Below are 125,780 nucleotides of genomic sequence, written 5' to 3'. Positions count from 1 at the left end.
GAAACACTTTGACAAATTAAACTGAATGTACCCTGGGTTATATACTCTATAAAAGTTGCTGAAACACACCAAAAAGCTATACTGTATTTCTAAGTCCTTCACAAAGCAGAGAGAGGCAACCCTAGGTGTGGAGTACTTTGAACATTCACGTAGGCTGGTTATATGAACTGATCTATATTTAGTTACATAAACTATCTTTGGCTTACGTGCATTTCTGAATCTCAACTTTTAAAAACATGAAATACTGCTTTGGTTTTCCAGAAAAATTGGGTAAAAAAAAAGTTCATTTATTTTTCTACCCCTTTTAGCCTTAAAAATCCTCCTGAGAGGATGTGTTATATGCAAGTCAATTGCTTTGGGGTAGAACGTGTGTGGTTAGACACAGCTAAAGATACAGGGATTTAAGGAGGAGATTTAAATGAGTGAATTGATAACCCAATATGAACTGATATATCCAAACTAAGGAAATGCTAGAAGGCATGTATTAACCTAATAGAAACCTTGAAATGTATAGTTGTTACCAAAATATTCTTACCTGTTGCAACCTGATGTCAAGGTCAAAGGTGATGGGATCCTTCAGGTAATAGATAATAGATAAGACATTCTTGGTGTGGAATCAGCAACACAGGGAATTAACTTTACTGTCGACAACCCAGAATACCTTCGGATCTGTTCAAGTTTTATTAAACAGGATTTGCAGCATTAGCTTGACTGTGATTATCAGAAGAGATTATGCTGTAAGAACCAATATTGTAGTGAAAGAAAGACAAATGATGGGATTCTAAATGGGAAAATAAAGAACTGGGATAACTTCTTGATAGTGGGTTAACATAAAATACGGGAGAGTAGAATTTTGGAAGTGGACTGGTATCTCAGCTTCTCTGCCCACCTCAAGACTGGCAACCTGGGGATCCTTTGTGTCTGGAGATGTCCCCGAGCCCTGATGACAGACTTCATCTGGGAGTATCGAGGCTATGAGATGACTAAAGGTCTAGGTGGTTGTCTCTAATTCTATGGCACCCAAGATGGATGGATCTCTAGGACATTAATGTTTAATACAGCATAGCTTGTATTTCTAGTACCATAAAAGTCTCTTGGAATTTAAATAAAGCTGGTAGTTTTATATGGACAAAAAGGGCTTTAATTAATGCTTGCAAAGGCCGATCAATTATAGTTGTATTTTTCTTGCTACAGCAGGTTAGCTTAATGCCATACTTGATCATGATAGAAACTTCATTCCCATCCCATACTAAATCTGGTCCTGCAAATCAACTTCACTGGGAAATCGGAGAGGAAATTCCAGTGCTGTGCTGGTCTATGGAAGGTGGGTGTACTCCTCAAGAGGCTCGGAGGGAAGGGGATATCAGCTTGGGACGGGGGCAGCCCCTGAGAGGATGGAGATGTGCCGAGTGGTTAGGAAAAGGAGAGATCCGAGACAATAGCAGCATCTTTCTAGAGCTCGGTTACAGTGAGCATCACTGTTACACATCAGATATGCTCTGGTTTCAAAAAGCCTAGAGAAATCCCACAAAGAAGCAACATGGCTTCTCCAGACCATGCGTGTTTCTCTGTGGCTGATATTTGAATGTTTGTCAAAGCTTCTCAGACTGGCAACTTCTCTGGGTCAGGTGGTGGTGTTGCCTGAAAGCAAAACTTACCTTGATTAGACATTCCAGCTACGCTTGGAAGCAAATCTCCGTCCCGAGGTTGACTGTCGGTCTGCTTTCCTCATTCAGGCGCACACTGGTTGGGAATATAGTGCCCAAGCAGAGGGGAAAGAGAAATATGGTTGATACAGGTTTACTGTGAAGAGGAAAACTTTTTACCAGCTTTCCTTCACGAGTATGTTGGTGAACAGCAGACTTTCTCTTTTCTAGGAGCTGGGGGCCATTTGGTCATCCAGACTTTGCAGGGAGAAACTTAACTCACTTTTTCAGTTTGGATTCTTTTTGATCAGAGTACGTGAGTTTGCTTTCTGGTTGCAAAAAGGTTTTTTCCTCTGGGCACACCCCCACCCCGTCTCCTCTCTCTCTCTGACAAATAAATAAATAAAATTAAAAAAAAAAAAAGGCCTGGACCAGCTTTAACACCTGAAAAGGTGAGGAGAGAGGGTCAAACCCTCTGAACGATGTGTTCAAATATCTTTGGTTTTCTAGCACCAAGACTTTAAAATACAGGGAGATAATCCATCCCTTTGGTTACCGGTGACTCTCCCTCACGTCAAATCTCTTGATGCTTTTGCTTTCTTTTGCTTTTTCCAGTGCTTAAGTTTCATATGATGGGTTGAGGTTGACACCAATGAGCGCGCGTGCAAGCACGTTTTTCTCAAGCAGTTGACTCTGCTTGGTTTCTGACTTGCAGATCTCAGTTCTGGATACTTCCTAAGAGGAAAAGGTGGTCCTCTAGGAGAAGCACCTTCTTGCCATTTTAAATGCCAGGCAACCAACATAGAAAGGGGTTAAGAAAGTATTTCCTGGGGTCCCTGGGTGGATCAGTGGGTTAAAGCCTCTGCCTTCGGCTCAGGTCATGATCCCAGGGTCTTGGGATCGAGCCCTGCATCTGGCTCTCTGCTCAGCGGGGAGCCTGCTTCCTCCTCTCTCTCTCTGCCTGCCTCTCTGCCTACTTGTGATCTCTGTCAAATAAATAAATAAAATAAAATAAAAAGTATTTCCTGGTTACCTTATAAATAACTCATCTAAGGTAATTTTCAAAGCTTTTTGTGTCTGGATATTAATTCTCGAGGTCTGTCTGACCTGCTGCTTGTTTGCCCCAGAGTTGAGTACAGGAAAGCTCTGAACGCATGATAATGCACACAGGTGCATCTCAGCCTCACGGACCCAGAATCTTCCCTGGTATCTGCTTGCCTTTCACACTTGAGCTCTTCGGAACGCTATACAATTGACCCTTGAACCATGGGTCCACTTAAACGTGGATTTTTTTTTTTCAATCTAGTGCATACTGTAAATGTATTTTCTCTTTATGATTTTCTGAACATTTTTCTCTAGCTTACTTTATTGTAATATTGTATTAGATAATACATGTAACATAAAAACCATGTTAATCGACTTATCAGTAAGGCTTTGGTTACTTGTTTCAGTTCCCCATCTTTTGATTGTTCCTGATTTTTGAGGAAATTGGGATGCTCACTGTAGTTGCTCATTTGGAGGGGCCACTTTTACTCAAAGTAGGGCAATTAGCGAGGGCTTTATCCAAGCTGGTTTCTTGGCAACTTTTTGCTAAAATTCCCCTACCACCATTATTTTTTTTGTTTTTCCAGTGTATTGGGGTTGCTAGGAAGCATTTCATTTTTGTTAATGTCTGAGGCATTGGATGCTGCTCATGTGATTTTCGTCACAAATGCTGCTGACTTAGTAGCAGCGATCCAAACTTAGGAATAATTTTGTTTAAAAGTGTTCTGACAACTTCTGAGGCCGCCTCCTTCTCTGAAGGGTATGGAAAAGCTTCAACCCAACCTGTAGAAGGGGTCTACAAATACTAGAAAATATTGAAGATTACCCGTTGTTCTTTAGTAAAGTCTACCTGCCATTCTTCTCCATGTCTGGTACCTTGAAGTTGTATATCCTTTTAGAACTGGTGAAGACTCAGTCTTAGGACTGTGTTTAGGACAAATGTTACATTTTTAGACAATCTTTTTTGAATACTTCTATGAAGATTGGGACCCACAGTAGATTTCTGGATCCACTGAAGAGTAGCAACTCACTCATGATGGGTGCTTTGGTAAATATGACTTTTTTTTTTTTTTTTTCCGGTAAGATGTTCTGGGATAAGGATTATCCCCTGTTCATTATATTCCCAGCTGGCTTTTAAAATTTATTATTATTGCTTTAAAGATTTCATTTATTTATCTGAGGGGGAGAGAGAAGAAGAGCACGAGCGAGAACAAGCAGCACAGAGAGGGAAAGGCAGGCTCCCTGCTGAGCTGGGAACCTGATTCCAGGACCCTGGGATTACGACCTGAGCCGAAGGCAGATCCTTAACCAGCTGAATCACCCAGCCACCCTTCTGCTGGCTTTAATGCTGGCATTGTATTCAAATCCCCATTCTTCAGCTCTTCTTCAGAACTGAGTTGATAGGCGCGTGTGTGGCTCAGTTGGTTAAGCATCTGCCTTCTGCTCAGGTCATGATCCCAGGCTCCCTATTTAGCAGGGAGTCTGCTTCTCTCTCTTCCTCTGCCCCTTTCCCCTGCTTATACGCTCATGCTCTCTCCCCCTCTCTCACTCTCAAATAAATAAAATCTTAAAAAAAAAAAAAAAAAAAACAGAGAAGATACTTAGTTAAGTCTAGATCCGGTACTAAAGCCATTATACAGGGTCTTTGTACAGGCTGCCAGCTTCATCTGCCAATTGCCCAAAGGAACAATCAAACTGTCCAGTTTCTTTTTTTAAAAAAATTTTTTATTTATTTCTTATTTTTTTATAAACATATAATGTATTTTTATCCCCAGGGCTACAGGTCTGTGAATCGCCAGGTTTACACACTTCACAGCACTCACCATAGCACATACCCTCCCCAGTGTGTAAAACCCCACCCCACTCTCCCAACCCCCCACCCCACAGCAACCCTCAGTTTGTTTTGTGAGATTAAGAGTCACTTATGGTTTGTCTCCCTCCCAATCCCATCTTGTTTCATTTATTCTTCTCCTATCCCCCTAACCCCCCATGTTGCATCTCCACGTCCTCATATCAGGGAGATCGTATGATAGTTGTCTTTCTCCCAAATGGTCCAATTTCTAATGTCTTTGGCAATGGATAATAGCTGAGGGCTCACCACGCATCCAGCTCTTGGTTTTCCCGCATCTGTAAAACTACCCCATCTATGACCATCTCAAGGTCTGCATTTCCCAATGGTTAACCTGGCCTAGTTAATCATGTAAGCACAGCAATAACGACTGACCATACAAGTTTTTGTAGTTGTTTTTTAAAAAATCTGTTTCCTGGAATCCAACTTCATCTGTAATACCTAGAGGTTTGGATGAATTCCTCCCTTCTAGGGGTCCCCAGAATAGCCTGACATTCCTGTACCAGCGAGGAAGTGATCTTCTTTACTCGCTTGGAAGGCAGCTGGTACCCATGGAAGCAAGGTACCAGGCAGATTTTTCCAAGGGGTTTCATTGGCTTTATAAAGTTGAGGTTAGTTCCTTAAAGGGGTCTGGTCACATCCAAGTCTATGCAGATCTCCCTCAAACAGGACATTCTGGTCAAAGCCTTGGTAATAAAACCAGTGTTTCCAATTGTATCCTGACATAAGGAGAACAGATTCTTATTAAACTTATGCCAATAAATACGCTGCCAAGAAAACAGAAGAATATTCACTAGGAATTTCTGAATTCTGGAGAGATCAGGCAGGGAGAAAAAGATAAATGTTTCATACTTGTTTACAAAGGATTATTCTACCAGATTTCAGTAAGTCAGGTCACTTAAGAGGAAAAGTTTCCTTAAATCTGGAAGAGCAAATGTTAGAGAACCAGCAACATTTCGAACAGGAGTCATATAAACATCTGCCTCAATTCATGCAGTCCCGTGTTACTAATTCTTGTTCTATTTGATGCAGTTTCCCCCCTGGTTGTGGAAATACCTATTCTCTGTAGTTTTAGGATCTTAAAGCTATCAGAGATCTGTATTTGTCATTACAGTGCATCTGACAAGGAAATTCTGTGGCACACACTTCAATAATTAGAATTGCAGGTGAGGACATTATCCCAGGACACAGCAGAACCTTAGGAATTATATAATTTCTGGAACAGTTAGGCATCAACCATATAATATAACTCAAGGAAATTTATCACCATTTATTTGACAATGCTTCCCATGTAATTTGATATACCAAATCAACAAGTGATTTCCTTTACAAGTTGAATTCTGGAAAGTTTGTCAGAGATACCTGAAGGCTTTAATAAGATTCTAAAGGCAAGTACAGGGGTTCCATAGATGTTTCAGCTTTCATCAAAGACCTAATAAAGACAAAACAGGCACTTCGTTTTTGTTGACAGATTCTATTAAAGATAAGAGAACCCACTTTGTTTATAATTTAGACCAATCTAAGAAAACTGTCATTTTTTTTTCATTTTATTTATTTTTTCAGTGTAACAGTATTCATTCTTTTTGCACAACACCCAGTGCTCCATGCAAAACGTGCCCTCCCCATTACCCACCACCTGTTCCCCCAACCTCCCACCCCTGACCCTTCAAAACCCTCAGGTTGCCCCAACCTCCCACCCCTGACCCTTCAAAACCCTCAGGTTGTTTTTCAGAGTCCATAGTCTCTTATGGTTCGCCTCCCCTCCCCAATGTCCATAGCCCGCTCCCCCTCTCCCAATCCCACCTCCCCCCAGCAACCCCCAGTTTGTTTTGTGAGATTAAGAGTCATTTATGGTTTGTCTCCCTCCCAATCCCATCTTGTTTCATTTACTCTTCTCCTATCCCCCTACCCCCCCCATGTTGCTTCTCCATGTCCTCATATCAGGGAGATCATATGGAACTAGAGCGTATCATGCTTAGTGAAATAAGTCAATCGGAGAAAGAAAACTGTCATTTTAACAGAGAAAAACCAAATTCCATCTCATAAAGTGTACTTCTGATATTAAGACCCATTCAATCTAAGGTGAATTTTGAAAAATTACACGGTTGCTCCTTTTTTTCCTCCCGTCCTCTCCCATGTGGATGTTGAGACAAGGACGTCCAGGGCACTTTGAGGGTCTGAGTTCTTGTGGGTGCTGGGATGTGCGGACCAGAATCCCCAACAGGAATGAAAGGCTCTCAGCTGTAGGAAGACGACCTCAGTACTCACTTCTGTGAGGCCAGTGGAACGCTCTGATCCAAGAGAATGGCTTTGCCAAGGGCCTGCCCTCCCATCAGGTGGTCACATGCAAAGACTGTTCCACAGGAGGGTAGAGAAGTCCAGCCTTTTGTCCCAATTCAGGGTGGTTCTGAAGGGTAATCCAATGCTTGGAACTCTCCGAGAGTCAACTAAGGCTTCTGTTGACCACCACTGGCTCACCTGATCTTGTTCTCAGACTCTCCCTTCTCCTCTGCAGGTGGGGCTCACTCCCTAGTTAACTTGTTTACACGCTAATCTCCATCATCTCCCTATGACCATGCACAAAATTCCTTTTCCAAAGATGCCCATTGTACAAAAGCCTTCTACAACTTTCCTTTTATATTCAGAGTTTGTTCCAACTTTTCTATTTAAATAACCAATCTTGCTTTCCTTGCATACAGAGTTGTTTCCCTTATTTCCAGTAATCCTAAAACTTAGCATGAAATGGACTTCCAGGAAACACAGGCACTTCTATAATTAATGCTGACCCTCTAAAGACCTGTTCATTTTAATTAAACAGCTGTAATTATCCTTGATTAAAGTATTTTCCTAGATCACATAAACTTAAATGTTTGGGTTAGTTTTCATTTTTCTGAGTTTTAGAATGCCCAATTCTCACAAGAGCTGGCCTTTAAACCAATTAAAATGAGCTCTTCTACAAATTAATTTTAGCAGTATCATCCGGAGGTAGAGCAATTATCCTCCATTTACATCGCATGTGGACACACGAACAAATTCGCAAGCAAGAAGCAAACAAAATGTTAAAGCCTTTGTTTTAGTGGTATCTGTGGAGAACACATTAAAGGCCTAATTTTCATATATTCCCTTTCACAAATCTAATTACAAGACAGTATTAGGATTTACGGATCCGTTAGTCATTTTTCTCCAGAGTCTAAGGAATACTGTGGCCAAGAAGTGTAGCAGCAAGAACAAAGACCACCTTAATTTCTTTTCAGAGGTTGTAACTCAATGTTCCCCAGTCTAGGGGTCGGCAGGATATGGCCCAAATGGCTACATTCGGGAATCAAATGGTCATTTCCCATTTTCCAGTTAGAACAGGTCTGGTTTTATCATAGGATATGGAAAGCATCAGGGACAAGGGAAACAAATGAAGCCCAGAGGACCTTTGCGAGCCTGGGCTCCTCCCCCAAAGTCCCGGGCTCCCTAACGAACAAGCAGCTTCCTGGCCACCCCTTTCTGCATCAAGCAAAAAAAAGGAAGCTCAGAGAGCCAAACCAGTGAAGAAGGTATCAGGGGCTGCTGCACACGAAGTGTGGACAGTGTGGACAAACCTCACCAACAGGTTTGTCCACACTGAAACCCTGAACCGGTTCCTTGCTGCCAGAGCTGAAGGCTGAAGGTCAGGGGCATCCAGGCGGGGTGGGGCCCCGGGACGGCCCTAGGACGAAGAGCCTACGCTCGCCCTGGCCACTGGACTCCCATTACCAGCTGGGGGCCACACAACCCAGGCAAAAACTCCCAGCCGGCTCTTCAGCTTTGTAACCAAACCCACGTCTCCAGCCCGAGGCGCCACGGAACCAGCCACTGAGCGGTCCAGGCTGCCGCAAGGATGCAGCAAAGCAAGGGCATATTGGAGAGGCAGCCAAAGGAGGAGACTGGAGGACAAGCCTCCAATCCACCTCCCGGAAGGATGGAGGAGAGTCAGGGACATTTTTTTGTTGTTGTTGTTTGTTTTTTTTTTAAAATTTCTTTTCAGCATAACAGTATTCATTATTTTTGCACCACACATAGTGCTCCATGCAATACGTGCCCTCCCTATTACCCACCACCTGGTTCCCCCAACCTCCCACCCCCGCCCCTTCAAAACCCTCAGGTTGTTTTTCAGAGTCCATAGTCTCCCCTTCCAATTTCCCTCAACTCCCTTCTCCTCTCCATCTCCCCATGTCCTCCATGTTATTTGTTATGCTCCACAACCATATGATATGGTGAAACCATATGATACTTGACTCTCTCTGCTTGACTTATTTCACTCAGCATAATTTCTTCCAGTCCCGCCCATGTTGCTGCAAAAGTTGGGTATTCATCCTTTCTGATGCAGGCATAATACTCCATCGTGTATATGGACCACATCTTCCTTATCCATTCGTCCGTTGAAGGGCATCTTGGTTCTTTCCACAGTTTGGCGACCGTGGCCATTGCTGCTATAAACATTGGGGTACAGATGGCTCTTCTTTTCACTACATCTGTATCTTTGGGGCAAATACCCAGTAGTGCAATTGCAGGGTCATAGGGGAGCTCTATTTTTAATTTCTTGAGGAATCTCCACACTGCTCTCCAAAGTGGCTGCACCAACTTGCATTCCCACCAACAGTGTAAGAGGGTTCCCCTTTCTCCACATCCTCTCCAACACACGTTGTTTCCTGTCCTGATAATTTTGGCCATTCTAACTGGTGTAAGGTGGTATCTCAGTGTGGTTTTACTTTGAATCTCCCTGATGGCTAGTGATGATGAGCATTTTTTCATGTGTCTGATAGCCATTTGTATGTCTTCATTGGAGAAGTGTCTGTTCATATCTTCTGCCCATTTTTTGATATGATTATCTGCTTTGTGTGTGTTGAGTTTGAGTTCTTTATAGATCCTGGATATCAACCTTTTGTCTGTACTGTCATTTGAAATATCTTCTCCCATTCCATGGGTTGCCTTTTTGTTTTGTTGACTATTTCCTTTGCTGTGCAGAAGCTTTTGATTTTGATGAAGACTCCACCCCCAAACTACTAGAACTCATACAACAATTCAGTAACGTGGCAGGATACAAAGTCAATGTACAGAAATCAGTGGCTTTCTTATACACTAACAATGAAAATACAGAAAGGGAAATTAGAGAATCGATTCCATTTACTATAGCACCAAGAACCGTAAGATACCTGGGAATGAACCCAACCAAAGAGGTAAATGATCTATACTTGAGGAACTACAGAACACTCATGAAAGAAGCGGAAGAAGACACAAAAAGATGAAAGACCATTCCATGCTCTTGGAGCGAAAGAATAAACATTGTTAAAATGTCTATACTGCCTAGAGCAATCTATACTTTTAATGCCATTCCGATCAAAATTCCACCAGTATTTTTCAAAGAGCTGGAGCAAATAATCCTAAAATTTGTATGGAATCAGAAGAGACCCTGAATTGCTAAGGAAATGTTGAAAAACAAAAAACTGGCGGCATCACGTTACCCGATTTCAAGCTTTACTACAAAGCTGTGATCACCAAGACAGCATGGTACTGGCATAAAAACAGACACAGACCAGTGGAACAGAGTGGAGAGCCCAGATATGGACCCTCAACTCTATGGTCAAATAATCTTCGACAAAACAGGAAAAAATATACAATGGAAAAAAGACAGTCTCTTCAATAAATAGTGCTGGGAAAACTGGACAGCTATATGTAGAAGAATGAAAATCGACCATTCTCTTACACCGTATGCAAAGATAAACTTGAAATGGATAAAAGATCTCAACGTGAGACAGGAATCCATCAGAATCCTAGAGGAGAACATAGGCAGTAACCTCTTCAATATCAGCTAAAGCAACTTCTTTCAAGATACATCTCCAGGGGAGCCTGGGTGGCTCAGTGGGTTAAGCCACTGCCTTCGGCTCAGGTTATGATCTCGGGGTCCTGGGATCGAGTCCCGCATCGGGCTCTCTGCTCAGCAGGGAGCCTGCTTCCCTCTCGCTCTCTCTGCCTGCCCCTCTATCTACTTGTGATCTCTCTCTGTCAAATAAATAAATAAATCTTAAAAAAAAAAAAAGATATGTCTCCAAAGGCAAAGGAAACAAAAGCGAAAATGAACTTTTGGGACTTCATCAAGAGTCAGGGACCTTTAAAGGCAAAAAGGAAAGAGGTGTGAGTAAGAAGCTGCAGCTGTGCTTAGTAGGCTCATTAACCCTTCGGCTGCCGGCATCAAGCTCACCATCTTACAGCACTTGGGCCCGTACATTTCAGGTGAATCAGTGCAAGCCTCGGCCACTGTCCTGGGCCACCAGGATTCTTCGTGCAACGTGTTCCCTACCAGCAATGTGGATGCGCTCACCTGCTGTCACTGGCGCCTGAGCACAGAGGCTCTATTTATCCCGCGTGCTATGCAAAGGTAGAACTGGGAGTGCGAGGATGTGGGTTCAAGTCTTAACTCTGCCCTGTTGCCTGAGGAACTCCCAGTGCTTTTGTGTTTGTTGTGGGGTGTTTGTAAATATTTCACATGGGACTAGGGATTAAATGAGAAAATGAAAAAAAGGCATTTTGTCAATTTCAAATAAGGCAACTAGTGGTAGTGGATGACGATGATGTCCAAGCTCATTTGGGATTTTAGTTCTGGAGAAGCCTCACTCATGAACCAGTTTAGCTGGGGATCGCCCACTCTCAGGATTTCTCCAAGCCTTGCTTGAGGTCGCCTGTCCTCAGTCCCAGAGCCTGGAGCACCACTGTGCCCCTTCCAGCAGAGAGCCTCACAATCATACCTGGCCATCACCATGCTCAGCCAACGGTTCCAGGGTGTCATAGGAACTACTCATTTCCCAGAGGCAGGACTCCAGGTGGGGGTTCTGATAAGAGTGGAGGCCCACACAACCTGAGCAAAAACTCCCAGCAGGCTCTGGGATCGGTCTCTGGGAGTTACACTACTGGTCAGGGGTGCTCTGTCCGTGCCTGGCAGGTGTTGTGGTGAAGCCATGCTTGGTATAGAGCTCACTGCTGTCTAGAGGATTGGAGAACTTGTGGTTGCCCACACAGGTGCCATTGAGCAAGAGCTTGAAGTTGGCCCAAAGCCATGAGGAGATGACAGGCAACATTCCCGGAACACGGAGAGGTGGCCTGCCTAGGGAAGGGCTTAGGGACCAGGGCACCTGGGGGCCACCTGGATCTCTAGCTCTTCCAGTTGCCTGTGGCATGGCCCCGAGATTCCCCCTTCTCCTCCCAGTGAATGCAATTATTAACCTTTAGTTTTATGGTGATGCTTACCATCTGTGTTTGGCCTCATCACAGTTATTTTGATCAGATGGGGGTCATCAGGCCCCATCAGGCTCTGTATATTGATTCTTGGCTGAGGTGTTTCAGCTCCACTTGTGCCAAGCAGACGAGGCTGACCAAGGCCTGGGGAAATGGAAGCTAATGAAGACCTACGGGATGGGCTAGGCCAGGGTTCATAAGAATAAGGAAAGAAATGGTAGTTACAATTTGTCAAGTGCCTCCTAAGTAGCAATGTACATACATCATCACATTTATTCCCAACAATCCTATAAAGGAGATATTCTCATTTTGCAGATGAGAAAATGGAGCCAGTGACATGATTTTGTCTTTGTAAATCATTGACTTCTCTGTTACAAGGGAGAAAAGCTTGGAATAAATTGACTAGTAACAATAATCTCTAAATGTATTTTTTAAAAGTTATTTATTTTTAAGAAATCACTACACCCACCATGGGGCTTGAACCCATGACCCCAATATCAAGAGTCACATGCTCTTCTAACTGAGCCAGCCAGGTGCCCCTCTTTTAATGTATTTTTGTCAAATAATTCCTCATCCAAACAGGTCTGATTTCTTGTTTCTACTAGATGCAAACCTGTGAAACACTTTCCTCATGGAGGCACTCAGCTGACTGTCCGATGGGTTTCTTTAGTCCCTGAAGGATCTGATTGTGGACATAAAAAATCATAAATACTCATGCTCACAAATATGTGCTTAGTGAAATTGTTTCCTATTTGTTGATTTTTTATGTGAAATGCAAAACAGATCATCTTCAGAATGCCTCAAGAAAATAAAAAGGAGGAAGAGAGGATTACTTATTGCTTCCAATGGCCAGCTGGCTGGGGATTGCTGAGGGGTGGGAAGGGAGTGTGGACCCAGTGAAAAAATGATTTATTAGTGCTAAAAATTATTACACGGGGTTTGAACTGATATGAGGTCCAGGTGGTTTGTAGAGGCTTCCCCCTCATGAGGAGTCCCATCCACCCAGCCCTGACCTGGACACTGTACCCACACCATCGCACCAGTGGGGAGTTTTGTTTTAGAGAAAGCTGTTGTCCACCTCACACACTGAGACTGGGCATGCATTCTGTGGCCTGGAGATGTCTATCCCATTGCTTTCCATTCATTTCATGAGTATAAAAGCTGTGAATTTCAAGAGTCTCTTCAGTTAATGTATTCCTAATAGCCTTGTATCTATTTGAGTTAAGCAATTCAGTTGTAGATACCTCTACAACTGAAATCAGTACCTTTGTCTGTACATATTGTGTGTAACAGATATAATGAATTTTATTAAGTAGATGTAGGAAATGTGTTGATCCTGATATTGTAAGGGCAATACCGATAACCTTTAAAAATTATTGTCTAGGAGATCCTTATTGGTCTTACATTACTTAGGGGACATTATTGCATTTGCTTTTTATTTATGTGCAGCACAGTATTGAGGTGCTGGATGAGTTGGGAGGAGCTCTAGCTCTAGAACCAGACTGAGCTGCAATCTTGACTCTCCAGATGACTTCGGACACACCGTCTAACCTCTCAGAACCTCAGTCTCATTACCTGTAAAAGCGTTCTTTCAACTTTCACCTGAAGATAATAATAATACATACCAAAGAGGAATGCTGTCAGATGAAATGAAAGAATGTGTGTAAAGCACTTAACACAGTTCCTGGCCGATGGTCAACTCTAAATAAAGAGAGAGCCTGTCATACAGTTCTGCTAATGTGGATGTATGCATTGGACTTGAACTTACAAAACTTATAACACCTTGGAAAGTTAAAAATTTTTTTAAATTATTGAACTATAGGTGACATGCAATATTCTATTAGTTTCAGGTGCACAACGTTGTGATTCAATAATTCTATACATTTTGGTTTTGCTCACCATGCAAGTACTTAGTGTCTGTCACCGTATAACATTATTATAATATTATTGACTATATTCCCTATGCTGTAATTTTCATCTCTGTGACTTATTTATGTTGTAACTGGTAGTTTGTACCTCTTAATCCCCTTCACTTATTTCACCCATCCCCCTATTACTTCCCCTCTGGAAACCACCACTCTGTTCTCTGTAGTTATAAGTCTATTTCTGTACTTATTTGTTTTGTTTTTTTAGATTCCACATATAAGTGAAATCATATGGCATTTGTCTTTCTCTGTCTGATTTATTTCACTGAGCGTAATGCCCTGTAGGAGCATCCATTTTGTTGCAAATGGCAGGATTTTCTTCCTTTTAATGGCTGAATTATTTTCCACTGTATGTGGAATCTTTTTTTTTAAAGAATTTATTTATTTTTATTTATTTTTAAAGATTTTCATTATTTGAGAGTGAGGGAAAGAGAGTGAGAGAGTGAGCATGAGTAGGGGTTGGGGAAAGGAGCAGAGGGAGTCTGACATGGGGCTCAATCCCAGGACCTCAAGATCATGACCTGAACCAAAAGCAGATGCTTAACCCACTGAGAAATCCAGGCACCCCTGGACTCTTCTTTATCCATTTGTTCGTGGGTGGACATTTTGGTTGCTTCCATTTCTTGGCTGTTGTAGATAATGCTGCAGTGAATATAGGGGTGCATATATCTTTGAATTAGTGTTTTCATTTCTTTTGCATAAATACCCACTAGTGGAATTACTGGATTGTATGGTATTTCTCTTCTTAATTTTTTGAGGAACCTCCATACTGTTTTCCACAGTGGCTGCACCAATTTATCCATTTATCTTCCATTTGTCTCATGACAGTACAGGAAACAAAATGCAGAATGGGTATAAAAAAAGTCCCTACCCCCAAATCTGGTTTATTGTGCTCTTAGATAGTTTACATATATTGGAAATCATATTATTTCCGTGGTAAAGAATGAACATGATGGGGACCAACTTCCACAGGTTTCAAGCAGTTCTAATTTTCTCTTTTCATTCTGCAGCCCTTGTGCCAAGGAATTTCCCATTGGGCTACTACCACGCCCCATCCTTTTTGTTTATGATGACAACTGGACTCAGAAGTGCGAGCCCCTGATGGTAGTGACAGCTCGAGCTACACACTATAGTCTTGAGCTGGCTTGGACATAGATGGGGTCAAGTGTGATTGATTTCATGTCAGTGAAGAAAGTGTTGCGGTCTGATTCCTGTGGTCCCTGTCACTGGTGCTGGGAGCGGCCAGCGAGCCACACACGGTCAGGGTGTCGTTAATGCTCTTGGCCGAGCAGATGGCTCTTGTCTTCTCATAATTGAAAGATTTGGGATTACAGGCTTAAAATGAGACAAAACAAAATGGCAGGAAAAAAGATGCCTTCTTTTAGGTTACGTCTGGATGGATCAAATGTTTCTACTGACAGTAGCTCTGACTGCAAAAAGGCCACATACCTGTCACCCTGGGGAGCTGAGCAAGAAGCTAAAATGACAAAACGTTTTTAAAATTTGAGGCTTGTCTCAGTAAGGAAAAATTTTTCCCATATTATATGTTTACAGTAAAGGGTCTCAAATACATACCAACAATGCTTGAGGGACATTAATCAAATTTCTCATTACAGTATGGTTTGGCACGTCCTGGCACCCAGGCAGGTACCCACTGGGAAGCACCCACACTCCAATTTGAGGAGAATTGGATTCTATTTACAGACTGAAACCCCAGCAACAAGGTTTTAAAGTAATTCGAGGCTTAAAGGATTTCTGAGTATAAAGAAGTAAGAATAAGCTAAAATGAGAGGTTCACGGATTTTTGTCTACATCACAAGCTGTGGCATTTGTTAGCTTGGAAGGCAAGTGACCATTTTGAGGGTTGATGTGCGCTGGGTTGCACAGAGCACTGAAAAGTGAGTCCCACGTTCATACACACAAGCGGAAAGCCAGCAGATGTCTGTCTTTGTTTTTTTGTGGCAGAAGTGTGAGAAGAGACATCACTTGGGGCACAGCTGAAAGAAAAGGTGACACGCATGATGCTCTTGGTTTCTTTCAGTGTACACGATAGCTCTGGCCATCTGAAATAGAGATATACAAATGTCATTTCTCAAACAGCAAAATGGACCATATGTGGTCCCAGTATATTTGCCATATTTTCCATTAGATTATCTCAGTATTCCACTCTGGGATGTTTAAGGACAATCCTGAGGGGACTCTGCCAAAGAAACTGTAGTTTTGATTTTATTGCATTAATTTGTCCTTTTGTCCTTCAGATTTGGATGTAGAACACCCATCTGGGAATGGTGCACTGAGGTTCCTCAGACTCGGAGGCCTGGAAGTCCTGTGGTTCCCCTGTGAGCTGATTATCATCTCGGTCTGTCTCCACCAGACCCGCTGTCCCTGCTTCTCTGATGCCCCAGGACATGAGTCCCATAGACCATGGCAACCGAGTTCCCTTTTCCTCTGGCTTCCTGCTGGGTCTGCCTGATGGGAAGTGCCCTCAGGAGAGCAGGGTATAGGAGCAGAGAGCTTTCCTGGTTTGCTCTGCACACATGGCTCCTTCGGTGGTTCCTCTCTCCATAGGTTTCCAGCTACTGTCCTTTCCAGGCTCTGGAATACCGCTCTGTGCTTGCCCCTCAGGCCTCATGGTGGGGATGACTCTACACTGTCATTGATCTCTTGGTGCTTCTGCAACCCTTTTGATTCACACATTTGCAATATTCCCCTCATTGAACATGCTCCAGTTAAATACTTTTGACTGTGCTGTGATTTTCCTGCTGGGACCTTGACCCAGTAAAAATTCCTTTAGGAAGAAGAGCACTTTAGTCGTAGACTTGGGATTGTTAATTTGTTTGCTCTTGTATTTGTAATCTTGAAACACAATCCTACGTGTCAGGTGTGGTGTCAAGTGCTGGACATAATAAGAGTAACATGACATCGACTCCACCTTTCTTTCACTGACGATGCTTTTAGAAATGCCAAATGCAAAACCTGCGTTCAGTCATTAATGCAGGTGCTTAGTGCTACTTACAGTAAGAAAAGAGACATAATGTATGACACCCCAATCGCATTTCCTTATAGAACTCTCTCTCATCCACACTGCTCATCTTTTATAGAAGCAAACTGTCTTTTCTTCATGCTTTCTAACATTTACCAAACAAATAGTTCATATTAAGAATAGTAAGTAAATTGCTGAATTTCTAGAAAGACGGTTGAGTAATTCTGGTTAAAGTTTTTGGTCAGTAGAGAGTCACCGCATGAATCACCTATTTTTAAGGAATTACAATAAAATAGTCTTTTTTTTTAACAATAAAATATTCTTAACACAAAATTATGATAGACTTTTTGGGGGGTTGTAATTTTGAAATCAAATTCCTAGTTTAACATTATAAATGCAGGGGAAGGGTGGAAGAGGCAAGGTTTTGTGATGATTTCTGACTGCCTATCATTTTTCTAAATTGATATTCCATTGTAGAGTCAAAGAACAAGGCTTTGCACCAAGTCCGGCATGTTTGTGTTTGCGCTCATCTGGATCCAGCTGATATCTCTTAGTGTCAAGATATGCCACGAAACTAAGAATGGAAGGGTCTGAGACCCTGGTCCTTCAAATGCCAACATGAACCTCAGGTCCAGAGAGATTCCTGAATGAGTAAAGAGAAAGGAAGACAGCTGCATATATGCCCCCTGCTCTGAAAATGTTCTTTCAAGGGTATGAAGATCACATCACTACTTGCCCTTCATCTGAGCATTATGAATTCAACTTATAGAGGGATACAGGTATAGAAGTTGGAAATCAGTATCACCGGGACAAAGTCTAGATGTTGGCAGGGCTCACTCCTCCCAGAGGCTGTAGAGGAAGATCCACTTCTGGCCTCTCCCAGCTCGGGTGGCTGCTGGCCTCGCTTGGCTTGTAGCCGCACCACCCAATCTTTTCTATGTGTGATTTCCCTCAACTCTCTTATAAGGACACTTGTGATTACAGTTAGGCCCACTCAGGAGAGACTTCCCATCTCAAGATCCTTAATTTAATTTCATGTGCCAAGATCCTTTTTCCCAGGGAAGGCGAAATTCATGTGTTCCAGGGAGACCTGCATTCTTTGGAGGCCATTTTCAGCCGACTACACCTATCAAGTTCTGTTTGTTTCGTTTCCTTGTCTCTACTTCATCATATTTAGAGAGACATTTGATGAAACCCCATTTCTCAACCCCACTTACATTTTCCTTTTGTTTTCACTTCTATTGTGTATAGTTTTGGTGATACCTCTTTGTATCCAGCTCTTTTTTCTAAACTCAGGGGTAATGTGGACCCCATTTGACTCCGTCATAAGCTGTGATGATATAAAAGAGTGAGGTCATTATAACCTGCTTAATTTCCTAAATTAAGCAAAAAAGAGCAAAAACTTGCTCTTGAACACATATATTTACCAATATAAGTATAGAGAAAGTTTGGGGAAAAAATGGCTGATAATATGCTGACTTTAACACAAAGTTATTCTCTTTCCTAGGCATGTCCTTTTACTTTTTTCCATATTTTTAAAGATTGCAATAGCAACATTATCACTGGTAATCTAGAATTCATACCATTCTATCAAGTAGATATCCCACAATTCAATTAACAATTTCCTTTAGTATGGGATATTTAGGTTGCTTAGACTTATTCACTATTATAATACAATAAGTTTATGAGTAAAACATTGTAGTGCCTTGGGGCAAAAAATATTAGAGTGCTTGCCAAGTAGAAAATACACTGTGGAGTCATCAGTGTCAGGCTGTCCTTCATGGTCCATTGTCACCTGGGCTGAGCCCTGGTGGGTACAGCAGTGCATGGAGGACTCATGCCTGGTGTCTTGTTCACTTCAGTAAATGACTGCTCTTGGCTGCCTGTGTTTTTCATTCACCCTGTGGGTGAATGAAATGGGCTTCTTAAACTGGGCCCTGGATCCTGGAATAAAATATACAACACCTTTCCACATACAGTTTATTCAGTAGTAGCGACATCATGGTGTATCTGGTATAGTTCCATGATGCTTTCTAAATCCCTAAGAAAATGGAAGTATTTTTTTAAAAGATTTATTTACTTACTTGAGAGAGAGAGAGAGAGAGCAAGCAAGCATTTATTTACTTACTTGAGAGAGAGAGAGAGAGAGCAAGCAAGCATGGGTGGGGGGAACAGATGCAGAGGGACTCTTAAGCAGACTGAGCTGAGCATGGAGCCTGAGGTGGGGCTTGATCCCATGACACCGAGATCACAACCAGAGCAGAAACTGAGTCAATTGCTCAAGTGACTGTGCCACCCAGGGTCCCTGAAAACTGAAGTATTAATGAGAAAAACAATGTATATACTTTTTATTCCATAAAAATGTTAGCACAGGGAAGAATATGTGAGGAATGAATATGAGCCCAGTTTTCCGTAGTGTTGAAGTCCATTCTTGGTAGGAAATTGGGCATTTTTCACACCTTTAGACCACTAGGTCACTTTCATTCAGAATGTACATTCATTTAGTACAATTAAAGTCATACTTAGAATATACTGGGTTTTATCCTAGAAGCCTAAAAAATGTAGTTTTCCTTCCCTGGCATGTTCTCCTGGGAGGAAACTAGGAACGGAACAGACTGCACAGAAAGCACTATTGGTAATGTCACCCAGGAAGAAAGATGTATGTGTAAATACCACATCCTTCTGAATGGAGTTCCTTAACAAAAGGCAGAACAAGAGAGTGAGAGGAAAGGGGTTGTCCGAAAAACATCTATAGACTGGGATTAATTTCAGTTTCAAAACTTATCCACTGGGGCGCCTGGGTGGCTCAGTGGTTTAAGTCTCAGCCTTCTGCTCAGGTCATGATCTCAAGGTCCTGGGATCGAGCCCTGCATCGGGCTCTCTGCTCAGAAGGGAGCCTGTTTCTCCCTCTCTCTCTGCCTGCCTCTCTGCCTACTTGTGATCTCTGTCTGTCAAATAAATAAATAAAATATTAAAAAAACACAACTTATCCACTGTGGCTTTCTCTATAAAGCTGACAATATGGATTTTTTCCTAGGCACAGAGGTACTCAGTGGGAAATTCAGATGGTTGCTTCATTTGGGGACTGCTGGATGTGTCTGAGAGTTATCCTAGCCTGTATGTCGTTTTCTCATTTTTTTTTTTTTTTTTGACATTTGTGAAGGTTCCATATCTTTCTGACATGTTGGAGAAGTCCAACAAATATATGGTGAATTGAATTGAGTCTAAAGATTTTTTTTTAAGATTTTATTTTTAAATAATCTCTGTACCCAACATGGGGCTTGAACTCACAACCCCTCAGATCAAGAGTCACATACTCCATTGACTGAGCCAGCCAGGCATCCCAAGTTTAAAAGAATTTTGATCCTGATAGCTGGGCAAACTATAAGATGAGGGAGGGTGATTTCCTGTTGGCAGATAAGTACTCGGACAGGAATTAGAACTGGAAATAGAGGCCAGATTTCTCATTTTATAGAAGGGCAAGTGAGGTCAAGAGTTGCGAGGTAGCTTAGAAAAATCTCTCTGGTAGGGGAAACTGATATTTTCCAGCAAGGAAGCAAAACCCAGCCTGATGATAGATAAGGACTTCTTTACCTATATAGGCAGACCACATGGAAGCTAAGAGCCTCCTTGTTCTCTCTTCAGCATCCGTGGGGAAGGCTTCTTGAAATAGTTTTTTTTTTTTTTTGAAGTGGTTTTTATCATGTGCCATGTTGGCTTGTGAATAGGTTAAGTCATGTCTGAAACACAAATTTAAAAAGGATTTGCATAATGATAATGACTAGATTGAAGATATGGTTTTCAAAATAATTTGGAAACTCTGATTTAGTGGTATTAGCTGAGGCATGCTGATGATATTTACATTGCCAACTTCAACTTGGTTAAGAACAAATTGGGAAGTTTGGAGCTTATACAACTCTTCAACTTTTCATTCTTCTTCATGATACTTGGATTTAAAAAATCATTTTATTTTTACCCTCTTTATTTATTTATAAAGATTTTATTTATCTATTTGACAGAGAGAGAGACAGCGAGAGAGGGAATACAAACAGAGGAAGTGGGAGAGGGAGAAGTAAACTCCCCGCTGAACAGGGAGCCCAATGCAGGGCTCGATCCCTGAACCGAATGCAGATGCTTAACTGACTGAGCCACCCAGGCACCCCCTTTTATCCTCTTTTATAAAGGAATTTGCAAAGGAAGGGACAGCTGATGAAAGGATTCCCTACTACCTAAGTGGCTCTGAGTAAGAACTGTAGTGGAAAATCGAGTAATTGGCAACATGGAGCTTTGGGCTTCTCTGCAAATTTCAGTTAGGGAACTCTTATCACAATAACCTGAAACACTGAAAGAATGTGACAGTATGTATATCGTTGAAAGGTGCTTTCTGTCCAGCTCCAATTGGCAAAGAGAAGCCGACCCTTTTATTCTTAACTTTTGATTTAATTGGTGACAATGGCTTTCACTAGCTTTAGAAACAAAGTAAGAGAAAATAGGAAAAGGAAAACAAAAGGAGCCTCATTTTTTCTGGACTCAATCTTTCTCTGTATACATCTCTCTCTATATATATCCATACAATCACATAAACTATATTCGCACACATCACCAGAATATATACAACACCAATGACAGTACAATATCATTGCTATCCCAGAGTTGCTAAGCCCTAAATATGTACAGTTTCATTCTGTTGTTAGGAGATGCTTTTGGGTGTTTAAGTCCTTAAAGTCTTTCATTCAAATGAACTACAAGCACTCTGCTTACAGTCAGATGGTGTCATTGATGAAAACGGTGGTTTTATGTGGTTCTCCAAGCACGGCACCCTCTGGCATCTGGAGAACTAATTCAAACCTTTCTGGACCTTCTAAGATGGGCTGTCCCAGGTCATCAAGGATCATCACTTGGAATATCTGCATATGCGCTCCCGGAGCAAAGGCCAGGTTTCGGCTAATGCCAACATAATCTATTCCAGCTAGTGGGAAAGGGAAAGTCAAGAGTGAGACTGTAGGATTCATTGTCATAAGAGAAAGATAGCATACTCCTATGTACACTGCACCCTCAGAATCATATTTTGTTGGCTCGATCCCCAGAAAGGGGGAGTCTCCATATTCAACCAAATGCCGTGATAGTCACTCATCCATGACCATGGGCCGTCCTCTTCAGGGCTCTCCATGTTGAGACCGGGTACATCACCTTCCAAGCACTTCCCCAAAAATCTCACTGAGAGACTGAAGGCTCCCTGAAGGCAACTTCAATTTGTAATAAAGAAGTTTACTTTTAAATTTTTAATTTTTAAGGTCACTATCATGAATTTTATTTTCATTAGATTTCACTCATTCACCTTTGCCAGATACTTGGTTGATCTTACCACATTCTGCTTGGTTTTACTAAGACATGGAGTTTCTGCGACTTCCCGAATTATTAATTATTTTGTAAGTTGGGTCACATGGTCCTATAGCTTCTTTGCTAGTAATTTAAAAAGTCATCAAGTGTAATGAATAATTAGCAATAAATTATAAGCAGTGGAATAAAATAGAAACCCTTAAGTGATATAAATAAATATGTTAATCAAGAAACAGAATATATTGTCTCAAGATATCTCTCCATAAAACTTATTAATTGCAAATAAAATACTTATTTATTGTAAAAAATTAACTTCAGGGGCGCCTGGGTGGCTCAGTGGATTAAGCCGCTGCCTTCGGCTCAGGTCATGATCTCAGGGTCCTGGGATGGAGCCCCGCATCGGGCTCTCTGCTCCACAGGGAGCCTGCTTCCTCCTCTCTCTCTGCCTGCCTCTCTGCCTACTTGTGATCTCTCTCTCTCTGCCAAATAAATAAATAAAATCTTTTAAAAAAAATTAACTTCATAGTGGAGAAATCTGGCAGATACCACCTTAACCACGTGATCAAAGTTAACACCCCATTGATGGGCTAAATGGAAACCGTGGGCCATTTGATAGAATCCAAGGAGAACACATGTCAAGTCTGCAAACTTTCCTGCCAAAGATGCAGAGCCTGAATCTAATTACAAGGAAACATGAGACAAGCCCAGAGGGACATTTTACATGCTACCAAACCTGATAGTCTTCAAAAATACCAAGGTCATGAGAATCAAGGAAAGACAAGGAACTGTTTCAGGCTGAAGGAAACTCAACAGACATGACAACTGAACGGAATGGGAGTCTCCACTGGACTCTTTCGCTGTAGAGAATGGGCAACACCTGGCAGATCTCGAATGAGGTCTGAGGATTGGAGTGTGGTAATGTGTCAGGGTAATTTCCTGACTTCATGCTTGCATTGGAGTCACAGAGTAGAATGTCTTTGGAGGCACAGCTTTCTAAGTTTTCAGAGATGGTTCCAAATTTATTGGCAACTTGCTCTCAATGGTTCAGGAAAAAAAAAGTGTTTTTTCACTGTACTTATCTCTTTTCTGTAAGTTTGAGATTGTTACAAAGATATGTTTTCTTTTTTAGATTTTATTTATTCGTTTGAGAGAGAGAGAGAGAGAGCAGTGAGGGGGAGCAGAGGGACAAGCAGACTCCAAGCCCAGCACAAAGCCTGATGCGGGATCATGACCGGAGCCAAAGTCAGATGCTTAACCAACTGAGCCACCCAGGCACCCACAAAAATACTTCTAAAGAAAGTCATTAAATAATTATGTTAAGAAAAATAAAACAAGATTACACTGAAAATTGCCAAGGCAGAAGAGTAAGGGAGAGAGAACTTGGGATCTTCTGCGCTATGGTTTGGATCTTGAGTCCATTGCTTATTTGCACAAACTATTTAACTTCCTTGAGTCTCAGTTTCTTTAACTGCAAAATGGGGATAATTACTGCTACTTTACAGAGTTGCTGAGAAGATTAGAGATAATACAGCAAGGATTCTATCATGGAGTCTGGCAAATAGTAGGCATCCGGTACAAAGAAATTATCATTATTATTTATGTAACAAGTTTTAATGATATAGTTACCTATGTATGCATAATTATTATTGTGAATTAACCAAGCTGAGCAGATGCGTTACTTCGATTGTCTGTCCCTACCTGAGAGCTCCCAGAAGGATCATGACTTGTGTGCAAGGGTAGTTTTCTAAATGAGTTCGAATTTATTTTCCCAAGCACAAGCCAAATAGCCCAATGAGCCAATTAATCTATTTATTCTCATTTCCACAAACGTAGAGTAAAAAATGATCTTCTCTGAAAATTAAGGAAAAGAAAAAAAGGGAAAAAAGCGAAAAAAAAAATCTTGTAAGCATCATTACTAGCTTCATGTAGCATATGCTATCATATATTCACTGGAGTTATAACCTGCAAATTCTTCTAAGAGAAAGTGCTGTGCTCTAAACCCAACTGGCTCTCTTTATTGTCCTTAACTTTCTGGGTACATGCAGCAATTGGGTTTACATTTTCAGAGGTAAATGCCTACTTTACTCTCTTTATGCCTCATTACTTAGCATAGGCTTTTATATTGCTGGGTTTTATTTGCAGGATTTGTACTTTTCTCTTAAAATATCCTCATTGTCTTGGATATAGATGATGCTAGTCCTGAACTAACTGACTGTTCATAACCCGGAAGACTAAAAGGTCGCAGGTGGCAAATGAGAAAATGTGGGTGTCAATGTAGGTGGAAATTTCCCCTTCTTTTCCTGTTGCATTCTTCTGCCTTTGGGGTTCTTTTATTTTTATTTTTTTTGGTAGAGAAGCTGACTGGCTCCCCAGAGGAAGTATTATTCAGAACTGTCTAGCTCCTCTTATGGCTAGGCCTTGATTGCCTGTATCAAGAGAGGCTAAGGTGAGTGGGACATGAGGACATGCTGCTTGAAGCCAAGGAAAACACCTGAGTCTGGAGTGCAAACCTTCAATCCTTCTCGCATCTAACAGGGGCCTGGATGTTCACAGAGATGGGCCTTGCTCAGCCATCAAAGGGGTAGCCTGGTCTCAAATCCTGTTTATGAGCAACCTACGACATCTACAAATATTCTGAACTTTGGAAAGTTATTTTGGGTCCATGACAAGCCAGTGGGTACTGAATAAATCATAGAGGTTGCTTTTTGAATAGTCTATTTTATAAATAGCAATAAATATAAAAAGTCATTACCTATGCGGACGGTTTATATGCTCAGGTAAGAGAAACTTAAAACCAGAGTCTATCAACACAGACCAGGCACACTACACTTGACAGACTTGTTGACAGCCTTTGCCCCACCTATACGTCGATCTTGATAGTGATATAATTTTTAAATGGCCCTCTCACCTTCTGCTGCTGCTGCCTCTGTCTTCCTGGAGCGCACAGTGACAGACGACGCTTGGGAAAGGTCCGGGCCTGTCCTCCAGACACAGATCTCCACGGAGCCAGCACTTTCCTCGACATGATACTCAGCATTCCCAAAGTGCAGGGTAGGCTCTGGGGAGGCATCAAAAGACAAACTAAGAATACCTCAGCCCTCCAGGCCAACTATCTTGTTGGCTCCTGTGACCCTAGGTATTTGTAACAATCATCAGACTTGACAGACCCCACAGTCTCAAGGTGAAAACAACAAAACACACACATACACACAAACAGTGTCACAAATCGGACTCCAGGAGGTGCAGTGAGATAGCATTGGTTAGAATTCTGTTCATTTTTCTGTGTCAAGAGATTTCTGTCATATAAAGAAACTTCCCTATTGGGGAAAACTGGCCAGCTAGCTGTAACTCAGGCAAGTCAGCTATTATTTGGGAAAAGATGGTGGGGGAATTTAGAAGGATTTTTCTCAGGAGAAATTGCTCTTTATGTTGAGGGACAGTCTGACCAGGGTTCTGAATTCTGAGACTGCTGCTATTTCTTTTCTGATGATATTTGTTAATCACGGGGAATGGACAGACATCTGGGAGGAGGCAGGGTTCCATCCGCTGAGATGCCAGAAGGCTCCCCTGGAAGCAGAGAAGGGACTCACTAGAAAGAGAAGTTTGAAGGAAGCCAGAGTGGGCATCGGACTTTTGGGGGGGAGGGGGGCTGAAGGGGGGAAAGTTTGACAATTATTTGGGATTTTTACAGGGATATCTGTTTATATCTAGTTCTCTGTGTTTCAGAAAGTAGCCTATGAACCTAGATGACGATTTAAACCTTGCACAAGATCTAGCTGTTATACTAGATGGCTGCCATGCAAAGATTTGAAACAAGTGTCTGTTTAGACTGTGAAATATGGAGACAAAAAGATGAAAAAACTAGGAAGAAGTTTCACCACAGAGGAAACGACCCTTGATGGTGAATGGAAAGTTAACATCATTGAGATGACAACTTTGCAAGTATAATGCAATAGAAAACATATCTGAGTTAAATTAAAAATTTTGGAAGGTACAAATCAAGGTAATAAGTCTTTTTTGCTCAGGATGTATGTTAGTAGGTCTCTTAATGATGAGGAAAGTTTACTGAAAGTGTTACCAGGATGGACAAGACCTCTCCTTATCTGACTGGAGTCCATTTTTTCTGGAATCACTGGGCACCACAACTGGTCCTGTGCCCTGTTGCACCAAACAGCTCACCATGTACCCAACACACCATGTGTTGACGAGTCTCCACTGTTGCGGTGATGTTCTCTGAGCTGGAACTCTCTTCTCAAAGTGCCAATTTTATACATTTCCACTCATTCTTTAAGACTGTTAGTAAGAGATACCTGCTTTGGGAAGCTGTATATAACTCCCTCAAGAAATCAGGCCTTCTTTACCCCATGCTTCCTAACATTTTGAATAGCTCTATATCTGCGTGAGGGGCCACACGTGCTACTGGTCACCATCTCTGCACTCAGAGAAGGGGGGTGGCGTCCTCTCTTTTCTTCTCGCCAAGACCTTTTACAGCATCTCCCCATTGCTGCTGACGAATGTTTCTGATATCTCCGAGCGTGGGACGGGAAAGAGGGAGGAGAGGCAAGAGGAGCAGGGAAATATTTTCTTGTGGGTATTCTCATGGGGATCACATTCGCTAGTCTTAGATGATGGAGAAAACGGATTCTGTTTCTCATGGCCACTTATGTGTGTTCTATGGAGACCCCTCACTCCCATAGTTGGATAGTTCTCATCGGCTGCTTCTTTGATGAGGGTGATGCCTCCCTATTCTTGCTGGTCACTTAAACCTCCCTCAACCCATTAACATTGGCAATGCTTCTGCTGAGGACTGTTCACCCCCTCTAGATGGCGCTTTTAGGCAACACCCAAGACAAATTTATTCCGGTTCTTTCTTGTGTGCAAGGCTCACATTTGGTCCATGGCAACACCCCTGCCACCGCTGCCTTGATCAACTCTAGGAATACTGCCTAATCCTGATGCGGCTCCTCTTTTTTGTTCATCCATCAGAGCAGCCAACCAGCTTGCCTCCTATGTTGTGATGTTCCAGATAAAGCCTAACCTCCATTCACTGTGTCCTCCATATTGCACATGACGCACATTACTTCTCAAATGGTCTCCTTAGAACTCCTTCTCTCGATTTATGAATTCCGGGAAAAGTCAAAATACTAAAGCGAACAAGCTCACATATTGTTCTGTGTTTTTCTTAGAACGACACAAACTTCTCAAGGTCAGTGACCATAGTCCAAGTGTCATTACACCCTTAGGGATACAGAGGCCGGTATATAAGTACTCAAGAATTTGTCAAATGGATAATTTTAACTCACTTCTGATATATTTTGAACTTATTACAAAGGTTTTCTTTTTTAAAAAGTTTGGGACAAAGTGATCTGATTTTTAGCACTGAACTTATTCTCTATGGTATCAGGGAAGGGCAAGAAGTAAGAAAGGGAAAACATATTTGGGTCACTTATGCTGCTGTGCAGAGAAAAAAATGGATCAAGTCTCTATGAATATAGTCGGATACCAGATGTAAGAGGAGGATGGTGTCACTTACAGAAAAAGTCATGAAACTCTTCTGAGATGCTCTGTGTCTTGAGCATGAGGGGATTTGTTGAAATAGAGGAAACAGTTCCTGTACGTTGCCCAGCAGTATCTCCAGTTCTCTTTGGCCTCACTCTGAAGAACCGAGACAGGGGTAGTAATCCCTAAGAGTGGGCACTTATGAGTATATGATGTTTTGACCACATCATACTTACATTAAATTGATTCCACAGCCATAAATGTGTTTTTAATCTCCTTTCAAAGAGAATGCTCTTCAAATGGAAATAAGGAAAAAGAATATGACAAGTTGGGAAGTGAAGCTCTCAAAAGAGATATGAGCATCATTTAATATTAACTCAACGTCCAGATTCGGAGAAATTTCATGACAAGATACAAAAGGGACTTGCAGATGAAGTGACAGGAACATTATTGGTAAACTTTGAGAAACCACTCAGGACAGGATAGATGTCCAAAGATGGAAGCTAGGAAAATGATTTTTTCAGTTACCTCAGCAGAGAAAATAAAATAAAATCTAGAAGCAAACTGGTAAGCTTACTCTCTAGAAGAATTCTGGAATAGTTTATTTAAAATGATTTCTGAATTCTTAGAAAAGAAAGAGGTGATGCCTGTGAATCAATACTAATTCTTTAATATCAGGCTTCATGTGGTCAAATTCAACTTTTTTTGTTGTTCGGTTAAGTATCTCCTGAGCATCCTCTCTATGCTCTAAGCACTGTGGTAGCTGCTAGGGATGTAGAGAAAAATGCAGTTTTTGTTGTTGAGGTGTTTTCGGTATGAGCGGGCGGCCACATCAATTTCAATCAGTTAACTCCTGAGTGCTTTGACAAAAGAAGGAACCAACCTCAAGGCTCAGAGGAGTACGGAGAGAAATGAAGCTGTGCTAGATCTGAAAGATGAATGAGAATGGACCAATGGGAAAGGTGGGAGGAATGTTCCAAAGTGGCTAATATGGAAAAGTCATATAAGACTGAAGAAGCCCAGTGTCTGGGGAGAAAAACAAGCATTTGTTTCTAAGTGATGTATGAGATGAGAGTAAAGAGATGTTGGGAATTGGTCACAGAGGAAGGTAGAAGCCAGATATGGCAGGAACATGGATCCATTTGAAGTGTATGGGTCTTTACTTTTTTCTTTACTTTTTAGACTCTATGGCATATGGGGACCAATTTTAAGCAGTGGAAATATGGTCAGTTTTGTTGTTGTTATTGTTGTTGTTTCTGTACATCTGTCTAACTTCAGTGTGAACCACAGATTTAAGGAAGAGTTAAGGTTACCAATTAGGAAGCTATTGCAATTATCCAGTTCAAACCATGAGCATGGTTTGAACTATGCACTAGTATTAAGATTAAAGTGGGAGATGAATGTGTTAAGTGTCCTGAGCAGCACCTAGTGGATAGAAGCCCCTAGGGGGCTTCTAGGATGCTCTGGGGATATGGGAGTGGGACTGTCAATAACTTAGTTGGTAATATAGGAGGGGAAATAGTCTCTAATAGGGTAAAAGAGAGTAGATGATGATATGTGATGGGATATCCAAGTAGATAGGTCTAGGAAGGCTTTAATGTGTGAATTTGGGGTTCCATTCAGGTCAGGGCTGGAGATAGGATTTGAGATGTTAAGCACATAAGTTGGAGTCAATCCTGTAATAGGTGATATAATCCTCCACATGGATAAATAAAGGGAATTTTAGTGTGGCATAAAACTTTAAGGTGACTGGTAGAAGGGAAAGAGCTCAAAAGAGAGACAAAAAAAGAAAAGAAAGAAAAAGAAAGGAAGAAAAGTAGGAAGGAAAGAAGGAGGGGGGGAGGGGAGAGGGGAGGAAGGGAAGGACAAAACTGATAGCAAAAGAGGAATAGAACCAGGAAAATTAAGAGCAGAGAGTAGTGAGAAGAATGAGGGGTCACCATGTCAAATGCAGCAAGCGTGTCCAGAAAGACACGTGCAAGCCAATAGTGGCAATCAGTGCAAAATAACCAAAATACATCTCATGAAAGTTAAAGCTTCAAAAGGTGAACTATGGCACCCAAGTTTAAGAATAAGACCTGAAATAAATTTTTCCTACTTGTAAAGCCTATGGCAATTGTATTGTCATACCAATAGCGATGCTCTGCCTTCTGAATGGTTCCTGGTTTTACAGCACCACAATATGTCTTTCAAGTTTTAAAACCATTTATGTGTTGAAGTTTATCTTAGTCCATGCAATGGTATTAACCATATTAAAAAAAGAAGTTGGATGTGCTGATTTCACCACAATGACACTTGGATTATGTACCACTTTTCTTTACAATGTTTTCTTAAATCTGTCATTATTCTGTTAGCTACCCTTTTAATGATAAAGATACTAATCTAGCTGGCAATCTTTATAGGCAAATTTTATGCATGTTATGCAAATCTTATTGCCTCAGGACAAAAGTAACAGACTTCTATGAAATTGGACATTAATTCTTTTTGTAGCAGATTGTAAGTTTTCAAAGCACACGCTAAAAATGGAAAAAAAAAAAACCATCCTTGGTAGAAAAGCAGAAACCTGCTCTAAGTGTTTATATATAAAACAGAGATAATTTGCTAATTAACAAGTGTCCTCAGTTCCCTCCTGACCCATGTACAGCCCCTGGAAGCTAAAGTCCGAAGCCTAGTGAATGCATATGAAGCCTGCCATGCATTCAGCTAACTTATTGGCCGTGTTCCCTGGTGTCTGCCCTCATGCAGCTGATGTTTTTTAAAAGGGTTCCTGTGGCAGGTAGGGCCAAGATCTTGGGTGGTTAGGTTGCTTCTGCTTTTGTACGATTTCTTTTCTTTTCCTTTTTTTTTTTTTTTAAGATTTATTTGTTTATTTATTTGATACAGAGAGAGAAAGAGAGAGAGAGAGAGAGATCACAAGTAGGCAGAACAGCAGGCAGAGAGAGAGGGGGAAGCAGGCTCCCTGCTAAGCAGAGAGACTGATGTGGGGCTCGATCCCAGGACCCTGAGATCGTGACCTGAGCGGAAAGCAGAGGCTTAATCCACTGAGCCACCCAGGTTCGCATGTCTTTTCTTAGCATCACTCCACAGTAGTTGCCCTTACAGATGTATTCCTTTTTTGACAAGGGATATTTGACATTCGACAAGGGATATCTGATCTCTGTTTAAGGAAGCAAAACATTTCTCAGAATCTAGCTAAACAGAATGAAAATATTTGATCCCTGAAAAGGTACAGCACAGGGAATATAGTCATTAGTATTGTAATAGCTGTGTTTGGTGACCGATGGCTGCTATGCTGGCGATGAACGTAACAACACAGAGTTGTCAGATCACTGTGTTGTGAAACTAACGTAACATACCATACTTCCATTAAAAAAATTATCCAGGAACACCTGGGTGGCTCAGTGGGTTAGGCCTCTGCCTTCAGCTCAGGTTTTGATCTCGGGGTCCTCGGATCGAGCCCCGCATCGGGCTCTCTGCTCAGCAGGGAGTGTGCTTCCCCCCTCCCTCTGCCTGCCTCTCTGCCTACTTGGGATCACTCTCTGTCAAATAAATAAATAAAATCTTTAAAAAAAATTATCTAAACTCCAAACCAACCAAACCAAAAAAACAAAAAAACACCCATTTCATCCCAATTCTAACTAGAAAGAAAGAATATTTTCCTTCGACTTACTTGAGCACATCCTTAGATTGCCGGACACTGTGTCACCATTTGGCCTAAAGGAAAACATGCTTTTGACACAAGATGATGGACGTGACACATCAAAAAAAGGGAAAGCACTATTGGTATTTAATAAGTGCCCAGACTATGGCCAATTACATACAAAATCGTCATCCTAGAAAACGAGCATATACTTTCCTCCATATTTCCCCAAATGGTCAATTTTGTACGACACTTATTTTTATTCTTGATTGAAATGACAACCTTATTACTACCTGAGATACACTACACATTAGAGTTTGATAAAAGTTTAATGCTTAAAACCGAATTAGGGGAATTACTGTTTCACATCAGTATTTCAAAAGATTATAATCATGTGGTAGGTATGCTAATAACACTGTGGATGTTTTCTCAAGGAGAAGATGAAGTGGTAATATTCGAAGGAACCATTAGCATCACGAATGGCAAAACCTCTGAATATCTTTACTCTAGTGACCAAAGCGCAAATAGTACTCACAGTAGTCATTCAAGGGCAGCTGCTAAATGAATGCCTGCTGGGGACCCGAAGTGGGAGGAAGCCACTCTTTAGAATTTTCAGAACGCCTTCTCAGAAATATCATTAATTCTGACCATGAAGATTAGGATGTCCTAGGGCAATGACTCAGTAGAGTCAATCTTGGGCTACAGGGAACATGACCAGGCTGCCTTGGGAGAGTGGGGCAAGATTAGTATGGTCACATCTGTAGCAAAACTGTTTTAGCTGAAGTTCACTCTGTGTGGAACCCAGAAAAGAGAAAGCAGCTGGAGGAAGAAGGAATGGGCTGCCTCCTTTCAGCCATGTTAAAAGGAAGAGTATTCTGACCATGGACCTTGAGGGTCCAAAATCTCTAGCAGTATTTGCCCAGGGGTAGAGGTGGTTCTGTAGCTTGACGGCGTTGCTAAGATCCCATGCTTTTCAAACGATTTCCTGCTTAAAAGGTTGCTACCCCTGTAGAGTTTCCTTTAAAAAGAGGATATGTTAACGATGGGTGTTGGAGTTTTTTAAGCTTAGCTAAGTGTTCAATCTTCAATAAATATTATAGTATCTGAAAGCAGGTTTCCTGGATTCAACACTTATTAACAGTGACTTGCTCAGAAAAATGTGTAGTGATTACGATTGATTATACTGACCTAAAAATCTTCCACCATTATTTCTGCACATGATTTCCCCTCCATTCCAAAGCTTCCATGTGTTTGAGAACAGTCTAATCACAGTTCAAGTCAGATGTGACAGAAGGCAGGAGAAAGACCTTAATGGCTTTGTGGTTCTATACTAAGTGCACAATAGGCCACTGTAAATGTTTCTTGAATGAATTAATTACTTAAGTATCTACTAAAATCATTTCAAATAATACAACAAGTTAACAACTGTATCATATATTGGACGTTGTGTTGATTTTCTTCCCTTTTTGTTCTATTTTTCTCCTTTTTTAAAATATTGGTATTGGAGAATTTACAATTTCTCTGTTCTAACCATGGGAAAATTTAAAACTACTATGGTTTTTAAAGTAAAAAGTAAGTGGAGATATGTCAGTACTCAAAGAGAAAATATTTCTTCAAGAAACAGATACTAACACTTCTATTTATTTTTGCACATTCCTCTTAGAGGCTGTTAGGTCTAACAAGATTCCTGGAGGCCAGCAAAGAGGAAGCCATGCCCAGCTTTTGGGGGAGTCAGAGGCCAGTTCTGGCAGGGCTCCAAAACAAAGCACAGGAAGTCAGATCAGCCCAGACAGACACAAGATGGCTGACAAGGCAGGCTGGAAATCCTTGACCAAATAAGGAAGACAAATAAGGCACAAAACCCTGCTTCCCAGAAACTCCACCCTAAGTAACGAATATTCCACCCCCCTTGTTAACAATTTTCAATAAAAGGTAGAAACCCAAACCGTGGGGTGTGTATCTCTTTCTGCCTCTGTCTCTCTGTCCCTCTCCTTTGCCTACTCTCACATCTTGAGTGCAATTTTGCTTTAATAAACATTCCTCCTTGTGTTGCTCTTCCCTTGTGTTGTGTCTGTCCTTGAATTCTCTCTTGTGATAGGACCACATGCCTTTGGCAACATCTTTGGGACAGGGTAGGTCTAGGCCTCAGGGTCCGGGGTCTCCCCAATTCACCTAGCAATGTTCCTGTGCACAGTTACTCCTACAGGTTACTCCCCTTTGGTTCATCTTACTTTGTTGTTCACATAATGACTCTGTTGTTCATATAATGCCGTGACATTAATAAAATTCATCTCAGGCATTTCTGGCTTTCACTACTGGAAATTGATTAGTCAATCTATTGCATCAATGACCACCATGACTTAAAGATGTAAATTTATTACTTGAAATATAAATGACACAGTCAAAGAGAGAGAAAAATGTAGCTAAAGTGGGTTACCAGGTTATGCAGAGAATTAATGAAGCAAGCCCTGATATCTGTGGTTCCATCACCACATTTTTCTCTCACTGATCCTCCTGCCTCTCTAGTATAAGGACCTTTGTGATTATATTGGGCCTACTTGGATAATCCAGGCTAATCTATCCATCTCAAGATCCTCAATTTAATCCCATCTACAGTCTTTCCCAAGAAAGGTAACATACTAATGAATTTTAGGATTAGGACATGGATTCATTTGGGGGCCATTATTCTACCTACCACACTGACCGATGAACTTGCATGTCCAACCCCTTGACAGCCATTCATTTCTTACTGTACATACAAACACTGACATTTGGGTCAGAAGCTCTGTCCAAGTTCCAAGAGTAAACTCAGTTTTGAGCTCACCAACAAAATTGTAGTCCATGCTGAGACCTGTGAATTTTCTTGTTTGTCTCATCATTTATGAACATTTCTGGTGTTTGTAGTTTTAGGGCACACTCTGGTTTTTTGATAAAGTCTTAGAAAGTGTTAGGTGAAGAGGTTGAAGGAAACATACTTCTTGTTGGGAAAAAAGAGAATCATTGAAAGTCAATCTTATTCTTTAATTTTGCTTTAGTTTTTCAGGAAGATTTTAAATAAACATGTCTTCCTAAATATGTGGGTGAGACTATAATGTATTTCCTTATCAAAGTGTAACTCATTATATGCTTGGAAAATGTTAAAACATAGAAAACTATACAGCTTTACTTTTGGGGGTCTCCTAACACCCAAGTAGGAAAAAATATCATGAGTCAAATAATAGGAATTTATCTATTTGGGGGAAGCCTTGGAGAAATAGAAGACAAAATGGAGAGCCTGAATCACAAGACCATTCAAGTTCAGTGATTAGTTCTGTTCTTTATCCGAATTTTTAGGAGTAAAATTTTAACACAAGTTTTTAAGTCCATGAGAAAATTTTGTTTAAAAAATATTCAAATCTTCTACAGGACACTTCATTTTATTGATAGGAGTATTAATTAACTAAAACCTTCATCTTAAAATGACTTCAAGAACCATCAAATTCTAGAGATGGAAGGGTCCCTAGAGATGACACATTTAAACCTCCTTCTTCTATGACTTGGGAAACTGAGCCCCAGAGAGCGCGAGGGTCCAAGAGCTCCAAGGTCACCTGGATTGGTAGTGGTGCCCAGGTTCAGGATCCAAGTCTCTAAGCTCCCAGTGCAAGCTTTCGTCACTTTGGCATTCCACTTCCTGATTCTATTTCGTTTTTCTCCTGCCTTTTTTTTTTTTTTTCTTTTTCCTTGTGTACTTGGAACAATAACTAGGTCCAGCAAAGAAAACTCAGATTGTACTGACATCACCCTTCCGGCAATAGACAGAGGTATCATAGTGAAGGGAAAAGGAATTTGAGGCTTTATTTTTATAGATTTCCATCTTTTCATGTTCACACATGTTCACACATCATGTTCATGTTCACTAGAGAAAACTGAGAATTGGTTGGAAAAGGAAAGAGCTACTAAGAAAAAAGTATGTAGAATAATCTAAAAAGTCCTTTTCTCTCTCTTCTTGTTTTGCCCTGAACTTCTCAGTCTCTAGAACTCAGGCCTGCAAATTTCTCCTAGTTCTCAGTAAGAGTTACGTGCTCTAGCCCTAATAATAATCATAACCCTGATATTAAGAAGAATCCAATCTTTCATTTGAGCTTCAAAAACCACATAACACTATATCATCATTCTTTCCTTTCAGACTGACCTTCGTATTTATCAAATAGACTCGAGGTATTGGATTTTTCAAGTCTCAACTAGTTAAATTTACTCAGGTTTTCCTTTTCTTCCATTGGGACGACAAGAGATAATTTACATCTAAGACTATGAATAACATTTCTCTTTCCAGAACAATTAGATAATCAATATTGGTATTCTTAATAGACACTTCCTAATAACTTTTTGGTTTAGCAGAGAAGATAATACAGATTCTAAATTTCCATACAGTGAAAATTCATACATTTGAAGAAAAACAATCATTCTCTTAATTCTAGTGGAGAAATTTTTGAAAAGAAAAGTACAAAATGAAGGAATCCTAGACCTCAGGGTCTATACTTATCCTTAGCCCTTGATACTTGTGAAAATATGTTTTGGAATGGACCTTAGTTCATGATGATTTTTTATCCTTTTAATGGAGCCAAATTAGTCTATTGCACAACTCTGAGATTTTGTCCATAGGACACAACATCAACAAAAAACCCACTTAAAAGATCAAATAAATAAAAAAAATCACCTTTAATCACACTCATATCTTCCTTCATGCTCTGGTGGCTAGAAAAGCATCACGCCACCTAGAACATGGAGCACATCTACCCTACCAGCTAGGGTGTTTGCACTCTCCAGCCCCGACTCTGTTTGTCCCCTGGCTCAGCTCTTGGTTTTACAGAAGCTCTGTGCGTAGCCATAAAGCGTCACCCTAAGTTTGGGTCTGAGGTAACAGCCAGTTTAATCTTGCCTAGATCTGAACATGGCACCTCATGGCCACTCCAATCCTGATGGAGGCACTTTTGAGAGATGAAGCAGTCTGAAATAGTAATAAACTAGTCTGATCCTGCCTCTGGCTTGACGTACATTATCTCTTTTGAAAGTGCCTCTGGTAGAAAGGGCAGTGGAGATCTAGGAAAATCATACTGGGTTTGTTACTTCTTACCACATCTGGGGCATGGGGTTGGTGTTGAGGTGTGAGGAGCACCACCCCCTTCTCTGGCTGAATTTCAGCTGGGTTCCCTAGGATTTGGAGCCAAATTCCCTGGCACATAGGGGTAGGAAGAGAAGTCTGGAAGCCTACACATGGGTGCTCCATGGGACACTTGTACCATCTGATTACTCACGTACCTCCTGCTGTGAGCACCCCCCCTCCCCCTTGTGCTACCAAAATGAGGGTCTCTGTGGGCAGTCCTGTTTGGGGAACCAGATACTAAACTTTGGTCCTCTTCTTGGCTTCTTTTCAAGTCTTAGGTCACTTCTTAGGCTATTTTTTTTTCTAGTAAAGTTATACACAGATATTTTATCTCCCTGAACTGCTATTTTGTTTTTGGTGTTGGTGATATCTACATATTTGACAAGCCATTCACAGCTTTTGGAGAAAGAGGAACAACAAATATTCCCTTAATAGATAATTTAAGTGAGATTTGTCTCTCAACTGTTGAAGGACAGTGTAAGAAGAAGACAGTTATTGCCAAGAGTTGAAAGCAGGAAATGGACTTACCATCACCACCATCGGCTAGGATAACCACCTTGGTTGTGGGGAACTGGGCTCCCAGTCGCCCTCCCATCGGCAGGCTCAGTGAAACGCTAAAGATTTCTTCCTGTTCATAGAGGGAGTCATCGATGATCAAGACCCGGCAGCTCTTCTCAACCTCATCCTTGTCAAAGTGGATGATGCTGGTGTGACCTTCTGGACGAGAGATGTAGTCAGAGAAAGATAACGCTGTGGAAGGAATGGAGCCTGTGGCAGAACCTATAGGAACATGAGATGGAACAGAGAAGGTGAGAAGAAATGGAATTAAGTGGGAAACCTCTTCCCCACTGGTACTTCAAACTGTTTTGAGGTGATAGCATTGAGCACAATGTTGTATGACTTATAAATCACAACTATCTCTGACAGTCACGGATATTAATATTGTAATTAGAAGGCTTTCAGAACTGACCCTGGTATTTTGACATGATCCACAGTTAGTGGTCTCTAAACAGGGTATGTATTGAATAAGGTCTGTTTGGATTAGGGACTAAATAAACTGAAGGATCGTAAAATCCTAGGCCTGGTTTATCTCAATTTGTTTATGTTACAGATTGCAACACTGAAGTGTGGAGAGATGAGGACCAGAGAACCATGAGGTGGTCATGGTGCAGACCCTTCCCACAGTGGCAGAGCTGCAAAATGGAAACTATATGCTCATTAAATAAAAACAAATTTCCATTTTCTTCTTCCCACCCCACTCCCAGTTTCTGGCAATCACCATGAATTTGTCAGCTCTAGGTATTTCATCTTAGTGGAATTATTGTTTTTTAAATTAAGTTTTTTTTGGTGACTGGCTTTTTCATTGAGCACAGTGTCTTCAAGCTTCATCCATGTAGTAGCATGTGATGGGATTTTCTTCCTTTTTTTTTTTTTAAGGCTGATTAGTAGTTCATTGTGTGTATATGTTTTGTCTATCCATCCATTTGTCCACGAATACCTGGGTTGCTTCACCTTGGCTATTGTGAATGAATGTTGCTACAAATAAGGGTGTGCAAATATCTCTTCAACTTTGCTTTTAACTTCTTTGGATATATACCCAGAAATGGGATTGCTGGACCATGTAGCAGTTCTATTTTTAATTTTTTGAGCAATTTCTGTACTGTCTTCCATAGTAACTGTATCATCATATAATCCCCACCTTGAACCCAAGAGTTCAAGTCAGTGCATTCTTTTTTTTTTTTTTTTTGCCGTATTAAAAAAATAGCAACACACAGATTGAGATCTGAAAGAGTAGAAAGTAGTCACAGTAACCTAAATGATTTAGGCAGACCAAATTGAGGTAGTACAAAAACTATTGTAAAATAACTCAATTTATTAAATAAGCAATTTTTGAAAAGCCTAAATATTTCCCACCACACTTCTTTTATTGAGAAGCAGTGGGGATACAGCAGTGAACCTCTGGACCGACACTCTAGTCTTGCAAGGGTCTCTCTTTCTTGTAGCCGTGGTATATGCGTACATGAGGGCTAACACCAACGTCCACTGTCTTCTCGCTAATGGGAGTCAATATAAATACAAGTTGATATCTACATGCATGTCTACGTACAACTTGTTAAAAAATGAAAATGCTTTCCAAATTGACTTTCTAGGTTTTGCTGTGAGGGGCACTAACTCGCAAAATGTTTCAGGATGACTTTTCAATAGAACAAATTTTAGAATTATCAGGTAGTAACAAATGGACTGATTGGTTATTCTAGGAACCTAAAAAAAGGTTAGAGTCAGAGGGACTCATGAGAAGAAAACTTGTTTACAAAGGCAGAGGGCAGGAACTGCTAGACATGGATAGCTATGGCGAGGGATGGGGGGGGGGGGATGAGCAGGTTCTGGGGAAGCTAGTCAAGTCCCAGTGCCAGCCTGTGTTTTGAAATTTGTTCCCTTTATGACGTTCCCACCTGCTTCAGTCCTGTGAAATCCATGCATTGAAAAGCTCTCTGAGCCAAGTCAGGAAGGAGAGGCTAGTCCTTAGGATGTCAGAGGAAGGCCATCAACAAGGACTAGAGAGAAGCATTTCCCAGTTAAATGGAGAGGTAAGTGGCTCCAAGACAGGATGCTCACAGGACACGATGACATCCTGTTGGGGAGACTTTTTATGCTTCAAAATATACACACAAAATGGGAAAAAGGACATAAAGTCTTACAATAATTTGATTAGATAACAAACAACTTTTGGGATGCTTTTCTAAGAGTGCAAAGTTTAGAAGGGATGATCCATGAGAATACACTTTTTTCTTTCCCCTAGTCATCTGGTGCACAGAATGTTGATATGACAGCCGATGTGAGAAAACCACTTTACCAGAAACTGCACATTTAGCTCCTCAGGATAAATACCAAAAGCAGATACACACTGAACTTGCATAGTGAGTATCTAATGTTATCTTTACTAAATAGCAACTATCTTTATTAAATCTTTTTTGCAATATATTTTGTCTGGTGAATGGTCAAATAATGATTTATCATAGTTCATAAAACAAAAGTGAGTGGGATTTTCCCCTTTTCTGTTCAATTTTTTCAGCTGATTGATCCACTTGGTGGATAGCATATTCGTTTAATATGAAAGCATATTCGTTTAAATAGGTAGCTTTCTGGCTTCAGTGAAAGACTGAAATATAATTCTTATTGAAAAATCACTTGGCTGTGGAACTCTACTAAAACAAAAAGTAAAACAATACATTTTAGCATTTTTTTAGCAAGTTTAAAAAAAAAAGATTTATTTATTCTTAGAAAGGGAGAGAGTGTGTGTGTGTATGTGGGTGCAGGGGCAGAGGGAGAGAGAGAGAGAACCTCAAGCCGACTCCTGGCTGAGCATGGAGCCCGAGCCTGGGGTTTGGTTCCAGGGCCCTGGGATCATGAGCTGAGCCGAAATCAAGGGTCTGCTGCTTAAAATGACCGAGCCACCCAGACCCCCCCAGCAAATTTTTTTAAAACACCAGTGTTGATAGAAAAGAGTCTAATTTACCTCTCATTTAATAAAAAAAAATTCAGTTTATGAAATGACCCAGTCTTCCTAGGATTCTGGAACTTTTACTTTGGAAAACCAATGATCAGTTATATGTAGTAGTCAAGAATAGAAACTACAAATTATTTCAATTTAAATCAAAAGCACTGTTTTATTGGTAGCAAGTTAGGAATTCCCAGGAATTCAGAGAGAAAATTCTGTTCTGAAAACATTAACTATAACCTGAGGTATAAGAACAGGTCCTTGGCAAGGGTCTGCACATATCTCTTATGTAATAGTGAAGCATGTCCAAGGAGTAGGAATGGTGTTCCTGGTTCTTTTCAAAAAGATGCTTTAGCCACTGGGCCTCAAGTCTTACAGGGCCACTAGTCAGTGGTTGTTCTATAGCATTTTTTCAGGGAACATTAGAGAAGGCTCTCATATAATAGGTCTCTTATTGCTTGTGAAGGTAGATTATGAGGCAGGATGGACTGTCTTGTGAGTATTGTTTAGTGCTCCAAAATTAAGGTTAGATCTGAGGATTCATTTCATACTAACCTAAGAACTACCCTCTCCCCTCCTCCCACCAGCAAGAAGGGTTGCTTGTAATGTCTAACAACTGGCTCTCCAAATAAACAGAATATCAAAAGCCCTGATTTGTAGCCTTTGCCGATTTTTGCCATGTAAATATCAGTGTGAAGTCAGAATCTAGATTTGGGATGACGACATATACAACTGACTCTTACCCTCAGTTTCTAGCGGGATCCAGCATGCTGCTGCATCCTTGATGATGATGGCATAGATTTTCCCCGATCCAAGCCCATTTCAGACTCTGTTACTGGGAGTCTGAGAATCTATGAAGTTATTTAAAAAAAATTTTTTTTTCTCTTTACAGAGAGCATATATGGCTCAGTTTCTGTGGCCACATAGTACATTTGCTTTATAAAGATCATAGATCATACTTAAAGTCAGAGAAAGCCCTCTCAAGAAACTATACTAAAGGGCAATGGAATCATCACTATATTATGGTATTTGATAACTTTTTGGGGTGGCAAGGGCATTTTATCAATGAGAAAATTGAGGCAGAGAACACCCTGGAGACTTATCTGTGAGTCAAAGATCCATCTCCTGATGGGGCATTTTTACTTCACATTATCTTTAGTTATTATATTACTTAATTATACAGCCTTTTAAACATACAGATTCCCTTTAGTGTAGATTTTTATAAGGCAGCACGACAGGAAATCACCTTCTTTAAAAACGCAGCATTTAACTCCCGGTGGACAGGTCATTGTCAGAAGCCCCAGGCACAGTCCATGTCATGGCTGGGAGAGTCTGTGACTGGGACAGGTGGGAGGAGAAAGTGGAGAGAAAGGAAGTGTGGGCAATGCTGAGTTGGAGCGGCATGGGAGCGCTGTCTAGAAGAGTCTTCGGGACACTGTTCCCAGTACTGTGGCTGATTAGATACTCTGGGAAGCTCTCCCAGCACAAAACGTGCAGAAGAAATGTTATTCTGGCTTTTCTGTGCTCATAGAAATAAAGAAAATCACCAAGGACCAGAATAAAACAAAAACAATATCCGAAAACCCCTAAACCCCAAATGTCATAAAGCTAGAGAAGGGAATTCCACATAGAAGCAGTGGGGTCGTGAGAGCAAGTACAGCATCATCCCTGCAGGGGGCGCTGCGCCCTGGCCCTAGGCTCCATCCGCTAACAGAATCGGAAACTTAACTGCAGTTAAGTCTGGGGATGGAGAGGAGCAGGAGTGTTTCTGGGTCAGCACTGCTCTTAAATCCTGGAAGAAGCAACACAAATCCTCCTTGGAGGAAAGCCTCCTCACGTAAACCCCTCAAATCTTTCACAGACTCCGTCAAATAAATGTGAGATCTTAAATGCATAGAAAAGACAGATCTGCAAAGATGACTTTAAATCATGGGCAGCCTTTTTAACAACAACAGTGGAAGCCGGAAGACACTGACAATTCAAAATGCTGGGAGAAAATAACTGTCAATCTAGAACTGCAAGACTGAGGTTGAAATAAAAACTGAAGGAGTTTGCCCTCAGCAAGCCTCCAGTCAAAAACCTTTTAGTTGATCCAAGGGGTAGCTTCTATAATCTATGAACACTCTTATAATCAAATAAATAGACACAGAGTATTTTTTTTTCCCAAGGGAAAAAAAAAAAGGAGAAAGTCTTCTGTTTGGATGTGCTTGGAACCTGCTCCGAATCATGTGCTTTCTACCTCCTCCTTAACATGACCCAGAGAAACAGCCCAATCAGAGAAGTGGGCTGGACCCATGGCCTGTGGTTCACCCCACGGTCCTTTGCAAATGGATAAAGTTGGTCATTTAAAAACCTCAAACTATTTGACTTGCGGCTGACCAAAACCACGGGATGATTCGGCACCATTCCTGGATGGTTGGTTTTAGGTTCTGTGGTTTGCTCTTCATTGGCTGTTTTTTTCCCAATACGAGCAGTTTCCTAACAAGGAAGTGACTATTGAGAAGAAAAAGATAAATGGCATCTATCTTAAGAATAAAGCAGGGCCAAGAACTGATTTGCACACATTGTTCCCAAGGGATCCTTGAGGTTAAAACATTTCACTAGAGAGTTATAGTTCTCCATCACGGAGGGAGTTAATCCCTCCAGCTCTTCTTCTCCCAAACAATTAAAAAAAAAAATACAATGCTCTTATATCATTGTCCCAGAATACTGATGATGGACCTTACAGACAGGTAGCAAGGACAGGCAATTCCATAGCAGACTGAAACTTTAATGGTAGGACCTTGACATTCCCATCAAAGCCCAACATAAAATGAGTCACTCCCTTTATCTAGCGGTAGGTGTCATATGCATTTGGTATTTGTAAATTACGACTAAGTTAAAAAGCATGAATTTGCTTTCCATTCAACTGTTCATACAGTTTATGCTTATTTTACTCATGAAAATAAGAATTGGTAAAGGTTAATTTTTAATAAAAATTCCATAAAAGTTTAAATAACCAAATTAAGGGGTGCCTGTGTGGTACAGTCGGTTAAGTGTCAGACTCCTGGTTTCGGCTCAGATCATGATCTTGGGGTTGTGAGATCGAGCCCCAGATTGGACTCTGCACTCAGTGAGGAGTCTGCTTAAGACTCTCTCTCCCTCTCCTTCTGCCTCTTCCCCCATGCTCTAACCAAATTAAACTTTTATTCTCTGAGATTTTTGAGTATCTGTGGGGATTAGGTGAGGATAAATACCACTATGGCACTCAAATGTGCATACGAAATTTACAGGTTCTCGGTCTCCTGTGATTCCAGAGAGATGTGCCAGAATTGGTGTGACCATAAACACCGAGGCTTTGTACTCCAGGGAAGGACCCTGGCCCTGTTATACTTCTTAAACTTATTTTTTTTTATTTTTTACTGAAAGCATGAGAACTATCTTTTGTGTGGGTCAAGACTCAGGTACTGAGCAGTCTGAATTGTGTGTACCAGCTAAGTAGGGAGTTTTCTGGGAATATCCGTCTTGAACCTAGAGAGCTTATCGGAAGTTGGGTTCCATTGAGGAGTTCTATGGGAAGCTAGATCTGGGTGTAGCTTCTCCCATGTGGAACGGACGCATCCCTTTATTCTAAACGACTCGTTGCCAAACCTTCTGAACTTCCTAGTTTGTTCTGCTGATCTTTCTTCAGTGCAGCTCTTTCCAGAAGCAGAGGGATGGGCAGACCTTGTGGTCCTTTCCAGTTTAGCAATTGCAACTGATCTTCCAAGTTGGGCTATTTACCCCCTCATTTCTCCCATTCATATCTGGGAAACTCTAGAACCCTTGTCTTCCAGACAGTATGAGTGTGGGCAGAGAATATGCCACTGGTATCAGAAGACGCCCAGCTCTAAGTCTAGAGCAGAGAATGAGCTCAGGTCTCTGCCTAGCTGCAGCCCCTCCCCTGCATGCCCAGGTCCTCATTCATTCTAAGACTTGAAATAGAACCCAGACTGGAGTTGGAAGAGAGCGTAAAGCACGCCCTCCCAGGGATCACCTGGCAAAGAAGACCTCAAGGACTGCCTCACCTTGTAACCTCTTCTCCTCCCTTTTCACTTCCTGTGCAGGGTAACATCAGGTTAAAATGTAAGTTACATGTAGCTGGCAGTGTCTGAAGCCAGAGGAGAGTGAAGAGGGGAGTCTTAGTTAAAAGAACAGGCTTTAATGAACAGGGCCGTTTATCTCTGGATATAAAGCCAAAAACAAACGTGAACATCTTGAAGAGGTCTTGTCCTTGTAGTTGGCTTTGAAAAATCTCGAAATGAATTACCTGCTTACTGCCAAATTCCTTGTCCTCAGGGCAGAGGAGAATTTATTCTCATTCCTTTCCTCAACCTTGGCACTATTAATAGATTGGATAGATGATTCTCAAGTGTGGGGGCTGTGCCCTGAATTGTTGGATGTTTAGCAAGTGTGAGCATAGATTTGGAGATTGCACAAATGAACGGAGCATGGTCAGGCCATATATAAAAACAGAAATCTGACCCACCCTCTACAGCCACCTGTCTGTGATGTGAAACCACCACCTCTTGTGACATTTGGCTGCAAATGGTCAGGACTTAGTAACAGCCAGCTTCTCTAATTTTTGCCCTGGCTTCCAATTTAGGACCAACCAGAGAAAGCCAAACATATTCTCTAATCAAACATGTAGGCCTCCAGCTTCCTTAAGCCAAGAGCCTCCAATCAAGGGATGCCTTCCCTTTTTCCCATTACGAAGCTGTGTACTCCTCTGCCTCCCTTTGAGTCTCTGCCAAATGCAAGCGATGATGGCTGACCCCATAGCTATAGTGAGCTCTGAATAAATTAGCCTGGGACATAAGTAATATATATATTTGGTTTCTGTCCCTTTTTCCTGGCACACAAGCTCCTTAAACCCTAGAATCTTTGAAGTGATATGTCTTTTTGCATGCTAATGAGATGAGTGGTGGTGGGGGCTTCTAGATAGCATTGGGGGTGGGACATTGGTTGCTGGGGAAACCAACCAGTGATTAGAGGGCTAGGATTTTCAGCCCCACCCCTAAGGCCCAGGGAAGGGAGGAGAGCTGGGGATGATTCAATCACCAATGGCCAACAATTTAATCAACCATGCCCATGTAATGAAGTCTCCAGAAAAAAAGCCTAACCAAAGGGGTTCAGAAAACTTGCAGGTTGCTGAGCACCTCTAGGTCCTGGGAAGGGGACGTGCCCAGAGAGGACAAGGGGGAGCTCTGTGCCCCATCCACATAACCTTGCCTATCCATTTCTTCTATCTGGGGGTTCCTGAGTTGTATCCTTTACAACAAATCTGTAATCTAGTAAGTAAACGGTTTCCTGAGTTTTGTAGGCTGTTCTAGAAAATTATCAAACCCAAACAAGGGTAGTGGGAACCTCCAGTAGGTCAGAAACACAGTGACAACTAAACCTGGGGTAGGTGGTCTGGTGGGATGGAGCCCTTACCCTGTAGGGTCTGTGTTATCTCCAGGTAGATGGCATCCAAAATGAATTTTAGGACACCCAGCTGGTGTGTGCAGAAACTGGAGAATTGCTTGGTATGGGAAAAACCTGCACACTTCTGATGTCAGAGGTGAAATATTGGTGTGAGTATAGAAAAATGTAGTTTACTTTTATAGTTTATTCTTCTTCTCATTTGTGTGGTCTTCTTATAGGTCCATCATTTTTGTCTATTACTTAGTTCTAATGAGTGAAAAAAACACAACCTTGACAGACTGGACAGAGGACAGCTAAATTTTGACTGTATAGAAATGGAGAGGTCAGAAATAATGGGACATTGTTTTGAGGGGTAAGGTCACCTGGGCCCATGATTAGGGGACATTTTTCATTGTTGGGGGTGGAGAGGGAGGAGAAGAAGAGACTGAGTAGCACATACAGACTATTTTACCTTGTTTCTTAGGTGCAATGTGGGCTATTAAAAATAAGAATCCCTTATTTATATTTTCCACCAGCATATATAAACTATTTTCACATAAAATGTCTCATTTGACCCTCAAACAACTTTATGAGGTAGTTACAACATATGTTTTTGTCCCAGTTTCTAGTGAAATTTTACCCTTGGTTTAAGAGACCAGCTACGGCCGAATTAGGGCACCTGCATATGGTTGCGAGGTTTTCAGGCAGCAGGGCAGGGACCGGGCTGATCCAGGCTTCCATCCTCCACACGCTTGGCTTACCACCCAGCTACTCCCCACAGCCCCACAGTCCTGCCGAAGAATCTTATTCCTGGATGTCAGCACCCTGCAAAGCCTCCTACCTTCATGTGTAGAGCAAATGACCGTTAGTTCTTGGCTAGCATCCCCAGACCGTCTTACTGGAATCAAAAGCTCTCCAACATGCTCCTCTACTTTGTATTCTGCCTCTGGAATATAAACCGTTGATTCTAGAAAAGATGGTAGAAGATACTTCAGCAAGACTTCAAGTGGACTGGTGATACTGGTGATATTTTAAACTGAGTAGAAATGTACATAGACTCTTTCACTTATTTGTGGAGCATAACAAATAACATAGAGGACATGGGGAGATGGAGAGGAGAAGGGAGTTGAGGGAAATTGGAAGGGGAGATGAACCATGAGAGACTATGGACTCTGAAAAACAACCTGAGGGTTTTGAAGGGGCGGGGGGTGGGAGGTTGGGGGAGCCAGTGGTGGGTAATAGGGAGGGCACGTACTGCATGGAGCACTGGGTGTGGTGCAAAAACAATGAACACTGTTATGCTGAAAAGAAAAAAAGAAAAAAAAGAAATGTACATAGTCTTTGACCCCTACATTTTTCAAACATGATTAACTATATGAGATGTAGTTGGGATAGAAATTGTTTCATAGTTAAGTGGAGCTAGAGAGGCAGTGGAATTGAGTTTGGGAGGCTTTTGAAGGGTTTAAAAGGAAAGCTAGCACTAAAATGGAAGGGAAAATCTTGCAACAAGTGTGTCTTTTTTTTTGAAATAAAATTTTAGGTCTTCTAGAGATCACACATTTCTACCCTTGCTTTACTTTTACTGCGTATATATAATTTTTCGACACTTTTAACTGTCAGGTAATCTAATTAATTAATGCAGAAAAAATTGTTTTTCCTGCTTTATTGAACAAACATTTTATTCAACACTTATTGTACTGATATTGTGTGGAAGACACTGACCAATTAATATTTTGAGAAAAATAAGTTACTGGTTTTCTCTTAATTTTCTTTTTTTTTAAATTTTTAATTATTTTTTTTTAAGATTTTATTTATTCATTTGACAGGCAGAGATCACAAGTAGGCAGAGAGGTAGGCAGAGAGAGAGGAAGGGAAGCAGGCTCCCCACTGAGCAGAGAGCCCGATGCGGGGCTCCATCCCAGGACCCTGAGACCATGACCTGAGCCGAAGGCAGAGGCTTTAACCCACTGAGCCACCCAGGCGCCCTTCTCTTAATTTTCTTATTAAGCTTTTTATTTTAGTTCTTGTACAGTTAACATATTCCTACCTTTAATCTTTAAAATAACATTCCCATTGGGATCTACGAGCTCTGTGTGTGCATCTGTATGTACACACACGTGTGTATATTTCTGCATATATACACATCATCAGAATGTTCACTGAAATATGAATATGAATATTGGTTATCTCTTGTTGATGGAATTATGTGTGGTATATTCCTTTGGGTTTTTCAACATTTGCCAAGGCTATTCATTAAGCATGCTTTGTGCAATTAAATATAAATAAATAAATCAAACCACATTTAACTTCTTCAGTTCTTTCCTTCATAACATATATACACATAGATTCTTCCTCTTGGGAGCAAGAAGGAAAAGTATTGTAATAGACATCGTTTCTTCTTTTGGAGCTATTACTAAGTTATAATACAGAATTCTATGTTGAATTGTCTAGTTATCATGGGTTAATTTTTTTCTTCTTTATTTTACTGCCTAAATTAGTTTCAACAGATACTGGTATTTACCTCTGGTATTGATTTACAGAGGAAAAGACCAGTGATACTTTTCTTTCTGCCATTTTAGCCTTCCATAGTAGTCTACTGTCTTGACATCTTTTGAAGCTAAAAGTGAGTTAAAGTTATTAGTATCATGTTAAAAAACTGGAAAAATACATTAATGGACGGAGATGTTCAGACATGTTCTCTATTTTCCCATTTTGAAAAGCCTGCTCTCTTTCATCTATGAATCCAAATCCCATTCATTCTTTAAGACTCAGCTCAAGGGGCGCCTGGGTGGCTCAGTGGTTTGGGCCGCTGCCTTCGGCTCGGGTCGTGGTCTCGGGGTCCTGGGATCGGGTCCCGCGTCCGGCTCTCTGCTCTGGGGGGAGCCTGCTTCCCTCTCACTCTCTCCGCCTGCCTCTCTGCCTACTTGTGATCTCTCTCTGTCAAATAAATAAATAAAGTCTTTAAAAAAAAAAAAAAAAGACTCAGCTCAAATCCTCCCTCCTCCAGGAAGCTTAACTGCTCAGGACTATGGTGATCCCTGTGGATCCTAACATTGGGCTTTCCTAATTGATTCATGTGTCTAAGTGTTGTTATCAACAAAACTGATAACATACCTTGTTCATTGGATAATGGGGCAACATTTTCTACTTTTGTCTACCAAAACCCAAAGTGTATAGAAACAGTATTTCCCAAATTGTATTTAGAGAAAGCTATAAGAGACTCTAAGAGACTATAAGAAACTATAGGATGCTCCTTGGGGACAATAAATTTAAAAAAAGTCTATGGCCGGTTCCTAGTGCAGCCATGGGTCATGGTCCCAAGGAACATCTGAAGCGTGTAGCAGCTCCAAAGCATTGGATGCTGGATAAACTGACTGGTGTGTTTGCTCCTCGCCCATCTACTGGTCCCCATAAGCTGAGAGAGTGTCTTCCTCTCATCATTTTCCTAAGGAACAGACTTAAGTATGCCCTAACAGGAGATGAAGTAAAGAAGATCTGTATGCAGCGTTTTATTAAGATTGATGGCAAGGTCCGAACTGATATAACATACCCTGCTGGTTTTATGGATGTCATCAGCATTGACAAGACTGGAGAGAATTTCCGTCTGATCTATGATACCAAGAGTCGCTTTGCTGTTCATCGGATTACACTCAAGGAGGCCAAGTACAAGTTGTGCAAAGTGAGAAAGATCTTTGTGGGGACAAAAGGAATTCCCCATCTGGTGACTCACGATGCTCGCACCATCCGCTATCCTGATCCCCTCATCGAGGTCAATGACACCATTCAGATTGATTTGGAGACCGGAAAGATTACTGATTTCATCAAGTTTGACACTGGTAATCTGGGTATTGTGACCCGGGGTGCTAACCTGGGAAGAATTGGTGTGATCACCAACAGAGAGAGACACCCTGGTTCGTTTGATGTGGTTCATGTGAAAGATGCCAATGGCAACAGCTTTGCCACCCGACTCTCCAACATTTTTGTTATTGGCAAAGGCAACAAACCATGGATTTCTCTTCCCCATGGAAAGGGTATCCGCCTCACCATTGCTGGAGAGAGAGACAAGAGACTGGCGGCCAAAAAGAGCAGTGGGTAGAATGGTCTCTAGGTGACGTGATTGGAAGTCTTTATACCTAATTAAAGGTCATACAGCATGATTAAAAAAAAAAAAGTCTATGGTCTAGTTTGGGAAAACTGATTAAACAAAGTTAAACAGGTTTCTTTGTAGGAGAATTTCTTAGAAAGTTTAATATGCTAGTATAAATTATGATGTTTAGGAAGGAAGATGTTTGAAACAGTTTCTAGATTTATTTGGTTCATGGAAATCTTTCTGATCCTGTTGTAGAAATTCTATTATACTCTTGTTCTCTGTAATGCAGTTTGGAACATAAGAAGAGAGAGGACTCTCCATGTATTCTTGTGAATTTAACTAAGCCTTAAGCTCTGGTAGTAAGTCATGTAATTCTAGGGGATGCCTGAATTCTTTCAACTATTACAACAATCAATGTGTCTAATTAAAATTCAAAGTTGAATACTAAAACCTTCCTTAAGGTAGTATTCTTCTCCTTTCAGGAAAAGGGACAGCCAATGCCACAATTATTAGTTAAAACTTTTTTCCCTTTTTAATTTATCTTGGGAGGTATTTGCTGTACCAATGAAAGAATAAATGAATCAAATGTGTCTGTGAATTCAAGAATATGATGCCCAACTCTAACAGAACTTTGTGGGACGCGTGGTAAAGCCAACAAGTTGACTGGTGCCCAGCAGCCACATCTAGGACAAGGGATATCTAAAGTCCCTCCCTGATCTGTGAGGTGCTCCCTGAAAATGGTGGGAAGATAGTGGCCTGGAAGGAGTCTTAAGGATGTGGGGGCAAAAGGCACCATACTGTGTGTGTAGAGAGCAAACTATGAAGGCTTGTGCATATTTTAAAGTAATGCTTATGAAGTCACGTCTATTTCAATCTCCTAGATTCCCTTGCAAAAATTCTAAGCGCAAAAGAAAAATTACTGCCTTAAAGCGATCACTTAACTTTAAAAACTAAATGGTATGAACATGTTCCATGGCTTATGGAGCCTCAGGGAGGTATGAATGCCTGAAATGGATGCAGGAACATGTACTGGTTAATAAATCATATCAGCAGGAACCACATACCATCCCCAGGGTCGACAATTTCAACAGTTGCCATTTCTGGAAACTCCAGTGCAGCCATGACAGGGTCCAACAGAACGATCTGGAAGGTCTCTGAAGCCTCGTATTCATTGTCAGATATAATTCTCACTCTCCATGTGGCAGTAGTCTGTCCAGGATTGAAGTGGACCTGTTTCTGAGACTTTCCTTTAAAATCTTTACCTTTTTTTGCAGTTTCATCTTTGGTTTCAATGCCTTAAAAAAAGTGGGAAATTATGAATGTAAAGCCAAGTGACAGACGAAAGATTCTTTCAAAATGGATTCTTTTGCTGATGAAAAATGGATAAAGTGGAAGGTACTTCTTTTAATGTTCCCGAAACACATTTCTAAACTATACTTATTGGCTAAGAGTGTATATAAGCAAAAGAGGAGGGAAGTGAGAGGGAAGCAGGGAAGGAGGAGACAAGAGGGAACAGAGAACAGTCATTAACTTATTTATTTTATAAATATTTACTGAGGGCATCTGATATGCCAAATTCTACCAGGTGCTCAGGATTCAGAGATGAGTACGAAACCATTCCAGCTTCCAAAGAAGCCCCTAGAATGGGCACTGTATGGAGGTGGAGATCTTCAGCTGTTTTGTCCACTGATGCACTCCTGGTGATCACAGCAGTGCTTGGCATGGAATCAGTATTCCATAAACATTTTTGGGGGTGATTATTTTGTATCTAGTAATTTCAATAGTTTTAATTAACAAAATTAATTTTTTTTCTCATGTGGATCTTTACTTGTGGTGGCTTGAATCCTCCTGTGTTTAGTAATTTATAATTGTAAGAGGATTGATAGCAATTTGCAGACACGTAGCGTGCTGTTGGTAAAAATGGAGGGGGGGGGACAGTTTTGAGGTCTGTTAGGAAAAAGGAATTAATGACTCACTAAAGAAATGGAAGGACAGTAACACAGTGTTGAAAGTACCCAAAGTGAGACACAAGGTGAAAGGGACTACCCCCTGCAGACTGAAGAGAGGCTCCCCTCACCACAAAAAGCTCCATAGTATTCTAGATTGTTTGGCTGTGATTTCTGAATGAATGTCTAATGAAGCAAGAATACCTGTACCTCATCTCTTTGGGTCTCATTATAAGAGGAAGACTCTGCCGCTGTCTGAATGGGTGAAATCAACTATTGCCACCCACCCTGGCCCGGTACCAGCTACTGTGAAAAGCTTTATATAAAACGAGCTGCAGAGTTCCTTTTGTCCTTCCCTCCACTCACTCTCAGAACCTGATGTCTTGAAAAGATACCCAAACCTATAAAGTGTGAAAATAATTTTCAAGATAAGAGAGCGCACATTGACTTCTTAAAACTGTTGGAAGAAGGCTTGCATCAGTACTGGTTTGGCAGCTGAGAATGAATGTCAGACATTGAGGAAGCGCCTCCTGTGGCCCTGTGTCGGACTTGGAGAAGATGAGGAGGAGAGTGGTGTCCTTAGCCACAGCTTCAGTGTAGGTCCTGGACCGCTGTGTAAACAGGGTAGGTCCATGACCGTTAGTACTTGGTGAACATCGGCTCAGTGTGAGGTGCTGAGGAGGCAAAGCTGAATTGGGCAGAGCCACTACTACCCCTAAGAGGTTTACCAGGAGAAAGAAACAAATGATTTCAACTCTATTTGGTGAGTGCCATGGTACAATAATGATAGTTAACATGTACTGAGTATTTAATGTAGGCCAGCGACTATGCTAGATTGATTTACACTCATCATATTTCATCCACAAGTAACCCAGCACAGGCTGGGGTGACGGGACTAGGAGGGCTTCTTGCAGCACTGAGTAAGGTTCTCTAGTGTGGTGTTGATGTGGTTTATTAAGGAGTGTGTTGTAGGACAGAAGAGTGGATTATATGTCGCTCACTTAACAACACAGATTGGGTGACTACTGTATACCCTGTGCTGTGTTCAGAGTTCGGCATTGTAGATTGTAGCATCTGCCATAGTGGAGCTGGAAATCTACTGAGGAGGACAGACAGAAGACAGATGGACAGGTGATGCCTGCCAGGGATGCTCAGCGCTGTGAACAATAAAGCAGGGCCTGGGGATAGCACCTGTGGAGGGGCTGGTTCAGGTAGGGAGGCTGGGGACACCTCTCTCAGGAGTTGACTCTACCACTATCCAAATGGTCCAGGGAAGAGAGATGAGTTTTTTCTTGAGTAGGATATGAAAATAGTTCTTGACATAGTAACCCAAATCTTGTGCCTCTGGGAAATCCCTGAGGTAAAAAATTATAAAGATAGAACCCTACCAGAGAAAGGAAGCATACTTCAGCTCAAGTTACTCTGGCAAATGCCACTGTGGGTTAACAAAGTGACCTGCAGTGTAGAATGAGGCTAGGGACCACCCAGAAATCAGAGTGCTCTTTCGCTGACCTCTTTTAGGGGAACAGTCCTATCCCAGAGCCTCAGGCCTGAGGAGGTGCCTGGGGAAAAGCTTGCCTTTTCTTGGTCGCCTGTTCGCAGCCACCTCCTTCTGGTTTCTCTCCAACAGCTTCGATATGTTGGCAGGTCTCTGATTAGATTCCAAATGCCTGGGAAGCTCAGAATGCTCATTTGTAAAATGAAGATAACGCACTCCTATCTGTCTTCTCAGTAGGTTATGAAAATAAAGACAAAATGATCTGTGGGAGTGGTGGCAGCTAAAGATGTCATAAAAATCTAATGCACTATTAGAACCATTATTACTAATTATTAATGATGATGATGACAGGTATTACAGAGGCGTTTATATCTGTTTACCCCAAGGAGACATAGGTCTTTGTAGAACATAGAAAAACTTGATCCTGCAAATGTTTTAGAAGGATTTAGAACCTAATAGCAGGGTAAAAACAGATACGTATAATTGAAGGAAGTGGCTACAACAAAACATAATAAGATATCACGTATTCACAAATAATTTTTCAAAGGAAATAGCTAGAACGAAGCATAATCATATATTGTAGGCATAAAAGCAATTTTAATAGAAACTGAGTGACTTGGGGATTGTGGTATATGGCTATGAAATGTTGTATTTTTCCTGGTATCATTTGGGTTGAAACAGAAAGACTGTGACCTTCCAGAAGGAGGCAAACAGGAAGAGCAGGAGGATGAAAAGTTGGAGTGTGTATTTAATCCTGTAACTAACGTGGAGTAAAAACTATGGCACAGATTCACACAATTTTTTTTAGAGATTCCCCCACACCTGTCGTCAAGTCTCTTCCAAGGAATTCTCTCATCATTGTTTTTAAGCTTAGATTCCATTACCTATTGCCCACAACCAATCTAAGTTTACTTACTGATAAAGGATGTTTCTTCAAGATACCCTCTGCGTGTGAGGGTCACTTCTAAAAACGTGGAGTCTTCATCCACAATGTAGTACTCTTTCTCCAAAGAAATCCAAGCCCAGTTCAGATGGAAAGGTTGATGTGTTAGTTTATTTCCTTCTGCAATTGATAGGGGTAGAGAAGACATTGGATGAAAATTGGATTAGATGGGAAAATCATCTAATGCAGGGTTTTCATTTTGCTCCTAAAGCCAAGGGTTTTAAAATATATGCTTTTTTTTTTAAATAGAGGGAGAAGTGCTTTGCTTTTCTAGAGAGTGTCATGAGCACTATCTACAGCCCTATTCTCCCTGCTTAATATGGGATTATTAATCTGGGTCTATTCCTAAAAGTCCTTATGCACTAGAGTTCCAAAGAGTCAAACCTTGGTAGTTAAAAATTCCACTCATATTCAGTACTTCTATCCTTTGCTCACTGGTTGCTCTGTTTGCCTCCTCTCTCCCTGCCTCCTTCCCTCATTTCCTTCCTCCGCCCTGTGATTTAGTCCTTTGTATTGTTCGCATATCCATTTGCTCTGCTGACAAGGTACAAGTTCCTTAAAGACAGTGCTCCCATTATATTTCCTTATTTTACCACTGTGAGGATCTGCTATGGTGTCTGGAACTCAGATTCTTAATGTTTAAAAACTGTCCAAGTGGAGAACAAGAGACAGGATATAAGACTCTATCTGATTCGCTCCTGTCCACACTAGGTCACAGACCTTTCTGATGACAGTCAGTCTAGCCCTGTATTGGGGCTGTGCAGTGTGTGTGGATAGGAAGAAAGAAGAAGTCTACCTCAACTGGGGATCAGGCATGACAAATAACCACTTGTAAAAGGATGTTGAAAGGGGATTCTCTGCGACTCAGTTTCAACTGCTGCACCAGTGTGATAGATACCAGATGACGAAGTGAGCGTGGGCAGACTACCGTACGCAAAATTTACAACAGAAAGCTTTACCAACCAGGGCTACAACGACTGAACCCCTAAATCAGATCAAGCATATTACAAAAGGACAACATAGAGAAAAGAAAGGAGGATTTGTGAAGACAGTACTTTGGAAAAAGCTGGTGGGAATCTCTATCACTGCCCAAGGTAGATGTGGGCATGGAGTAAGGCTACAGTCTTCACACCCAGCCTAGAGGGTGTGGGCTTCCTCAACCTTGTGGAGAGCTGATAAGCCCTTCTGTAACTGTAGGCCCATGTGACTAATGCATTCTCAAAAAAGCTTATGTGGCCTTGGCAGGGCAGGGAGAGTGGCAGGACCTGGCTTTGGGAAGTAGTTAAGTATCCACAAGACTGGGACAAAGAAAGCATGCCTGTGGGCTGGGGGTGGGTCATCTTCCAACAGACACTGTTGAGGAGGCAGTGGGATCTCTGTGGAGGGAAGCTGGAAGCTGACCACCAGATTTCTATCGTCAGCTGCAGAAACATAAAAGATTAGGAACTGCAGATTCCAGAGTCAGGAATCTTTAAGGAACTCATGAAAACACTGTTGGGCCGCCTGGGCTCATCAGGTCACGATGCCAGCATCCTGGGATCCAGCCCCGCATCTGGCTCCCTGCTCAGTGGGAGGCCTGCTTCTCCCTCTCCCACTGTCTCTCTCTGTCAAATAAATACATAAAATCTTTAAAAAAAAAAAGTCACTGTTAATTAGTTGCCATCCAGGGGCCCTAACATGAAATGACAACAATACTTCCTTTACCAGACTGTGCTCTGTCCTCCATCTCCTCTCTCTCTGGGGCCAACCCAAGGATCCAAAGATTGGTAGGAAGGCAGGGGAAGCACCGGCACGGAGAGAGCGGAAGGGGCGTCTGCCCTCCCCCACTGGCACAGGTTCTGGCTAATAGCGGCAGAGAAGGCTTAACACAGAACAAGTTCTGAATTTTAATTATTGCTTGGGGCTGTGAATTCTAATGACCAGATTGACACTGCTTTTGATATAATATGACGGTAAGATGTTTTTATCTGTGAGTGATTAGAAAAATTGTGGGACCTGCCCCAGTTTCCACTGTAGGAGGAGGGAAAGTACCCCGTGCCTGCCAACAACATAACTGCAAAGTAAAAGGACAGACAGCTCCAATTATAATTTGGTTATATCACAAATCATGCTCGTTTGGTGTCCCAGGACCTCACTGAGGTATAATTGCAGGGTAAATGCACCTGCTGGATTTCATGTGTTTACTCTCCATCTGTATTCTCTCTTTAGAGGTAACACTGTTGATATTATTGTGGATCTGACAAATACAGAAAAAATATAAGATGAATATACCAGAAATCCTTTCATGTTATTAAAAAATATGATATTGGTCTTATTTCTAGTTTAAAATCACTTTAATTCTTCCACTATACAGTTTTTTGGATTTTGAAATCATGAGTCAAAAATAACAGTTTATGTTTACTTGTTCTTTTTCAAAGTTCTCTGATGTGATCTCCATTTTATTCTGACAATGCCACTACAGAGTAGGGTAAGTAACTAGTCTCATTGTATATCTAGGCAAACAGTTTCAGGACGATGAAGTGACTTGACCAGGTTCATGCAGGGTGGTGGCAAGGTCCTGTCTTTTCTGGACTGCAGACTTCTGTTTTTGTGTTCTATTTTTTTTTATTGTGTTATGTTAGTCACCATAAAATACATCATTAGTTTTGGATGCAGTGTTCTAAAATTCACTGTCTATACACCACACCCAGTGCTCCATGCAATCCGTGCCCTCCTTAATACCCAGCACGAGGCTTACCCAACCCCCCACCCCCCTGCCCTCCAAAACCCTCAGTCTGTTTCTTAGAGTCCTCCATCTCTTATGGTTCATCTCCCCTTCCAATTTCCCCCAATTTACTTTTCCTTTCCTTCTCCTAATGTCCTCCATGTTATTCCTTATGCTCCACAAGTAAGTGAAACCATATGATAATTGACTTTCTCTGCTTGACTTATTTCATTTAGCATAATCTTCTACAGTCCCATCCATGTTGATGCAAAAGTAGGGTATTCATACTCTGTGTTCGGTTTTTGACTCCAAGCTGCCGCTCCTATGATCAATGCTCCCAGATCAATGCAGCCCAAATACCTCAAAAGGGAACTAGGCAAAATCTATTGCAAACAAGACCCTTTGATTCAACACATGCATGATAAAAAAGAATCAGCAATTGGAGACAAAACCATTTTCTGATCCCAAATATATATGACACAGATTTCTCAAAAAAGTGGGCATAAGTAATGAAAATCTTTAGATCCTAGAAGCTCCCTTAAGTCTCTGCCTCCTGGAGCCATATGGTTTCTTAAGATTTGTCTTGAGATGTTTGCTTCGTTCTGTGTTCTCTGAAGACCTACTGGCTTTCTCCACTTGTCCATGCATATGGCCCCACTCATCTTGAGTTTGCTTATCTTTCTATCACATGATCTGCAGAGATAAAGACGCATCTCGGCATCTCAGTGGCTGAGTCTGGGTCTGGTTTATGGTGGTGTTGGCTGTAGTTTGCTGCCATGTGAGATTGAGGAGGAAGGCAGTTCTCAGAGAAGAGGACTCAGAGAACTAGAGATACCTAAATGGTGCTTATCTTTAATATTAAGATGCCAAAACGAGGTGAAAATAGAAGAGGGGCCCTTTAAAATTCTTGTCTCCTATAATTTTTCTGTACTCATATTCCGAAAATAAAATATGTGGATAATACAAAGAAGCAGCGAGGAGACATGGAAATAGCAGGGACTTTAATCTAATTAGTGATATAGACTTGTGGTTTAGATTCCTTGACTGTTAAATGAGCACAGTAACAATAACAAGGACAAGAATAGTACCTTCATCACTGAATGGTAAGGATTACTCTGAAGAGTGAAGGTGGAAATGAGTAGCACAATGTTTGGCACACAGTAGGCTCTCAAGAAACGGGTCACATGAAGGTTATTGTGACATGCACATACACATTTTGATGGAGAGGCAGGAAAAAATAAATACAAATTAGTATTTTTTTAATGCATTAATCAATTAGGTACAGAGGACCATTTACATATTCATTTATATATCCTATAAATAATGACTCTACATTCCTGCCAATCAGTAGACATAGTGTTAGCATTAGGCTAAATGTTGTGGAATTTGTGCATCAGGACCCACAACATGGATACCCCCCCAGTGGCCCAATCCACATCACAAAGGTAAACCTAAGTCAGCCTGTGCTTACCCCAAGCACCTGTCAAAGAAACCCAACATTCACCAATCACAAGCCTTCATCTCACCTCTACCTAGCCTGTCTTACTCTAGAAATTAGAGCCTGCTGAAGTCTTGCAATGATGTCTCCAAACTTTTTGCCAATCACACTCTGTTTCTGAGTTGCCTCTTACGCTCTGTGAGACTTGCTGTTGCCCCAGGTCCCTCGGGAACAGTGGTCCGCTGCTTGGGAGGCTCTGTCTCCCCCAGTCCATGTATTGCTTCCCCTTGAATAAACAATATCAGACTGGTTGCCCGATTGTATTATTTTTGTCATTTGACACAAGATATAATTTCTTCAGAGAGGATGTGGACAGATTTCATGAGGCAGTAAGGGCTTAAGCACTAGGCGGTGACAGTGGCGAGGAAAAGGTGGGTTTTAGGGAGAAGTAAGGGAGAATCGACAAATTTGGGAGAGGAGAAGCAGCACGTGGGAGGCAGGCTGTCAGAGACGACTCAGAGCTCAAATCGGGGGCCTGGAGGAACTGCGTAGTGCGAGCAGATAGAGAGAAGTCAGGAGGGAAAGACAGCTTGAGAGTTTAATTTCAGATTTGGCTCTGCAGGTGTGGTAAGAAGTCCAAGGGAAAAGTCCACCAGCTACTTGGATATATGGATGTATGGGGGAAAAGGTCTGGGGGAGGGACAAAGCCAAGAAATATATATTTGGGTGTACTGTGATACATGGAGTTTCTGAAAGGGCGTTTTAAAGTCCAATATTTGAAGCATAACAATAGAGAGCTAAGTACATTTTATACTATCTTTGTTTTTTTCAGGCACTGCCACTCAAAGGAGCCACGCAATGGTGGAAGTGGATCAGAACCTGTTAAATGAGCACCTGACAGCAGGCATCCTGGGGCCCTGAGGAAGCTGATTCAGGCCTTGCCCTTTTCTGCCTTCAGACCAGACTGTCCCTGGACTTTGAAACTCCAAGCCAGGGCGACGTGGAGGGAAGGACTCCATCTCTACCAGCCATCTTGCCTCTGGAGGTGTGGCTCTGATTTAGTCTCCCTGGGTTGGTTGACTCTGCACCATCTGTTGCTGGGGAAGGGTTGGAGGTAGAGGGGAGGAGGGAATGCAATATGAGACAGAGGAGGGAGTTGGAATGGCCAGGGGACTCCTGCTAAGATAGAGGCCCCACTTGTGAGGGTCAGTTTCAGGGCCCTTGGCTTTTGAAGTCAGGGAGTTCTGAGGGGGAAGCAGGGGAGGGGGACATGACTGAGGGGACATGACTGAGGGCCCTCCCAGTGGGGAGCAGAGACATGGTTTCCTAGGCTTTAGCTCTACCCTCACAGGCTTCCACTGAGCGCACTCCTCACAGGTGCAGCTCCTTCCCTGCACCGAGAAGCAGGAAGCCAGCCAGGTGATGCATTAATGATTACATTCCAGGTAATGAGATGTGGTTTAATGTATAATGAATAAGAGTGCAGAGTCTGGATTGCCTGAAAGTCCAATTTATACAAGACTTTGCATAGACAGAGTTCTGTACTTCAATGAGGAAATAACCTTAAACAAAGAGGACCAAGAACTAAACTCTGGGGACAGTTGCACTTGGGAGCCAGTGCTGGAAAATAAGTAATAGAATGGAAAATAAGAAGGCTGCAAGTTAGTTTTATCGTGGTGTGGAAGTCTGATCTAAGACTATCATCTAGAGGGGAAAAAAAAAGAACAGTTTCAAGTAGAACTATAATCTTCTTATCCAAGGATGATACCTTGTTAATTGCTTTATCAAACTGTCATAGCTAGATATCTAGTTATACCCTAGGGTGGCATTTTTCAAACTCAGTACTACTGACATTTAGGTTGGGGAAGTCTTTGTTGTGAGAGGTCGTCTTGGGGATTGTAGGAAGTTCAGCAGCATCCTTGACCTCTACTTACTAGATCCCAACAGCAGTCCCTCACCCACCACTGCCCTTCAAATGCAACTATAACAAAAATTAAAAAAAAAAAAATTGTCTCCAGATATTGCCAAATGTCCCCGAAGAAGAAAAATGACCTCTCATTCAGAACCACTGGTGTAAAGGATTTGATGGCATCTCTGATAAAAGTCTTCCTGTGCCTCATGCTCCTATTTTAGGAGAATGACAAAAGAAACCTTTTTGGATTTCAATTCGGCATTCATCATCTAACATTTCTTATTGGCTTCAGAGTTTAGCCTGATCTCAGTCAATCTGAGGAAAATTAGAAGGCCACAATATCAAGAACGTTAAAACTATTTTTCCTGTGGGAAAATCAGAGTTTAAAGTTGGGGACAAGAGCTCTATTCATGGGATCTGGTTTCCCATCACACTTATTCCTGGGCAGCTTTTAAAGAGGAAGCACACACGAGGTCATCAGATTTAGGAGGGAAGACTGGAGGCTGCCATCCCACATGTGATCTCGAAGCCCTAGGCATGTGCCTGCAGCCCTGTTCCCTCATCTGTAAGACTGAGGTAAAGAGAGGTACATAGGAGGTACTGGATGGGAGAGGCCTTGTAGGTAGGGAAGTGTGGGTGTGTCATTTTGATGGTTTGAGCTAATATTATTAAGTTTCTTTTTTTCCTTCATGAGTCAGGAGAAGGAATTGTTGAGAAAAGAACTATGTAAAACATAATTAATGTTTAATGTTCTAAATGAAACCTATAAGCTCATAATGGGGGATGGAAGATGGGGGTAAAGAGGGACCAACATGTACCAAGTGTCTTATATGTGCTGAGTGCTGGGCTAGGAAGTGTGCAATAGGCCAGTAAAAAAGACAAAGAAAAACAAGAGATAAATGAGATGAAGCAGACAGGAGTTGGTGAACAAGAACTGATGGGACCAGTCTGGACAATGGAAAGATATGAGTGCACAGTGAGGAGAAGGGAAATACAAAGGTGACTTTTGGGATGGGAATAGCTTAGAAATCAACTATGGAAATAATAATGGAGAAAAACACCCAACTGCACCACTTTGGAGAACAGTGTAGAGATTCCTCAAGAAATTAAAAATAGAGCTTCCCTATGACCCTGCAATTGCACTACTGGGTATTTACCCCAATGATGCAGATGTAGTGAAAAGAAGGGCCACCTGTACCCCAATGTTTATAGCAGCAATGGCCACGGTCACCAAACTATGGAAAGAACCAAGATATCCTTTAACGGACAAATGGATAAGGAAGATGTGGTCCATATACACTTTGGAGTATTATGCCTCCATCAGAAAGGATGATTACCCAACTTTTGTAGCAGCATGGACGGGACTGGAAGAGATTATGCTGAGTGAAATAAGTCAAGCAGAGAGAGTCAATTATCATATGGTTTCACTTATTTGTGGAGTATAACAAGTAACACGGAGGACTTGGGAAGATGGAGAGGAGAAGGCAGTTGGGGGAATTGGAAGGGGAGGTGAACCATGAGAAGCTATGGACTCTGAAAAACAACCTGAGGGTTTTGAAAGGGCGGGAGGTGGGAGGTGGGGGTAGGAACCAGGTGGTGGGTAATAGGGAGGGCACATATTGCATGGAGCACTGGGTGTGGTGCAAAAACAATGAATACTGTTACGCTGAAAAGAAATTAAAAAAAAAAAAACTCCCAACTGCAGAATTTCTAAGTTCTTGAATTCAAGAGTATAATAATGCATTTACATTTTCACAATTATCCGCTATTGGGTTTAAAAAAAAAAAAAAAAGGAAAACTACACTAAGTATTTTACCTAAATACTATATTCAGGAAGAGTTAATTTTGATGTAACTTATTTACCAATTCTAGTTTTCTGATATAATCTCTTCTTTTAAAAATGCAATAATTTAAAAAAATTATAAAAACCCTTAAAGTAAAAAAGAGATTATATATTGCTATGGCACAATTTTGAAAATACAGCTTCAAATTTTAGGATTGTTTGCTCCAGCTCTTTGAAAAATGCTGGTGGAATTTTGATTGGAATGACATCGAAAGTATAGATTGCTCTCGGCAGTATAGACATTTTAACAATGTTAATTTTTCTGATCCATGAGCATGGAATGGTCTTCCATCTTTTTGTGTCTTCTTCAATTTCTTTCATGAGTGTTCCGTAGTTCTTTGAGTACAGATTCTTTACCTCTTTGGTTAGGTTTATTACCAGGTATCTTATGGTTCTTTGTACTATAGTAAATGGAATCAATTCTCTAATTTCCCTTTCTGTATTTTCATTGTTAGTGTATAAGAAAGCAACTGATTCCTGTACATTGATTTTATATCCTGCCGCATTACTAAACTGCTATATGAATTCTAGTAGTTTGGGGTGGAGTCTTTGGGTTTTCCATATAAAGTATTACGTCACATATAAAATATCACATCATCTGTGAATAGAGACAGTTTGAATTCTTCATTGCCAATTTGAATACATTTTATTTATCTGTGTTGTTTGATTGCTGTTGCTAGGACTTCTAACACTATGCTGAACAAGAGTGGTGATCCTTGTCATGTTCCTGATCTCAAAGGGAAGACTGTCAGTTTTTCCCCACTGAGATGATATTCACTGTGGGTATTTCATAGCACCAGAGCAAACAATCCTAAAATTTGTATGGAATCAGAAGAGACCCCGATTTGCTAAGGAAATGTTGAAAAAAGAAAAACAAACCTGGAGACATCATGTTGCCTGATTTCAAGTTTTACTACAAAGTTGTGATCACCAAGACAGCGTGGTACTGGCATAAAAACGGACACATAGACCGGTGGAACAGAGTAGAGAGCCCAGATATGGACCCTTAACTTCATGGTCAACTAATCTTTGACAAAGCAGGGAAAATATACATTGGAAAAAAGACAGTCTCTTCAATAAATGGTGCAGGGAAAACTGGACAGCTATGTGTAGAAGAATGAAACTCAACCATTCTCTTACACCATACACAAAGATAAACTCAAAATAGATAAAAGACCTCAACATGAGGCAGGAATCTATCAAAATCCTAGAGGAGAACATGGGCAGTAACCTCTTCGACATCAGCCACAGCAACTTCTTTTAAGATATGTCTCCAAAGGCAAAGGAAACAAAGGTGAAAATGAACTTTTGGGACTTCATCAAGATCAAAAGCTTCTGCACAGCAAAGGAAACAGCCAACAAAACAAAGAGGCAACTCACGGAATGGGAGAAGATATTCGCAAATGACAATACAGACAAAGAGCTGATATCCAGGATTTACAAAGAACTACTAAAACTCAACACACACAAAACAGATAATTACATCAAAAAATGGGCAGAAGACATGAACAGACACTTCTCCAACGAAGACATACAAATGGCTATCAGACACATGAAAAAATGTTCATCATCACTAGTCATCAGGGAGATTCAAATCAAAACCACATTGAGATACCACCTTACACCAGTCAGAATGGCCAAAATTAACAAGACAGTGAACAACATGTGTTGGAGAAGATGTGGAGAAAGGGGAACCCTCTTACACTGTTGGTGGGAATGTAAGTTGGTGCAGCCACTTTGGAAAATAATTAAGGAATCTTAAGATTCCTTAAGAATTTTGAGCTCCCCTACGACCCTGCAATTGCACTACTGGGTATTTACCCCAATGATACAGATGTCGTGAAGAGAAGGTCATCTCTACCCCAATGTTCATAGTAGCAATGGCCACAGTCGCCAAACTATGGAAAGAACCAGGATGCCCTTCAACAAATGAATGGATAAGGAAGATGTGGTCCATATACATGATGGAGTATTATGGACTGGAAGAGATTATGCTGAGTGAAATAAGTCAAGCAGAAAGAGTCAATTATCATATGGTTTCGCTTATTTGTGGAGCATAAGGAATAACATGGAGGACATGGGGAGCTGGAGAGGAGAAGGAAGTTGGGGGAAATTGGAGGGGGAGATGAATCATGAGAGACTGTGGACTCTGAAAAATAATCTGAGGGTTTTGGAGGGGCGGGGGTTTGGGAGGTTGGGTGAGCCTGGTGGTGGGTATTATGGAGGGCACGTACTGCATGGAGCACTGGGTGTGGTGCATAAACAATGAATTCTGGAACACTGAAAAGAAATTTAAAAAATAAGTAAAAATCTTAAAGAACCCACAACAATAAAAAAGTGCTAGTGTGAAATAAAAAAAAATACAGCTAATAAATGCTCAATCTCATGCTTGCTATGGCAACAGGTACACTAACATTGGAACGATACAGTGAAGATTGGCATGGCCCTTGCTCTAGAATGACACACAAATTTGTAAAGTATTCCATATTAAACAAATAAAATAAAAAATAAATAAACGCTGACTCTCAAATGAGTAAAATAAAATACTGAATGATAAGCTGGCTGCTATTGTCAAACATTAACGGATCATGGCCTTGAACTTCAATAAATAAAAAATTGAATTGACTAGGATATTTGATCTTAAATGTTTAATAATTACCCAAAGAAAATCTAATATTATACTTATGTTTTTTAATATTCCCTGACATTTTCAAATAGCTTCGTTATCATAAGCATTTATCTTCTACAGCTACCAACTTTAAAATACATCTGAATTCCTTAAGCACCTACTCATCATAATACCTGTAACTATTGGTTGTCACATAGTGTCAGTTAGTATCATTTGTCTTTGGAAAATGCTTCACAGTGCCTTATTGTGATGAAATGTGTTATTCTGAATTCGAGGCTTGAGGTGTACAGATAAGCTGCATGTCTACAGGATATAAATATAATAAATATAACACATTTTCCCCCCAGTAGAGCTATAATTTCAGGGAAAAGGAAGGACCTTGAGATAGAAGAATTAGCAAAATTAGGTAAGAAAAAAAGTCAAACTGCATGTCAGACTGATCTCCGTTTTCTTCCCCTAGCCGTCTCCAGTGTTCCTGGAGCTGTGGGTAGCAAATTGAAAAATGTGCTTTGTTGGATGAGAGACACTACATCCCCTTCCTGCTCAAGGATGTTATTCCACTCCCATTTCTTTTGCATAATTCACTTCTTTTTAATAATTCCACGGGCCTGCCTGATCCTCCCTTCAGTGCTTTATGGTGCAACCACTCACAACTCAAAGCTGGGAAGGAGAGGTGTCTCCAACACGCAGGTCATGTCCATTCTCTTCTTGAGAAACAATAGCAGGTTGTTTTGTGCAATCACAGAGCAGGGTTTTCAGAAAAGCAGGGGGGAACTAAAGAAGAGCACCCAGATGAGACATCTGCAGTCGTTTCTCTCCTTGTGTTCCTCTAAGCTACAGCAATGTTACCTCCCAGACCATGTTTCTACATCTACTTCTGCAATCTTTGGAAACGTCAGGGTAGGGGGATGGGTGAGGCAGCAGGTGTGGGGTGGGAGGGGGAGGGGTGGCAGGTGCAATGCAGTTTTAAAGAGGTGTTTGGTATATTTTTTTTGGAGATGTCCCCAAACTGTCTTGATGATAAATTTGGCTTCCATTTTGAAGAATACAAACTGAACATGTTACTGCTATGTATAACAGTACAAGTTTTCTGTGCCCTTTTCCACCTTCCTAAAATAGAGTACTTCAATATTAGCACAGTGGAAACAGTGGGAAAAAATATAGACCAGAAGCTTTTAAAAGATTCTTTTACATGCCTTAATAAGGGCACCGCATTCTGCTCTTGACACAAAACAAAACTATCCAAAGTACTCTCAGAGCAAGATTTTAGAGAATTAAAAAAAAAAAAGGATAACACTATATTAGCAGAAGTTTCCAACTATTAGGAAAGTAAAAAGATACTGATTGTATGATCATATGCAATGGCCATTTCTCTCTGGGATTTGGGGCTCCACATGGCTTAACTGGAAGGCAGAAAATTGTGCTTTCTTCATTCTCAAGACTGTATGGGATTGATTCAAGGAGGATGTTGAAGCATAGTCTTCCTTCCCGAGAATGTAATGCAATGTAACATATACAGCAAATTCCTCTTTGGGGATCAGCATAATCTTTCTCATTTTTGGAAACAATCTAGATAGAACCAGAGAAAGCAACTGGGTCCTAGTTAGAACCTTCTTACTCTTCTCTTCCATGAAGCATGCAATTGGGATCTCTCTGAGTTCCTTCCAGGTTTAACATTCTAGAATGTTTTCTGCCCCCACCCACCTGGCAGGTGGCACTGTCACACCAATAAAGAAAACATATACACTTATTATGTCCCAGTTTGGAAAAGAATATTACTCAGCATAAGTTGGCATATAAACTTGATAAATTAAGTGAGAACTTTAAGCTCTCAGGAGGCCTACATATACATGACGAGAATGAGTTCTCAGGAAGGCACATGAACTGTCTGGGGACAGAGGAGCACTGCAACAGCCCGATGTGTGACCTTAACCCCATCTGCATATTATCATCGTATCCTTTCATATCTGTGATGTCATGTGAAAATCCAATGCATACACCACCCTCAGGAGTGGGAGTGTGCGTACATGATGTTTGACAAACAATGTCCCTGAGGTTCTGTAGTTGTGTCTCACTCAAGGTCACAGAACTAGGTGATACATTTAAAAGTGTGCAAAGCCCTCCAGGATCTGGATCCTTGCTACCTCCCCATCATCTCCTACATCTCTTTCCACCTTTGGAGTCTATGAGAGCTTATTCTAAGTCACGGGCACATTGTGAAGCTAACAGTGTGTCTTCACAGCTCTGAAAACTCTCAGTCATCCCTCAAGGCTCAGTAAGAGTCTTGCTCTTTGGAAAAATTTCCTGGGTGATGGCTCACCTATGTCACTCAAGCACATTACCTCCTTGCTAGTGCTGCTCTCAGTACTGCCGTGAATCGTCTCTGTGTCTGGTTGTCTTTCTGCAAAAGTAGCTGCTCTTCATCATGGAGTCCCTAGTGCTTGGCACAGAGCCTAGAAATTACAGGGGCTCAATAAATACCTGTTGAATGACTGAATGCCTTCTGGAGAAAAGCTGACTTAGATATGGATTTAAAGAAGAACAGAATGAGCACTGCTAATAATTTAACCTATGTACAATTTGTAAATATATTACCTTGCTTCATAAGAATGTCGATAATGGTTTTAAAAAAATCTAGTGATATCACAGTATAGACCTGTAGTTTTATTCTAGTTAGAAAGAGAACCAGAACCTGCACTCCAGGTTCTTATACTCTTGGTTTAGAGCATCTTCTATGCAATACGGTGTGTACAGGCTGTGAACTGATCTTTAAGCTTGAGGGTCTAGTTCTAGAGAGACCTTTGAAAAAAATAAGAAAATTACTATTTTACATTTCTATAGTATGTATTATTTAACTTGCCCCCCACAGTCCAGTGTTCTGCTCATGTTCTAGAAACTGATCACGTCACACTGGGCATATAAATTTGTGCTTTATTGGCATTAGGAATGAGACAGTATAATACAAATTATACATGTATATATAACGAAAAGCAATTATTTCCTGAAAAGCCACAGTGCGCTCTATCTTAGGGACACCTAACCAAAGAAAGCTCCTACAGTTTTTTTTTCTTAAGATTTTATTTATTTACTTGAGAGAGAGAGCAAAAGTGAGAGAGAGATTGAGAGAATGTGTGGGGAGAGGGGCAGAGAAAGAAGCAGACTCTTCCCTCAGCAGAGAGCCCAATGATGGGCTCAATCCCAGGACCCTGAGATGATGACCTGAGCTGAAGGCAGTCGCTTAACCTGTTGAGCCACTGAGGCACCCTAAGCCCCTATAGTTTCTTATAGGTGTTCAACACAGGGTACATCTCCCTGGGGGTCTACTCTAATGTCAGTGACTAGCAGCTCTGAAATAGTGAGTGTGAAAGTTAGAATCACTTATTCTCCTATAACAAAAGAGATAAATGTCACATCCCCATCCCAGCTTATGTCCACAGTTAGCTCAAAGGAGATATAAGAATGTTCCAAGAGCAATATGACTTGTAAGTGTTGGGAAGGAAGGAGCCACATGAAAAAAGTGTCAAAAGGAAGTTTTGTGGAGGCATAAAAATAAAGTTCTTCTCATCATAGCCCAGATTGTAGAACCAAGTATTCACACACTCTTGTGAGTGGGTTTGGCCAAACTTTGGAACCATGTAAGTAAGCTCTAAATGAATGGGGAATGACCTCTGGTAGAGTTCTTAAGGTCTGACAAGACAATAATTAGGAGAGTTTGGAAGTTAAAGTAAACCACAGCCTAGCTCTGTGTCATCTCTGTTGTTCGTCATTATATTATAATGATATAGGCATTATAAAAATGGGCAAGCCAGAGAGCCAACAGATGTCATTAGCCTAGGTCTTGGCAAGCACTTATCAGGTAAAGAATATAAACTGAGTTTAGCCACCACCCCCTACCCCCTCCGCCCCGGGGAGGCATTCCATTTGTCAGCAATTTCTTTCTGCCAGACCACAAATCAACAATTGTTAGATAAATGAAACACTTCCACTCAACTTACAAACTCTTGGGCAAACTATTTATTTTCTAGAAATAAAAATGCCTTTTTTACAGCACAAGGTATAAATGGTCCCAGTGGGTTCCACTAAAGCAATCAAATGCCAGATCCATAAATCTTATAGAACCTTATGGAAGATGGACGTGGCTCTGTTAGGCATCACATTGAATGATGCTATAGATCCACAGAATAAAAAATGGTAGAATAGGACAAGCTAATAGCTCTGTGACAGACTGAACCCATTGCTGTGGTAATGGCAAGGGAAATTCAGCATAACAATTCAAGCTGAAGATATATTTTATGAAGACAATATTTGTTTTGAAAGCTTTGGGTTATATATTTTTTGATTTATGCTGCTGTGGAATTTGACATCGGATATACCATTATGTATAATGATCAGGAGACATTCAAATGTGGAAAGAAATCTGACTGTGGTCTAAACTATAGGCTTTCTGTTTCTCTGTGTCTTCCCTTCACACTTATTCCTTCCTGCTATGTGTGTGTGTGTGTGCTTGCTTTGTTAAAGCCCCTCTCTGCTTCTTTTATCTTATCCTTCCCACGCATCTGACTCTCCTGTATCTCTACTTCATCTTTGTGTTCGCATGAGATCTTTCCAGCTTCTAGAAGACTAGTTAGTATTTGTATACATTGTATTTAAAAGAATTGGAACATAAGGAATGGTGATTCCATAAGCAGCATTACAAACAGATTTCTCAATTTATTCTTTGCCTGTACCATACCAAATGGAATCCAATCTGGTAGCTTCCTTGAGGTTTATGATAAAATCTCAAGGTAATGCTTCACTCCCATATCTTTCAATGAACATGCTGAAATAGAAACTGGGTATAAAACTAATATAAATAAATAAATAGGTAGGTAGGTAGGTAGATAGGTACAATCTCTGAGGTCATTTCCGGTCTTTGGGTCTGTGATTCAAAGTGGGTATAATAATACTGTAATAGTTTCTATAATTTTGTTTTTTTTAAATAATAAAATGAAAGCTCAACCTATAAGGCATATTAATTCTTTCAAAAAGTGTTCCTTGGAGTTTGTAAGGAAAGAGAACATTTTCCTCCTAAGAGCATATGAATTTTATGGTGCCAGCAATAGAACAAAAATACGATTGCCCCTTACACCAGGTCCTTTACACAGCATGGAATTTCCACAGTTATATTCGAGTAAATGGCCTTTTGGTTTCCCTAGGCAAGCCCAGGCAGAAGTCATGAATCAAGGACTAAAATGTGCTGTTTCTATCAAGACTACCGTTTCCAAAATGATTATTTCCATAATTTTCCAGATTCTAGTTTTCTTTCTGTGTATTTATTAATACAGGTGACACAACACAGTGGGAATAAGTATCACTAGGGAAAAGAGGAGAAACACATCTTAAGCCACATGAGGGGATTTGCAGTCAGCCTCCAAACGAGAGTCCCCCAGCACCCTGGGCAGCACAGTGGGAAAATCCGGGAAAGGAGTTTTGCCAGGACAAGCCAAGACAGTGAATGCTTATGAGTTCTTCTGTGCTCCCCAAGTAGTAGTAGTCCAGCCTGGGACAAAGAGACACCATAATGCCCTGACTGGCTCTTCATCAAGTGGGGGGACTTGTATTTGCTTCAGGATGGTTAAAACCTTTTAGCAGAACTGCTGCTGTGATGGTTACTTTTCTGTGTCACCTTGACTGGTTGACAGAGCCCAGCGTTTTTGTTGAACGCTAGTCTAGACGCTGTGAAGGTATTTTTAGCTGAGATCATTTGCAGTCAGTTGAATTTAAGCAAAGCATGACCTGCATGGCCCTCATCTGCTCAGCTGAAGGCTTAAGAGCCATGACAGGCTTCCCCAAAGTGATTCTACCTCAAGACTACAACATGGAAACCTGCCTCAGTTTCCCACCTCCTGGCCTGCCCCAAAGATTTCAGACATAAATCTGCAACTTTTACCTGAACTACAGATTCGTTAGCTCCGCAACTGTATGAACCAATACCTCACTCTCTGTCTCTGTCTCTGTCTCTGTCTCTCTCACTCACACACACACCCCTCCTATCTTCTGTGCTTCTGTGCCATGACTAATATAGTCACCATAATCCCTGCCCCCTCCCCTCTTGTTTTCCTTCAATACATCAAGCTTTTCTGAAACTGTTCTAGATGCAAGCATCTCCCAACATGTCCTTTTAATCATATTTAGATGTTTGGACCCTGTTTTCATTTGTTGTAATCCACTCAGATGTATTTAGCACACAGCTACTGCAATGTGAATTCTCCGGGAAGAATTTATCCCTTTCCCCAGTGACAGAGATAAATCATTTTAATCCACCTAATTTGCCCAAAGAGCTTTTATGAAGCTTTAAACTCAGATCCTTCAAAAAAGACAATATTAATAGATGGAAAAGAAAAATCTATGTTTCTAAAACTGACTGAACCTTTACCACTGCTTGAAAATGCTAGGAAAGTTTAGTGATACAACATGAAGGCTTTAGAGTGTTTTTATATAAAATAGACCAAATATACATTCAAAACTGTCCAGAGCAAAACTTGAGATGAAGAGATGTGTTAGCAAGGATTACTTAAAGTGTTAGGATATATCCTGTTGTATTTTCTGGAGCTAAGGATTAGATTTTTTTTTTTTTAACTTAAATTCTGTGGCTTGCAAATCTTAGTTTTACGAAATAGTCAGTTTCACATTTTAATAAGGATAGCAAAATGAGGGTGTCATTTACAGAAAAAAAAATCAGAGCAAGATTCTGTGACTGATAAATTTCCTTGTGAAAGTTTCCTGCATTTGATTGCAGTTACAGATTCTGCCTCCCTGGTGAGAAACATTGTAACTAAGTTTTCTTTAGTTATACTCATGTCCCAGATCCCAGATTCTTCCTCTGCTCACTGTGTTCATCAGGCAAACTCTGATCAGCACTGAGGCTTTCAGAAAACCTCTGCATTCCTCCTGATAGCATACATGGGTGTATACAGACTTTTGTTTATTTTTTTCCTTTGTGAAAGTTCAATTTATTAATGCCAGCCCAGGGGAAGAGAAATGTCAATCTGGGAGTGTTAATAAGAGCCTTCCTAAGATTTAAATTTCTCATTATCTTGAGGCATCAATAGATACCCACCGACCATACTTTTCTTTAATTCTTTGCCCATACTTTCCCAGCTCCCCCTTCCTGCCCAGTTTAATTGAGAAAAGTTTAAGGTATACAGCATGACAATCTGATTTACATGTATTGTGAAATGATTTCCACAATAGGTTCAGCTAGCATCTATTTTCTCATACAGGTACAATAAAAAGAAAAGAAAGAAAAAAGGAAAAAAATTCTCCTTGTGATGAGAACCCTTAGGATCTATTCTCATGACAATTTCCTGTGTACTGTCTGCAGTGTTAACTGTGGTCATCATGTACATGACATCCTAGTACTTATTTATCTTGTAACTTGAAGCTAGTACTTTTTGACCAGCTTTCTCCAATTCCCCCTTCCCCAGCAACCCTCCTCTGGTAACCACAAGTCTGATTCCTTTTCCTATGAGGTTTTTTTTCCCCCCCTTTTTTCTTTTTTCGATTTCACATTTAAATGAGATGATACAGTATTTGTCTTTGTCTGGCTTATTTCACTTAGCATAATGCTGTCAAGGTCCATCCATGTTCTTAAAAATGGTAGGAATTCCTTGTTTCATGGCTAAATGATATTCCATTGTGTACATATACCACAACTTCTTTATTCATTTATCCATTGATGGACACTTCAGTTGCTTCCATGTCTTGGCTATTGTAAATAACGGTGCTGTGAATGTGGGGATGAAGAGATCTTTTTGGTAGTGTTTTTGTTTCCTTCAGAAGTGGAACTGGTGGAGCATATGGTATTTTTAATTTTTTTTGAGAATCTTCGATACTGTTTTCCTTAGTGACTGTTCCAGTTCACAATCCCACCAGTAGGACCCAGGGTTCCCCTCTGCCTCATCTATGCCAGCATCTGTTATCTCTTGTGTTTTGATGATGGCCATTCTAACAGGCATGAGGTGATATCATTGTGGTTTTTTTTTTTTAATTTATTTATTTGACAGAGAGAAATCACAAGCAGGCAGAGAGGCAGGCAGAGAGAGAGGAGGAAGCAGGCTCCCTGCCGAGCAGAGAACCCGATGCGGGGCTCGACCCCAGGACCCTGGGATCATGACCTGAGCCGAAGGCAGAGGCTTTAACCCACTGAGCCACCCAGGCACCCCTATCATTGTGGTTTTAATTTGTATTTCCCTAAAGACTAGTGATGTTGGGCATCTTTTCATGTGCTTGTTGGCCTTTCATATATCTTCTTTGGAGAAATGTCAGTTCAGGTCCTTTGCCCATTTTTAAATTGGGTTTCTCTTCTCCTCTCCCCTCTTTTTCCCTCTCCCCTCCCTCTCCCCACCTCTTTCTCCTTCCTTCCTCCCTTCCTCCCTCTCTCCCCCTTATTCTTTCCTCCCTTCCTCCCCCCTTCCTTCCTTCCTTCCTCCCCCTTCCAACAGTCCTTCTTCCTCCCTTTTCTTTCTTTCTTTCCCTCTCTTTCTTTCTTTCTTTCTTCCCTTCCTTCCTTCCTTCCATTCTTTTCTTTCTTTCTTTCTAGTTGTATGAGTTATGTAACTCCTTATCAAATCCATGGTTTGCACTTTTTTTCTCCATTTCACAGGTTATCTCTTCACTTTGTTAATGGTTTCTTTTGCTATGCAGAAGCATTTTAGTTTGATGTAGTTTCGTGTCGATTTTTTATTTTGTTGCTTGTAACTTAGATGTCATTTCTGAAGAATCATTACCCGTACTCTTGTTAAGAACTTTGTCCCTGTTTTCCTCTAGGAGTTTCATGGTTTTAGGTGTTACATTTAAATCTGTAATCCATTTTGAGTTAATTTTTGTGAGTGGTTTAAGATATGGGTCCAGTTTTATCCTTTTACATGTGAATATCCAATTGTCTTAGCATGATTTATTGAAGAGACTATCTTTTTTCTATTGAATATTCTTGGCTTCCGTGTCAAATATTAATTGACCATAGTATATACTTGGTTTTATTTTCGGGCTCTTGATTTTGTTTCATTGGTCCATTTGTTTGTTTTTATGCCAGTACTGTAGCTGTTTTAATGACTATAGCTTTATAGGATAGCTTGAAATCAGGAAGTGTGATGCCTCCTCTTTGTTCTCTCAGGATATCTTTGGCTCTTTGAGGTCTTTGTGTGGTTCCATATAAACTTTAAGAGTGTCTTTTCCTCTTCAGTAAAATATGCCATTAGAATTTTGATGGGAATTGCATTGAATCTATAGATAGCTTTTATATAGAAACACTGCTGATTTTTGTATGTTAATTTTGTATTCTGCTACTTTACTGAATTTATTGATTAGCTCTAATGGATTTTTGGTTGAATCTTTAGGATATTCTATATTTTAAAATCATATCATCTGAAAATCAAGACAATTTTACTTCTTCCTTTCCAATTCTGATCTTTCTTTCTTTCGCTCTTTCTCTCTTTCCCTCTCTCTTTCTTTCTTTGCCTGATTGCTCTGGCTAGGATTTCCATTACTTTGTTGAATAGGAATGGTGAGAGTGGACATCCTTGTCTTGTTCCTGATTTTAGAAGAAAAGCTTTCAACTTTTCACCATGGAGCAGGATGTTATCTGTGGCTTGTCATATATGCCTTTATTATGTTGAGATGTGTTCCTGCTATGCCTAATTTGTTATGACTCTTTATCACAAATGGATGCTGGATTTTGTCAAATGTTTTTTCTGCATCTTTTGAGTTGATCATATGATTCTTTTCTTCTATCCTATTATTGTGACATATCACATTGATTGATTCATGTATGTTGAACTATCCTTGCATCCTCAGGATAAAGCCTCCTAGATCATGGTGTGTAATCTTTTTAATGTGCTGCTGAATTTGGGTTGCTAGTATTTTATTGCATCTATATGTGGAGACTGGCCCATGGTTTTGTTTTCTAGGGGTCCATTTCTCTGACACACTTTTGAGAAGAGGTAGGCCTTCTTAGAAGATTGAAGACACGCTTCACTTTTTATTTTTTATGAGGCTTTTTAACATGGCTCAGAGTACCTACATTAGAAAGCTGTATACAAGTCTTCCTCTCTCCTTGTCTGGCATTGCATAGGAAACTATACATGCAGTAAACAATTCATACATGAGCCTCCACGTACCTGCTATGATGGTACTAGATAGCAGAATTTCTCCAGTTTATTTACTGGCAAATCAAGGTTCTGTGTTCACACTGGTTAGCATCTTTTGTTGCTTCTGGGGGAAAGTTTTAGGACCAGTTCATGGGACTTGCATAAAATTCAGAACAAAACAACTGGTTGTTAAAACTGAACAAACCAATCTATGGCATCTACTTTCATGGCTGGGCTTGGCAAAATAGGATTCTAGCTGGGGGTATTCTATACGTAGTTATGATCTTTCTATCCTTGTTCCTAATTATTGCTGTTGTCATGTTGATTGCTAACAAAATCATACATATTGTACAGTTACTATTCCAGGGGTCATACATCTGACGGTTATAGAACAGAAGGAGTCTGGAGGGACCCTGTTAAAGATAGTGATATTGGATAAAATTAGTCCCCCTCACCAAAACAGTGGTGTAGACCTAAAAATCTGACAATTTGCCTAGTCTTCTGGAGTCACTGTATTTTGTCTGGATCAATGAAAATTCATAGGAGGGACTGTAAATGAACTTTGTATTCACAGCAGCTCTTGCCCAGGGGATACTGAAAGTGGATGCTGTACCTCCCACCATTGGTTCTAACCAGCCACAGCTGGTCAACTGCTATGAATGGAAAGCACCCACTATCTAAAGATGATCAGGGACTGGTAGGCTAGTCTTCCACCGTCAATGAACAATGGGGCTTACTATAATCAGTTGTATCAGTGCTACAGAATCATTTCACCTTCTCCTGTATGTAGGTTTTTGTCCTTAATTAGCACAGAGTGAACTTCCCCTTCCTGGGATGTATGGGTCCCTGACTCTTCCTCTTCAGTGAATCACTCTGAATTTCCTCACTGATGTGTATTTCCTTGCCTAACAAGTCAGTAAACCCAGCATTCACTTATTTGACCAATGCAGTGGTCTCAGTATTTCTTTTAATAATCTTTATATGTCTCTATATTATTCATTATTTAAATAGGAGATAATCCTCTCTCTCTCTCTCTCTCTCTCTTTTTTTTTTTTTTTTTTTTTTGGCCAGGTAAGTAATATAACTCTACAGTATTAAACTGGGACTTAAAAAAAAAAAAAAAAGATTCCTGAATGGCTTTTAAAACAGATCCCATTCTCACCCCCCTTTAACACATTGCTAGTTTTCCTCTAATTGTCATAGACTCTAGAAGCAAAGAGTTAATGTTCATCATTAGACAATTTCTCTATCATTTGCTAAATTTGGCTTGCTGTACACGAATTGAGCAAAACAGAAACTTTTGATTTCCTCTGAATTCAATAGGAGTTCAGAGGATGGGTGAAACATGCCTTACAAAAAAATCAGCATCCCAGTTCTCAAATACCAAATACTTCAGATAAGATGACTCAGGGTTTCACTGGAAAGTACCCGACGCCCAGGACAGAGATGTGTATATTCAGAGGCACAGCACAGGATGCTGGCACCTGGGGCACCTTAGATTTCATTTCCTAACAGAGGGTGACTTTGCTCTCACTTCAGTGGGTACTGATTAGTAAAGTGGTCAACTAAAATACCATGCATCTGTTTCTTTTGTTCACGAGTTCTTTTGACCCTCAAAAGAACTGGTTTCCATATTAATTAGAATTGTGAGCACCCAATAAGGACATTAGGAAGTCCTTTGGCCTGTGAGAGAGAAATAAAAGCCATCTTAAAATCAAGTCTCTTTCTCTCCATACTTCTTAGAGGATAAAGGAGGAAAGGATGGTACAGATGATACAGGGCTAAGTGATCCATTAAGCACTGAATGGAATCTTGTACTTTAATTTAATATTATTATAATTTCATTTCAATGGACCAGTTCTTAGTGCTACATTTATTTTAGTCTCTGAAGAACTAATGGTTTGAATTTAATTTTTCTATCTTTTGTGTTTTTCATAAGTCCCCAGTTGCATATAACATCTCACCATCTTTTATTTAATATTAAATGTTGACAATGAATCTTAGAACACTGGAAAAATAAAATAAAGTTTAAAAAATGTTGCCAGTTTCCTCCCTTTATCTGGTTTTCCTGGTGTGCTCTAAAGACATAATTTTTTTTTTGAGATTTTATTTATTTATTTATTTGACACAGAGAAAGAGAGATACCATAAGTAGGCAGAGAGACAGGCAGAGAGAGGGGGGTAAGCAGGCTCCCTGCTGAGCAGAGAACCCGAGGCGGGGCTTGATCCCAGGACTCCGACATCATGACCTGAGCTGAAGGCAGAGGCTTAAACCACTGAGCCACCCAGGAGCCCCTAAAGACATAATTTTAAAAATAATTAAGCTGTTCCTTCAAATGGATTTTTCCTTTCCTTTAGAAGAAAAGAATGAATACATAAGAGTTTTAAAGGCCATAAAGAACAATAGAAAATAAAGCTGGGAAATTTAATGGGATATAGAAATAAATCCCATTCAGCTCTCTGGACTCAGACCTAGTTTGTGATGACATGACTAAACGCACCAAGAAGGTCAGAATCATCAGTAAATATGGAACCCATTATGGTTCCTCCCTCAGGAAAATGGTGAAGAAAATTGAATCAGCATGCCAAGTACACTTGCTCCTTCTGTGACTAAACCAAGATGAAGAGACAAGTTGTGGGGATCTGGCTCTGTGTTTCCTGCATGAGAATGGTAGCTGGCGGTACCCAGACCCACAACAACCTTTTCTGCTCTCACAGTAATGTCCGCCATCAGAGGACTGAAGGAGTTGAAACACCAGTGGACGCTCGATGGTCTGAACACTGCTATTCTGTCATAAATGAGTTAGTTTATGTAGCAACAAGGAAAAGAAAAAAGTAAGGGAAGGAAGGAAGGAAGAAAAGAGAGAAAAGGAAAGGAAAGAAAAAAGAAAGAAATTTCACTCAGTCCATTTGGGTAGTGTGAGTTGAACAGACTGAGGTGAAGACCATGCATGCTTGCTATAAATCTGACACCGATTCTAACGTGCAATTTTGCCAGGACTACCAAGCAATTCTCTGACACCACCTGGGTGTTCTACAATTCAACTTACTTCTGACATTCTCTACCCCGACACGTAAGGGCTCTGTCCCATCAGACTGCCCTCACTATTTTTTAAAAAATATTTTATTTATTTTGAGAGAGAGAGAGAGAGAGGAGTGGGGGAGGAGTGGAGGGAAGGGGAGAAGCAGACTCCGTGCTAAAAGCAGAGCCGTATGCAGGGCTCAATCTCATCACCCTGAGGTCATGACCTGAGCCAAAATCTAGAGTTGGATGCTTAATTGACTGAGCCACCCCGGTGCCACAAGACTGGCTTCAGTTTAGATGCCAGTCACAAGTCCAGGCTGTCCCCTGTGTTTCTGACCAGCTGGCTATAGACAGAAGTTCCAATGACTCCATCCTTGGGTTTGATTAATTTGCTAGAGTGACTCACAGAGCTCAGAGAAACATTTTACTTCTTAGATTACTGGCTTATTAGAAAAGGGTACGACTCAGAAACAGCCAGATGGAAGAGATGTGTAGGGAAGGATAGGTGGGAAGGGGTGCAGAGTTTCCATGCCCTCTCCTACTACCTCTACTTGTTACCAACCTGAAACTCTCCTAATGGACCATTTAGGTTTCTATGGAGGTTTCATTACAGAGAAATGATTGGTCATTCAATCGCTGGTCATTGATGATTGATTCGGGCCCCTCTTCCCTTCCTGGAGGTTTTGGGGGATAGAGAGGTGGAACTGAAAGTTCTAAACACCTGGTTGGCTCCCCTGGCATTCAGCTCCTGTCCTTAAACTTTCTAGAGTTGCCTCATTAACATAACAAAAGATGCCATTATTGTTCTCATCACAGGAAATGCAAAGGGTTTTAGAAGCTCTGTTCTAGAAATGGGGAGAAGACCAAATATACACATTCCTATTATACATCACAATATAACACTTGTCTGCTTGTTAAGGACATGAAGAGCTTGGAGAAAAAAAAAAGGCTGCATAGTTGATCTTAGCATCCAGCAAATTGTATGGTCCCTTTTACCAGGCATTGGTGGTAAAACTGAAACCCAGATGCTCTGATGTAATTATTAGAGTGGTTCCTGTGTTCATTTGTTACTGTCATGTACAAATTGCCACAAACTTAGAAGCTGAATAAAACACACATATGTTATTTTATAGTTTCGGCGGATCAGGAAGACTGACATGGCTTAGCTGAGTCCCTGGCTCAGGGTCTCACCAACAGCAATCACAGTGTTAGCTGGACTGCAGCCTTATCCAAAATCCTGACTAGGAAGAATCTGCTTCCAAGCCATTCCTTAGGGATAGATGCTTCTGGGATTTGTCCCGTATAACCGACCACAGGGGCCTGCATGCACACAGGCAGGGTAAGGAAAGTTGTTTCTTGGACTCGTGCTGTGTGAATAATCTTGGGAGCCTGGCTATTTAAAACATATTATCTGCCCCCCAGAATGGAATCAGGAGGTGAGGTGGGCACACGTAGCCCAGACTCCTTGAAAATCTAGAAACATGATAACATGGAAATGGAGCTCGCTCCTAACTGCACGTAGGTGAACAAATGCTTAATTTCAAACCCTGTTATTTGCCCTATACATACGGCCCTTATGGAGACGGTCAGTGGGAAGTCTCGCCTGAGAGGGGGACTCTCTGCCAGACCTCTCAGTCGGGACTCCAGCCAGGCTGTCTCCACGGGGGCTTCCCCAGCTAATGAGGTTGTGTAAGGGCCTGTTTAGCCAGAGCAGCTCCATCCTGTCCCTGGCGTCCCGCCCCCTTCAGGGAACTTACTTAAAAATGAGTCCCGGAAACCAGTCCCAGGTAACAAAGCCCAAATACAAGGGTGGGTCAGGTCAGGTGGAGACAGCCAATCAGTAAAGCGCGCATACTGTCTCCCTAGCTACCAAGGAGTGTAGGTCCCGCCTTTTGGGCTCCGATTCTGACTAAGGTGACAGGCTAGTTCAAATAGCTACTATGGGGTGAATTGTAATTCAGTTGGCCACCCGTGCGGGACCTAGCATGACTGTGCAGCTTTCTCTGTGTGTTACAATCTCATTGGCCACCTGTGTGTGGCCAGGCCCAACCACATGGCCTTTGCTCTATATAAGTTAGTCTGTGAGGCAGGGAGGGGTCACCCTTTCTGTAGGAGGCACGGCCCTGACCCGGCGGTTTGATTCTTGATGCTTGGGGTGAAATAAAGCTTTTGCTTGACCTTCGCTTTGTGTCAGTCTCGCTCCTTTGACCATGGACCCATTATTGGGGGACCCAACAGTTGGAGATTGTAACTTGATGTAAATTTGCCTTATTCTCATTGCTTGCCTGCCATTGCCTTCTTCTGTGTGTTGATTCCTTTCCTCTCTGTTTCTACTAGGTTTCTATAATAATAATAAAGTGTTCTTTCCTTTTCAAAACCAAACATGGCTGTTGTGATACTTTTGTTCAGAACACAAGCTCATTCAGATTATTGACGAAATTCATTTTCCTGTTGCGTGACCGAGAGCCCCAGCCTCTCACTGGCTATTGGTTGGATGCTGTCTTCAGCCTCTCCAGGCCTCCTGAAGTTTCTTTCCATGTGGGGCTTTCAACAGGTAGTTTGTGGTGCGGCTCCTTGCTTTTCAAGTCCTGCGGAGAATCTCTCAAGTGTGTGCTAGCAAGACAGACACTGATTCAAATTCAGACTTCAGAACAACAGACTGAAGAATCTTTTGTATACAAATTAACATTTATGAGGGGCGCCTGGGTGGTTCAGTGGGTTAAAGCCTCTGCCTTTGACTTGGGTCATGATCCCAGGGTCCTGGGATGGAGCCCTGCATCGGGCTCTCTGCTCAGTTCTCTGCTCAGCCTGCTTCCTCCTCTCTCTCTGCCTGCCTCTCTGCCTACTTGTGATCTCTGTCTGTCAAATAAGTAAATAAAATCTTTAAAAAAAATGAACATTCATGAACTCGGAGTGAAATGAAAAAAGTAATAAAATGATTGCTGGTAAGAATAAAAGGAAGAGGTAAATTAGAGTGGATCTGGTTCTTTCCGGTCTTCTAGCTGTGCTCACTCTCAGCTAAACATGGCTTACATGTTCTGCCATATGATTTTTAACCATGTTCTTCCTGAACAACCGTGAGTAAAACAATGCCGTCCACTCAGCTGGAGTGGCCCTGGTCTCTGGGGCATCTGACACTCCCGCCAAAGGGAGGGAAGACTCAACTTTCCTAAACTTGCCAGACAACCACACTTCAAGCAGTATTTCCAAACTGGTGTTCTTTCTGATACCGTACTCCTTGGCAGTGAACAGTGCGGGGTATGCTGGCCCTTGTAATGAAACAGGTCAGAGTTAAAGAGATATGTCGGAGCTTGCAGGGAGGAACAGCCCTAGTGGGGCTGTTCCCTCCTTTTCTACACCAGGGGAACTGAGTCCTGGGGGTACAGGCTGTAGCTAGCCCCTGAAGACTCTGTAGAGCCCTGACTGTCAGAGACCCCTTCCAAATAGCCCTGTTATACCATGCACTAGCAGGTTCTGGGGTAGGGCTCTCTTTCCTAACAAATGAGTCCACAGGAGAGAAAAATTGGAGTTGCAAGGGAAAATCAATTTAAAACTTGAAAGGTGAAATTGTGTAGAAAAAAAAATCACTCTTTCATGCTTAATTAATCATAGAAATGTGTCTGCCAGCATGCAGCCATTTGATCAGAAAACAGCCCAGGTGAAACAGTTAAGGAAATGGCATCACCAATCCCAACACTGTCACACATGAACACACGAGAGAGGAGAAACATTGCAGGCGGATAAAACTGTCTTCAGTGGTTCATAAAATTAGAGTGTTTTACATCTAGGGAGGACTCTTTCATGAATATCTCCTCAGGACTCTAAAATTAACATTTGGGGAGAGTTTCTAATTAATTGTTTTGGTTAACTTAACCTTGAACTAAAAGGCAAAGGTTTAACTGTTTTGAAATGCTCTGCAGGCCTGAGGCCGGAGGTGGTAGCCGGTAGTTCTGGATCTTCCATTTGGAGCAAGAGATAGAACTCTCTGGCATCTGAGAAGTTTTAAATGAAAGAAACTATACATTGTTGAACCCGTTATTTCTCAAGCTTATTTGAACACAGGATTTTTTTCTTTCTTTTTAACACAACAACATCTTTTAACAACCAGTTCTATGGGATTTCATTCAGGAAATACCACTTAAATTATTTTGAAGTCATATCACACCCATATGGAAAAAAATTAATTCCATCAGTGCGTCTCAAACCTCACACCAAAATAACCCTAAGGACATATCACAGTGAACTTGTCCTGAAGAGGGGTGAGAAACAGGGACCGGGGGCATAGCTATGAGGCCATGAGCTATGAAGTCTTGGAGATACCTTAAAACTTCCCTGCGATTTTTGTATTCTGCTTCATAACAGAAAAACTTATGTTAATTGAAAGTAAAACCCTGCTTAGGAGATCTGTGCCAAATTTACTGAGTCTTCTCATGTGCCCCCTAGCTCATGGACACACACCCTGTATTAATGACGGTATTACTTGCAATAAGCATTGTTGAAGTCACGAAGTCTCTAAAGAAAGCAGACTACAATCTTAGGTTCCTGAGCCTCGCTCCTGCACTGCGCTCAGATTTCTGACCCTCTTATAAGAACAAACTTGAGGGGCGCCTGGGTGGCTCAGTGGGTTAAAGCCTCTGCCTTCGGCTCAGGTCATGATCCCAGAGTCCTGGGATTGAGCCCCACGTCCGGGCTCTCTGCTCTGCAGGGAGCCTGCTTCCTCCTCTCTCTCTTTCTCTCTCTCTGCCTGCCTCTCTGCCTACTTATGATCTCTCTCTGTGTGTCAAATAAATAAATAAAATCTTTAAAAAAAAAAAAAAAGAACAAACTTGAAAACAACTGATTCGTGTACACTTGAAAAATGCTTGGCCCTGGAGCGCCTGGGTGAAGCTGCCAACTCTTGATTTCGGCTCTGGTTATGATCTTAGGGTCCCGGGATTGTGCCCTGCGTCAGGCTCCAGGCTCAATGGGGAGTCTGCTTGAGGATTCTCTCTCCCTTTGCCCCTCCCCTCAGCTCTCAAATAAATACATAAATCTTTTTTTTAAAATGCCTAACATGTGTTTTCAAAAGAAATTCAACTGATTTCCTATTAGTTGGAGTTCATTGTTAGTCTTTCAACTGAAGAAAGTGTTCCTCAAGGCATCAAAGGACAGCACATGTTAAACCTTGATTTTTTTTTAAGATTTATTTATTTTGAGAAAGAGAGAGAGCATGTGTGTGTGAGAATAGGGAGAAGGACAGAGGGAGAGGCAGAGAATCTCCAATAGACTCCCCTCTGAGCACAGAGCCTCATTTAGGGCTCAAATCCATGACGCTGAGATCATGACCTGAAATCAAGAGTTAGTGGCTCAGCTGAGTCACCCGGGCCCACCTCCCCTTGCCCTGTGTTCTTAAAAGTCAGGCGAAAGCCTCCACTCCTAGGTATATATCTGAGAGAAATGAAAACACACGTTCACACAACCACTTGCTCATGGCTGCTCCTAACATTATTCATAATATCCAAAAAGTGGAAACAGGCCAGATGTCCATCAGCTGATGACTGGATACATAAAAAGCGATATATCCATGTAACAGAATATTACTCATCCAGAAAAGGACTGATGTACTGACATATGCTACAATGTGGATGAACTTTGAAAACATTATGCTAAGTGAGAGAAACCTGACAAAGACCACACATTCCGTGATTCTATTTATCTGAAAAATCCACCATAGGCAAATCTATAGAGACAGAAAGTAGGTTAGTGTTGGCAAGGCCTGGAGTGGGGAAGCAGGCTGGGGAAAATGAGAGTGACTGCTAGTAAGTATGGGTTTTTTCCTGGGGCAATGAAAATGTTAGAAAACGAGATTGTGGTGATGATTGTATATCCTGGGAATGTATTAAAACCCCGGAATTGTATACTTTAAATGGGTGAATTGTATAATATACGAATTATGTCTCAATAAATGTATTAAAATATTGTATTTACATTTCATGTAATTTTATGTACTTATATTTCATGTAAATAAATAGATTTTTTAAAAAACAAAACAAAAACTGAGGGGCAGAGGAAGCCCCAGGAGGGACTGATTATATTCAACAACACAGAATGTAAAACAACTTAGCAGGGAATTGTTTAGTGCTTTACAGATTTCTTGCTGTTTGCAATTAAAGGCACAAGGGAAAACCAGGCTTTATGTATTCAATCCACAAAATGAAATCCAACAGGAGATGCTAGAATTATTTCATACCTTTACTGTTTATTGCACCCAATGAACCACATTTTATATTCCCTTAGTCATATTCAATTATACTGTTTCTGCAAACACATTCACATTTATCAAGTAACATATTAATCACATATGTACTTGTTTGTATAATAATAGTTCTCAGAAAGCCTAAGCCTTCTTTCCTCCATAAAGTAGGTTAACATGACTGAAAATTCTTAAACTGCTTCCCGTAAGAATAATCCCCCTTAGACCTACTAAGATCATGCTGGTTATCCAACAGATTTCATTAAAGCAGTTAACAGCATTATTTTAATTTTTTAAGAGATTTCATTTATTTGTCAGAGAGAGAGTGTGAGCTTGAGCAGGGGGAGCAGCAGGCAGAGGGAGAAGCGGGCCCCCCACTGAGCCGGGAGTCTGATGCGGGACTCGACTCCAGGACCCTGGGATCATGACCTGAGCGGAAGGCAGACACTTAACAACTAGCCACCCAGGTGCCCCAAGCATTCTCATAATTTTAGGGCTAGAAGGGCCCTCGGAGATGAACAATTCAACGTCTTCATTTTTCAGGAGAGTACCAGCCCTCTTCCATCGGGGAGCTAGTAGGCAGGCAGGTCTCCTGATTCCCAGGCTTGTACTCTCCTGCTAAGCCTAGCTCCAAATGGTAATTCATGATAGCAACAATGACACTGAATAAGGTTATAACCAGGTCCGGAAGCACTGATCACAGTCCCAGTACTTTTCAGTTGTATAGTTTATAAAGCGCTTTCACAAACACAATTTTTTAGAGTCTCATCATATCCCGTGAACCAGACAGAAATCAGTGTCTCCATTTTGGAGAGAGGTTCAAAAAGCTGATAAGATTTGCCCAAGGCCAGAGGGCTGGTTAGTACTGGCTCTGGAATGAGAACTTGACACACAACATTTTCCAAGCAGAACTCATTATTCCTTGCCTCCAGGTCACTCAGGTTCTCGTGTTAGCAATCTGGGCATCACTTTGTTTTAGGTGATACAAACAAATTTTATCGAACACTTCATGAAGTGAACAGTCTCCTTTAGGGGAACTGTAAAATGGGGTGGAGGGCAAGAGTTTTCTGTTGTTTTAGAAGATTTTACTTGTTTGTTTGTTTATTTATTTCTTTATATATTTAGCTAGCAAGGGGAGGGGCAGAGGGAAAGGGAGAGAGGGAATTCTAGAAGACTCCACTCTGATTCCGGAGCCCGACCTGGGGCTCAATCTCACTACCTCTGACATCATGACCTGAGCCAAAATCGAGAGTTGGATGCTTAAGCAACTGAACCACCCAGGTGGCCCAGCAAAAAGATTTTATAGGATAAAGACCACGGAATGGAGCACCTGGGTGGCTCAGCTGGTTAAGCATCTGCCTTCGACTCAGGTCATGATCCCAGGGTCCTGGGGTTGAGCCCCACATCAGGCTCCCTGCTCAGTGGGGGACCGGCTTCTCCTTCTCCCTCTGCCCTTCCCCCCTCACTTGTGCTCTCTCTCTTAAAATAAATGAAATCTTTAAAAAAATAAAACTTTTCAATAATAAAGACCAAGAAAGGGATAAATAGAGAATATCTGATTGACTGGGACCAAGTAGTCAACCTTGTTTGGGGCAAGAAGGCCCAGAGCTGGCTTGGCATTTGGAGACTGGATGACCCCGGTGCACTCCATTTCCTGTCAAGCTGGGCATTTGCAGGGACATGAAAGTTATCTAAGTTTCAGTTCCCACATGTGGCACCGTGGGCAGAAGCAGCTCCATCTCGGGCCTAGAAATTTATGTAAATAGTCCCCCTTTTTGATTACTCTCTTGACCATTCGAGAGATTTGATAAAAACTATCGGTCTTAGCATGACTCTCAGTTACCATTGCCTCTTCAGGTCTCAGGCTAGTTTGCACAGAAGGCAGTATCTGTTAGGCTTGTGTTCTCAGATCCGGTTACGTTTTTCTGTCTCTTTGGTTGTTCCAGTGGGAGACGGACCACCTGTCACTGGCCAATGGCTGCCCACATGCATTTAAAACTTCAGAGAGAACACGGCATATTAGGGAGAATAATAATAGTTAGAAAGAAAACACCAGGCATCATGCTTGGTCTCCTCTCTCTACTCCCTCAAATTCAAGAACTGTCCATTCTAGTTCCTACAAATTAAAAAAAATCTATCCACCTCTCTCCACACTTGTTGCCACCACTTAAGGTTATACCAACATTATTTCTCACTTATTTTCCTTCAATCTCACCCTTTCTGTTATTGTTTCTACCTGTGGTCTGTTCTCCGTAATGCAAAGTTATGTGCACAGAACACCTGGGGATCGTGTCACCACTCTGTCTGAACTTTTACTGTTTCTTCATCACCTTCAGGATAAAGTCTGTTGACAAATTTAGAACATCCTTCTTGGTCTGGAGGCTGCTCACTGTGTCAGCTCCTGCCACAGGCCCTGCTCTTTGGTCTTTGTGGTCAGAGTGAGCTCACAGCAGTCCCCACATTACCTCTGCTCTTTCTTTCCATTATGCCTCTTCTTTTTCTTTTCCCTTCACCTGGCTAAATCTCACTCATTCAAGTCTCAGCTTAGATTATCACTTTCTTGGGAAGCCTCAGTTGAGTCCTGGATAAGATGCCTTGCACATTTGCTCTCATAACAATCTAAGCTCTTTTTTATCCCCCACGAAGATTTTATTTATTTATTTGAGAAAGAGAGAGCAGGAGGCAGGGAAGAGGGAGAGGGAGAAGCAAACTCCCCACTGAGCAGGGAGCCCCATGTGGGGCTTGATTCCAGGACTCCGGGATCACAACCTGAGCTGAAGGCAGATGCTTAACCAACTGAGCCACCCAGGTGCCCCAGCTGACTCTTAATATAGCATTTATCCTGTAAACACCCCCCCCACTTTTAAAAAAGATTTTATTTATTCATTTGAGAGAGAGAGAGAGAGAGAAAGAGAGCATGACAGGGGAGGGGCAGAAGTAGAAGCAGACTCCCTGCTGAGCAGGGAGCCCTACTTGTGACTCAATCCTGGGACACCAGGATTGAGCCAAAGGAAGTTACTTAACCAACTGAGTCACCCAGGTGCCCTACCCTGCCTTCAAACTTATCCCCCATTGAACTATAAGTTCCTTGACAGGAGGGACTATGCCTTTTTTCTTGTCATATCCCATTAGCCTAGCATAAAGCAGGTACTCCATAAACATTTGTTAATTAAATGAGTGATACTTAAGTCAGAAAAGTACTATGCCATTTCTGAAATTGGAGTCCAAGTTCTTCCTGTGCGTTATTTTTCATAGTTGATGGCAATCATATTCTGAATCCTAAACACCTGAATTGAGCAAGTGGGTACAATGTATTTCTAACTGTGAAACACAGAGTTTAGGTGAAACTGTACATAAATGACGCAGTCAGGCTGACAGATACTTTTAATGGTTGCATGGCTTCTGTTTGGAGTGATGAAAGTTTTGAAAATACAGAGAGATGATGGTTGCATATGATTGTGAAATAATGTACTTCATGATGTTTTAAATTGACTATAGTTCTACATGAGAGCTGTGAATTGTTGAAGCATTTATATTTTTTATTCTGTTTTCAGAACTCCAAAATAACTAATTGATTACTCAACTACATTTCAGGAGCTATCAGGCTTGGTTTGGCTTGGCCTGCCTGCCTGCCTTCCTTCCTTCCTTCCTTTTAAAGATTCTATTTATTTATTGGACAGAGAGAAAGAATACAAGCAGAGGGAGCAGCAGAGGAAGAGGGTGAAGCAGGCTCCCTGTTGAGCAAGGAGCAAGACCTAGGGTTTGATCCAGGACCCTGGGATCATGACCTGAACAGAAGACAGAGGCTAGCGTGAGTCACCCACACATCCGTACCATCTGGCTTTTCAAAATATATTCAACCAACTAGCCCTTATGCTCTTGTATGTTGAAGGACTGAGTTTATACTTACCCACTGAAGGGCATATTATGTTTCTCAACATGTTTGTTGGTAAAGATGACTATTATGTTCTCAACTGAGAAAATTTGGTTCTGAAAGCATTTTTAAAGTTTGGTCATTAGTCTAGGTCTGCTGTACTGAATTTCTAAGATAATGCAAAATCACTATTTTTATAACATTGTTCATTTTAGTTCTAGACATCAAACACTTGCCAGGATATTACAGATTTAAATTGATTTGCTTAGACAAAAGGGAAGTTAGTGTGCAGAGTTCTTCACATTTGTTTGTGTGTTTGCCACGGAAGTGTTTTGGCAATCAGGGGAAGCCTCTGGTCCTGTTCTTCGAACAATGTTTCTGAATGTATATGCGAAAATGCATAGGATTATGTAAAACTCAATTATATTAAATGCAATTATCAGAAAATTAAAAAATTTTTTGAAGTTGTTATGGAAAACAATTTGGCGGCTACTAAAAAAAAACTAAGCATGGAATTAGCATATAAGTCCTATCAATTCTACTCTTAGGTATAGACCCAAACGAATTAATTATGGTATTATTCACAACCGCCAAAAGTTGGAAACAAAGATCTGTCAATAGGTGAATGGAAAAACAAAACATAGTATATGGACACAATGGAATGTTCTTCAGCCTTATATAAGAAGGAAGTTGATACATTTGATACTGAAACATGGATGAACCTTTAAGACATCATGTTCAGTGAAATAAGCTAGACACAAAAGGACAAATATTGTATGATTCCACTTATATGAAATATGCAGAGAAACAAATTTATAGTGACAGAAAGTAGATTAGAGGTTACCAGGGGCTGGGGGGAAGGGAGAATGGATAATTACTGTTGAATGGTTAGAGAGTTTCTGTTTGGGGTAAATAAAAAAATTTGAAAACAGTGGTGATGGTTGCATGATCGTGTGAATGCAATTAGTGCCACTGAATTATATGTGTAAAACTGGCTGAAACAGCAAATTTATGCTCTATATGTTACTACAGTCTAAAAAATTAATAATATACCCAAACCCATTGAATTGCATACTTAAATGGATGGATATGAATGATCATGGTATATGAATTATCTTGTAAGTCTGTTACAAAAGAAATTTCCAATAGTAATTACCACCAAAATTTCAAAGTAATGACTATAAAGGATACTTGGACATCTCTACACTTCCTGTAATTTGATATTAAAATATATGTTATTTCTACTGGTTACAAAGCCACAAGTGCTGCTGATCAGGTTGTTGTTTGTTACTTACATTTATAATTGGGGGGGGGGCTACATTTTAGGTGAAGGTTAGTAAAAATAAAGATACCATTTTTTTTTTTCCATTTAAGTTCACCGAGCCTCTGAATTCTATCTACAGATCTCTTGGGTTAAGATCTACAGATTTATTTTATTGAAAATAAACTACAAAAGAGAAAAACTGGATTTGCCTTTGATGTCTTTAGTTCATCTACATACACAATTCTGGCCACTGAGACTTTGATGCAGGGCAGCATTTATTAATTTAAAAAAAGGAAATGGGAAATCCATTATAGGTCTTCCCCCAAATAATTATTGAACTCCAATAGTTCTTTTTAGTCTCTTAAAAAAGACTAGAAAGTCATTGTCTCAAGAAATCTATTATCTGTTCTAATGCTGTGCCAACTGGTGCATATTCCACTTTCATCACAGGAAGCAGAGACACAGATGTTTTCAGTCTATCCTAATTGCTTCCACGGTGGTCCTCAGCTGGCTGTCTACTGAGCAAAGATGCTTCTGGCTGTAACTCGGCCAGCTCCACCAAGGGTCTGTCCTGAGCACGGCTGAGTGCATGCCTGATGATTAAAGAGAGGATGGCTAGTCGGGACATCTGGGTGGCTCAGTGGATGCCTTTAGGTCAGTTCAGGATCCCAGCGTCCTGGGATCAAGCCCGGCATTGGGTTCCCTACTCAGCGGGAAGTCCTCTTCTCCCTCTCCCTCTGCCTGCTGCTCTGCCTACTTGTGCTCTATCTCTGTGTCAAATAAATAAATAAAATCTTTAAAAAGAGAGAGAGAGAGAGGACAGCTAGTTCCTTGAAGCTCATTTCCCTCCCTTCAGCAGGATTTTATTTTCTAGCAGATGTTTCTAATGTTCGTGGCTTTTTTGTGTAGACATCATAACCCCTCATTCTGTTTCAGAGACTTTTACTTCTCCCCATAACAAATTGCACACCTTAGCACATTTATTAGATATAACTAAGGTCAGGTATTAAGAATGCTCTCATTATAAGATGTAGGCTTGCTTTAATAACAGTATTGTTATCCTTTTTCAAACACTTTTTAAATAAACACACTGAAGGATATTATGGTTTTTGGAAACTACCTCGGAGAATGGAAAAGAAGGCAGAAGTAGGATTAAGTAATGTAAATAAAGTCATAGGTGGAGGATATTGCGGGGCTGGGAAAAAACCAAGAGGAGTATGATGAGCACCCAGAGCTAATTCTATAAGTTGTACAAAGAAATTAAAAGCAAATGAGGAAGAAAATGAGGACAGACGGTGAAAGGAGAGGTAGAAAGAAGAAAGTCAAAGCTGAAAACCAAATACCGAAGGCATCACTAACAAATGACAATTTGGAGGCTCTGAAGGTCCCTCAGCTTAGGCCGCCCAGCGAAACAATACATTCCCATGTTCACTTTCTTAATCTACTGTCAAAAAAGAAAAGTGAGAGCCAAATATTCTACTTGCACACCTTCAAATGCACAGCATCCTAATAACACACCTAACGAACAAAACACTGTGATCCTTGATCATTCTAGCAGTTATCCCTTACCCTGGATGTAGGCTTGAGATTTCAAGGGGCTGAAATCCCACTGTTTGACTCCTCTAGTTCTGTGCTACTGCACAAGTCTCTGGAAACCTGGCCGGGTTAAGCACCAGGTATGTTCAGTGCATTTTACTACCTGGTTTCCTGCTAATGAGATCAGGGTTTGATATCTATTCTGCACTTCGTACATGTTTTCACCTCTCTGGCAGTTTCTCACAGATTTGGGCTGAGACCATGCAGATTGGATATATGCATATTCATTCCCACTTTTTGTAAATTGCTTTAAGAAAGTCTGAGTCATTATCATACATGGAGACAATGTTTGTGTCCTGATAGAGAATGATGAGCAAAATGCCCAGCAGACCGACTTCTTTGAAGCTCAGACAGAATGCATATGCAGGTAATTTTTCTATTAAGAATATTGTCTTCAGTGACTCTAGTCATTCAAAACTACAGATGAGTCATCCAACCTAAGTTGAAACAGTGATTTCTGATTCCTAAAAGCACCAATGGCATCATTCGGTCATTGGTGCTTCTTGCCTTCCTTACACTGTGGGACTTACCTTTTGCATGTGCAATATATAAACAGCTGCTTCCAAATATTTCCTATAATTTCCGCTTTAAGTTAAATATCTTCTGCATTCCAGAGAAACATGTAATCTTTAGACAAAGAGGCGATCAATACATAAGGATAATTTTATCCTTTAATACTGATTTAATTCCATAAGGATTTTTAATACTGATTTAATTTCATAAGGATTAGGATTTTGCCATGGTCTTATCCTTCCATACAACCCCCTAGAATGTTCAAGTGCTAATAACATTAATAATAATTTCACTCAATGTCTCCAAGACTTAGCGTTTTTTATCTATAAAATGGGGGATAATATCTATCTTGTGAGGGTACTGTGGAGATTAAATGAGAGGCAAGTTACTTAACAACACCTGGGACAAGAAAGAAATGTTCAATAAATGAAGAGCCTGAATTTGAAATCAAACTATTTTACTTTATTATCAAGAAGATGGATACATGTTAACTAGTCATTCCAAACGAGTCAAAATATTTTTTCTCATTTTAGAGAGCTCTGGGTGTTCATCTCTCATCTATACCTCACAAACTAATAGACATACATACGTGCACATATACACATATGTATTTGTTTACTTATAATTATCTATTTATTAGGTACATGTGTTATGTACACAGAATTTAGGACCTAATCCTGAGGTTGTCAAGTTTTATTTTAAATTGATCCCTGAAGTGATTATTTAAAAGCCTGTTTACATAACATAAGACAAAAACAGCTTTGCTGTTTTTAAGCAATAAATTCTCTTTTCAAGCAATAAAATGTGCCCTAAATTGATGTATGTGGTAATGAGGATATTTAGCAACTGGAAAATGAGAAGCAAGAGATGCACAATAATGTGATCTAAATGAGACACTTCTGAATATAGCAGGTCTTGATTTACTAGTCAAGAATACTAAAAGAACATCATTCATAGTATTTCTTCGCTTTCAAAAACGTTTTCTCCTTTCATTAATCATCTTTGTGAAGTGTGATTATTTTCTTACACCAGAGCTTTCCGAGGTTACTGCATGCTCAACCTGGCTTTCTATTTTTATATATGGAATTGCACAGTTTTAAAAAATAGATTATGGTTAAAAAATAAGCCTGTGTTTTATTCTATGGGGAGAGAAATATGAACAAAATGCTTTCATGCAAATACTCAAAGATAAAGAGACCAAAGCCATTTTTCTCTGAGGTTATTTGCTGTGGATCATAAACTCTAAAATACATTTATTTTTTTAATTTCAAAAGTCTCCTCCCAAATTACCCACAACCATGATCAATATTATTTTTTTGAATCATGACTATGACTAAGCATACAGCCTCTACAAATCACAAGATGAATTTGAGATTTGGTCACTTTTTCATGAATTTGTGTTTATCCTTTTATTCAACCACTATGATTTAAGCTCCTACCATAAGCCAGTTATTGTTGGGAGGCATATCATTTCTAACACAGATTATGATCAGGATTGAGTGTATCAGCTTAATTAGCCAAATTATCTCCTCTTTTTCTTTATCTGGCATACACAGCCCAAACTACAATTTTAAACAGCTTCCATTTACATAAGGATTAAAAATTGGACAATACATAAATAAAATTTATCTATCTCCCAGACCTTCAGGACTTTAAACATTAATGGAAGACATAATTACAGCAAGATGTATGTGTGTGTGCTAACGTTTGCTTATGTAAAAACAATTTTTGGTTTCATGTGGGATAGGACTATGGATGGGAGCAGGAGAGAACTTCTGCTTTTTATTGTATGCTCTTGTATATTTGAATATTTATTTGAATAATTATTTAAATATTGTACTATTTATACTATTTTGTACTATTCGAATATTTGTACTATCTGTTTGTGCACATATTATTTTTAGTTTTAAAAAACTGTGTCTGAAAACATTAGGGATGTTTTAGTACCAAGAGGATAAAACTGAGAACTGAGAAAATCATCTGGAAATTATTTCACTTTTACCTCAATACCTGCAGAACTTTTATCTCAAATCCTCACCTAATTTTCTATGTGGAAACTCAGTAAGGAATTCTACTTTGTTATTAAAATATGTGAAAAAAGCAGCTATGTTTTTCAAGCATGGACAAACTGATGCCAAAGAAATAAGGTGTGGAGCTTATCTAGAATTAGGAGGTTTAAAAGTGTTCCTACACTATCAATACAGTGTAATAGTCAAGCACCCAGTACTAATATACAATGTTGTATAAAATGTTGTGACTTAGACTCAGCTCTGCCACGTGTCCTGTAAATGGATGATGTTGCTCGTCTCTCGTAGTGTCAGAGCGTGGTGGTCCTCACAATCTCATTGACTAGGAGCTAGAAATTAGCAGAACTTCTTTCGACCTGTACTCAGAGAAGCAGACCATCTTGGGGCAGTTCAGTGCCCCTGTTACTTCAGACTTAGCTCTGAATTGAAGACTCAATCCTTGCAAGTTCATCATGACAGACCTTAAAAACACCAAAAAACTGAGACTCCTCCACAGTCAGCCTTGGCAGAGCCAAGAAAGCAAGAAATCTGGGGGGTTTCTGGGAGCACTTACCAGCAGAAAATGCTTTGCTTCTTTTTCTCTTTTTTCTTTTTCCCTTTGTGCATACTTTTTAACTTCTAAGGATTAATAGTTAATTTTGGAATAAACTGCTTTCACATTTTCTATCTGAACTACACTTGGTACCCTCGTATGAAAGAGCCTTGTTTGTCTGAAGCAACTATGAATTTAGGGAAAAGCTAGAATGTTTTAGACATGCAAATATCCAGGTTAAATCAGCATATTCACTGCTAAAAAAAGGTATGCATTCACAAGTGTAGGCCAAGAGCAAGTTCAGGAAGCACTGAAAATGTAAGGGAAAAAAATATAGCCAATATATGTAAGAACAGTTTCTGGTTTACATAGCTGTAAAAAATATCTGTTTACAAAGGATAAAGCAGGTAAGGTAGATCTGTGTTAGTTCAGTATATACCTGGATATAATCTAGACAAAAGAAAGCAAGGCTCAGAGCCAAGCATAAAAAATAATCTCTTTTGTGTAAATAAAAAGAATATACATATATTTTTGGCTATGTGATTAATTTTCTTTTTGAAAGAAAACAGAAGAAAAGGGATTAGGTATCAATGCAAAGGGATTAGGTTAAAGAATTATTATTATTCTTTAACTATGTATATGCATTTATTTTAAATATATATATTTTTAAAGATTTTTCTTTATTTATTTGACAGACAGAGATCACAAATAGGCAAAGAGGCAGGCAGAGAGGGAGAAGGGGAAGCAGGCTCCCTGCTGTGCAGAGAGCTGGATGAGAGGCTCAATCCCAGGACCCTGAGATCGTGACCTGAGCCGAAGGCAGAGGCTTAACCCACTGAGCCACCCAGGCACCCCTGTATATGCATTTATTTTTTAAAAATGTGCATAGCTTGTTATCTGGTGGAGGAATTACTGGCCATTTAAAAAATTTTAGACTATTTATGTTAAAAATACCTGTACAGTCAGGTATTTTAAGGCAGAATTGTAGACTTAAAGGAAGTATAATTAGCAATACTAAACACAAGGCATAAGTAGTGTGCCATGAAGGTAGTTTTCAATATTGTTCCTTACGATTCTCCCATTCATGGAATGGGCTCCTAGAAATGACTCAGTAGTGGGGGCCCTGGGTGGCTCAGCCCCTCATCGGGCTCTCTGTTCAGCAGGAAGCCTGCTTTCCCGTCTCTGTCTCTGTCTGCCCCTCTCCTACTTGTGATCCCTCTCTCTCTGTCAAATAAAAAAAAAAAAAATGACTCAGTAGTGGAGGTTGTGAAAAGGTGTTGCCATTTCTATAAGAATTAGTTTGTAGCAAAATATTACTGTAGGACAGGTACACTCCAAGTGTGGCCTCCAGACAGATACAGGAAATGTGGCTGAGGTGTCTGTCTAGACACCTTGTAAAGTGATCCAAATAGAAGTACCTCTTTCATTTTTCTATAAAGAAACAATGGTTTCAGCATGAAAGTGAAAAAACCAAACTAAATCACAAACGACATAAAGGGAAGATTACCTAACATATTTCACAAAGGAGAGGGGAATAACAGAAATCTTTGCTTAGCACAGTATGAGCACAACCCAACTGCTAGCTTTTTCCTGTACCTCATGACTCTGAACTAATTCTTCCACAGACTGAACATGGGGACACTGGTGGTGAGCCTTGCCTGTCCCTCTAGCCACCTGCCCCATTGTCTCTGGACCTGCCTTGCTTATAGCTTGCCCAACAGTTAACAACTCATTTCTGGTCATGGTATGAAGGAATGATAAATGCAAGGAGGAAGGACTCATGAGGGAAAGAGTCAGCAACATGGGTAATGGTTGATTCCTTTCTGCCTGCAAAGAATCCCCTTGATTCTCCTTTGTTTGGATTTTTAAATCCACTGCATTATTAAGGGGACATTATTGAATTATTGATAAGCTAGAATAACATGTTTGGCCATTTAAATCAATACTATTGAACCACGTTAGTTGTGATGTAGTCTACTGTTCTTTTTTCTTAAATGGAAATTGCTTTTTTTTCCCCCTGATAATAGTGGTCATTGTAAAGCATTTACACAAGAAAATGTAAAACAAAGTCAAAAGATAGAAATCCATCGCTGCCATTATAAACCATTTTTAACATTTTGCTACATATACTTCAGACTTTTTCCTAGGCATATATATAGGCATATATACATGGAAATATAATCATCCTTTACAGCTTTATATAAATTTATACTTGGTTTTCTTTTTCACAATACATCGGGAACCTCTTTCCATACTACATATGGTTTATTATGACATCACTCTGAAGACTTACAAAACATTTTATAATCTTACTGTAGGTAAACTTCTGCAATATTATAAATAGTTATAGAAATAGCCTCAACGTTTCGTCTCTTCACTACTTTGCCTCCTGGTTTCTCCTGAATTTGAATATTTTGGCTGCCCATTGTTTTCTATCTCTTCTTCATTCATTAGGCCTTTGCTTTTAACCCCCACTCTCTTCTTACCACTGTTTTTATTTGAAATAAAATTAGAATTGTTTGGGAAATAAGAGTAAATAGACTCCAAATAAGGGCTCCTTTGAGTCAAGTGTGAAAATATCAGGCCACATATTGTGAGTTGACTATTCAGAGACATTTTCTGCCTTGCTCTTGAAGGCTTAGATGTGTTCCGGAGAGTTTAAAGTCCAAAGCAAGTGTGATATTCCCTTAACTGCATGGGCAGACTAGACTCACTAGACTTATGGTTAGCTCTATCACTGGTCCTAAAAAAACCTTTTTGTTGCTCTTTACTTTCATAACTTGCTTAAAAAAGACACTTAAGTAGAAAACCACTGTTCACAGGGACCATGAGGCATGTATCAGGTCAAATTTAAAAAAATTCAAATATCAGAATGCATATTGTTAATCAGATTGGTTTTAGACACTGAATAATTTAAGAGGAAATAAAACAATTTGTTTCAGGTCTTAAGGAGAATGTGAAATATCTGTAGCACATCCCCAAAGTAAAACTGTCTCACTCCCATATAATAATTTGTTGTTGTGGCTTTTTAGAAAGTATTGACTTAATGTTTCTGATGGTTCCTTTGTAAGGATCATTTTAATTCTTTGAGCCCATTTCTTCATCTTAAAATCTGAGATAATGATTTCTGTTTTACAGATCATAATAAGGATCAACTGGAATAAGATCTGTAAAAACACATTGTAGAAATATTAAGTGCCATATAAATTTAGGGTTATGTTATTATAGGGTAGGTAGAACAGATCCATTCAGCATTACATATAATAAAGATAATGCAAAATTTCAAGACAAATCTACGAGTATAATGACTTATGGAGAGGAAGATGGTTGAACTTGACAGTATGCTTAATTGGTCCAGAGGTTTTGTTTTTTTTTTTAAGATTTTATTTATTTATTGACAGAGAGAGAGAGACAGAGAGAGGGGGAATACAAGCAGAGGGAGTAGGAGAGGGAGAAGCATGTTTCTCGCTGAGCAGGGAGCCCGATGTGGGAGGCAGGAGAGTTGGGGCCAGAGTGAAGTCAACGAGGAAGACTGGACACTTCTGGCTTTGAACATGGAGAAATGGGACAGTTTCTAGAAGCTAGAAAGGGCAAGGACATGGGTTCTCCCCCAGAGTCTTCAGAAAGGAAGGCAGCCTTGCCCAAACCTGGATTTTAGCCCAGTAAGAACCACTTGGGACTTCTGAACAACAGACTTATAAGTCTGTGTTGTTTTAAGACACTAAATTTGTGGTAATTCTTTGGAGTAGCAATGGGAAACCAATGAAATTCTCATAATAATTCTATGAGATACACACTATAATCATCTCCAATTCACAGATGAGCAAACTAAAGCACCATTTCTCAAATGTATACAACCACTGAAGTGTGGTACTGGGGTTTGAGTCCAGACAGCCTGATTTCAGAGACCATGGACTGGATGCCTCCTGCTATCCAGCTTGGGGTTCGAATAAATTGCATCTTTAGAGTCATATTGTCAATACTTCCACCTTTAAGACCCTTGAGCTCACCTATGGATGTGCCTAATACCCAGTCTTAGAGGTAGGGCACAGTCTTCTTTTAATGCCTTCAAAGTTGGTACAACCGCCAACACCAAAAACAAATTCTACTTCAGCCCATTGGTAAAAAATGCATCCCTGGAAGTGTGTCCTGTTCCAAAAGCTTAAAGAACTGGAAGCAGTACCTTCTGCTAGTGCTATATGCTGTCAAGATAAAAAAAAATTAATAAATTGTAAATCTTATGCCATTTGGGAAATACTTTTAAAATTGGGATTTTTAAAATTATTATTATTTTACATATATTTTAAGATTTTATTTATTTATTTATTTGACCCAGAGAGAAAGAAAGCACAGCAGGGAGAGAGGCAGGCGGAGGGAGAGGGTGAGGGATAAGCATGCTTTCCACTGAGCAGAGAGCCCGATGTGGGGATCTATCGCTGACCTTGGGATCATGACCTGAGCTGAAGGCAGATGCTTAACAGACTGAGCCATCCAGGTACTCCCCACCCCCAAACTGGGATATTTTAAAAGCAAATATCAAGTTAGCTCTTGTAGAGGAAAAAATTTATAAAATTTGAAAATACCTGACACGAAAATGTTTAAGCAAGTTCTTTAGCAGTTTTAAGCTATTCCAAGAATGCTCCAAATGGGCAGATATGGATCTTAGCTCTGTGCTTGACTCTCAGAAAACAAGAACAAAATCCAGGGAACAAATAAATGCATAAATATTGAATCAGCATGTGGACATACATATGTGTTTTACCATCCAATTATGAGCAAAGGTGTCCTCGAATATTTTAGAGTCTATGTTTGGTTATTATTATCACTTTAATTTAATAGAAGCTTCTTTGTGAGGTGAGGAAGTGCTGTCTTTGCTTTATTCCCTGACTTCTGTTCATGCTTTTGGCCTCATGAACAGAGGTGGTGTAGCAATGGTGGTTAGGAACCCTGGCTTTGGAATCTGCACTACCTGGGTTTGATTCCAGTTCACCTGCTTGTTACTTGGATGACTTCCATCCAGTTAGTCAACCTTGGTGCCCTCATTTAAAAATAGGCATCGTAATGTTTACTTCTTATTTTACAGTGAGGATCAGAAGTCGTAATGTATATAAGCATTGCTTGGCCCATAGAAAGTACTCAAGAACGGTAGCAATATAAAATTCACATTTATCATCACAGACTGACTCTTGTTTCTGATGTCATCCAGAAAGTATAACATGCAAGTCAGATACCCATCTTTTTAGAATATCATCCTTCTAGAAAACGGAAAGAAAAATAGTCATTATAAACTATTTGAATCTCACATATGCTTTACATTAGTGAGTCCATTTAGAAGGCTTGAATTCATCTTCATCTTTTTAGTGACTTTGGTGCTTAGGAAACTGGAGGATGAAGGAAAGATCAGATTCTAAACTTTAAGTGAGAAGATGGAGAGGAGGGGTCAGTGGTTTCCACTGTAGTCTCATCAGCGTGGAGAAGGTGACTTATTATTAATGAGCATCTACTTTGTGCCCAACGCTTTACATACATTATTTCACTAATCCTTTTGGCAGCCCTTTGGAAGTGGTATGAAGACCACCACTTTACACATGAGTGAAATGAGTCACTGAGAGGCCCAGGTTACTTCTTTCAAAGTCACACAGGGTACGCTGGGATTCAGACACATATACTGTGCAGCCTTCAGTAGGACTATTTTCCCAAACAGTCCTGAATGATGGCATATGATTGTGAGATAAAATGCATGTTACTCACTAGAAATGAGTAATGATTTATACTGAAAGGGTTATTGAGTGGCAAGCAGCACACGGACATAATTTTTGTAATTATTCTGTCATACTGCAAAATAATTTTTCTTCGACAACATAATCAGCCCATTTCTGGCTGAATCAAGCACCTTCTGCTAGCTTGTTGCTTCCCATTATGCTACTTTGAGGACAGAGGGCAGCTTACACAAGCAATTTTTAAAGCAAGTTTTCCTCGATTCTGGTCAACATATTTTTTACTCCATCCAGGAGAATTACAATTTGGAGATCAAGGAGCCGTTAAGATTCGGTGCTGGAGCTGAAAATCCTCACAAAATCTAAAGTTGGACTTTCTAATTTGTTCCAGAATGACAGAAGCCACCAGTCAGATTCTCAGAACCACCAGAACAGACTGACTTGCCTATACGACATCACACATAATCTAGGTCAGGCAAAATACTTCAAATCTTATTACTGAAATTCCTCATTGGCTTTCCCTTCCAAAATAATGATATGTCAAGAATCATTTGACATAGGATTGCAAATAGAGCAAAAAGAATTCGTGTTTGTATTATAATATATACCGACTGCAATTACTATGTAAATAATTTAATTTTTTTCTAGTTTCATATTGATTTTAAGTAACCAAGACTCCCTTTTAAGGTTTCAACAATGACTTACCATTGTCTTCAACAGAGAAGTAGAAGATATCCTTTGTTGCTCTGCTGCCTTCATTCAAGACATAGCAGATCTTCCTTTCATCAATGTCAGCTAATAAAAGAGCAAGTATCACTCATCATATTGGCACAATAGAAAACGAGTATAAGAACTTCAATGGTTTAAGACATGAAAGTATGGCAATAAAGAAATTTAAAAATGACTAAACGCATACAAATCTAACTTTTAAAAAATGATTAAGTGAAAAGGAATCAAATTTTTTCTTAAAGTTACACTGGCAAAAATAGAACGTTAGTTTAAACTTTTGTTACTGTGCTATGTGTATGATCTGTAGGATAATCCCCAACAAGAAAGACATTCCAGCGATCCATGTTTTACAACATCCTGGCCCTCTGGAAAGCTGAGTCCATCTGGTTCTGAATAAGCCTGGAACTTGGAATGACAGTGGCTATTCATTAACTATTAGTCAAATGAATTTAAACAAGAATAACTGCACTATTCCAAGAAAAAAGAAAATGGAAATAAAATCATGATTTTGTTATTACCTATTCTCTTGGATTTTTAAGATTTGTCACGGTCTGTAATTTTTTTTAAATATGGATAATTATTAGTATATTAAAGACAATATGCATTTTGGAGGTATTTATTTATAAAGAGAATTCTTATAAAACCACATGATTTCATTGGCTTTAGAAGCAATTCTGAAAATGTAACTGGGCTTTTTTTTTTTTTAATATTTTTTATTTATTTGACAGAGAGAAATCACAACTAGGCAGAGAGGCAGGCAGAGAGAGGAGGAAGCAGGCTCCCTGCAGAGCAGAGAGCCCGATGCGGGGCTCGATCCCAGAACTCTGGGATCATGACCTGAGCCGAAGGCAGAGGCCTTAACCCACTGAGCCACCCAGGCGCCCCAACTGGGCTTTTTTTTTAACCCTTCATAAGTTTTAATTTAAGATTGCATTCCATGTATCTCTTCACATCTCATGCATAAATCTACATGAAATAGTTTTAAGACAATGTAAATAGCTGCCAAAGACAGCAGGTGTCACATTACTTGGGAAAACAGAGGAGCCTGTTTCAAATTCGCCATTAGTAGTGATGACAAATATATTTTTAAAAAGTTCTTTAAAACATATCTCACCACACACTTAGGAAAATTTGGTTCTATGCTTTTTTTTTTTAGATACATAAGTTGGTTTGAATACTACAATAAAATGTGCAGTGTAATATTTATCTCCAAAACCTAAATACAAAAAATACCATCTTCAGAAATCTAAACTTACTGATAAACTAGGGAAACAATTCCTAGGTATGTCATTGACTTAAAATTTGAAATTAAACTGATACTACCAAAATTTATGTAATCTTATCTTACAGTGAGATTTCAGAAGCAGAAACTGTCCACCTGCATTCTGCAATTTTAGGGCATAACTACCAGCTTTACTAGATGTCCGAGAGTTAAATGGACATCCTGATGAGATGGCTGGAAAAGGACTATTTGCCCTTTTTTTTTTTACCAGAATAATCTCATATTCCACCATATTTCATTAGAATCAAAATCTTTCTGTCAGTGGGCTGAGGTTGGGAAAATTTTATACAGAATTGGGAGATCTGATCTGCTCAAGGAGAGGGACAGAGGCATTGGGGACATTGTTACTAACCTTGCTTAAACACTCGCGTGCTCTGGTTTCCAAGGCCAGTGTTGATAATGAAGCCATGTTCTGGTCCTCTGGTCACTTTATACTTCAGAAACCCATGGAAACTGTCTTTATCCTCTGCCCTCAAAGATCTGTTGGTAATCAGGAAGCTCATGTGTCCAGTGTGAAGGCGCTTCAAGGCTGACACACCTCTGTCAATGGCAATCTGGGGGAGTCCGTTGTCTAGAGAGTTTATGTGGATCCTCATTACCTGAGGTTTGCATGTCTCTAGGACAGTGTCTGGGAAGACATAGAAATCAGCATGAGTGCCATCTGTCACAGTGAAGGAGAAACTGTCTTCAGTAGTCTTGCTCCCATCGTGCCAGTAGCTAATCAGGTTCTCATTCAGGTCCCGCTTGGTGAAGGTGGTCACAGGATGACTGCCATTATACAAAATCCTACCATGGATGGGGAGCTGGGTGACAGCAAAGAGGAGAAGATCATCTGGAGTATCCTTGTCTTCCACTGTCAGCTCGAAGGGAGTGATGTGTTTGCCTTCCCCTTTCTGCAGTATTAGTTTATGGATGGTCAGGATAGGTTTCTTATCATCCACATCTGTGATGAAGATCCTGAAGGTTCGGAACACAGGGTTGAGTCCATCAGTCACTTGAAACTCAAAGCTGTCTGTCTTTATCTCATCATTTGAAGTGTGGGCATAGAATATTTTGTTGCTAGCCAACTGAAGCTGAGTGAAAGAGGCAATGGGCTTCCCAGGGTGGTCAGAGATCTCCAAGTGCCCCAGGCTAGGAGCCTGTGTGATTCTGAAGTGAAGCTGTTCATTGGAGCTGTTGAGGTCACTGGGGCTAAGCAGATTGGTGGTGAGGGTCACTGTGCCACCTTCTGTCAGGGTCAGCCCTTTGCTAATCACCTCAGGGAAGACCTTGTCTAAGCTCCCAATGGTGATGTAGAAGTAGCAGCCTATCAAAGGGTTAATCCCATCAGTCACATCGAACTTGATAATGTCAAGAACTCCATCTTGGCCTGTGTGGGTGTAACAGATGAGGCTTCTGTCAATCTCATCCTGGGTAAAGTTCATTCCTAGGGTGAGGTTATTTCTCACCTCCCCTCTGGGTTTTCTCAGCCGCTGTAGAAGCCCTTGTTGAGGCCCTGAACGGAGGACAAAACTGAGGCTCTTTTTACTGGAGTCCAAATCAGTGGCCTTAAGGACCCAATTTGTGATGACCTCAGTGTGTCCAGTCTCTACTTCCAGCCCAGCATTGGTGGTCAGTCGAGGGGTTTCATCATCCACCAGGATCACCATAATGGGTACCTTCCTGTGGGTGGTATGCTTGCCATCACTCAGCCAGACCTCAAAACTATCCTCTGTGGTCTCAGAGTCATCATGCTCATACACAATAGTGGAGGCCTCCTGGATTTCCTGTAAGGTGAAGCTGTGGATGGGCTGGCTGCCTGTGGCCAGTTGCTGGACGATTCGGCCATGCTGAGGGAGGGCTGTGAGCTGAAAGTGAAGCTCATTTGGTGGCAAGTCAGCATCTGCTCCATTGAGCAGTGGGGTGTCTATGACCAGGCTCATCCCCTCTAATACCACAAACTCACCGACAAAGAGTTCAGGCTGCTCGTCATTGGTGGGTAAGATGATTATAGGGAAGAAGACATTTGGGGAAAAGTTGATGCCATCGGAACAATGAAAGGTGAATTGATCTTTTTGTGGCTCTACCCCTTTGTGAATACTCTGTACATAACTGATATGCCTCGCTTGGACATCTTTGATAGAGAAAGCACTGATGGGGCTACCAGCCCGTGATTCTTTTGAGCCAGGAGCTGGTGCAATGTTTTCCAGGTAGCCGGAGGCTGGCTGATCAGTCACCGTGCATAGGATTTCATCTTGGGGTGTATCCACGTCTTCAATATTGAGATGTCGTAAGGTCAAGGGACTTTTACCACCTTCATCAACAATATAGGACTCCCCCACCAAGACTGTGGGTGCCACATTATCCACAGGTAGCACAACCACTTGCACCCGTACTCTCTCCACTATGCTGTCTCCCACCACCCATTGATAAGAATCCTTGGAAAGGGTGAGGCTGAAGGCATCATGTTGTTTCTGGAAGCCAACTTCACCCCCAGTGTGAACATAGACTACTGCCCCACTGATGAGGTCCTCTCGGGTGAATCGTCCTGCAGGTAAACCATTCACTAGAAGAGTACCCAATTTGGGACTATCCTCCATAATGAAAGACAGCATCAAGTCACCTGTACCCTTCTTTTTGCCACATATCATGCCTATGGTGATCCTAGTGGCTCTTCTCTCTAGTACATCTATGGAAACATCTAATAATGGACTACCTGTAATAGAGATCCTGGGACTTTTAAAAGCTGCAGCAGGATGCACAGAAATCTGGATGGTGATGGGTATGTGGTGTACCCTGTCACTTACCTCCAGATGGAAGGTGTCGTTGGTAGACTGGTCTCTGCTGTGCTGGTAAGAGACCCTCCCATTAATAATATCAGCTTGCACAAAAAGTTCCCCTGGAACCATATGTTTGTTTAAGTAGTGCAGGTGTCCATGTTGGGGACCCCACACTAATATGAAGACAATCTGGTCAACATCAGTGTCAGGGTCTATGACATCCAGTTCATTACTGCTGAGGATAAAATTTCCTCCCTCTAAGACAGTAAAGCCTCTGTTGGTGACTTCTGGAGGCTGGTTGTCCACAGGCTTCAGGAATAATGTGAATGTTCCAGGTACACTGTTGCCTGCAGCATCCTCCACTTGGTAGGTGAACTGTAAAACCCGTGGTACGACACCCAGCTTATTCTGTGGTGGCTTGTAGGCAACTTTATGCAGATTTACCTGGGCCTGGGTGAAGTTCATGATGGGCGTATCTGGTGAATCAGTGAGCACAATTTCTCCAGCCCGGACTTGGTGGTTGTCATCTGTGTCAGTTGGGGGTGTCAGTAAGGTGTACCACAGATTCTGGTCATCTGAGTCCTGGTCAATATATTGGAGGAATTTCTTCTGGAAGTGAGTGAGTTGGTACTGGTGCACAGTCATTTCTAGGGTAGTTCCTGGAAATAGTTCTGGACTCTGCAGATCCACTGGTTGGACCTTGATGGTGAAGAAGTGCTGGTTGGATAGGTTAGGTGGGTCATGGTCATCTTGTACATGGAAAGTCAGCTGAGCCATTACAGGATGAGGGCTATGGGGTCCAAGATGGCGGTAGAAGAGTTTCCCTTCCATGATGTCTTGCTGAAGCCACTCAGTCACCACCTTTTCATAAAGTCCTTCTTTTTCCACATAATACCAATCTTCATCTTCAGGGGACAGAGGTGGTTCAGCCTGCCGCAGAAACATCTCCCCCAGGTGCTGAGTTGAGTAGGAGGAACCAGGGGCCAGATCCCACCCTCTTTCTTCCTTTTTTTCTTCTAGAGGCTGGTCTTCCAGCACAAAGTGGATGGTTGAGTCATCAGAGTCAGGATCAGTAGCACTCAGGACAAAGGGGGAAATCTGGACCACCTGTCCTTCTGTAATCGAGAGCCCGTTGTTGGCCTTGACCTTTGGTGGTTCATCATCAACAGGTATGATGGTGACAGGGAAGAGGAATTCCACCTGGTGGCACCCATCCTCCATCCGAAAAATGATATTATCACTGTAGGCGTTGCTGCCGTCATGCTGGTACACCACTCGCCCTGCTGCCAGGTCTTCTGGTGTGAAATGCTTACCCCCAGCTGGTGCCCCAAGCACCACCAGCTGCCCGTGTCTCAGACCCCTTACTGCAGTTACTATCACCTCTTCTAGGTTATCATGATCCCCAATCTGAAGGCTGTGGGTGCTGGACAGAGGCTTTAACTGACCTTCAAATAGCAGCAGTCCCTGGTTACATCTAGCCACTGGGGCCAGGGTGTTCATGGGTTTCATTATCACCATGAAGGCAAAGGGGTCTGAGGTGGCGCCATCTCCGTCCACCACCTCCAGCTCCAGCTGGAAGAGGTGCTCTGAATCCAGTTTCTCTGTTGGGGGCTGGTAGGCAATTTTCAGGTTCCGTAGCTCACGCTGGGTGAAGAAAGAGACTGGAAGACCCAGGGGGTCATCAGTGCTGACTAGGTACCCCTGGTGCCCTGGCGTGGTTGTGGGGGCATTGAGAATGTTGAAGACCAGGTCATCAGGGTCAGACTCCTTGTCATCTGCAGCCAGTGTGTCAGGGGTTAGGGCTGTTAGTAAGAACTGACTGACCTCCATCATCATCAGGGCTGCAAAGCTGGGCCTAGGTGCACTGTTCTCTACTCCCTCATGGATGCTCACCAGCAGCTGGAAGTGCTCCCGGGACAGCACCTCCTCTGACCCAGCGCCTCCGTCCTCTGGCCCTAGCAGCTCCACCATCAGGGGCACATAGTCCCGATTGGGCGACAGGGTAGTGGCAGTATGCTGATATCGCACCCCAGCTCTGACGAAAGCCTCACAGTCTACCCTCTTGCCTCTGGGGAGAGGGGCCCCCATGGCATCCACCAAACGCCCATATTTGGGGAGCGGACCGCCCTGGGGAGGAAGAAGGGTGAGCCAGCACCTGCTGGTGGTAGAGGCTCCGTTCCCCAGGGAGGCGAAGTCCAGCACTCTCCGGTCGATGGCTTGGCTCCAGCCCCGCAGCCTCTCCACCGACAAAGGCCTGTTGCGGGTCACCAGCTCCGGCTGGGAGAAGACTAGGTCCACATCCAGCGTGAAGGGCAGTGCCAGCGTGTAAGTAGGGGCGTCATAGCGCAGCTGCAGCCGCACCCGAGCGCGTCCCGGGCTTCGGGAGCCGAAGTGAATGTACTGGACCTGGCGGGGCCCGAAGGTGCAGGGGAAGCGGCCGGGGGAGAGCGCACCGTGGCTCAGCGGCAGGGCGTCCAGCACCGTCACTTCGCACAGGTGTCCCGGCTGCACCCGAATCACCAGGTCCCGGAGCGGATCGAGCCAAAGCGAGCGGCCCGCGGGAACCCGGAGTCCGGGGTTAGCGATCAGGACTCTGGGGCTGTCGGAGTTATTGCAGGCCAGTGCACCCCAGGTGGGCAGGTAGAGCGCAGGGTGGGGTTCAGTCCCAGGCGTGGGTGCCTGTCCCCGTAGCACCGGGCAGCTCAGGAGCACGTAGGCGAGCGCCGCGAGAAGCTGCCGGGGCGTCCCAGCGGGGCGCGGAGAAGTCCCAGCCATGGGACCTTGACGCTGGGATACCTGGAGAGTACCCTGTCCAGAGAGGGCCGGCTCAACTGCAGGTGCAGGCTGGGGAGAAGGAGGCTGCTGTCCAGTCGGGAGCCGGGGCGCGGACTCAGCAGGAGCCAGTGGCTATGCTCCAGCTGTGGCAGGTAAAAGCAGCGGGAGAGGGTTCTGCTCACCTTCTGCCCTGCCTGCCTCCCAAGGCTCTCCTCGGCTGGCTCCGGGGACCGCCTAGATATGCCTCAACGCTCGCAGACCTCGCGAGGGTGCCGGAGTTCGCCCCTCCGCTGCTTTGTGCCTTTAACCTCGCTACCTTACTGACCTTCGTGCCCAGAGGGGTAGTCGGCCACTGTGCAGCCCCGGCTGCCTGCTTCAAACCATCTGGTCAGGATATTCTCCCCGGGTGTCTCGAAGAGATTGTTCTTCAGGACTGGGAGACAGACAGCGACTGTACCCGGGTCAGTTCTGTGCGTGGAAGACACTGCGCTCCCGCGGTCCATTCATCCAGGCAACGGTGTTTCTGACAGTGGGGAGAGCCACCATTCCTCTTCCTTACCGCTGACAGGCGTGCATTTTCTAGCCAAAATTGAGTCTCACTTCGGACATAAAAGAAACTGGTGGGAGCTATTTTGCAAATAGGATTTTCTAGCTGCCCGTCTGATGAAGTAGCTTATTCCTAGATCTTGTTATTCGTTGCTTCCAAAATAACCCCGGCATTTTTCTTCACTCAGTTCTGGAGGAAAAAGATTAGCATCCAGGCTGGAGAACTTGAACAGCTTTTAAAATCTGTTTCTAATCATTGGGTCTCACATACCACACAACCCGGTGTGCAGATAGGCTTCCTTCCATTTTTTTTTTTTTTTTTTTTAGAATGTGGTTTCCTTATCTGATCAACAGTGACTCCTTCTGAATTTATTAGATACTCTGTATCCTAAATACTTTCTTTGTAGAAAAATATATAGTAGCCAGAGGCTAGAATGTCAAGAGAAACAGTAGCAGAGAAAATAGCCCAGGTACCTGGATCAATTTCTGTGAATTAATCTTTTTAACACTTGGAATGGAATTAGGTTGACTCTTTGTGGCTTTTAGTTAAGGATGCCTCCCCTGGGTGGGTGTAATGTTAGCTACTTAGTCTCATATATCCTTTTTTTTTTTTTTTAAGATTTTATTTATTTATTTATTTAAGAGAAGAAAAAAAGAGAGAGAGAGAGTGCACAAATGCAGGGAGGGGCATAGGGTGAGTGGGGGAGCAGCAGACTCTCTGCTGAGCTGAGCCTGGAGGGGATGGGGCTCAATCCCAGGACCCTGGGGTTTTGACCTGAGCCCAAGTCTGATACTTAGCAGACTGAGCCACCCAGATGCCCCTTCATGTCTATTTTTTTCAGATATTAGGGGTGTCCATTTAGGCACAGGGCCTACTAATCTTTTCCTGTAATTAAAATTGTAATGTGCTATCTTATGCAATTAATGTAAATGTGAGACTTGTTGATGTCAGTGACAATAGTTGTGTCCTAAGCCATAATGATAAAATATGGCTTCGAGGGGAATATATGTATACAATGTTATCCTCAAATTTTTTTATTTTACTGTGTTGCAGAAGCCTGTCTTATGCATTTCAGCAGCAGCAGCATGGACTCCCAGAGCAGAAATAATCTGCTATGGGCTTGAAAGCATTAATATTCTCTTTAAATATTTAATTTAGCAAGTGAAAGGCCATGGGTCTATATAATCCACAAAGTGGAATGCTAGTACACCTCATTAGCACAGATTGGGCAGATTTGTTCATATAATTGAATATTAAGAGACAGTAAATTTGAAACAAAATATTTAGCGAATTATGCTGGTCCAGTGTGTCTAGAAATTATTTTTAAAAATATTTTAAATTGAAGCAAGTAAAATTCCACTGCAAATGAAAGAGACATTGTATTTCATAAAGCTACTGCCTTGTCCAAAGGATAGTTTTTCTGTAATAGAACTTTTTTGCGTTTATTAAACTTCATCAAATGAATATTTCTGTGTGAGTGTAATTTTGATTCCTGTCCAAGCACCACTCACTCTGGACAACTATGTTGTCCATGAGCTATTTGTATTATAGACAGGGATGAGGGTAGGGACTGGAGGGAGAGACCGGAGAGGGGACTGGGGAGGGACTGGAGAGAAAACTAAGCCACTAGGTTTGTAATTTTGTCCTCTGACCCTCCCCCTCCAGGTGACATTTTCTCTACTGTTCTCCTGTTGTTCCCTACGAAGCTTCTTTAAAGTGGGGTTTCATTTTTCTTGTTATCTACATGACTTTTTCTCCCACTCACTCCTGCTTAGAACACTCTAGTCTGGCTTCCACTTTAAAAACATCAATAAAATTCTATGTCAGGTCATTAATAACCACCATGTGGCAAAATCCCATGACAATTTCTCGTCTTGTCCATTTGCCACATCCTTCTGGTTTTCCTCCTTCTTTGCGGTTTAAGTCCATCTTCTTCAGAAAGTCTTTTTCCTATGCTCCCAAGCCATATTAAAGCGGTTTGTAATTCTGCATTTGGGGATAACACGATTAAGCTGCACGAGAGCAGGGAGCATGCAGTATTGACCCCTGATAGCTACTGATGCCAAGGAGATGTGCATAACAGGAACATAAAAGTATTTACTGATTGAATGAATAAGAAATTGAGAAGTAGTAATCATGTACTGTGAAGTCTAGGTACCAGGCAAACAAACAAACAAAAAACCTCACAACAAAAACAAGAGAAACCAAACCAGTACAAGACAACTTCTTTTGTAACCGAAAACAAGTCCATCTGCCTGATGTGCAGCAAAGACAATCACTGAGACATTGGGCACTGAAAGAAAGGGTTGATTCTGGAGGCAGCCAAAGGAGAGCTGGAGGAGACAGGAGGGCAAACACCAGATCCACGCTGGGGAAAGAGGAAAGTCAGGGAAATTTAAAGGCAAATGAGAAAGGTCTGGATAAAAGTTGCAGCTGTGCTTTTCAGTCCTGTTAACCCTTTGGTTACCAGTGTTAATCCCCACCGTCTATTGATTATGGCTCACTTTTAAAAAATTTTATTTATATATTTGGCAGACAGAGAACACAAGTAGGCAGAGAGGCAGGCAGAGAGAGAGTGGGGGAAGCAGGCTCCCTGCTGAGCAGAGAGCCCCATGCGGGGGCTCGATCCCAGGACCCTGAGATCATGACCTGAGCCGAAGGGGCTTTAACCCACTGAGCCACCCAGGCCCTCCTGATTATAGCTCATTCTTGAGGGAATTGGGGTAATGACCCTTCTAGTTACGTCCTGCTAAAATGGGGGCAAAGATCAGGATAAGAGGAATGGATACTGTTTGCATTCATTCAGAAATCTTTATCTCCAAGTTAAAACCCAATATTCTACATTACCAGGATTTTTGTATTTTGGTTTGTTGTTCTTATACTATTTTATCTAGGACCTCAGGAGAGATCTGTTATAACCAACAAATTATTGTACTTGTTCACAGATTTCTTTGGACCAACTCTCCTAACTAGTAGTTAGAGTTCCGTCAGAGGTTTGCTGGTCCAAGCAGCATTTTTTTGATGTTCATTTATTCTGTTTTTACAGTTTATTTGGGTCTTCAGGAAGGAGTTTAATTTCCATTAATGCCCAAGGCTTTGGACACTGCTTGTGGGACTTTTGCCACAAATGCCTCTCCGCTGTCGCTCTGAATTATTAGGAATCCAAACTTAGGAATGATCTTGCATAAAGTGTTTTCGTAACTTAAGGCCTTCTCTGAACAGCATGGAAGAGCTTCAACCCAGTCTGCAGAGTTCTCTATAAATACCAGCGAAAATAAAAAATTACCTGTTGTTCTTGGTATCCTGGCAAAATCTACTTGCCAGTCCCCTCTAGGTTTGGGGTCTCTGACTTGTGTACCTTTTCAAATGGGTAAGGGCCCAGTCTTAGGATTGTTTTTAGCACAAATACCACATTTTTTAAACAGTTCTCCAAAGACTGGGACCTGCAATATACTCCGGGTCCATCGAAGAGTAGCATCTCACCCATTATAGGAGCTTTGGGGAATAAATTAAATACTTCTCCCATAAGATGTTCTGGGATAAGGATTCATTGTATTTCCAGCTGTCTCTAGTGCCGGCATGGTGTTGGAATCCTCATTCCTTTGCTCTTTTTAAGTCCTCCAAGGAATATTGCAGTTGATAACTTTAGTTAAGTCTGCGTCTGGTACTAAAGCCATTACAAAGGTTTCAGATCTCTGCAGAGGCTGCCAACTTGGTATTGTGATCTGCCCAGGTGTTCCCTTGGGCAACGAATCCGATTTCTGGTGTTCCCAGCCATGGACAAGAGCTGCTGGGTCACCACTGCATCCAGTTCTTAATGGTCTTTGATCCATGGAACTGTTCTTGTCCATAAACATCTGAAGTTTGGGTTTTCTAGGGGCAGACCCGTCATACCAGAATGGCTGGTATCAACTTGCTCAATTATCTGTAGGTCTATGGGGATCTGAGTGGTTGATACAGCAACAGGCATGAAGACGGCCTAAACATGGGCCACTGTGGCAGTTTTTCTCTGAAGTTTACATCAAGTTGTGTAGTTTGTTTACAGGGTTTTAAGAAAAAGAGCGGTTTCATTTCTCAGTGATTCCAAGTCAAGAGAATGGGAGAAAACTAGAAATATTAGCGTGGAGAGTCTTGGCCACATAATTGAGGACAGCAGAATTCAGGATCCAACTCAGTTTTATAGGCAAACAGTAAGCTCTCGCAAACAGTTAATCATCACTAAAATCTAACATCCATAACAGTATGTTTACTAAAACATCATTTCTCTAAAATCACCCTGATTTCCAAAGATAGCCAAATTGGGACTAATTTGTTTGTAAAATAATTTGTTTGTAAAATGTTTGTAATAAACTTGGCCTAATTATTTACCTAAGTGCAGCAAAACAGTGATCGACCATATAGGTTTTTGTTTGCTTGTTTTTTAAAATCGGTTTTCCTGGAACTTTTCATCAGAAATTTCAGATTGAATTCTAGTCGCCCCTTAAGGCTAAGAAGCCAAGCTAAATACTTGCCATCTGACTTCACCTGCAATACCTAGAGGTTTGGGTGAATTCCTCTTTTCTTGGGGTCCCCAAAATAGCCTAAGTTTCCTGTACCTGCCAGGAAGTGATCTTCTTTACTCACCTGGGAAGGCACCTGGTACCCCTGGAAGCAAGGTACCAGATCGATTTATTCACTCCATCAAGTTAACCTTAGTTTCTTTTTTTTTTAACATTTTTTTAAAAATTTATTCTCAGCGTAACAGTATTCATTGTTTTTGCACCACACCCAGTGCTCCATGCAATACATGCCCTCCCTATTATCCACCACCTGGTTCCCCAACCTCCCACCCTCCCCCTCCGCCCCTTCAAAACCCTCAGGTTGTTTTTCAGAGTCCATAGTCTCTCATGGTTCATCTCCCCTTCCAATTTCCCTCAACTCTCTTCTCCTCTCCATCTCCCCATGTCCTCCATGTTCTTTGTTATGCTCCACAGATAAGTGAAACCATGTGATACTTGACTCTCTCTGCTTGACTTATTTCACTCAGCATAATCTCTTCCAGTCCCATCCATGTTGATACAAAAGTTGGGTATTCATCCTTTCTGATGGAGGCATAATACTCCATCGTGTATATGGACCACATCTTCCTTATCCATTCGTCCGTTGAAGGGCATCTTGGTTCTTTCCACAGTTTGGCGACCGTGGCCATTGCTGCTATAAACATTGGGGTACTGATGGCTCTTCTTTTCACTACATCTGTATCTTTGGGATAAATACCCAGTAGTGCAATTGCAGGGTCATAGGGAAGCTCTATTTTTAATTTCTTGAGGAATCTCCACACTGCTCTCCAAAGTGGCTGCACCAACTTGCATTCCCACCAACAGTGTAAGAGGGTTCCCCTTTCTCCACATCCTCTCCAACACACGTTGTTTCCTGTCTTGCTAATTTTGGCCATTCTAACTGGTGTAAGGTGATATCTCAATGTGGTTTTAATTTGAATCTCCCTGATGGCTAGTGATGATGAGCATTTTTCATGTGTCTGATAGCCATTTGTATGTCTTCATTGGAGAAGTGTCTGTTCATATCTTCTGCCCATTTTTTGATATGATTATCTGTTTTGTGTGTGTTGAGTTTGAGGAGTTCTTTATAGATCCTGGATATCAACCTTTTGTCTGTACTGTCATTTGCAAATATCTCCTCCCATTCCGTGGGTTGCCTTTTTGTTTTGTTGACCGTTTCCTTTGCTGTGCAGAAGCTTTTGATCTTGATGAAGTCCCAAAAGTTCATTTTCACTTTTGTTTCCTTTGCCTTTGGAGATATATCTTGAAAGAAGTTGCTGTGGCTGATATCGAAGAGGTTACTGCCTATGTTCTCCTCTAGGATTCTGATGGATTCCTGTCAACCACCTTAAATTAGCTTTAATACTGAGTATTTTTCAAGATTGCATGAACCTGAATACATTTGTATTAGTTTCTATTTTTCTGAGTTTTAGATTGTCCAATTCTTGTAAGTGCTTGCCTTTAAACCAACTAAATAGAGCTCTTTTACAAATTAATTTTAGCAAAACCATCGAAGGTAGAGAAATTATCTAGCAGTACAACATACATGTGTTCAACATACGTGTGTATGTTTATGTGTACACTCATGTACAACATACACGAACATATACAAATAAACAAGATGCAAACAAAATCTTAAAGACCCAATTTCCAAATATCTTCCTTTTATAAAACAAGGCTAACATTTTCCATTTCCCAGTTAGAACATGGCCGGTTTTATGGAAAGATATTGAAAGCTTCAGGGACAAGCAAACCAAATGAAATCCAGAGGACCTCTGAGAGCATAGGCTCCTCCTCAAAAGTTGGGGCTTTCCTGGCTGAACCAAATAGCTTTCTACTTTCTAGTTCCTCCCCAAAGGTCAGAGCATCACTGACTGAACCAAATGGTTTCCTCATCAGGTTTATAAGCTAGGAAAGGAGGCAAAGAGACCCTAAACTCCCTATAAGGAGACAACCAACTGGGAGGAAGAAATCTAGGAGAGCCAAGGCAAACAGGAGGAATAGCTCAGGTGCTATTCCACTGGAAGTACTCATGAAGAGACATCTGTCTGTGCAAACCAAACTCCAAAACCATTTCCTTGCAGCAATAATTAAGTTAGGTGTCAGAGGTTAGGTGACCAGTGCAGTGGGGCACCAGGGACGGTCCCTAGGAAAAAGAGCCTAGGCAGCTGCTTGGATTCATCACTGAACTCCCATTACCAGCTGGTAGGTATGGGGGTGGGGCATGGACACAGGTAAAAAGCTCCAGGTTGGCTTGTCAACTTTGTAACTAAACAGCCAAATTCATGTACCTGATAGGCAGCCGAGATGATCACTGAGATATCAAGAATGTAGCAAGGAAAGCGCTCATCAGAGAGGCAGCCAAGCAGGAGACCAGAAGACAAAACCCCAAACCACCTCAGGCAGAAGGATGAGAATCAGGGACATTTAAAGCAAATGAGAAAGATCTGAGTAAACAGTTGGAGTTGTGGTTATTGGTCCCCCTGACCCTTTAGTTACCGGTTTTACTTTCTTCCATCCTCAGACTTTGTCGATTCCTTAGAGGCTGGTGACAGTTCTGTGTAGAGAATGAAAATTTGATTTCTAGCCAAATATTTATTTTATCAAAGTCCCATCTCTGCCCTGCAGAACAATTTCATTTATCCATGTTGTATGTTTTTTTTACCTCTTATCATCCCAAATTTATTATTTAAAACTGAGCTGCATTTTACCTTATAAATTAATTCATCTTTCCTTATAAATTTTTACATTTTACCTTATAAATTTTACCTTATAAATTAATTCAACTTTCCCTAGAAGTATGTCCTATGTAGGACTCCTCATATGTCCCTGTTACTCCAGGGTACTTTCTGTCAAGTCCCACTCCATAAATAATTGTCTCTGCCCTAAGTACAGTGACATTTAATAGGTCATAGAAAGGAGACAATGGGTCCAAACAGTCTGCCTGTACTTTGGCAGGCGGCAGTCCATTCTCCGAAAAGTCACATAGCTTTTAGGAGAATTAACTGAGCACAAGTAGAGTGGGTTTGTGCCCCGTGAACTGAGAAGTTCCACCACGGTGTCTCTGCTCCCCGTCAAGGCTAAGCTGTTCAACCTGGTCTTTGCTGAAGCCATTTTTTCTCTACCAGCTAGGGAATAAAAGGGTTACATCCTAAATATCATAAGATGAATGCCTTGAATCAGATTGCTTGCAAATGTTTAATGTTATATATGACAGTAAAACCTACCTGGAGGCTTTATTCTAATTGATCTTGGAGCCAGCAATGGTCTCTTAGACATTGAAGAATATGTTTTAGGGAGGCTACAGGTTGAAGAATCAAATAAGCCTCCCTCTCAAGAAAAAAAAAAAATTAAAACAGCATCCACTGGCTGCGTAGCTCATTTGTTATCTGTTAGGACAGCAGCTTCAAGAGAGGTTAAGTACACAGCCTTCAGTGGTCAAGTCAGCCTTGTCCCCACAGTCAGTGGGACGGGGCACCTGTGTGTCTTACCAGCCCCTCCCATTCTGAAGAATGTAGCAGCTACAGCTCCACCCCCGTGATTGTGTTCCAGGGCCACAGCTGCCTTTGCGTGGATCTCTCTGGTGGGGGATCTCCAGGCCCTGGTATGGGCACCATTGTTCTCTGTGCCTCCACATGTTATAGGGTGTTGTGGAAGACAAGCATCACCCTACGGGGCAAGGAGAGCATCATGCTCAATGGGACAAACCATGCAGCTTTTTTAAAGATATGGTGCTGCATTTGTTAATTTCTAAAATTTTCCCAGCAATTATTTCTAGTCATCCTATTAATGTACACTGTTACTGTCAGCATTTGGGAACAAGGGGGTGGGGAAAGGACAGGGTGGAGAGGAATCAGAACATTTTGTCTGCTCTTCTGAGATTTCAACAGCCATCTGGAAAAGAGCAGTAGTCCTACCTCTCTCATGCCAGAAAGAGCCATCCTTCCGGCCACTGGGTGCAAGATCCCTGACTCCTGTGGCTCCTGTTCCAGCTGTGGCTGCTCAGGGAATATGATGGGTGGCGAGAAGTCCAGGACAGGGGAGCCCATGGGAGGTAGATGATGAAGGTTCTCTTTGGGTCTGCACCAGGACAAAGAGCTGATTCAATTTCCCTCATTCCTGGTAGAAAATAAAACCCTGGGAGAACAAAAGGCATTATTCAGGACTAATTTGCGACATGATAATTGATCATGTTACTCCAAACCATACAACATAGAAAAGAAGTAACTTTTTTTTTTTTTTAATCTCAGAGGAAGGCATGAAGAACACATCAAAAAAAAGAATCAAAGTTGAAAGATTGAGTTTTTCTAGTTTATTTGGTATTCTTTATTCATTTGCAGTACATGTAGGTACAATGTGTATTCAGCAGAGATTTCCTTTTAAGTAGTTTCAAATTTTAGAAGCAAAAGTTCTCATGAATGGTATTTAATTGGCAGTGGTTTTTGGAGATATTTCAATGGAAACTGACAACAGAATGGCTTGAAGGTACTGTTTTGTTATTTGGGTTTTCCATTAATCTAATTTGAGTGAGTTAAGAAGAAATCTCACTCTTAGGCATTGTCCTGTTTATTTGTATGCAAGTTTTATCTGATAGGGAATTATGCATTTTTAATAAATCAGCTTTTTCTTTCTTAAGAATTGATCTGTTGAATATTACAATCATGGTTTCAGCTCTGAAATGTAAAGCTGAGCCAAATTCTGAAAATGACTTGGTAGCTTATTTATCAATTAAATATAATTACTATTACTTCTTCTTTTTTCTTTTGCATACGCTTTCTGAGTGTTCTGTTTTGACTTTTCTCCTTTTAATCAGTTATGCAAGTGTAGAATATGCATACCGAATATATGACTATCAAAGTATAATTCTACCATTTTAAATTGTTTTAGAAGGAAGTAAAAGCTTTTTCAATATCTTACTCAAAATATAACTAATAGCATTGAATAGATGTTCAAATATCACATAAATATTATGATTTAAATATCAACATATTTTCTATGTTAAATCATTAGTATTAAATGGTATCGTGTAAGTTTGCTAGGGCTGCTATAAGAAAGTACCACAGACTGGGTGGTTTAAACAATAGAAATTTATAATCTCAAAGCTCTGGAGGCTAGAAGTTGGAAATCAAGGTTCAACAGGCTTGGCTTCTTCCTAGGACTGTGAGGGGAGGCTCTGGTCCGGGCCGCTGTCCTGGATTTATAGATGGCTGTCTCCTCCTTCTGTGTCTTCATACCATTTTCCCTCCATGCATATCTCTGTGCCCCAATTCTCCATTTTTCTAAGGACCAATTATATTGAACTAAGATTCCCTCTAATAGTTTCACTTAAACTTTATTATCTTTGTAAAGACCCTATTTCCAAATAAGATCATATTGCAAGGTGTTGAGGGTCAGGATGGAGATGTATGGATCTTGGGGAGACATGATTTAACCATAGCACTTTTGCTTAGGCCCTCCAGACTCCTACCCTTTTTACATACAAAGCACATTCATCCCACCCCAACATCTCCAAATGTCTTAACCCATTCTGGCATCAGCTAAGTCCAAAATATACACATACTATCTAAATCAGTTATGGGTGACACTCGGATAAATCTAGAGGCAAAACTCCTCTCCATCTGTGAACCTATGAAATCAGAAAACAAAGTTATCTGTGTCCAAAATACAATGGTAGGTAGGCATAGAATAGACAATTCCAATCCAAAAGGGTAAGATCAGAAAAAAGAAAGAATCGTGGGTCCCGAGCAAGTCTGACAGTGACAGGGCAAATGCCATTAGATTTTAATCGTTGAGAATAATTCTCTTTGGCTGGGCGCTCGGACAGACTGTCTTTTGGAGCCATTTAAGTATGAGTCTCACCCTTCAGCCAAGGGTGGGTATGTCATAATATTCTCTACTAGTTGTAAAGATTAGTAACTTTGTAGGAAAACATTTGCCAGGTAAGTTGAAGGGGTAATAATCTAATTTGAGTTCTACCTCCTTAATATGGGATTGCTTAGGGGCACCTGGGTGGCTCAGTCAATCAAGAGACTACCTTTGGTCATGATCTCAGGGTCCTGGAATTAAGCCCTACATGGGGCTCCCTGCTCAACAGGAAGTCTGCTTTTCCCTCTTCCTCTGTTCCCACCCCCCCCCCCCCCCGGTTGGCGTTCTCTTTCTCAAATAAATATGAAAAATCTTTAAAAAAATCAGGGACTAATTATTCATACTTAGAGTTAAGGCAAAGCTCCATGTAAATTCATATGCGGGTAGTTAGGTAGTAAATCAATTCTGCAAGTTCTTATAGAGAAGAGAAAATCCACTTTATTATTAGTTTTTTCCCTCCAGAAATTATGATAATAAAAATTATCAATAATGTATCATGTAGCCACCCTAACTCCTACCATGATTTTTTTCTCTAGAGTCAAATTTTTGCAAACCAATACCAAATTGACACATGGAAAATCCTCGGGTTATAGATGTGTCTATCTCCCTCAGATGGGACTAAAAACTAGTGCAAGTTTTTCCATTTAAAGTGACCTAGGAATGAAGATGAAGAGGAAGCCATGTAAATGTTGCTTCACTAATTGATTTGTTGATTTTGAAATCTCATTCAGAATAACTTCTAGAAGGCTTTCTTTATGATGTTTACAATATTTTTAAAGTGGCGAATGTATTTAATTTTGACTTTCAAGGGCATTTCCAATACACTCGGTAAATTTAAACAAGTTTTATTAAACATTTTGTTAGAGATTCCAAGGAAATTGACCTAATCATTTGCTAAAGACTAATTTATAACTGGCATATCAAAAGTATTTTTAGGGTGCCTGGGTGGCTCAGTGGGTTAAAGCCTCTGTCTTCAGCTCAGGCCACGATCCCAGGGTCCTGGGTTTGAGCCTTGCATCGGGCTCTCTGCTCAGCGGGAAGCCTGCTTCCCTTCCTCTCCCTCTGCCTGTCTCTCTGCCTACTTGTGATCTGTCTGTCAAATAAATAAATAAAATCTTTAAAAAAAAGTATTTTTAAAAGAAGATTCTAAAAGTATCAGGATGATCCATGAGACTGTATTTGCCTGGGTGGATGAGTATGTGTGCTGTCCAAGCTAGAGACAAACACCTTGGACTTGCCAAAGGCAGCCTGGAGACCAGCAGATGGGACTTCTTGAAATCACATCAAGCAGCACAACCCATCATCCTTCTTCTTCCTCCTCCACTAAAGGATAGGTATGGGCATTTTAGAGTCACTGCCAAAATTTTGCTTATGAGAAAAACTCATTTTTCAATCATTAAATAAGGCCAAATGTCACTATTAGTTTGGAAGGTTGACAAAGTTAACGAGTGTGATCAGATTGTATTTGGAGAATTCAAAGCAGCTCTGATCTTGACTACTTAAAGGTTAAACATCATGAATTAATCAAGACATAGGGCAGAAGAAAATAGAGGAGAGAGACTGGGTCTTGGTCTGGGATGGCCTAACAAAGTGCACCCTTTAAGCATGGGTGTCATCTATTAAAGGACACAGTGTTGTTTTGCAAAGTATCTTTTGCCTGTCAAGATGTATGGTTTTTGGAAGATGTCTATCTTTTAGGATCTATGGGAATATTTAGCATCACAGGGTATGTAGTGCAGCAAGGGGCAGGGAGAAAGGACCTTCATATGCATGGAGTTTCATTTTAAATTGGGATCATGAGAAATGACCAATGGTGTAGAGGTATATCCATCGACCCCATAGTAGAGAAAAAAAGCTGCATGGCAAAGAAGCTTCCTGGGGACATGGCAGTTGACCTTGAAGGGCTATGATGCAGCAGGGATGCTGAAGCCAAGAGTGGGTTCCATAGTGGCTGTACACTGTACACAAAGTGATCTTAAATTTTGTATGCAGGCCATCTTTTGGACCAATATCCACTCAGTGCCTCATTCTATTTTGAAAAATTATTGCAGAGAAATTAGGATGTTTTAGGGGAAGGAAAAGATGGAGGAAAGGAAAGTGGTGGTGGATATTTGCAGGGGAAGACACAATAGGAGGGAGAGAAGGCTCACAGGGAAAGAGAGAATGAGGGCAATAGGATGACCTCTTAGAGTGAGATTCAAAGGAGATGATGTGGAAGGTGCCTGGCATGGAGGCATCCTGGCCTCCCACCACCTGTGGTTTCCTTGCTCATTCTATTCCCTTTAGGATCAAGAATTGCTTTTTCATTTATTTTTGTTTTCAGGATGCAATGCATAGTGGTATCCAATAAGATTTTTTCACTGAATCATTCCAAAATTTTCGTCCAGTTGTCATAGTTCACATAATTGTGTGGTGTGTTATGTATAGATCTTTCTGGGTTTGGCCTTAGTACCTACAGTATGTGGAGGAATAAATAGTTTGTATTTTGAAGATTGTGTCTATTTTCATTTTTAGGTCTTCTTGAAACAAAATCTTATAAACGGATGCAAATATGCTATATATGAAATTTATTAAGATTCGACCCCATCTATTCATATATTTGAGCATGTAGACCCATTGCAATATGGAGATTGAAATTGATGACTTTAAGTTTAAAACGTTGTATTTTTGGGCTATGAGAGGAAATTTTAAAGTAGTCCAAATCAATATAGCATTTTTTTAAAAAGCCTAGATTGCTTTTGTTTGTGTTGCAAAATGTAAAATTTTAATAATACAAAACAGCTGCACTACAGCACACTATACCAGCTGCTCTCTTTTCTTTTGTTACTGTCGTTGAGTTTATTTTTAGTAACGTACCATGTTTATTATTCATTTAAAATGATTGTAAAAGCAAATTTTGAATGGACGCTTTAAGCATACATATAAATTCTCTATGAGTTTCCTTATTGCATGCATTATCTTGAGTAATATTTTTATTGGTTTGTTATCAAGACATTTATGGTGTTCAGTACCATTACTTTCACTTTTATGCCTTATAACATCAGATGCTCTAAATTAAAGATGTGGTTGGTAATTACATAGTTATTTGGATTTGCGAGCTAAGTTTGCAAACTGCAGCCTTTATGAGAAAGAATTGGATAACATTTTCAGACTTGGCAGAAAGAGAGAATGTCCTTTTATATAAAAAGGTCCACAGAAGTATTGATAAGAAAATGATGAACAATTAAGAGAATAATTCCAACCAAATAATCTGTTTGGAGGATTAAAATTTTTTCCCTGCTCTTAAAATGGCTACCTCCATGAGTAGAACCCATTGGGTAAGAGTTTAACTCCTTCTGTGTACCTGTGATACAGTCCGTCTCATGCCAGATGTAGTTCACATTTGGTATCTTTATAGGTCTTTAGGATGTAAGGTCTGTTCAACCATGGTCAGGGCTGTCTTCTATTCCTCTGGACATATGGCACGGCTAGATTGCAATCCCCTCGACTGGGTCTTTTTGGTGTTGCAGTTCCAAGCAGAGTACAACTGTACTTTTTTTTTCTAATTACTTTGACCTCATAATTACATCATAGAGTTACAGAAGATTGGTATGAAGACAGGAAAGAAGACCATCATGCCCAGGAAAGGAATGACTCATGTTACTGTAGCTATGCCAGCATGGCCTGACTAAAAACAATTTTGTGGGTCAGTTACAGATTAAGTGTGCTAAAGGGGAACAGGATAACAGAAATACTCCAATTGAACACAGTTATCGCATTTTACTCTATAGACACTCCTTAGAGATATTGTGGGTTTGATTCCAAACCCGGGCATTAAACCAAATAGCTTAATAAAGTGAGTCAAATTAATTTTTTGATTTCCCAGGGCATATAAAAGCTATGTCTACACTATACTGTAGTCTATTAAATGTGCAATAGCATTATGTCTAAAAAATGTACTAAAAATAGTTTATTGCTAAAAAATGCTAGCCATCATCTGAGCTTTCAGCAAGTCATAATCTTTTTGCTGGTGAGAGGTCTTGCCTTGATGTTTTTGGCTGCTGACCAGGATGGTGGTTGCTGAAGTTCAGGGTGTCTGGAGAAATTTTTAAAAATAAGACAACAGTGAAGTCTGCCACATCAATAGACTCTTCTGTAGCATGCCATGATATTGGACAGCATTTTACCCACAGCAGAACTTTCCAAAAGTGGAGTCAGTCCTCTCAAACCCTGCTTTTCCTTTATCAACCAAGTCAATAGAATAATCTAAATCCCTTGTTGTCATTTCAACAATCTTCACAACATCTTCACCAGGAGCAATTTCCATATCACTGGAACCCTGTTCTTTGTTTATCCATAACAAGCAACTCCTCAGCCATTAACGTTTTATCATGAGATTGCAGCAATTCAAATACAATAATAATGAGAAATAATTGAACTTTTAAAAAAATTTATTTTTTTTTTAAATTTCTTTTCGGTGTTCCAGAATTCATTGTTTATGCACCACACCCAGTGCTCCATGCAATACGTGCTCTCCATAATACCCACCACCAGGCTTACCCAATCTCCCAAACCTCTGCCCCTCCAAAACCCTCAGATTATTTTTCAGAGTCCACAGTCTCTCATGGTTCCTCTTCCCCTCCAATTTCCCCCAACTCCCTTCTCCTCTACATCTCCCCATGTCCTCCGTGTTATTCCTTATTCTCCACAAATAAGTGAAACCATATGATAATCAACTCTCTGCTTGACTTATTTCACTCAGCATAATCTCTTCCAGTCCCATCCATGTTGATAGAAAAGTTGGGTATTCATCCTTTCTGATGGAGGCATAATACTCCATAGTATATATGGACCATATCTTCTTTATCCATTCATCTGTTGAAGGGCTTCTTTGTTTTTTCCACAGTTTGGTGCATGGCCATTGCTGCTATGAACATTGGGGTACAGATGGCCTTCTTTTCACTACATATGTATTTTGGGGGTAAATACCCAGTAGTGCAATTGCAGGGTCATAGGGAAGCTCTATTTTAAATTTCTTGAGGAATCTCCACACTGTTTTCCAAAGTGGCTGCACCAACTTGCATTCCCAACAACAGTGTAAGAGGGTTCCCCTTTCTCCACATCCTGTCCAGTACACGTTGTTTACTGTCTTGCTAATTTTGGCCATTCTAACTGGTGTAAAATGGTATCTCAATGTGGTTTTGATTTGAATCTCCTGATGGCTAGTGATGATGAACATTTTTTCATGTGTCTGTTAGCCATTTGTATGTCTTCATTGGAGAAGTGTCTGTTCATGTCTTCTGCCCATTTTTTGACGTGATTATCTGTTTTGTGTGTGTTGAGTTTGAGGAGTTCTTTATAAATCCTGGGTATTAGCCCCTTGTCTGTATTGTCATTTGCGAATATCTTCTCCCATTCCGTGAGTTGCCTCTTTATTTTGTTGACTGCTTCCTTTGCTGTGCAGAAGCTTTTGATCTGGATGAAGTCCCAAAAATTCATTTTCCTTTTTTTTTGTGTGTGTGTGTTTCCTTTGCCTTTAGAGACATATCTTGAAAGAAGTTGCTATGGCCGGTGTCAAAGAGGTTACTGTCTATGTTTTCCTCTAGGTTTCTGATGGATTCTTGCCTCATGTTGAGGTCTTTTACCCATTTCGAGTTTATCTTTGTGTATGGTGTAAGAGAATGGTCGAGTTTCATTCTTCTACACAAAGCTGTACAATTTTCCCAGCACCATTTATTGAAGACTGTCTTTTTTCCACTGGATATTTTTTTCCTGCTTTGTTGAAGATTAGTTGGACCATAAAGTTGAGGGTCCATATCTGGGCTCTCTACTCTGTTGCACTGGTCTATGTGTCTATTTTTGTGCCAGTACCATGCTGTCTTGGTGATCACAGCTTTGCAGTAAAGCTTGAAATCAGGCATTGTGATTTCAATGTGTGATTTCAGTGTGATGCCCCACTTTTGTTTTTATTTTTCAACACTTCCTTAGCAATGGGGTCTCTTCTGATTCCATACAAATTTTAGGATTGTTTGCTCCAGCTCTTTGAAAAATGCCAGTGGAATTTTGATCAGAATGGCATTGAAAGTATAGATTGCTCTTGGCAGTATAGACATTTTCACAATGTTTATTCTTCTGATCCATGAGCATGGAATGGTCTTCCATCTTTTTGTGTCTTCTTCAATTTCTTTCATGAGTGTTCTGTAGTTCCTCGACGACAGATCCTTTACCTCTTTGGTTAGGTTTATTCCCAGGTATCTTATGGTTCTTGGTGCTGTAGTAAATGAAATCGATTCTCTCGTTTTCCTTTCTGTATTTTCATTGTTAGTGTAAAAGAAGGCAACTGATTTCTGTACATTGATTTTGTATCCTGACACATTACTGAATTGCTGAATGAGTTCTAGTAGTTTGGGGGTGGAGTCTTTTGGGTTTTCCATATAAAATATCATGTCATCTTAAAGAACTGGAGAATCAACAACAAATTAAGCCAACTCCACACACAAGAAGGGAAATAATCAAGATTAGAGCAGAGATCAATGAGATAGAAACTAGAGGAACAGTAGAACACATCAATGAAATTAAAAGCTGTTTTTTTGAAAGAATCAATAAGATCGATGAACCACTGGCCAAACTAATCCAGAAGAAAAGAGAGAGGACCCAAATTAATAAAATTGTGAAGGAAAAGGGAGAGATCACAACTAACACCAAGGAAATAGAAACAATCATCAGAAATTATTATCAACAGTTATATGCCAATAACCTAGTTAAGTAACCTAGCTGAAATGGATGTATTCCTTGAAAACCATAAACTTCCAAAACTGAATCAGGAAGAAATTGACAACCTGAATAGACCAATATCTAGATTGAAGCAGTGATCAAAAACCTCCCAAAAAACAAGAGCCCAGGACCTGACAGATTCCCTGGGTAATTCTACCAAACTTTCAAAGAAGAAATAATACCTATTCTCCTGAAGCTGTTTCAAAAAATAGAAACAGAAGGAAAACTTCCAGACTCTTTTTATGAAGGCGGCATTACCCTTATCCCCAAATCAGGCAAAGACCCCACCAAAAAGGAGAATTTCAGACCAATATCACTGATGAATATGGATGCAAAGATTCTCAACAAGATCCTAGCAAACAGGATCCAGCAGTACATTAAAAAGATTATCCACCATGACCAGGTGGGATTTATCCTTGGGTTGCAAGTGTGGTTCAACATTCGCAAATCAATAATTGTGATAGAACAAATCAATAAGAGAAGAGAGAAGAACCACATGGTCCTCTCAATTGATGCAGAAAAAGCATTTGACAAAATCCAGCATCCGTTCCTGATGAAAACGCTTCAAAGTATAGGGATAGAGGGAACATTCCTGAACTTCATAAAATCTATCTATGAAAGACCCACAGCAAATATCATCCTCAATGGGAAAAAGCTTTCAGCCTTCCCGTTGAGATCAGGAACACGACAAGGATGCCCACTCTCACCACTCTTGTTCAACATAGTATTAGAAGTTCTAGCAACGGCAATCAGACAACAAAGAGAAATAAAAGGTATCCAAATTGGCAAGGAAGAAGTCAAACTCTCTCTCTTCGCAGATGACATGATTCTTTATATGGAAAACCCCAAAGACTCCACCCCCAAACTACTAGAACTCATACAGCAATTCAGTAACGTGGCAGGATACAAAGTCAATGTACAGAAATCAGTGGCTTTCTTATATACTAACAATGAAAATACAGAAAGGGAAATTAGAGAATCGATTCCATTTACTATAGCACCAAAAACCATAAGATACCTGGGCATAAACCTAACCAAAGAAGTAAAGGACCTATACTCGAGGAACTACAGAACACTCATGAAAGAAATTGAAGAAGACACAAAAAGATGGAAGACTGTTCCATGCTCTTGGATTGGAAGAATAAACATTGTTAAAATGTCTATACTGCCTAGAGCAATCTATACTTTTAATGCCATTCCGATCAAAATTCCACCGATATTTTTCAAAGAGCTGGAGCAAATAATCCTAAAATTTGTATGGAGTCAGAAGAGACCCCGAATTGCTAAGGAAATGTTGAAAAACAAAAACAAAACTGGCGGCATCACATTACCCGATTTCAAGCTTTACTACAAAGCTGTGATCACCAAGAC

General features: G+C 40.9%; 2 protein-coding genes and 1 non-coding gene across 6 annotated transcripts; 2 read left to right on the top strand and 1 right to left on the bottom strand.

The window, feature by feature from the left end:
* Positions 1–15,162: 15,162 nt before the first annotated feature.
* On the bottom strand, positions 15,163–106,706 carry FREM3 (FRAS1 related extracellular matrix 3). Of its 4 annotated transcripts, XM_045998264.1 has the most exons (9): positions 101,525–106,706; positions 99,867–99,956; positions 53,703–53,849; positions 50,407–50,637; positions 46,094–46,219; positions 36,858–37,109; positions 24,956–25,105; positions 21,469–21,676; positions 15,163–15,787 (listed from the first exon to the last, which is right to left on the bottom strand). In XM_045998264.1, the coding sequence occupies exons 1-8, from the start codon at positions 106,704–106,706 to the stop codon at positions 21,471–21,473; spliced, it is 6,384 nt and encodes a 2,127-aa protein (XP_045854220.1). In that variant the 3' UTR covers positions 15,163–15,787; positions 21,469–21,470. The 4 variants fall into 4 exon arrangements, with proteins under 4 accessions (XP_045854220.1, XP_045854221.1, XP_045854219.1 ...); XM_045998265.1 differs by lacking the exons at positions 15,163–15,787; positions 21,469–21,676 and adding an exon at positions 20,396–20,447; XM_045998263.1 differs by lacking the exon at positions 15,163–15,787 and having other exon boundaries at positions 20,953–21,676.
* LOC123937434 (40S ribosomal protein S4-like) lies at positions 48,557–49,348 on the top strand. The gene has a single exon (XM_045998267.1). It carries the CDS (start codon positions 48,557–48,559, stop codon positions 49,346–49,348), a length of 792 nt encoding a protein of 263 aa, XP_045854223.1.
* On the top strand, positions 64,016–64,118 carry LOC123937784. The gene has a single exon (XR_006817579.1). It is a non-coding gene; the product is annotated as a U6 spliceosomal RNA (small nuclear RNA).
* Positions 106,707–125,780: the final 19,074 nt, after the last annotated feature.

The sequence above is a fragment of the Meles meles genome, chromosome 2 (assembly GCF_922984935.1).
Source record: "Meles meles chromosome 2, mMelMel3.1 paternal haplotype, whole genome shotgun sequence".
NCBI lineage: Eukaryota > Metazoa > Chordata > Mammalia > Carnivora > Mustelidae > Meles > Meles meles.
This window is presented reverse-complemented; position numbering and strand designations above follow the sequence as displayed.

Bases quoted from the DNA above. Each gene is read 5' to 3' on its own strand.
- FREM3 (XM_045998264.1), bottom strand. From the start codon at position 106,706: ATGGCTGGGACTTCTCCGCGCCCCGCTGGGACGCCCCGGCAGCTTCTC. The intron at 53,850-99,866 runs GTAAGTCATTGT...TATCAATTGCAG, and splicing joins CTTCTCTGTTGAAGACAATG to AAGGAAATAAACTAACACAT. The intron at 25,106-36,857 runs GTAAGTCCATTT...ATGCCTCCCCAG, and splicing joins CCTAGCCGATGGTGGTGATG to AGCCTACCCTGCACTTTGGG.
- LOC123937434 (XM_045998267.1), top strand. From the start codon at position 48,557: ATGGGTCATGGTCCCAAGGAACATCTGAAGCGTGTAGCAGCTCCAAAG.